Genomic DNA, 144,179 nt, shown 5'->3' on the forward strand with positions numbered 1-144,179 from the left:
TCTACTCCCAATGATTTGTTTATGAGGATGATTCTTTGATATACTTCTACTAGGAGTTGTAAACTCAACTATTTCTTCTACTTTAAGCTTAGATCTCTACTCTTCAATCTAATTCCCATTTTACAAATTATTGTTAGTCTCAATGGTAACTTCCACATTTTCATGGTTAGCCTTTGGATCAACACTAGTTACCAAAGCTATCTCTTCTACTACTTCATCTTTCTTAACCAATTCAAGATCGTCATCATAGTCATTCAAGAATCTTTCCATAATTACATGAAATTCTTCATATTCATTAGAAAGTGAACTCTTTCTAGATTTTCTTACTATCTTAGGACATCTGGATGAAAAATAACCAAACTCTTTACATGTCAAAAAAACAAAAAATTTCATACCTTCTGGCTCTATTTTCATAAGAAGATCAATACCTTCTTTGATCTTATTGTCTTCTTTGGATCTAGATCTATCTTTACTTGTGCTTCTATTCATTTTTATGCAACAAAAGGAGGCTGGATCTGGAAACTCAATGCTCAGTTCTTTACACATTTCTAATGTCTCACCAAGAAGTTCAATCTTATGGGTGCCAAAATTTCCTCCATCGGTCTTAGGACTATCCTTTTTGAAATGGCTCACCATTGATCTCCCAAATTTGTTAAGCTTTCTCTTCAAGGACCCAATTCTTTGATACCACTTGCTAGAGTGGGGCTTCATTTGCATCAAAAGACTAATCTATTAATGCTCGATACAACCACTCAACTTATAGTACACAAGAGGCTGTTATGCCCTTGTCACGAATCCCAAGAGAAGTGTTGAACAAATTTCTAAGACACTCTCTCTCCCCCTCAATAGGTTTGGTTCCATGGTATATAAACTCTGAGCTGTTGAAATACTCTTAATTTTTCTCATTTCTAACTAATGCCTCAAAGTGCTTCCAACATTAAGGACATAGGAGATATTGACCATGTTTAGAATGGTACTCTAGCAAACACAAAAAACTATACCTTCAATTTAGAAGGGATACTTGTGTTGGAAATATTCAAGACTATGTTAAGTTACTAAGAGGGGAGGGGTAAATCAATAACTTCTAAAACTTCAACAATTTTAGTTCATAATCCAACAATCCAATTAGCATTTAATTCATCATATATAATCTAATCTAATTGCATGTATAAGAAATTGAAAAAACATGAAAGCATTCATAACACTTTGACACAAAGATTCGGTGATCCAGAAACCTTCCAAATAGAAAGTAAAACTGGGCTGGGGATGATGCCCACAAAATTTAATACTGCAGAATAGAGTTAGCCTACTAAGGCTTACATTGATCACTTCTGATGATCTACCTTATTAGGAGCAATAAGGACTGCTAGGTCCACCTTGTGAAATGATTTCCAAACATACAATGAAGTATGCACTCAATAAAGAGATTTATAAAAGGCTATTAGGTCTACCTTGTTAAAGGATTTGGTCAGTCTAGCTATTAGGATGAAACAGTAGCTGATCTTTGATCTATGACTTGGTTTGTTGAATGAGATTCCTTTGTGTAGTGATAACCTTTCTGTGATAGATATGTCTTTGCTACTCCTTATACTATTATGGACTTTGTAATTCATTCTTTTCTGCTCTTCTATGATTAAATTTGATTACATTGCATGACTTACATACTTGGATATGATACAATACATTACATATATATACCAATCTAATTTACATAATTATAAAGTTGGCCACAATACAAGTTAACACAAATATTACAAAGTTGACCCACATGAAGACACTTGGGTTCTAAAGACTGACTCAGTGAGGTTCTGATACTCGACATCCACTGTCAATGCTCTACATCATGAACTTGACAAACATAGAAGCTTGGTCCATACTGATCACTTCCAAGTAGTCTTGAACTCAGTCTGCACTGGTGACTCGGTAGATACTATGAAACTCAGCATAAACTGAATCAATTGTTTACCATGGCAATACTTAGTAAACACTATCATGTTGAGTTTAGTCTAAGCTAAATCATTTGGTTAACACAGAGTGGCTAAATTAATACTAGATTCACATCACATAAACTGGGAACTCAGTGAACACTGCACATGTTGGATATAATTGTCTAATTGTGTGTTGTCTTTGATGTCACACAAATGTCATATCAGTTGCCAGGTAGTGTCTACCAAGCTTACTCGAGTATCAAAGGAAATTATGTCAGGAAGTAATGTTAACTAAGTTCCCATGGTTAAAGAAGGAAAGTTGGTCAAAGTTAGTATTAACTGAGTTAACTCAGTTACCAAAAGATTTGTGCAAGTTCACAGTGTTGATCGAGCTTCTTTTGGTTAACATAGGAAATCATTTTAGGACCAGTTTTTACCAAGCAGGGTCAACTTATGAAGAATTTTTTTATTTTGGCATATGAAGCTTAATTATTTCAAGTAATGATTCTAGCCAATTATGGTAATAATTATTGGTCATTCTAATTTGTATTGAGCTGACTTGACAATTTGGATGATATAAATATAAAGTCAAGTTGTGATTTTCAAGTATGCAAGTATATTGATTGAATTGAGAAGGAAAGTGTGTGAGTGAACTTGAAGGATAAGTAGATATCCTTGTGGAGTAGAAAAGTAATATTTGATCAGAAAGGATCAACTTATTTACTAGAACAGAGCTCAAGATTCAACAATTTAGTTGCATCTCAATCAGGCCATTTCATTGTTACTTTCTAACCATTATAGTAGTGATCTAAAATCTTTTAATAGAGTTGGCTTAACAACCAGTTGTAAATCCTCTAACAAGGTGACAGTTCCATTGAATTGTTTTAAGACCTCTCACAAGGCCATTGCTAACAGGGTGATTAAATCCTCTAACAAGGTCATAACTAACAGTGTATTTTGTAACCTTTAAATGGGTTGGCTCCTAACAGAGCTCACTTCAGAAGAGTGAAAAATAGTAACTAGTTACATTGATGGTTTTTCCCATATTGGGTTTCCACATTAAATCTAGTGTCTCTTGTCTTCATTTTCTTTCTCTCATATTTGCAAATTATTACTGTTAATGTTAGATCTACTAAAGTAAGACATACTCTGCATTTATCAAGTTATAGTATTTTTCTATACGTAACTGATTCATCTCCCACCACCCCCAGTTACTCCATCTATATTTTCAACAATTGGTATCAGAGCTTTTGGTGCTTGCAGGAAGGTTTCAAGGACCTAACCTAAAGATCGGGATGTCTTATAAGAGAGAGAGATTCCAAGGCTTAACATAGATAAATTTTTAGCATGGTAGGGACTCATGAGGCTTCATCTGGCTACCATTAGTGATTCAAAATGCAAATACCTCGATGCAGAATACAAAACTCCCACTGTTACATTATTTGTTGAAGATCTTGCTGAGAAAAAGAATCATAATATCATGATGATTGATATTGCATCTACTCTTAGCTATGAAGAATTTGATGAAGTCAAAGATTGTAAAACTACTTTTGCAATGTAAAACAAACTCAAGGACATCTATGGAGGTGATGACAATGTGAGTAGAGCCAAAGTAGAAAGTCTTAGAGGACAATTTGATCAAATGAGAATGAGAGAAGATGAAAATGTTGCCAAATATGTGAAAAGAATAAAAGACAATGCCAATGCAATTAAAGCATCTAGAGGAGAAATCAAAGAAGAAACTATTGTAAGTAAAATTCTCAGAAATTTGCTTCCCATCTATGCAATTAGAGTATGTACTATTCAAGAAGTGACATGTGATTCAAGTAACAAGATAGGTTTGGATGCACTAGTAGGAAGATTGACAGCTTTTGAGCTAGATAACTTTGACAATTATGTTCCAACTTCCAAAAAAATTGAGTTTGTTTTTTAGGCCAAACTCTCACTCAAAGAAAAAAGAAAGAAGATAAAGGAAAATCAGTCAAAAAGTGAAGAGGAAACTGAGGAAAGCTTAGATAGTGATCTTGAAGTTGTTGAAGCATTGCTTGCAAAGAAATATTCTAGAAGCAAAGGAAAATACAAAGGTAAAATTCCCTTAATCTACTTTTCATGTGGAGAAGTTGGTCATATTGTTGCCAATGCCCAAACAAAGATAGCAAGGATGAGAAGAAGAGTCACAAGTACAAAGGCAAAAAGGATTTCAAAGGTCACAAATCATACAAGGACAAACGTAAGAAAACTTTTTTTATGGCTAAGGATTCTAATAATAGTGAAGATGAAATAATATACATTGCTATGAAAGATGAATATGATGATGAAGGAGATAAGATGGCACTTATCTCTCATGTTAACAAAAATGATACATGGATCATACATAGTATATGTTCACATCATATGACTAGAGATAGAACAAAGTTTGATAATTTTGAACATTATGATGGAGGTAGTGTAAGATTTGGAAACAATGAACCTTGTTGCATCAAAGGAAAGGGTTGTATCTCATTAACCAATGAACTTGTATGTGACAACACTTATTGGGTTGAAGGACTAAACCATAATCTTCTAAGTGTGGCACAACCAATAAACATTGGATTCAAGGTAGAATTCATGCATGGCAAGGCAAGACTACTAGATGACAAAGGAAAACTAATTAGATCAGGAAAACAAACAAAAGGTAACATATTTTACCTTGATCTTGGTGATTTCTCATGCCTTATTGCTCAAGTAGAAGAAAGTTGGTTATGGTACAGAAGGTTATGTCATGTAAACTTTGATAACATGGTAAAAATAAGAAAATTCAGGAAAGTAAGAGTTATTCCTAGTTTGAAGAAACCAATTGTTGGTTTATGCAAGAACTGTAAAATTAGCAAAATGGGAAAGACTAGCTTTAAGAGAAAAAATTATCAATCTAAAGATATCTTGGAAATTGTGCATACTGATTTATGTGGACCTATTGGAGTAGAAAGCTATAGTGGAGAAAAAAAATTTATTCTTTTTTGTTGATGACTACTCTAGAATGATGATTATTATATATCTAAGAGAGAAGTCAAAAGAATTTGAAAAATTCAAATGGTATTTGGAAAGAGTAGAGAAGGAAATAGGGAAAATATTGAAATTCTTAAGATCAGACAGAGGTGGTGAGTTCATCTCTAATGAATTTAATAACTTTTGCATTGAAAGAGGAATCAAAAGACAAGTATCGGCCCTTGGTACTCTTGAGCATAATGGAATAGCTAAAAGGAGAAACATATCCATCATGGATTGTGCAAGGACTTTGATGATTGAAAAGAACATTGCTATCAAATACTGGAAGGAAGCTATTAGCACTGAATTCCATACTTTGAACCGAGTCCAGTTGAAGAAGGATTCATATAAGACTCCTTATGAACTATGGTATGGCTACAAACCCAATGTAAGTTACCTAAAAGTATTTGGAAGTAAATGTTATGTCTTGAAAGATTCTAGAAAAGGAAAGTTTGATGTGAAAGGAGATGATGGTATATTTCTAGGATACTCCTGCAAAAGAAAGGCATATAAATGTTTGAATTTTTCTACTCACAAAATCATAGAAAATGCACATGTGAGAATTGATGAGTTTGTGGAAAAGGCTAATGAAGAAAGAAAGAAAGAACTAGAAGACTATAGAAGATTTGTCTACTATGAATTTGACACTTTGCTAGGCATATTTGATGATAAGGAGACTTCATTTGCTGAGCCCAGTGCAATTACTAAGTTGTAAGTAGTTTAGACCGAGTCACAAGTAGTTCAAACTGAGTTACAATTTGAAGCTACCGAGCTAATGCCTACCAAGTCTGAAGGACCCAAGCCACAGATAGAACAACCTAAGCATCAAGTTGAAATTCAAGAGGAAGACAATGAAATTCATTCAAAAGGAATGGAACTTGTATTGGCCAAGTATGTTAGAAGGCATCATACACCTAATCAGGTAATTGGAGATAAATCAAAAGGTACTATGATAAGAAGTAAGCTAAAAGCTGCATGTTTACTTGCTGAATTTGAACCTAGAAGTGTTAAAGATGCATTAGAAAATGAAATTTGGATTGAGGCTATAAATGAAGAAATAGAACAAATAGAGAAAAACAAAACCTGGACTCTTGTACCTAGGCCCAAAGATAAAAATGTGATTGGAACAAAATGGGTATTTAAGAATAAGTTGAATGAAGATGGTAAGATATCAAGAAACAAAGCTAGATTGGTATGTAAAGGCTACTCTTAGAAGAAGTCATTGATTATGGTGAAACTTTTGCTCCTGTTGCAAGATTGGAAGGTGTTAGAACCTTACTTGCATATGCAGCACATAAAGGATTTAAATTATATTAGATGGATGTTAAATTTGCATTTCTCAATGGTATTCTTGATGAAGAAGTCTACATTAAACAACCAAAAGGTTTTGTTGATCCAGACAAAAGGGACATGGTTTGCAAATTACACAAAGCTTTGTATGGTCTAAAATAAGCTCCTAGAGCATGGTATGAAAGATTATATAACTACCTTATATAGATTGGTTTTTAGAGAACTAATGATAATAGTAGTTTGTATATCAAAGGACCAAATAAGAATATTCTATTGGAAGAGATATTTGTGGATGATACTTTATTTATAGGGAATGATGATCTATGCAAAGAATTTTTAGAGCAAATGAATAAAAAGTTTGAAATGTCTATGTTTGGTGAGATTAAATTCTTTCTTGGATTGCAGATACAACAAAGTAGGAATGGTATCTACATTACTCAATCTAAGTACATTAAGAAGATACTCAAGAAGTTTGGTATGGAAGATTCAAAACTAGTTGGAACCCCCATGTGTACTAGATTAAAGCTTACCAAAGATGATGACTCCAAAGAGGTAGATCAGACCTTGTATAGATCAATGATTGGGAAATTATAGTATGTAGTTCATACATGACCTGATATTGCTCTAGCAATTGGAATAGTGGCAAGATTCTCAGAAAAACCTAGAGAAAATTTAATGATGACAATCAAAAGAATCTTGAGATATTTAAAAGGTATAGAAGACTATGGTTTATGGTATAAACTTGGAGGAAATTTGGACCTAAAGGTGTTCACTAATGCCGATTGGGCAGGAAATATTGATGACAAAAAAAGCACAAGTGGTGGAGCATTCTTTCTTGGTAAAAGTTTGGTATCTTGGACAAGCCAGAAGCAAAACTGCACATCCCAATCCATGGTAGATGCAGAATATGTTGCAACAGTAGTGAATTGTTCTAACATTGTTTGGTTTAAACAATTGTTGGTGTAGAACCAGATTTAGTATGCAAAGAACATTAACAATACAGTAAACATTCACAAACCAAAACTAAATTCGCATATATGTTTAGACAAAGAAAAAGCAAACAAGAAGTGCAAACCTCAAAAGAGAAAACACTCCATGCTTTCTTGATTTTGTAGATGTGTCCTTTGATGTGGGTGTATGCTCAATTGCTCAAAGTTGCTTCAATGGTGGAGATAGATAATAGCAAATTGGTAGCTTTGTGAGCTCTCAATTTGGCATTATAAGGGTATGGGTATGGATTTTGGCTCTAAAAAAGGCATGATAACTTTAGCTCAAAGATTGTTGATGAATGGCTTGGGATGGGATTCAATTTATATGCTAAGGGCTTGAGGGATGGAGGGCTAAGATGCAAGGAGAGATGAAGGCTTAAGGAGGGCTAGGATGCACTCAAAAGAGAGCACATGGATTGTGCTTGTTTAGCACCAATGGGAAGGTGACACTTGTCACAAGGAGGATGAGTGTGAGAGGGTAGGGTAAAGGGTTGGTTAAAGGCATGATGAGTGGGGTTGAGTATGTAAGAGAGATGTAAGAGGAATGAGTGTGGAAGAGGGAAGAGTGTGGAAGATGGATGCAAGAGTCATGAGTGGGCTTGTAAGAGTCTTTTATGTTTTGTAAGAGCACTCATGACTTGGTGGTTGGGATTTTTGAGGGGAGACTTTGATTTGGTTTAGGAAAGTCTTAAACTTGTTTAGGGAATGTGACATCATTAAGGGGTGGATTAGGCTTGGGTTTAGGATTAGATTAGGAATGTTAGATATGTGCAAGTGGATGGCATTAATGAGGGTGGGTGAGTTAATGGCTAAGCTAGGTTAGTATGGGTGGATGGGGTGGATTAGGCTAAATGGAGGATTAGGGATAAGTTAGGGGTTTTTAGATTTGAGGATTTTATTTATCAAATAGATTTATTTAATAAATGGGGATTTTCGGAATTAGATAGAAGAATAGGATTTAATTGATAAATGATAGGTTATTTGATTTATCAATTAGGACTATAGATGATTAATTAAATTAATCAGCTAGGGATGGCAAAGGATTAATTAAATAAGAATTTAATTAATGATGCCTTTAGAGATAACTAAATAGGATTACCAAAGCGATGTAATCAAATTTAGGTGTCTACAGTTGGAAGGTATGAAGATTGAGATCAAAGAACTAGTTCTCATGTTCTGTGATAATACTAGTGCAATTAATATATCAAAGAACCCAATGATGCATTTCAAAACTAAGCACATTTCCATAAAACATCATTTTGTCAGAGAATGGTGTAGGAAAAAGAAATCAAATTGGAATATGTCCATACAAAAGAACAAATTGCATACAAATTTACCAAGCCATTAACTAAGGATGCATTCTTGTATATAAGAGATAAGTTAGGGGTCATTCCCCTATCTAAAGCTCACTAAAAGAAGTTTTAGTGATGCATCAACATGAACCTAGTTGAATATCAATCAGTTGATGTTGCATAGTCAAGAGAATATTGCATATGAATTAATACTCAAGGTACACTGATATTAATTTGGTATGTGTTGTCTTTGGCATGTGTTGTCAAAGAGGGAGAGTTTACTATCATATCTTTATGAATTTTTTTTTAGAAGGAAAAGTTTTCAAGAGGGAAAGTATATGTAATTCTTTTACAGAGGGAGATTACAATATGAAGAATAATTTTTTGTTATAAAGTCTAAGAGGGAGAAACTTTCTGTCAGAGAAAGTCTTGTTCTCAAATTCCATTGTGCTATGACATGTTTTGACATCAATGCCAAAGAGGGAGATTATTGGATACAATCATCTAATTGTGTGTTGTCTTTGATGTCACACAAATGTCATATCAATTTTCAGGTAGTGTCTACTGAGCTCACTCGGGCATTAAAGGAAATTATGGCAGGAAGTAGTGTTAACTGAGTTCCCATAGTTAAAGAAGGAAAGTTGGTTAGAGTTAGTATTAACCGAGTTAGCTCAATTACCAAAGGATTTGTGCAAGTTCGCAATGTTGATCGAGCTTCTGTTGGTTAACACAGGAAATTATTTCAGGACTAGTGTTTACTGAGCAGGGTCAGTTTATGAAGAATTTTGTTATTTTGGCATATGAAGTTTAATTATTTCAAGTAATGATTCCAGCTGACTATGGTAATAATTATTGGTCATTCTCATTTGTATTGAGCCAACTTGACAATCTAGATGGTAGAAATATAAGGTCAAGTTTTGATTTTCAAATATGTAAGTGTATTCATTGAATTGAGAAGGAAAGTGTGTGAGTGAACTTGAAGGATAAACAGATATCCTTGTGGAGCAGCAAAGTAATATTCAATCAAGAAGAATCAATTTTTTGAGCAGAATAGAGATCTGGATTCAACAATTCAGTTGCATCTCAATCAGGTCATTTCATTGTTACTTTCTAACCATTGTAGCAGTGATCTAAAATCTCTTAACAAAGTTGGGTTAACAGCCAGTTGTAAATCCTCTAATAGGGTGACAATTCCATTGAATTGTTTTAAGACCTCTCACAAGACCACTCCTAATAGGGTGATTAAATCCTCTAACAAGGTCACATCTAACAATGTGTTTTGTAACTTTTAACTGGGTTGGCTCCTAACAAGTCTCACTTTAGAAGAGTGAAAAATAGTAACTAGTTGCATTGGTGGTTTTTCCCATATTTCTTTTCCAAGTTAAATCTGGTGTCTCTTGTGTTCATTTCCTTTCTCTCATATTTGCAAGTTATTATTGTTAATGTTTGATTTGTTAAAGTAAGACATACCTTTCATTTACCGAGTTACAATATTTTTTTGTATGTTTATTGAGTGTTAGCAGTAATTAGTTTTATCAGTTTATTTTGATGACATCTAAGGGATGTATAGAATATTTTTGTGGTAACTGATTCACCCCCCACCCCTCCCTCTTAGCTACTCCATCTATATTTCCAATAGAAAAACTCATATTGCACTGGTAAACTTAGCATACACTCAAATGCTTGATTTACTCTATTGATCTTCACAATAACTGAAATTGCTCAGTAACCACTGGGAATTTTCCAAAGGACTGGATAGCAATTGCAGAACTTGGTGGTAACTGAAATTCTTGGCAAACACTGATAGTCATACAATAATCTCGGTAGCTATATACAATCTGAATAAATGTTTTGTTGGTCTCAGATTGGTTTTGACAATTGAGTGTGAACACACTTAACCAATTTCAAGTTGAAGCCAAGTACACTATACATGTTGAGCTATAGTATGTGTTGAGCCATAAATCCAATAGGTACCGAGTGAACTTCAGGTGCTAAGAAAGTATCAAGTGCCAAGTGATAAGTGATGCTAAGTCACTATAAATGTTGAGTCAGTAAAGGTACCAAGCAAAGAATAGATGTCGAGCGAGATAGAGTTACTATAGGAGCCGAGCGAGATAGAAATCCTATATGTGTCTAGCATTAGCAATTAGTAAGTGTTGAGTAACACATAATGAACATATGAGTTTGTGCCTTCACAAACTCAGATGTAAACCATTTTTGAGCCAACTTAGGATGAATCTTAAAGATAAGATCGAATCTTTTTCCTTCCCTATGTAATCAACATGCAACCAACTAAGAAAATAGAGAAACCATGCAACCAATAGGAAAAGTGTAATGATTTGAGCGGAAAAAAGAAGATCGTAGATTCATACCCTACCCAAAATCTTTGAAGCCTTTATAAGGAGGTTGATACCCCATAATTAAAAGATGATGAGAGTGAATTGCATGGAATGCATGTCAGCAAGGGTGCAAAGACTTAGAAGTTGAATAGAATTGCAGGATTCAGTTGGTTAGAATAGAGCATCAGGGATTCATACAGAGATAAGATTAGGAAGGATCATAATAGAGTGAGCAGAATAAGGATATGAAATTAGAAATTGAAGATTGTAAGTCATCAGGTCAATACATTCTAATACTCTCTAGCAATTATATTAGGAATGAAAATCCTATTTTAATATGTTTTTTTAATAGCCATGTTAGATTGGCAGAAGATGGGTTTCGGAGATCCCTAGGACTAGGATTGTAGGTCTCGAAAGATGAGGCTTGGTGGATTGATTTGATTGGTGGATCCCTAAGACTAGGATTGTGGATCCCTAAAGCTAAGCGTGAGGAGTGATTCAAAGAGATACTGATGCATAAGCTGGGATAGGTGCTGGATATGGATGGGGGATAATGGAGATGAAGGGAATCCATTGAAGCTTTTTGAGTGGGGGGATACTTCAAAGAGAAGTACCACCATGTAGTTGAGCACTAGATTTTCTATAGGACTGTTGGTTAATTGCCAAGGTTACCAAGAACATCAAAGCCTTTTCACCAACCGTCCAAAGGATTGATGAACTGACTCGAAACAAACACGCAAGGATTGCCCCAGTATCACACATGAATCCCAGAGGAAGTAGCGTGGAAACGACACTAGGTAACCCACAAGAAAAAAAAGAAAACAAGCAAAAGACCTGATCAAGACCTTACGCTCTAATTGCCCCATTCGCAGCATACCATGATATGGAAGATCATGGCAACCTTGAGGAGGGAACAAGGAGATTTCTTGGAAAAGATATTTTAAGACCCAAAATAAAAGATTCCAAATCAAAAGAAAGTGAAAATCCAAAAGAGAACCGTTTGCCAACGAGATGGGTAGGACGAGGTACTAACGGACCAAGATCAGACATGAAGAAAGCTATATCTTGCAAGGACCTATCGGAGAGCACCTAAGCTAGTGGATTTGGATGAGTGATGCGTCTGGAAAGCTGAACTAAGAAAGATAACACTTTTGTGACAAGAGATCTAGCTAAAGGATGCATTAGAATAGCTAACCAAGGTGTGCATTGTGTGCAAGATGTTGACCAAGGATGAACTGACACGAAAGCTGGATAGATACAATGGTACTAAGCTAAAGAGGATGTATAAGCTGATGGACCAAGATATGTTATAAATGTACAAGTTTGTTCATGTTTTGGTTTTGTGAGATGGAAATGTTTGTGAAGGGTGGGATATCTGTAATAGTTGATAGGTGGATAGTTAGATGGTTTGCGAAAAGCTTAAGTGAAAATAGGGTTTTTTGTGTGCATGTGATAGGATACAAGCTAGGATACAAGATTATTTACAAGCTGGAATATGGTACAAGCTTTGGACAAGATTCGAATATACAAGCTATGATACAAGGGATTTACAAGGTATAATACAAGCTTTGGTACAAGATTTTACAAGATGAGGTACAGGATTTATAAGCTGAGGTACAAGATTTACAAGTTGTATAGGAGGTATTTACAAGCTCCATCAGATTTTAGATATTTGGTTGGAACACCAAGGGAACAAGCAGGTATTTTATGGGATGGTGGGTGGATGGATGAGGGATAGGATAGTGATAGATAATGGATTAGTCTTTAGTACACAAGGCACCTGAATTACCAAGTTTTCACCAAGGTACCTATCCAAGGCGCCTGAATTGCCAAGTTTTCACCATTGGACACTTATTTCTCTTTACTATTTATTTGTATTTTTCAAAAGTTGGGTATACCAAGGATCTTCAAGCATAGAACTTCTTGAGATGAATGATGTTAGTAGGATCATTCAAGAGTTCCCCTTCTGGTGTAGATAACTAATAGGCTCTGAAGCCAAAGGATGCAGTGACAACATAGGGACCGAGCCATGTGGGTTCAAACTTGCCTTTCTTTTCTCGATCTTCTTGGACTTTCATGTTTTCTTTGAGGACCATGTCACCTAGCTGAAAGTGTCGTGGGAGCACCTTTTTGTTGAAATTTCTTTTGAGACAAGTTTGGTAGACTGTGAGATGGTCATAGGCTTGTTGTCTCTTCTCCTCTAAGAGATCTAGCTGGGTGAGCCGAGCTACTCTGTATTCTTCATCTGATATTTTCCCTTGCAAAGATATGCTTAGTGAGGTGAGTTCAACTTCTATAGGTAACACCGCTTCGGCACCATAGACTAGGGAGTATGGAGTTGTGCCTGTGGATGTACGAAAGGAAGTTTGATAGGCCCATAGGGCTGGATTTATTTGTAGGTGCCAATCACGGCCAGAATCATTGACAACTTTCTTTAGGATTTTGAGGAGGGTTTTGTTAGTTGCCTCTGCCTGGCCGTTACCTTGTGGGAAATATGGGCTAGAAAAGTGGTGATGGATGCAGAGGGAAGTGCATAATTCTTCCATGTTGAGATTTTCAAAGTTACCTCTGTGGTCCGTAAAGATGGTGGATGGGATGCGGAAGTGGCAAACAATGTGGTATAAGATGAACTTGGAGACCTGAACTCCTATAGCTAAGACTAGGGGGACTGCTTCCACCCATTTAGTGAAATAGTTTGTAGCTGTTATTATCCATTTATGTCCATCAAATGAGAGAGGTGTGATAGTTCCAACTAGATCAAGGCCCCAACAAGTGAAAGGCCAAGGTGGTGCAATAGGCTGTAGATCTTGTGCTGGAGCGTGCACAAGATTTGCGTGCTGCTGACATGGGAGACACTTTCTGACAAAGTCACAAGAGTCTTCTTCAATGGTAGGCCAATAGTAACCTACTCCAAGGATTTTTCGTGCTAGGACAATACCACTCGTGTGGGCAGCGCAAAGTCTAGAGTGTACTTCTTTTAACGCCATCGCAGCCTCATTTTTATCTAAACATCGAGAGAGAGTATCGTGATAACCCCGACGATATAGGGTATTGGCTATGATAACATAACAGGATGATTTTTGGATAAGGTTTTGGTGTTGGGTGCATGTGAGGTGAGGGGATATGATACCATCGTTAAGGTAAGCGTGAATTTCATGGTACCAAGGGGATTGGGGACCAACCAAGATACAAACACGATATGAATCCTCATTCGCATAAGCAGGTGTGAGGAGTTGCTCAAATAAAAACTCATACTGCATAGCTTCTTAGGGAATTTCCAAGAGTGAGCCGATAGTGGCCATGGCGTCTGCTACCTTATTCTGCATTCGTGGCACTTGTGTAAACTGAAGCTTTGTAAAATGTTGGGTCAGCTGATCAACTAGCTCTTTGTAGGGTAATAGCTTTTCATCTTTGGTTTGATATTCATTTAGGACTTGCTTAATGATGAGTTGAGAATCACCAAAGACTTGTAACTCAGTGATATTCCATTCTGCAGCTATCATTAATCCTGCTACAAGAGCTTCATATTCTGCTATATTGTTGGTGCTAGGGAATTGTAGCTTGAAGGCTTTTGGAATGTAATCTCCTTGAGGTGTAACCAACAATATTCCTGCCCCTGATCCATGAGATGTGTATGAGCCATCAAAATAAAGCTTCCATGGAGGTTGTTCTTCAATTAGGTAGATATGCTCATTTGGAAATTCGATGAGCAAAGGATATGCATCTACTAGAGATGCATCAGCTAGGTGATCTGTTATAGCTTGCCCTTTGATTGCCTTTCTATCCACATACTGGATGTCAAATTCGTTAAAGAGCATAACCCATTTGGCCAAACGGCCTGTAAGTGTTGTTCTAGAGAGCATATACTTGAGAGGGTCAATCTTGGAGACTAGTTGGATGGTATGACTTAGCATGTAATGGCGAAGTTTTTGAGTTGAGAAAACAACTGCCAAACAAGCTTTTTCCATAGGAGTGTAATTGAGTTCATAACCAACTAGGGTTCTACTGATGTAGTAGATGGCTCTTTCTCTGTTGTAGTCATTGAGTTGTGCTAGAAGTGCCCCTAGAGCAGTAGGTGTTGCTGATATGTACAAAATCAAGGGATGACCAAGAACTGGTGGAACCAAGATAGGGGGATTGGCTAGATACTGCTTGAGCTGATTGAAGCTGCGTTGACATAAAGGATCCCACTTGAAGTTCTCATTCTTCTTTAGCAAATGTGAAAATGGTGTACACTTATCTGCAAGCTGGGAGATGAAGCGCCGAATAGATTGAAGCTTTCCCTGAAGAGAGCGAAGCTGTCGCAGTGTCTGGGGAGGAGGCATGTCTAAGATAGCCTTGACCTTTTTGGGGTCGATCTCTATACCTCGTTTAGAAACTATGAAGCCTAGAAGCTTGCCAAATGTGACCCCAAAGACACACTTCTTGGGATTTAGCATGAGATGATATTGGGCTAACCTATCAAAGACTTTCTCCAGGTTAGCAAGATGATCCATGAAGGTGTGAGATTTGACTAGGATATCATCCACATAATCTTCCAAAATGCTATGGATAAGATCATGGAAAATGGTTTTTATAGCTCTTTGATAGGTAGCCCCAACATTCTTTAGGCCAAAAGGCATCATGGTGTAGCAAAAGGTTCCCTAGGGGGTAGTGAATGTTGTCTTATGTTGATCCTCTTCTGCAATCTTGACCTGATTATACCCATAAAATCCATCCATAAGGGACAGAATTTCATGTCTAGCTGTAAGATCTATAATCATATCTATGTTGGGCAAGGGAAAATCATCCTTTGGACAAGCTTTGTTAAGATCTCTAAAATCAGTGTAGATTTTGATGTCACCGAAAGGCTTAGTGATAGAGACCATGTTGGAGATCCACTCTGAGTAGTCGATAGGTTGGATAACCTTAGCAGCTAACATTCTTTCTAATTTAGCTTTGACCAGTAATGCCACCTTGGGGTGCATTTTTCTAAGCTTTTGTTTGACGGGCTTGATCTTTGGGTCGACTGCAAGATGGTGAACTACAAGCTTTGGATCCAATCCTGGCATGTCTTGATATGACCATGCAAATCGGCCAATATTCTCTCTTAAGACCTCAAAGAGGAGGTCGGCTTGGTCTTGTGATAGGGATGCAGCAATGTGAACAAGTCTAGGGATCTCTAAAGAACCGATGTTGACTTCTCTAGTATCCTCTATTAGAATAGATGACACCTCTGGACAATTATCTTGAGGCAATACTAAATCCTCATGTTCTACTTGTGGCTCTAGATTTTCTTGCTGAGGGGCTTTCTTCGTTGCATTAGCTAGTCCTGGTTTCACCTTAGTTCCAGTTTTGGGTGCATCGGAACTAGGTTGGGGATTTTCTCCAAAATACCCCTTGGGATCTAGCTTATAGATATAGGTAGAATCTGGCTTTGTCTGCTTGTGAGGTGTCTCAGCTCCCATGAATCTTAGAAGCGCTTCCTCTAATGCGAATTCATCAATGTGTATGATGCTTGGTTGGTCCCAATCTATGAGTTGTGGATGAGCAAGTGGTAGGTCAATGAGATGGATGGATAGTTCTCAGAGAATAGAGTCTCCTAGGAAGATTTGGTCTGGAATATCGTCGTAGGCTCTCTTTTCAACTTCCTTAGGAATGTCTTCGATTTCGACAAGGTCGCAGTGGATGTTCGAAAAAGCATGACTGTTCTTGTTGGTTCCCCCAGTTGTGGGTATGCCAAAGCCAAGACCTGACTTTGTTTCCCACTTATGTGCTTCGATGGGACATTGCATGCCCCTTTCTTCTAGTCCTAGTCCACCACCTTGATAGTTCCATTTTTTAGTGATGAGCTTATGTTCTTGGGGATACTTCTGGCTGAAGTGATCAAGGCGTGCTTGATTTCTTGGAAGTACATCCTTATGTAACCAATTGTTGATATCTGGAGTGAGCTCTTCATGAAGAGGGGTTTTTGAGGACACAAAGGTGGTTGGGCCAAACTGTTTGTATCGAGGAGGTGGAATCTCCTTAGCTTTGTGATATGTTGGTCATCCATGGGTATGTGGATCAAGTGGGATTGCTCCGACAGCAAATGCATCTAATAGACTATATTCTCCACAGCCTTTGTTGTTGATCTTTACGGTAGATAGGGTGGAGGCGAGGATGGTTTCTGCGTCATTACAAGTGTGGGATGAGCTAGCGATGGCTGTGCCAATGTCTATTCTAGGGAAATGGTTTATATATGAAGCTTCAACCGCATTGCAGTAAGAAAAGGGTTCTAGATTGGCATGGATGGTCACCTCAGTGCCCTGATGTGAAAATTTGATGCACTGATGGTAGGTGGATGGAACGGCCTTCATAGTGTGAATCCATGGGCAATCGAGGAGGATGTTAAATGGTAGGTTTAGATCAACAACATGGAAAACTGTCTCTTGGATGATCGGCCCAACCTTGATTGGTAGCAAAATAGTTCCTTCTGTGGTTCTTTCCAAGTTGTCATAAGCTTTGATGGTGATAACTTCACTGATCATATCTGCCTCAATATACCCAGCTTGTTTTATGAATTTTAGGGTGCAAATGTTCAAGGCTGATCCATTATCTATCATTACTCTTTTCACAAAAAAATTGGATACCATGATGGCTATGCGAAGTGGAAGGGTGTGATCTGGCTCGATCGCGGGTATGTCGGTGGGTTTGAATGATAGGGCACATGAGGAGGATAGGTGTCCAACAAGATTATGAAAATAAGTAGCATTGATATTAGAAGGGACATGGGATTCTATGAGAGCACTGTCAAGGATGTCTTTGTACACAGGACTAGTGTGGAGAAGGTCTAAAATGGAGATTTGGGTTGGCATGTTCCCAAGGTGTTCCAAGATATTATACCGGCTTTTTGATGGAGTTGATGGTGCTGATGAAACTGGTGGGCCTGCGATGTTAAATCACGCTCTTTGAATGGTGACTACACACTCATTGTCTAGTCCTCGAATATTGATAACATTGACAGAAGGCTCTTTCTCAGATATACAACCTATGAGGCTACCATAGTCTATATAGGATGAAGTGTGGCCATTGTTCTTCCCATGCTGTTGGTTTGGCTGGCGGTTGTTGGTGTTGTTTTGGATAGGTGCTTTTCTAGGATTTTGGTTGTTGTGTGGAGGAAAAGCATTTTGATAAATCTGTAAACCTGCATTGGGAGAGGTTTGGGCACCATATAGTGATTTCTTTTCGATCAATGAGGTCCTGCACATAATCTTTTAGTTTCATGCATTGGAGGGTGGTGTGACCGTTTACCCTATGGAACTTGCAATAGTCATTGTCCTTGTACCATGCAGCTTTGGATTGTCTTGGATCAATTTGCTGGGTAGGAGGAAATTTGATGAGGTTTTCCTTAGACAATTTCTCAAAAATGACATTCAATGGCTCACCAAGGGGCGTATAGTTTCTAGGTGCGGGTTGGAATCTGGGTTTTTGCCCTGCAGCTACATTGATGGCATTAGCTTGATTGTTAGACCCTTGAAAGTTGGGTCTTGCATTGTGGTTTTGATAGCTTTGGTTATTCCGTTGTTGGTAATTGATAGCTTGTTGGTTGTTTGTTTGATATGGTGGGTTAGACTGATTTTGGGAAGGACCAACAATATTCACATGTCTGGTGTCAGTAACCCCATCTGTTGCAACATGCTTGTTTTTGTTCCAATACCTAGACTTGTCATTGGAATGTGATTGATTTTGGTTGGCCTCTTTGTAAATCTTTACCACACCATCTTTGATGAGTCCTTGCTCAAGGATCATTCCTTTCTCTTTGATATCCTTATAGGTCTGCAAACAGTTCATGGTCATGTGGTGAGCCAAGCTGGGATGTGCGATATCAATAAACATTTTCACCACATGGCATTCTGGCAAGGTGCATGATATGCGGGTGGTAAGGGTTTGCCATCTTTGCAGGTATTTGGCAAGGCTTTCTCCACCTTTTTTCTTGGTGTGGACAAGATCAACTATTAATAGCTCTATTTCAATAAGATGGGCATATTGGGCTACAAATGCCTCAGATAATTCAGCAAAGTTTTTAATTGTGCCATAGGGGATTCTATAAAACCATTCAAAAGCTGGTCCAGCCAAGATTTTGGGAAAAAGGCACAAGAGGAACACATCATTGTATGCCACGTCCTGGCAATGCATGTCAAATTCTTTGATATGTGTGACAAGGTCTCCTTTTCCTCTGAATTTGTCAAATTTGGGTACCTCAAAGTGTTCGGAAAATGGTGTCATGGTAATGGCTCTGTCAAAAGGGTAAGGACACACATTCTCAAACTTGAATGTCTTCGGATCATTCCCTTCTTGGATGGCTTTTAGAGCTGTCTTCATTTGCTCCCATTTTGAATTGATAGGTGATGGCTGGGGTGCCCCCAATGTAGGAGTACCTTGAGGTAAGTATGCGCTAGATGGGACCACTAAATATGGATGGCTATGAGGGATTTGTTGATAGGGATTGTACATTGTTTGGGTAGCTACATGGTGGATGACGGGTTGCTGAGGGGGAGGTGGCGCATATTGCTACATGTGCTGTGAGGCTTGCTGTTGATATAGGATTTGAGGTTGGGATTGAGGAACATAAGTTGGTTGTGGGATAAATGGATTGCTTTGTGGGGTAAGGTATAAGATGGTTGTGAGGCTTGGGGAAAGGATAAAGGGGCTTGTGGGGTTTGACCAATATATGTGGGTTGTGCCCCCATTTGAGATGGTATCTGCAAATAATTGGTGGTTGGATGGGGTGGTGGATTACCTCCCAGGAGTGGCATTGAAAAGTAGTTGGTAATAGGGGGTAATGGATTAGTTGGTGGTGGAGGTGGTGGGAATTGAAAGCTTGGGAATGAAATTGATGGGGTTTGATAGCTTTGTGGCTAGATTTGGAAGCTTGGTAGAGTGGTGGCGGGAGCTGGGGTCACTTGCGAGCTTGGCAGAAAATTGGCAGTAGCTTGTGGGATTTGATAGCTTTGTAGAGTGAGGGTAGTAGCTTGTGGATTTGTGGCTGATGGTATTGAGCTCCCAAGACCTAATGGAAATGATGGGATTGTGCTTTGGGCTGTGGTGAACAAGTTGGGGGTGATGAAAGGTTGATTACTTGGCCCCATGGGCGGCATCCCTATTGTATATTACTGAGGTTGGCCAAAGATACTAGCACTGATTTGGGAGATGGGTGGATTTGGAAGGCTGGGTTGGAGAGTAGCAGCAATAGTGAAGGGGGTGAATGGCGAGGTGTTTTGGGTAAAGGGGGTTTGGAGCGGAGAGGTATGAACCAAGGATGGAGTGGTGGTGGTTGGGTTTGCTTGCAGCATGGAGATTTCAACTTGGGTGGATGATGGTATGTTTGGGTCTGTTGGATCATATGGATTGGTTGGAGGCTCTTCTTTTGGCATATATTGAGGATAATTTGGATCATAAGAGCCTATGGGTGGTGGCAGCTGCCCAAACAATGCGTGAGATGGATCTGGTAATGGAGGGGGTCTTCTAAAGTCAAAGGTTCCTACATTGTCCCTTCGAAAATTAGCCATGATTGTCTCTTTGTTCTTGTCTATAATGGTGTTTACCAATACTGCATTTTCTGGTTGGTTCATGAAAGCTTCAATGTCAGTAGGTGATGGCATAGCTTTTTCTGGGCTAAAGGATGGCTGAGTGCTCAAGGGGGGTGATGCTGTTCGGTCCAAATGATAGAGCTCCATTGTTTCTTTCTTCTTGGCTAAGTGAGTGACAGGTGGCATGAAGATGCAAAATGTTCCTAGGGATGAGATGCAACAAATGCTAGTGGATGCAAAAGGGGGGAAGGCTTTTCTATGCAAATGATTTCCTAGGTTGAGGCAAAGCTATATGAAAAAACTTAAGGAGGACTGGGTTGGGGATTCTAACTTCAAAGATATGTTTCCAAAGCACAAAAGGTCTGCTTTCCTATGTGCAAGCTTGGTGGTGATTGTGTCAACTTAAGGATAGACCAATGATCCTTTAGGAAGAACACGAGATTGACCACTTGTGGATCCCAACCTTTAGCTCAAGGTGATGAGGGATAACAAGTGACAAAGCTAGATTACCCTAGACAAAGCTCTGTCAAAGGGATAACCTTGGTGAGATTGGTGGATTTGGAAGATTTTAGGAATGGAAAACTTTTGGCAAGGTGACAACAAATTTTGAAGGCTTGGATGTGAAGATTTTGGATTGCTAGCTGGATGGTTTGATTCTAAATGAGATGGATGAGCTAATAATGCTTAAGGGGATAACCTAAGATGGCTGGCTTTTCTACAAAGATGACTCTAAAGTGAAGCTTATCCAAGAAGATGTGGAGAAACAAGGGTGTCTAATCATAGAAATCATGCCTAGTTGGTAAGGCATAAGCATGATTAACTCCTGGATGTTGGCTAAATTTGATGGTGCGCTCTAACCAGGCCTTTTGAAGTGCTTCATCGGTAGCTTTGTCCTCTGCTTTGTGGAGTTTGGCAATTCATGGGCTTGGTGTTATTTCTTTTCTCTTGGCTAAAATTTCTTGGTATGCTAGAGATGGCTTGAGTTCGACCTTGTGAAACTTTTGTTTGGGTTTGGGTTGTTTCGACATAAATTTCTGAACTTTCTTGGCTTTCAGAGATCTCAGTTGTTTTGCTTCAACTTGTTCAACTTCTAAAATAGGTAGTGACTACGCTAAGTGTGTCCTAAGCTAGGATTGACCAAGTTTGGCAAACATTCATTCAACAAGTAAAATAAAATCAAGCAATAGATAGGAACACCCAAATACAAGTTTGTAGTTCTCAGAATGTGATACTTGCACCGAGGAGTGTGTATATTCTACAAATGTTTCGATCAGTCACTTCCAACACATTAACACCCTAGATGGTTGTCTGCAAGGCTGACAGTTGATTTAGCTAGGGAGTCCTCAATATAGGCAAGGTACATGACGCCCAAATCCATAGATGAGACCAAAAAGATGTCACACAGCCAAGAGGAGCAGTAACCCACTTCTCCTCTTTCACTTCTCAAGGGTGTAAAGTTCCTTGAGGCTTAGCCCAAGTGACAAAATCTTGATCCCAAGAGAGGTGTCTTTCGACTCACCTCCCGATTCTTATACTCTGCCGGAATGCTAGAGTTGAGGTCGTCCAAGGGGTGATGAAATCCCCAAGTAGGCCTCCTAAAAAGAAACAAAGTTTTGGATCTTAATCTTATGCACCCAAGATGGCCTTGAAAGATGACAAGGGGAGAGAAGACTTGGATGACCTTGGGCTAAAAGACACGCTTGTTCTTTTACCAACTGACTCCTATGTGTGCTAATCTAGACTTTGCAAGCACTCATGTTTAAGAGACAATGTTCAATTCCAACTTGAAGCACCAACAAAAGTAAATCAATCAAAGAATGCAAACAATAAGAAGAGTTAAGGTCAACAAAAGAAAACTCACGTGCTCGGAGGCCCTCCACGTCAAGTATCGATTAATTTTCTTTAAGGCATTCAAGATTGAGTGTGAGTTTGTTTTAAGCCCAAAACAAAAGTGTGTGAGATTCGATTTCAAGCGCGCATCCGAAGGCTCTCCACATCAGTTTTTGTTCAATTTTAGTGCCCAAACTTGAAGTGTGATCGATTTAATCTAGAGTTTTGGTCATTTAAGAATTTTGATAAAGTTAAAGCAAACGTTCAAAGACCAAGTGAGTTAGTTAGATTGTGGAACATTTAACACCTTTTTCAAGTAGACCCATCCTCATAAATGGCGCTGAGATTGCAACCAATGATTGAATTGACGGGTGATTAGAAAAGAGGTGAGTCCAAGGAACTACTCAAATTGATTTTTGCAAATTTGCATTTAACTTAACAAAAAAATTTAATTGTCCAAAAATCAAACTTTGCCCAAATTGTATGCAAAAGAGAGATTTGTTTGTTCTTTTCAATGCACCAAATGAAGTGTTTGATATTGCAATGGTTAATTGATCCTTGGCATTCAAGATTGGATTTGTTGTTTTAAGCATGCATTCCAAGGAAAATTGATTTTAATCCATGGCATTCAAGAGTGTGTTTTGAGCAACATTCATTCAATGGAAAATGTGTTTAACCATTCAAGTTCATTTTACCAACATGCATTCAAAGACAAATGGTTAAACATTCAAGTTCATTTTTTAGCAATATGAGAACCTGCAAGAAACATGGTTAGTGGTTCCATATGTGCTCCAACCTGTAATGAGACAAAAAAAAAAAACAATTTAGTTAGTTACCCAAAATCTACAAAAATGAGAGCTTAACTATGGGAAAAAGATTTTTAACTTTTTTTACTATTTTTCCTACGCGTAAAAATGCTTAAAATGGTCTAAATCCTACGGAACCACTAAAAGTCAAATTTTGATTTATACTTTTTTTTTAAAAAAATCCTACAAAGTGCATAAATAAAGATTTTTAAATAGAAGTGCAATAGAGACAGGCGAAGATGACAGTTCATCAGGCGCAGACGCCAAACTGCAGAGACGCTGATCTGCGGAGACGCTAATCTACGGAGACGATGGCGGCAACGAAGATGACAGTTCAGGTTGCGGAGACGACAGAGTAGCTGACGAAGGTGTTGATCTACGGAGACAACAGTCCAGGACGCGTAGATGACAGTCGGAGATGCCAAACTGCGTAGACAACAATTTGGTTGCGGAGACGCCAAACTACAGAGACGACACTGTGCGAAAAAAAAGGTAAAAAATGCAAATTTTTTTCAAAAAAAAAATTTTTAATTTTTTGTTATTTTCGAATTTTTTGAGGGTATGTCTTCTTCCTAAGTGCGTTCTTTAACCTGCAAAAATAAGAAAAACACCCTACAACTCACTCAAACAACAAGAAATATTAGATTGTTAGAAAAACAACATATAGATAGAAATTGATGATTAAATGACCCATAGTGGGGTCCCACCGGGTGTGCCAAAATGTACAATCAGATTTAGTATGCAAAGAACATTAACAATACAGTAAACATTCACAAACCAAAACTAAATTCGCATATATGTTTAGACAAAGCAAAAAGCAAACAAGAAGTGCAAACCTCAAAAGAGAAAACACTCCATGCTTTCTTGATTTTGTAGATGTGTCCTTTGATGTGGATGTATGCTCAATTTCTCAAAGTTGCTTCAATGGTGGAGATAGATAATAGCAAATTGGTAGCTTTGTGAGCTCTCAATTTGGCATTATAAGGGTATGGGTATGGATTTTGGCTCTCAAAAAGGCATGATAACTTTAGCTCAAAGATTGTTGATGAATGGCTTGGAATGGGATTCAATTTATACGCTAAGGGCTTAAGGGATGGAGGGCTAAGATGCAAGGAGAGATGAAGGCTTAAGGAGGGCTAGGATGCACTCAAAAGAGAGCACATGGATTGTGCTTGTTTAGCACCAATAGAAAGGTGACACTTTTCACAAGGAGGATGAGTGTGAGAGGGTAGCATAAAGGGTTGGTTAAAGGCATGATGAGTGGGGTTGAGTATGTAAGAGAGATGTAAGAGGAATGAGTGTGGAAAAGGGAAGAGTGTGGAAGATGGATGTAAGAGTCATGAGTGGGCTTGTAAGAGTCTTTTATGTTTTGTAAGAGCACTCATGACTTGGTGGTTGGGATTTTTGAGGGGAGACTTTGATTTGGTTTAGGAAAGTCTTAAACTTGTTTAGGGAATGTGACATCATTAAGGGGTGGATTAGGCTTGGGTTTAGGATTAGATTAGGAATGTTAGAGATGTGCAAGTGGATGGTATTAATGAGGGTGGGTGAGTTAGTGGCTAAGCTAGGTTAGTATGGGTGGATGGGGTGGATTAGGCTAAATGGAGGATTAGGGATAAGTTAGGGGTTTTTAGATTTGAGGATTTTATTTATCAAATAGATTTATTTAATAAATGGGGATTTTCAGAATTAGATAGAAGAATAGGATTTAATTGATAAATGATAGGTTATTTGATTTATCAATTAGGACTATAGATGATTAATTAAATTAATCAGCTAGGGATGGCAAAGGATTAATTAAATAAGAATTTAATTAATGATGCCTTTAGAGATAACTAAATAGGATTACCAAAGCGGTGTAATCAAATTTAGGTGTCTACAGTTGGAAGGTATGAAGATTGAGATCAAAGAACTAGTTCTCATGTTCTGTGATAATACTAGTGCAATTAATATATCAAAGAACCCAATGATGCATTTCAAAACTAAGCACATTGCCATAAAACATCATTTTGTCAGAGAATGGTGTAGGAAAAAGAAATCAAATTGGAATATGTCCATACAAAAGAACAAATTGCATACAAATTTACCAAGCCATTAACTAAGGATGCATTCTTGTATATAAGAGATAAGTTAGGGGTCATTCCCCTATCTAAAGCTCACTAAAAGAAGTTTTAGTGATGCATCAACATGAACCTAGTTGAATATCAATCAGTTGATGTTGCATAGTCAAGAGAATATTGCATATGAATTAATACTCAAGGTACACTGATATTAATTTGGTATGTGTTGTCTTTGGCATGTGTTGTCAAAGAGGGAGAGTTTACTATCATATCTTTATGAATTTTTTTTTAGAAGGAGAAGTTTTCAAGAGGGAAAGTATATGTAATTCTTTTACAGAGGGAGATTACAATATGAAGAATAATTTTTTGTTATAAAGTCTAAGAGGGAGAAACTTTCTGTCAGAGAAAGTCTTGTTCTCAAATTCCATTGTCCTATGACATGTTTTGACATCAATGCCAAAGAGGGAGATTATTGGATACAATTGTCTAATTGTGTGTTGTCTTTGATGTCACACAAATGTCATATCAATTTTCAGGCAGTGTCTATTGAGCTCACTCGGGCATTAAAGGAAATTATGGCAGGAAGTAGTGTTAACTGAGTTCCCATAGTTAAAGAAGGAAAGTTGGTTAGAGTTAGTATTAACCGAGTTAACTCAGTTACCAAAGGATTTGTGCAAGTTCGCAATGTTGATCAAGCTTCTGTTGGTTAACATAGGAAATTATTTCAGGACTAGTGTTTACTGAGTAGGGTCAGCTTATGAAGAATTTTGTTATTTTGGCATATGAAGTTTAATTATTTCAAGTAATGATTCCAACTAACTATGGTAATAGTTATTGGTCATTCTAATTTTTATTGAGCCAACTTGACAATCTAGATGGTAGAAATATAAGGTCAAGTTGTGATTTTCAAATATGTAAGTGTATTCATTGAATTGAGAAGGAAAGTGTGTGAGTGAACTTGAAGGATAAACAGATATCCTTGTGGAGCAGCAAAGTAATATTCAATTAGTAAGAATCAATTTTTTGAGTAGAACAGAGATCTGGATTCAAAAATTCAGTTGCATCTCAATCAGGTCATTTCATTGTTACTTTCTAACCATTGTAGCAGTGATCTAAAATCTCTTAACAAAGTTGGGTTAACAGCCAGTTGTAAATCCTCTAATAGGGTGACAATTCCATTGAATTGTTTTAAGACCTCTCACAAGACCACTCCTAATAGGGTGATTAAATCCTCTAACAAGGTCACATCTAACAATGTGTTTTGTAACTTTTAACTGGGTTGGCTCCTAACAAGTCTCACTTTAGAAGAGTGAAAAATAGTAACTAGTTGCATTGGTGGTTTTTCCCATATTGGTTTTCCAAGTTAAATCTGGTGTCTCTTGTGCTCATTTCCTTTCTCTCATATTTGAAAGTTATTACTATTAATGTTTGATTTTTTAAATTAAGACATACCTTTCATTTACCGAGTTACAATATTTTTTTGTATGTTTATTGAGTGTCAGCAATAATTAGTTTTATCAATTTATTTTGATGACATCTAAGGGATGTGTAGAATATTTTGTGTTAACTGATTCACCCCCAACCCCTCCCTCTTAGCTACTCCATCTATATTTCCAATAGAAAAACTCATCTTGCACTGGTAAACTTAGCATACACTCAAATGCTTGATTTACTCTATTGATCTTCACAATAACTAAAATTGCTTAGTAACCACTGGGATTTTTCCAAAGGACTGGATAGAAATTGCAGAACTTGGTGGTAACTGAAATGCTTGGCAAACACTGATAGTCATACAATAATCTCGGTAGCTATATACAATCTGAATAAATATTTTGTTGGTCTCAGATTGGTTTTGACAATTGAGTGTAAACACACTTAACCAATTTCAAGTTGAAGCCAAGTACACTATACATGTTGAGCTATAGTACGTGTTGAGCCATAAATCCAATAGGTACCGAGTGAACTTCAGGTGTTGAGAAAGTATCAAGTGCCAAGTGATAATTGATGCTAAGTCACTATAAATGTTGAGTCAGTAAAGGTACCGAGCAAAGAATAGATGTCGAGCAAAATAGAGTTACTATAGGAGCCAAGCGAGATAGAAATCCTATATGTGTTGAGCATTAGCAATTAGTAAGTGTTGAGTAACATAGAATGAACATATGAGTTTGTGCTTTCACAAAATCAGATGTAAACCATTTTTGAGCCAACTCAGGATGAATGTTAAAGATAAGATCGAATCTTTTCCCTTCCCTATGTAATCAGCATGCAACCAACCAAGAAAATAGAGAAACCATGCAACCAATAGGAAAAGTGTAAATATTTGAGCAAGAAAAAGAAGATCGTAGATTCATACCCTACCCTAAATCTTTGAAGCCTTTAGAAGGAGGTTGATACCCCATAATTAAAAGATGATGAGAGTGAACTGCATGGAATGCATGTTAGCAAGGGTGTAAAGACTTAGAAGTTGAATAGAATTGCAGGATTCAGTTGGTTAGAATAGAGCATCAGGGTTTCACACAAAGATCAGATTAGGAAGGATCATAATAGAGTGAGCAGAATAATTATATGAAATTAGAAATTGAAGATTGTAAGTCATCAGGTCAATACATTCTAATACTCTCTAGCAATTATATTAGGAATGAAAATCCTATGTTAATAGGTTTTTTTAATAGCCATGTTGTAAGCCTTTAACAAGGTAATAAATCCTTTAATAGGGTAACATTCTAAGTGAGTGTTTGTAAATCCTTTAGACAGGTCACTTTTAACAGAGTGTAAAGCCTTTAACAAGGTAGGCCTTTTATAGGGCAGACCATTGGAAGTGGTCAAACTTATATTGCTACAATGATAATTTGTTGGTGTCATCCCCACCCCAGTTTTACCTTCTCATTCTGGAGGGTTTTTGGGTGACCAAAATCTAATGTTATGTGTTTTCATTCATGTCTTTACTTTATGTTTATTTGATATGTTTATATGCATGCAATTAATTCCAGCTAAAAAAATTTTTGGTTAAAGTGTGTTACTTCTGATTCACGCCCCCCCCCCCCCCCTCCCCCACACCCCCTCCCCACCCCCCACCCCCTCTCAGAAGTAATCTTCCTAATTTTATATTCCAACAATTGGTATCAGAGCCCAGTTCTCACAAGGAGAAGTCTTACAGCTTGGACAAAAGATCTAAAGATGGAAGTCTACAAACTTGGGAAGATCATATAGAACCAAGAGATTGAGATACATCTCATTCTGCACTCTCTTGAAGAAGCCAAGGAGGAATTGAGGAAATCCCTAAAAAGAAGAATAGAGATTGTCATAGCTAAAAATGACACACAATACAAGGAGATTGACACCACAAAAGTGTTTGCCACTGGAGATACCAAAGAGTTTGATGTAGTAATAGTAGATTTGATTGAGAAGAATAGAACTCAAGCAGAAGAGATCAGAACTCTCAAAATTGAGCAAGAATCACAAGCCATTTTGCTTTGTGAGATAATTGAACAGAAGAAAAGAGCCATTGAAGATAAGGCTATGATTGAAGATGACAAGAGAAATCTTGTCAATAGATTGGAAGAGAAGTCAATAAAGCTTACAAGAGTTTCCAACATGCAACTAGACACCCTAAGCCAAATGATGAATGCAAATCATGAGCTAAATGTGAAGGACATTGAGATCTCCACATTGAAAATGCAAAATGAACAACTACAGAATGACTTGAGAATAGAGAAGGAGATTGCAGAGAGCTTCAAAAAATCTAGTGAAGCTATCAAACATTTTGAACAGCTATTGAAATCACCAAGATCCAACAATGAAACTTCAGGACTAGGTTACACTAGCACTAAAGAAGGAGAGTCATCAAAGACTATAGAAGAAAGAAGTGAAAAAGGTAAGAACACTAAACCCACTTGTCATTTCTATGGTAAAAAGGGACATACCTCTAATGTATGCAGGAGTAAGAAGGCCAATTAGTAGGACAAACCCAAAAACAAGGGTCACTGTCACAAATGCAATAAGCAAGGACACCAGGCACAAGATTGCATGACCAAAACTATAAGGACATCAAAATTTGAAGGTCACTGCTACAATTGCAAGAAGTATGGTCATAGAGCTTTTGAATTTAGATCAAAGCCTATGTGGACACCAAACCAACCAGCAAAGACCAAAATCCATGGGCATCAGTACAATTGGGACTACAATACTAGGTCGAGTTGTCACTACTATCAGGAGTATGGACACATTCCTAAGAATCACATTAGAACACATTTCAGCAGAAAGTACAATAGGTGGTTGAGTCAAACCACATGCTTCAGTTGTCTAAAGATAGGACACATTAGCAAGTTTTGTCCAACCAAGTCCAAGGCACCCAACTCTGAGTTCAACAAAGGAAAAGAAAAATTTGATGTTGAACACATTAGAGGAGAGATGAATAGGACATGGAAAAGAAGAGATGGAGGCAGCACATCCAAGGGAGGGATCACTTCGCCTAAAAGGTCAAGTGGTCACACTTCATCCAACTAAGAAAAAGAAGGTATGTGGGACTAATATAAAAAGCTTTATCATACATCAGTTCCAAGATAAGCAAGTGTTGAAAAGGAGAGATCAACATGAATAGAGATGCAAAGCTAAAACTTCAAGTTTTCACAAGTGTTGCCGAGTTTCCTTCAAATGCCGAGTTGTTTGCTAAAGTTAGTTGTAGCCGAGTTGGTAGTATAAGTTGAGTGAAAAGGAAATTCTAGTTGAAGCTAAGAGAGGGAAATTTTAATGGATGTCAAGTGGTTGAAAGACAATGGAAGCCGAGTAATGCATAAATTCTTAAGAAGCTGAGTGGATAGTTGTAATTGCACTAAGCATTAAATGTTGGAAAATAAGGGTATATGATCTCTTTTTGAACCATTTTTCTTCATTGAGATCAAAGAACAAAGACGTAGAAGAGAGAAAAGTGAATTTGAAGTAGAGAATCCAGCATTTGAGCCAATTTCAATAGTGATTCAACACAGTTTCATCTATTTCAAGGTATTTATACTAGTGTCGAGTTACACAATTTCAAGTTTTCTTCGTATTCAAACCCTAGACAAAAGAAATGGCCTTTAGTTCTAGGAAACCTGGGGAGAAAGAGCCATTTTAGATCCAACTAGTGTCAAACCAAGTTAAGCAACCAAATTTTTGGCCTATCCCTAAAGTTGCTTATAAAAACGACCTAGCTGATGCCCTATCTGTCATTCCTCCTAAGGTTGTTATGGTCCAAGATGTTATAACTGTAAGATAGGTACTATTGGAGACATGGAGATAAGGGAAGCTTATGATAGGTTGTGTAAAAATAGAATTTTGAAGGATGAGTATAAAATTGTTGAAACGAATGGTTTGAGTCGTGCTCTTGAATTCCCTACTATCTTCAAAACTAAATGGATCAGAATAGTGTTGAGTAGGATTCATGATGGAATTTTATGGTTGGAAGATGGCCCAGTTAAATTATCAAAGAGGATTTTTCATAGAGTAACAGGGTACCCAACCCTAGATTGACCTAAGACCCTCAGGAGTGACTTTAAGGAAGTCATTGAAAAAAATAGAGGAGCCAAATGGAACAAGAGAGGCATGAACATTGATACCATTAAGGATCCTCTTGTTGACTTTGTTGTGAGAGTCATTTCTCATAAATTTTACCAATCAAGCAAACTAAATAGCATACCATGCATAGTAGTAGATGTTGGCTACAAATTAGTCAAGAAGGATCATACTTATGATGTTGCAGAATTGCAACTGCAACAAATCAATGAAAACCTAGGAGCCATAAGGAGAAGTAAGGGAGCACAATGCAAATTTGGATGTGAAAAATGAAGTTCCATCCTTTGGAAAAGTTAGTTGGAAGACTAATAGGTCAGTGGTTGCCCAATTAAATGAATATATTGAACAAATGGGAGCCAATTTGAGGCACTTATGACCAATTATTTTGAAGACTTCAAGGAAATCATGAAGCAGAGAGTGAGAATACCTATTTCAATAGTTGAGAAGCATGTAAATGATGTTTTTTTTCTTGTTGATATAGATTACACTTACATTCAGGCCACCATACCAAGGGTTAGATGGCTAAGATCTCTTGGTTATGAAATAAACATTGATGAGGCATCTGCAACAATTACAACATTGCTTGTAGAAGATATTGACAAGAGTGCCCCACATTTTGGCACATATGATATAGTAAGATCAAAGGTAGATATGGAGTTGAAGACTGCTTCCACCATTAAGAAAAAGGATAGATTGGTGAAGAAGCTTAAAGCTAGATTTGGAGAAGGGGTAGTTGAGGCTGAGGAAGAAGAAGATGAAGAGGCAGAAGATGATGAAGATGAGCAAGGGCAAGGACCATTAGCATTGACTCAAGGAATGGGTTAGGATGTTGAAGAAGAAGAATGTGCCAAGTAGGAAGAACCTAAGGTAGCACCCAAGAAGAGGAAAGCAAAGAAATAGCCTGCTACACAACCAAAAGCCAAGAAGAAGGCAGCCAAGCCAAGCCCAACAAAACCTACCACCAGATTAGATACAAGGGAAAATAAAAAGGTGGTAAAGGAAAAAGAGAAGAAGAAAGCGACATAGCAAGGAGGGCCAATAGAGAAGAAGAGAATAAAATGTGTGGCACCCCTAGAGGCAGATGAAGAGAGAACAAAATCTGACAATGAATAATTCAGAGTGGTAAGTCACACCACCAAATATGATCTTAAAAATGTGTGTGATAATATTAGAGATAATTCAGATTTGAGTGGATTGAAAACAATTGATTTTAATAAGCTAACTAGAGAAGAACAGAACATAGTGGAAGAATCAATCTACACTATGATGGCCAAGTTCAAGACCACTCCACTCGAACTTGATAATTCTATGCCTAAGGAGCTAAGCTCAATTGTTGAAAATAAATGGCATTACTACCTAAACGTGGCAAAGGAAATAAGGGAATCAACATTGGCTCATGTAATGCCTGAGTTGACAAAAGAAAAAATCACAAAGGATACCAAAAAGTATGGGAATAGATTTTCTCCCAAATACAAAGCCTTTAGTATTTTGCAAAATCAGATTAAGGATGTTGTAAAGAAGTCCACACTTATGTGGAAAGTCATCTATGGGATGTAAACAATAAAAGAAGGGTAGGAAGACCCCTTTGAAGGGAAGAATGATGACAATGAAGAAGAAGAGGAAAATGAAAAGGAAGAAGAGGGAGAGAAAGAAAAAGAAGAGGGAATAGTGGAGAAGAAAACACAAAAGGGTGATGAGGCAATAACTAAGGAGCAGTAATAGGAACAGAGTGTCCAAGACACACAAATGCCACCACCTAGTCCTCCACATGCAACACCTACACCTGTAGAGTTTGTAACTATAAAAGATGTTCTTGATACTTTAAGTCAGAACACTAATCCATTGACTATAAAGGATCTCAAAAAGATCCTTCACCAAACAACTATGCAATCACAGCTATGTATAAACCTTGTTTTGGTGAGTGTAGATGAACTACAAAAGGAAGTAGCTGAGATTACTAAGGAGAAGGTGAATACACAAGAACCACCTTCACAAACTCTTATAGCTACAAGTGGAAAATCACAAGAGCAACAAGCACAAGATGCAACTGCTAAGGTTGACTCCACAGTGATAGTCACTACAACTACTAAGGAGCAAGATAAGGAGAAAACAAGACAGAAAGATACCTCTGCTCCTATAGCACAAATTCAAGGTGCACCTCCTCTGATCACCATTATTGATCAAGGTAGAAGTGAAGAAGACAAGGAAGAGGAGAAAATCCCTAAGGAGAAACAACAAGAGGCAATACAAACTATGGTTAACTTGCCTACTATAGGGAGTCCTACCAAGTAGTTTAGCACTGATGTAGTACCATTGAAAATTTCAGCACTAGGCTCAAGCTTGACTAAGGTAGCAAGGGTACTTCATTATGGAGAGCCTACAATTGATGAGGATATAGTCATACCTAGTTATGAATCCAAGATAATGAACCTAGCATAGATAAATGAAGTGTAAGAGGCACTAGAGAAGAGGGAGAAGCAAGAAATACTCAAGAATGAGTATAGGCAGAGTCAAGCATTAATAGAAATCAAAGACATCTTTCTTGATGCTTTTAGCCTACCAGTACCTAATGAAACAAAGCCCATTATGGAGTAGATATCCATCATAGTGGACTAGGTAAAATCTGAAGACCTTGATACAAATGTCAAATTACTAGAATGGTCTGAGAAGAAGTTCCAAATGAAGGTGAATGAGAAAATATCTAGTGAGATAGCACTAACTCAAGTTGATCTAGCTAAGAAGGTTGAGAAGGTTGAAATAGTACATGAGAACATATTCTCATTATACTCCAAACTGTGTGGTTTCTCATATTTCACACAAGAGTCTAGCCAGAGGATATTGAGCTTGGAGAGGAACCTCAAGGTATCAAGCACACAGCTACCAAAGGATCCAACTCAAAGTAAGAAGCATTTTGCCACAACGCTTCACACTCAAAAGGAGTTAGTTGTATTAACAACAGACGAGGCTAATATTAAGGCCAAATTGATACAGATCCACTTTGCAATAACCCCACACATGGAAGTATTACATAAAGAGATGGCCTATGAAAAAAATGTTTTGAAGAAAGATCCAAATATTTCTACCTTAGAAGGCCTAGTACACCTTGCAACAAAGACAACCATCCAGCTCAAAGCACTGGAAATTACATTGGACAATTGGGATGTTGCTCTGAAAATAATACTGGAGGTAAATAAAACATTTTTGGCTAAATATTCCATTCATTGTTAGGACCCTTTAACATAAGTGTCAAAAAGGGGGAGATAATATTCTATGTAGATAGAGGGGGAGTAATAAAGAATGGGGGAGATAATATAATTTTGAGTATTGAATGCCAAAAGGATACAAAAATTGCAAGGAAGATGTGTGAAAGGGGGAGTACAAGCAGAAACAGAGAAGAGAAGGCACAAATAAAAGAGTATTAGAAACATCAGCATGAGACAAATCTAGCTTAAGGAATTTTGGATAAAGAAATGGCACATCAGCTCAAGGGGAGTTACAAGTTTTTGAGGTATATAGTCTTATACAAAATTTGGAACAAGTTTTTGAAGTTTTGTACATATGTCGAACAAGATGTATACTATACTCATAAAGATCATATTCATAATGCTTAGTTAAGTGTTTTTGACACTCATGTCAAAGGGGGAGATTGTTGGTCTCAAATTGGTTTTGACAATTGAGTGTCACCACACTTAACCAATTTCAAATTGAAGCCTAGTACACTATACATGTCGAGCTACAATATGTACTGAGCTAGAAATCCAATAGGTGCCGAGTGAACTTCAGGTGTGAGAAAGTATCAAGTGCTTCAAAATAATAATCCCTAATATCAGAAGTAATCTTCCTATTTGTATATTCCAACATTTGTGTCACTAATAAAAAACTTGACTGATATGTCAACAATCTACCCCTTTGGCATTAGTGACAAAAACACTTATCAGCCAAAATTGAATTTAAAAGGTTTCATGAATACCTTTAATCCATCATCTTGTGATACTGGCTCGATAGAGTATATTGTTTTTGAGATTTTTCAAATTTGATTTTGTAAGGTATATATCTATACATGGTAAGATTCTTTCATGCAGTATACTATACATATTCTTGCTATATACAACATATCTTACTATACATTTCTTATTACCTTTTTGCATATTCTCCCCCATACCATATGTCTTTCTCCCCCTTTTTGATAGTAATGCCAAAGATTTAATTTATTTATTTACATAGTAACACCAAAATGAGATAAGAATTTTGAATGTACCTTGAGAATGATTGCCAAGGTTTTATCCCAATTGTCTTGCAAGACCTTACATGTGTGAAGTGCAATTTGGACTTTTGCTGACAATTGTATCATATGGTCCACAATGGAGAAGTTATTGTCATGGATGAGAGTTTTCCAATGTGTAATATGTTTCTACAGTATATCCATGTTGGGAAAAATCATATTTTGTATATCTATCAATGTGGATCTAATCCTTGCTTCTTCTCTAAACAATTAGGCTTGCATATCTGAGAAAAATCTTATTTTCTTGAAATGTGCAAAGCTTGAACTAGGGTCAAGTTGCAGCTATTCAGCACTAGCCTTTAGATCTTCATCTATTTTGGACAATTTGTCCTTTATTTCCTTAGTAAACTCAAAAACATCACATAAATTTCCAAAAAGTGATGACACATTTGAACAAGATGCTTCTAATTACCCAAAATTGTAGAAAGTTCTACTTGATGAATAACTATCTGCTAATCAATGTGCTCCAACACTTTATTATCAAACTTCTTTTTAGCCTTTTGCACTAGCTTATCTTTTCCATCCGTATTTTCATTAAATTTTTGGACTATCTCTGGTAGCTAATACAAAATTGGTTGAGAAGAATCAACCTCAATACCTATGGCCTCTGTCAAAATGTTCTTTGCATCTTCAATTATCTTGAATTCCTTATCTCTCCCCTCTCTTAGTCTTTTCTATTTAGCCTTCTTCTAGAGGAGTTCGCCAAATGTTTGCATTTGGTCTGGAGTGAGCTTGTAAATATCCCAATTAGGGATTATTATTTCCTCATCTAAGTCTATGTCTTCCTCTATCTCCTTTCCTTTTCCCAAAAAAATTGAGCTTGGCTAAGGCTTGGTCTCAACTGTCATTGTATTTATTGCCTTTGTGTCCAGAATAGAAATAATAGTAGATATACTAGGGCTAGCAGTAAAAACTAATATTGTACTAACTAAAGGAATAATTTCAAAAATACCTGAAGAATTCAAAATAAATGTGCTCAAAATTGTAGTGCTCAAAACTGATGTATCCACAATTGATGATGCCAACTCAATAGAAGAGGGAGGAGTCTATAGCTTGGTAGATGAAGTGGAGGTCACTTCAATCAATGATGTGTTGATCTGAATAGAACAAAGAGTGATTGGACATTTGAGTTGTCACTAGTAGTCACAATCAAACTTGTTGAGGCTGCCTCCATGCCTGATGTAGTCACTAGTTTGCTTGAAGAGTGAGGAAGTGAGGCAATGACTGCATCAACTATCTTGATTAGGTCAGTCTCCTCATCATCTTGATTTTCTTCCTCTGTAGCCTCTTGCTCCTTGTACTCTTCATAATCAACTATAAAAAAATGTGTTGATCCTTCATCATCCTCTTCATCCTCATCTTTATCATCATGATCATCTCTTACATCTATGGGAAAATCACTTGGTTTGTGAAGATGATAAACATTCTTCCAAGTGTTTATTTCATTGTTCACAACATGTTCAATATCCTTCATCAAAATCAGAAAAGCATTGAACTTAAGAGCCATATTATCTTCATTCTTCTTCAGTGATTCTTTTACCTTTGCATATGATTTTCTCCTGGTAATAGTTGCCTCAAGGTTTGCCCATATATATCTTTGACAATTTGTATGGAAAACTCCCATCTTGGTTTTATTTTCTCCATTAAGGCATTAGGAATCTGAGATATAAGTAGGTCAAGTGAGTACTTCCACTTATCCATTTTATCCATGACCAAATCTTCTATTTGCTTCTGCTCAGCCTCACTCCTAGTTTCATACTTTAATGAGTTTGTAATGTCTGCTCCAGCTTCCAGTTCCTTTAATTTGTCTTGGAAGGTGGGTGGAGGTTTGCTAAATATTATGTCTCCACCTTTCTTATCAACTTTCTTTCTCAACCTCCTGGTGATTATTGCAGTGGGTGGCTTTGTTGGCTTGGTAATGATTACCTTGCCCTTTTTCTTCAATGGTTCTTCTTTTTCTGACTCTTCCTCATCCTTTGCTTCCTCACCTTGCTCATCCTCATCTTTTCCTTGGTCAACAATAGGGTTGAACTTGATTTCAGTTTAGCAATTATTTTCTTCCCTTTGTTGACCACCTGAGGGAGCTTTATTTCAAGTTCAATCTTGGCCTTTGCTTCATCATATGTCCCAAAATATGCAGCCTTAGAATCAATCAATTCATTGACAAGAGCTTCAATGATATCCTTTGTTTCATCAATATTAACCTCATAACCAAGAGGTTTTACCCATGTTATTTTAGGCCTAACTACCTAAATGTACACCTTGTCACTATCCACCATGAAGCATACATCATCTTTATAATCTTAAACTAACTTCTTGGGAATCCTGAACCTATTGTTCATTTTCTCCTTAAATACATTGAAGTAGTCGTCCATAATATTGTTATAGTTCTCACCCATCTCGACAATATACTCATTGATTTGATAAAGCGTAGGCACATCTTTTCTCCAAACTATAGTGCATTTAAAAGGGAAGAATTTCTAAACATAAAAGAATAGACAAGTTAACAAAGAACCAAACTTACACAGATTGTTCTCTGATGTCTTAATGCTTTCCATATTCTTGTTGAACTGCTTCAATAATAACTTAGCAAGGTTGAATGATAAATTTTTCTTTACCACCTTGTATGCCAAGTCCACAGCTTCACATGACACACTATTCAACCTGCTAGAGTTATATATCTTGTGCACAATGATGTGAATACCAAACTTCAATTCTACATCAAAGACACTACTGATTTTCATTCCTCTATCATCCCATTCTGCTAGGGTTTTCTTTTCCAGTTTTGCCCGACCTAGGGTTTTTGTCACTTTTGCTTTGGATAGCATTGGGAGACTAGTAATGCGATGAATCATCTTCTTATTTATCAAAACTAGTTGCTCAAGCCACAACTGCCCATTATGCACTTGATTGAGGATAAACCTAATCCATTTGATTTGAAATTCACAGAGCATGTGAGGGATGTGTGTCAACCCTTTGGTTTCCAAATGTTGGTGCTCAGGTTTCAAAACTCTATTAACACACAACTTATCTAGGGAATTTTCCATTTCCAATGTACCAATCTCTTGAATAAAACATTTGAAATGAGTGCGAATATCATTGATTAGAAGTACCTTTGGAGGGATTTGAGATTGTGCTCCACTACGATCTAGGGTTTCAACTATCACAAGAGTGAGCTTGAAATCTGGTGCCTTCCATTCCACTCCACGAACCAACATGTTAGATCATCACTTAGCTTTGCTGCTACTGGATCTCATCTTCACTTGGTAGGTTGAGAGAAATTGAAAAATTTTGCTATAAATTTGCTCAAATCACTTTGGTCGCACTTTGTAATAGCACTCAAAATTTCATGGTAAGAAATGACTTTGATTCCATGGCTTTTGTCAAAATTTTGCAATAAATTCTTAGTACAAAGGCAGATCGATTGACATCATGTTGACAGATTGTCATCCACTACTTTGCATTGATCACTTAGCGAAGTCTTCACGGCCTGATAACCATATGTGTCTTCATTACTCCTCACTCGACAGAGTCTATAACCTGACCTCACTTGGTAAGAAAAGTAACTTGATAATAATTGATGCCATTCTTACTCAGTGATCCCTTTGTATCTTGATTACGAATGTGGATCTTTGTGACCTTTTAACTGGAACTAATTTGGATGTCTTCTTTGATAGCCTAGTTATAGTTCTCCCTTGAAAACTTAATTAGAAATGGTAGTCACTCAATTATTGAGTGACTTGTCCATCATTATTTGAACTGGTATCCTTGGTAGACTTAGGAACCCATTGATGTCTCATTTTCTTTTGGATGTTATTAGCCTTTGCCTTCTTTTCATTTTCAATTCTACCAGTATTCATACAGTTCTTGGCAAGATGACCAAGTTTAGTACAAGTAAAACGTCTTTGGTAGTATCTCTTTTCCTCATATGATGTTTGACACAATTCATACCAATGTGTCCAAATTCTCCACAGTAATAACATCTACACCAGGTGTCGTAGTCCCAACCAAATATAGCTTTCACAATTTGTTATGTAGGATTCAATGTCTTGGTTTTGCATTCTGATGACTTGTGTCCATATTTCTTACATTTGTGACATTTTCCTTCAAATCTTGGTTTTTCTTTGCATTTATTAGCCCTATGACCATGCTAATTGCAATTGTAGCATTTTCCATTTAATTTTTCTTTCCCATTGCTCCAACATTTGTTTGAAGTATGATCTATCTTACCACAATGATTGCAAGTAGGTCTTTGATTCTTTTGAGCACCTTGCTTGGAAGATTCATCTTCTTCTTTGTATCTAATTCCTACTTTTCCCTTTTGTCTATAGAGATTATGCTCATTCAACTGATTCATGTGAGCTTGGGATTTCATCATTCTTTCATTGATTTTCCTTTTAGATTTCAAATCATTTTGCAATCTTTCATTCTTAGATCTTACGTTCATGATTTCTTCATTTGCATTGGTGAGTTGATTGATGAAGTCGGTCTACTAAAGGGATAGATGTTGAATCTCATTATCTTTTCCTTCCATTTTTTCTTTAGTTTTATTTTTCTCTTCCATGATTTCACATAGCCTTACTAACTATATTTCTTGCTCTCTTCTTAGTTTTCTTACTTCTTCTTGCAGTGAACCATTCTTTCCCAAGAGTTCCTTGATTGCATCATTTACTTCATCTGAGCTACTTGAGGGATGAAAATCTTCAATTCTTTCTTCAATGTAGAGATGATCATTCATTTGAATTGCAAGTTCCTTTCTTATTTTCAAGGATTTGGAGAGTTGCTCCTTTTCTTTCTTGAGTTGGGAAATGACCATTTCCAAATCCAATTTTTCATTGTCAATAGCTTTGCCAAGTTTGAATATCTCAATGTCTTTGATCTTTGCTCAAGTTGTTAAACTTTCTCCTGAGAACCACAATACTCTAATACCAATTGTTGGAAATATTCAAGACTGTGCTAAGTTACTGAGAGGGGAGGGGTGAATTAATAACTTCTAAAACTTCAACAATTTCAGTTCATAATCCAACAATCCAATTAGCATTTAATTCATGATATATAATCTAATCTAATTACATGCATAAGAAACTAAAAAACATGAAAGCATTCATAACACTTTGACACAAAGATTTGGTGACACAGAAACCTTCCAAATAAAAAGTAAAACTGGGGTGGGGATGATACCCACAAACTTCAATATTGCAGCATAAAGTTAGCCTACTAAGGCTTACATTGATCACTTCAAATGATCTGCCTTGTTAGGAGCAATAAGGACTGCTAGGTCCACCTTGTGAAAGGATTTCCAAACATACAATGAAGTATGCACTTGATAAAGAGATTTATAAAAGACGGTTAGGTCTACTTTGTTAAAGGATTTGACTAATCCACCTGTTAGGATGAGATAGTAGCTAATCTCTAATCTGCAACTTGGTTTGTTGAATGAGATTCCTTTGTGTACTGATCACCTTTCTATGATAGATATGTCTCTACTGCGCCTTATATTGTTATGGCCTTTGTAACTTGCTCTTTTCTGCTCTTTTATGATTGCATTTGATTACATAGCATGACTTACATACTTGGATATGATATAATATATTACATATATATACCAATCCAATTTACATAATTAAAAAGCTAGCCACAATATAAGTTAGCACAAATATTAAAAAGTCGGCCCACATGAAGACACTCAGGTTCTGAAGACTAACTTTGTGAAGTTCTGATACTCAGAGTCCACTGCCAATGCTCGACATAGTATGCACTCAATAGATGTAGAGTCTTGGTCCATACTAATCACTTCCAAGTAGTATTGAACTTAGTCTGCACTGGTGACTTGGTAGATATTGTGAAACTTGACATAAACTGAATCACTTGTTTACCATGGCAATACTTGGTAAACACTATCACCTTGAGCTCAATATAAACTAAATCATTTGGTTAACATAGAGTAGCTCAGTTAACACTGGATTTGTATCACATGAACTGTGAACTTAGTGAGCATTGCATAGCTTGGCTTGTAATGGTAAACTCGACATACACTGAAATGCTTGATTTACTTTGTTGATCTTCACACTAACTGAAACCGCTTGGTAATCATTGGGATTTATCCAAAGGACTTGGTAGTAACTGTAGAACTCAATGGTAATTGAAATTCTTGGCAAAAACTGATAGCTGTACAATAAGCTCAGTAGCTATATACAATTTGAATAACTATGTGTCACTAATAACAAACTTGATTGATATGTCAACAACTTGTTGGCCATTTTTGCCCCCCATTCAACCCATTACTGATAACTGATCTAAGAGATATTCAATGGGCTTCTTTGATGTGGATTAACACACTTTTTGGTTGTGTTAACTTCTCATGTTGACTCGATCTCTTCATGAGCTAATTTGGCTCGATTCCTTCATTGGTCGAGCTAGTTCAGTTTTTTCTTTGATCGAGTTGGTTCATTTTCCTATTAACACACATTTTATGCTGGGGTTAACATTTTGCATTAACCATTTTTTCTATTTCAGGGAGTGAATTTTCTTGCTTCCATGAAATTACAAAATTGTTGTTGTCTCTTCAACCAAACATTTTAGAAATGTGTTGGCCAATAGTTTCATGCCACGTGGAAGATCCTTCTTGTGTTGGGATGTTCTAATTGGATGGTGGTCATATTTTTGCATCATTTCTTGGGCCTCTTGCAAAGATATGATGATTGTTAGATTTTGGAGCATATTTGGATATTTATGAGTGCATCGCAGCCATCCATTGGAGAATGAAGAAGATATGCATCTATGTTTGGGTTTTATTCATCTGTTGAGGATATTTTTGCAGCATTTGGGCCGTCTATTTCAAAATGAAGATCTACATCGACGACTCATCTTATTGGGGGCAAATTAGATTTATTCCATGTGGGTCAACTCTATATTTTTTGTGGTGGGTTAGCATTGCATGTTATCCCATCCCACATTTTTTGATAGTGGCATGAATTTATTTGTTGCGACCATGACACATGACAAGGATTGTTTCTTTAATGTTGAATGACATTATTGGGGCTTGTTTGCACGACACCTTTACATCTCCATGTCTCATTAATGATTGTAATGATCAAATCTCATGGCTTTGATTTCTTACAACTACGTGCATTTGTTTTGCCCTTCCTGTCACTTCATTACAATAGATTGATTCCAAGATTGGATTTATTTTTGATATTCATTTATTGTTGCTCTGTGCAACTCAACTCCTCTTGGGTTGGGGTTTGAACTTCATGGTTAAATCAGAGTTATACCTAAACTCTGTAAAAGGTAGCTGTAAATACTTTTTCGGGGTTCTTCTCCATTTGTGTTTTGCAGTAGCATTATGCTTTGCAATTTTTGCCTTTCATGAATATAAAACTTAGTTTCTAACTCATTTTGCTAGTTTAATATATTGTGCATTTTATGCCTTGTATGGATTATTTCTTGTTTATTTTTTCATGTTTGCATATCATGTGTAGCCTACTGCTAAATTATGTCATGTGAATTTGTTTCCTTGTAGCATTTCATTAGTCTCACCTTCATGTGGATTCTGAAAGAGTAGATTTGGGTCAAGATTTGTGTATTTAGGTGATTTATTCATGTTTTGTGCAATTATAGATAGAGTTGTAACCATTATTTCTATCTGGTGCATCAACCCCTTCCCCTTTTTGAATTTTAATTTTAGTATCACTCTCCCTTTTCCTCTCAAGTGGTAGTGTAGGTGCATCCTGATAGTAAGGAAGCTGACCTTCTCCATAGATTCGACCTCATAGTGCAAGTCCCACACTTGGAGGTCGTTACCATGTTACACAAGGTCGCTTGAGGGTCATGCCTTAAGAAAGGGTGTAGAATTTTGTGTCAACAATACTAATGGAAAATTATTTTGTATCTTTGATGCAAAACAAACACTCAATTTTTCCATGCTAAATATTTACATTGTCTAACAAAAGAGATGGGGTTACAAGTCACATAGACCATTGTAAAATTCTTTTGCATCACAATCCTAGGGTTTTACTATGTGCTATAACAAATCATAATATTTTCTCACTTGAGTTTCCCTTAAGCCAAGTTTCAAATCCCTTGCACTCCCATTACTTTTATCTTGAGTTGGAGTAAATTTGGTTGAAGAAGTGTTCTTGTTCTTAGTAGAAGACATGTTTGCAAGCATATAAAATAGGGAAACAAATGTATATAATTGCAAAGATGGAAAAATTAGCAAAGCGCATGGTAATAGAAAGAGCTATACCAATTCGTGTTTGATGACAGTGTGAAAAGGGAAACAATTTTTTTTAGTAAAAGAATGATTTACAATAAAATTTTTATCAACCACTAGCTGTGAGTGGAGGTGCACAATTAAGGAGGTTGAAATAAATGGTTCTTTATCCTTCTTCCCCCTTGAAGCACCATTTGAGATAATCTTTAAAATTTCTTCAAGAAATAAGGATTTTTAAGTTTAATATTACTCTCAACATTTTTCTTTGGTTTTTCCTATACCCAACATCAATTTCCTCAAAACCATAGAACCTCTTACGACAAGGATCTGTTCTCTAGTAACTACACTTCTGACACTTTCTTCTCGTATGACTTTGAATCTACAACTCCTTGTCGAGCTTGCTTCTAAACCCATGAAATAATTAGTTCATGGTTTGTATTTAATTTCCAAGAGTAGTTCATATTATTGTAACATAACTTCATCTCTAGATTTTCTACTCCACATTATTTTACTAGTGGTTCAATTATGTGTCGTAGTGTTTCTATAAGTTTTAGTTTGCAATGGATATATAAATGTGGGAGAATAGGGGTGGGCTCCTCTTTTAGGAGAAGGTAGAATATATATTTTATTATTGATAATTTTCTTGTATGTATAAGCTCAGTGGTTTACTTCTTTAACTCATCAACTTGTGTCCTTCATATGTGCATATCTATTCTAGAAATATATTATGCTCATTGTGAGAATTGTTGGTTGTGAAAATGTGTAGGCAACTATGAATGTGCATTTCAACTACTCAACACAAAATATTAATACAATAGGACAATTAGGCAAAGGATTGAGTCATTTTCTATTAACTATTTAAAATAGTAATTAATAATTTAAAAAATAATAAATGGAGAGAGATTAGAAAAGTGGGTTGGTTTAAGCTTTGTATGGATTAATTTAAAAAATAAATAAATTTGGATTGATTTTAGTCATATATATTAGATTGAATTATACTTGTACTTATTAATTCATCATAAAAAAGGAGAAAGATTAGAAATTTAAATTAATTCCAAATTTATATAGTGATATTTTATAGTTTATAGTTTTGAGAGTTACTTTCAATTATGACAAATTTTTGTGCTATTATATTCATATATCTAAGAATATTATTTGTTCAATTGCTTTTAATTTTTTACTATGAACAACTACATAACTTTGTATTCATATACAAAGTGTAGTTTGTTCTATGATTTGTTAAACAATACTAATAATTATAGAACCTTAAGACAACTCTACCACCTATGGTAAAATGCATCATCTATGTAAAATTTTACCACCTACGCTACCACACCCTCCAAAATTTTAGCCCTTTGCAATAACATTGTTGTCTCATTAAGATTCCTTGAGATTGTGGGAGAACATTGCAATGAAGGAGAGGTTTAAGCAGGCAACTGCCAAAGGTTACAACTCAAGAATAACAACCCAAACTTGTCCCAATTGATGTTGAAATAAAAACTCTCTAAAATTTATACAAGTTGTAAGAAAATGTAAATTAACTTAGTGATCAAACAAAATTATGAGAAAATCCACACCCAAAATAATTTTAAACAAAATTTGAAAGAAAAGAAGAAACCCTTATATAAGAATGAAAACAAATTCAGAATCCCTCATCACTATTTTAATTTTGAGAAACACTAATCTTTACAATGTTGCGTGGTTTTCTCAAATTCTTGAAGTAGAGCTCTCTCAAGCCATATATTGGCCTCATCCATAAAAGACATGCTCAATCTAATCATAAACCTTTGGTTTGATGACAATAATTTTTCTATTGAGTGCTTAGAGTTGTATTATTACCTTCTACGCTTTTTCCTATTAAGGTTTAACTATTGATCAAATCTAACTATTATTTTTGACAAAAGGCATGGACTCAAGCTCCATGAGAGCTCTTGTTCTTAATTAAGGGCCAACTTAAATTCTTCTCTATATTCCTTTCCAAATATTGGTCTCTCCACTTCCTAAACTAGCCATTCTAAAAGATTTTCCAATCAAACAATTCTCTCCTAATGTCCCTCAAATCTTCTACCAATTTCTTATTTTCTAACTCTAATTGCTTAACTCCCAATTTGGATAGCGCACCATCTTCTCCATTTCCTTCCCTCCTTGCACACATAACTCTTGAATCCTCAAATAGCTCTAAATTTGATCAAAATTAACTTCACATAGTTAAATTCTAAGCATTGACCTCTCCATTCATGACCACTTCTACAATTAATGATGAATCTCCTTTCAAGTGAATCTTCATAATTCCATCCTTTAGTGCCTGCTAAATTGCCCAATGAGTCACTTGAAGTTCAATCTCATCATTAGTTCTAACCTTCAAACCTTTTGTTTCAAATAATAATGTGTTTCCCATCGAATCTCTAATAATGAAATCATCTCCACCGACTCTCAGGATGCCTTTAAAAACCCCATCAGAATTTACTTTGTGCCATCTACTCTTTAGCACTTCCCAAAAAAATTTCCCCTTATACGAGAAGAAGGATCAACTCCTCAAAGCCTGTTAATGAGCCTATACTTCAATTAAGGCCAACTAATCTACAATGAACTATCAATGAGGGAAAAATAGACATTGTCTAATCCAACATTTGATGCAACATTGCTTGCTACTTCTAAAATAACTCTCTCTAATTTGGATAAGAAAACTTGAAAATATTCAAATTTTTCCTAAAAGATCCTTCTATTTCGCTGCTTCCACACTTCCCTCAACACCATGGAAGGGCAAATTGACCATACTCCTTAGAAGACTGATTTTCTAGTAGGAATTGAAAACTTCAATGTCCACATTCTCTTCAAGTTCTAGGAAACGAACTCTGGAGGTTTAGTTTAGCCATAACAAACTGACAACACTCTTGTGTTGAAGAAATATATGATCCAACATGTTGCATATAATCACTAGTTAATATTTTCCCTTTTAGTGCTAACCATGTAAAAGCCGCAACCTTAGGAAGAGTAAGGTTGTTCCAACACAATTTTGCTAGCCATTCCTCATGTAACTCTGCTCTTTCTATTATACGATACCCAATTTTAATCAAGTACTCTCCATTCTTTACAAGACACCATATCACCTCATCCTCTTCTCCAGTCATGGTCATAACCCTTGATGTTAGCATATCTTTCAGCTATTGTTTATGAACATCCTTCACCTGGAACATATCTAACATCCTTCCATCTCCACTCTATCCCTAGAGTCGTCCTCACTTCCTCTACAAAATCCTTAACTTTGGGACCCCACTTTTACATGATCACATCCTATATCACTTCCAAGTTTGCCTATCCATTAGTATTTTTAAATAGTAAACGATAAATAATCAAGAGATCTAGTTACCCAAATTTCAATAGATTAAAAAAGGACAAAAGATGTAATTATCCAAATATATATTTTTGAAAATAAAAAAAGAAGATATAAGTACTTAAATTCATTCAAGGATAAATGACATATTTTCAACATCTCTTGATCATTATCACTTTATAAAATTTATAATTGAAATTGAACAATAATAATTTTACTTCTTTAAATACTTAATTCATAAGACTTATGTCCTACATCCCAACTTTGCATCTCTCAAATATATAATATTTTTGAATAAATCAAGACACAATATACTATTCAATACAACATCACATGATTTTATTATAATAAATATGAGTTATTATAATGATAAATTATAATAATCATCATAATAAACTTTAAAATCACAACTAATATTTAGATCCAAAAACATATTAGAATGGACATATTTATTGAAGCTTCCTACATAAAGTCTACTTTTTTGTCTTTCAAGCACGAGAACAATTTTTTAAATAAAAATACATCTAATAAGTTTTATAGAACTAGAGGCGGTTTAAACTTTTATAAAGATTTTAATAGATATAGCAACATGGAAGATATATTTAAATTTGCTATTATTATTATTATTATATAATCATTTCATAATATATTTATATACTAGCATAATAATGATGTAGTATTCAAGGTGAGTCATACATAACAATGGTTGAAAGGTTTTGCTGATGAGACAATCATCAAGTTTAAATAATATTATAATAAAATAATTTTCTAACTGAAATAATGAAACAAATAAATTTTCAAAGTATAGATATTATAATAATCAGATAGATAATCTTTTAATAATATCTGTACTGTTTTGTTATATACACTTTAAAATATTAAAAAATCAATGGGCATTTTGACCTTTAAATATTAAAAAAAAAAAATCAAAGGGCATTAAGGCCTTAAAATGGTTGAAAATGTGACGATCTTATCTACCTACCTTAGTTTGCCATGCTCTTGGCGTTTGTGCTATATTGAATACACGTGTCCAAGTTATCATTACTGACATGCCAGCTCAGCCATAGTTCAAGTCACGCCACTGAAAACAGCTCAGCAAGCTGCACAGTTTGGTGTGGCCGATTACTTCCACGTGTCCTGGAATCATTGGGTCCGCTGATTGGAAGGGAATGAGCATGCAAATTATAATTACTAGTACTAGGGAATGAATGAATGAATGGTTCTCTGACTGACCGTGGCCAGTAGATCCCACGAAAGTCCCATCGGTGTACAAACAACAAATTTCGTGAATTCGTTACCTCGATTACGGAGCGTAAATTGGTAATTAATAATGGCGTATTGTGATTCATGTTCCTATACTCTGCCCCTCTTTTGGTATGAACTTGCAGCCGGGACTCAAAAGTCAATACGTATCACCTTTTTTGGGCTTTTCGGACAGGAGGGAGTTTCATTCTCTTTTCTGAATTGTGTTACCGGAAGATGAAACACTGAGAACATTAGCAAGGACTGGTCAGGAATGGTGGCCATGAGGAGGTCTCGTCTTCTTCGAAATCAGTTGTTCACAAGAATATCAGTTGTTTGGTTTCTGTGTGTACTCTTCATTCTCCTGGCATTCAGTACAACATGTCTTCTGGTTGTAGATAAGGTTAGTCTTAGCGTTTTTCAAGTTTCCCGTTCGATTCATCTTGGGATTGACGAGTTTTGTGAAATTGCGATTTCTGGAAGGCATATTTGGGGGGCTCAGATGCTTTTTCTTCCTAATGTTCTGCGGTTGCTGTGATTTCTGTATGTTTTAAATTCTGAAAATTTTACTTATTGTGTGATTGAGAGCCTCTTTGTGATTTTTGAGCATTTATTATAGCTGCGTGCGGTGGAGATCTCTTGTGGGTACTGCTAATATATATATCCGTTTCAAATTCTTGAATATATTCTGCGCGGGTAGGTATTGTGATATATGTCTGTTTCGAATTTCAAAATACATTTTTTTAATTCTAAAGTATATTTGTTCAGGGGTGGGGATGCTGGTGGGTATTGTATGTTTCAAATCTTAAATTTTGTTGGGGTGAAATTGGAGTTTCCTATGCTTTTTTGAGGAGATGCTCTGGTTGAATTTTCATGGAGATCTGCCATGTGTGTTGTGATATCTGTTATGTTTCGACTTAGAAATGCATTTTGTTGGGGTGATTTTGGAGTTGCCTCTCCTTCTTAAGGTTATAGTGTTGTTATCTTTTTCTCCGACGATCTGCTGTGGGTAATGTGATTATTTATGCTTCAAATTCAAAATGCATTATTTTTCGGAAGATTCCGATTTATTCAACTCACTTTTTAATGGGCATTGCTAGCTCTCTCTCAATGTGCATCAAATGTTAAATGCAATTTATTTTGCATATGTGGAGTTTCTTATCCTGTTCTTATTACTGATTCTAGCCGTCTTTGGGGGTGATCTGTTGTGTGCCTTCTAATTTCTCTAATGTTTAGTTTGAAAGTGAGATTTTTGGGTCAATTCGGAGTTTCTTATCCTCTTTTGAAGGGTTTTATAGCTTTCTTCCGATTGAGATCTTTTATAGGTATTTGATTTCTGTATGTTTTTGAGTTATTGATGCAGTTCAGAGTTATATCCAAAACGAAGACAATAGTCGGAGACAATCTAGAGCCCACTCCATGGCACCCATTCCCAGCAAAGATATTTCCATCAGATGGCGAGTATACGCGAGCTTCGCAGATTTTTCAGTGCTCCTACCTGACCTGTGCTTCCCCCTTGAGGTTGATCCGCTCGTACATGAATAAGAATGAGCTGCTTCCCAATGCAACTCATTCCTGTCCTGCGTTTTACCAGTGGATTCATGAAGATCTTGCGCAGTGGCGAGTATCTGGAATCACAGAAAAGAACATTAAGGCTGCCAAGGAATTCGCTGCATTTCGAGTGGTCATTGTGGGTGGTCGATTGTATGTTGACCCGTATTACGCCTGTGTGCAGAGCAGAATGATGTTTACAATTTGGGGATTCTTGCAGCTTTTGGAAAGGTATCCTGAAATGGTTCCTGATGTTGATATCATGTTTGATTGCATGGATAGGCCAAAGATCGAGAGGGAAAAGTATACACAATCCAATTTTTCTCCACCTCCTTTGTTTCGATACTGCAGTAATAGAGATCATCTTGACATTCCTTTTCCAGATTGGTCCTTCTGGGGATGGTAAGCAACCCTATCAAATGCTATCCTTCTTTTTCTTTATAGTTTTAATGCAAAAATATGATTGGAAGGCTATTGGGCCCAGAGTAGCATAACGACCATCAAGCAGCACCAAGTTATATGAAATATCACCATCTGAGAAAATTCATTCCAGTAAATATGCTGCAAGAACCATACGCCATGTCAACCATGTAAATTAATTCCAAAAACAATGAGCAAAGCTGGACTTCGGGTACTGTGGAGTTGAAGTACAGCTATCTTATCCCTGATTTTTCTCTATCTTGACTGTATATATGGACTGAAAAAATTGATGCTTCTGTGCTTTTAGGAAACCATAGTAATAAATTCTAAATTCTAAATTCAAGCTTGTGTCAGAGGACAAAGTTGCAAATGGGAAGAGCACGTGCCCCAGAGTAGGATAACTGGCCATCAAATTGCCTTCCTCAACCTACATCTAAACATACATCTAAACCACAACATTCTTGCACATTCATTCTTATATGTATGGAAAAAACATCGTATGGCATATCAACACTGCAAATACAATTCTACATGTATGGGGTAGCCTGCACTCTGGATGCTGTGGAATTAAGAGTTTCAGGTATCTCGTTCCTATTTGTTCCTCATCTCTATTTTATGGATAAGCAAAGGACAGACAAACCAAGTCATGTTTGAGTGTCATATTTCTTAGTTACACCTATGTTGATCGGTGTGAATAGCCCATCATATAAGATACTGCCAACCAGAAACAGAGCTCAGTTTAATTTGTTCTTAGGATTGTTGATGGTGCAAGTCTGGTATTAAACATAAATTATTGAACGGCAGTATTTTCTTTTACAGAGCTAGTTACTTTAAAATTTTATTTCCTTATTTCCTGACCTAACTTCTAGAAGACAGGTAGGGAACCCTAGGATGCAGACACTTGTTGCAGAATTTTGCGCTATTTACTAAGTACTCATCTTGAAGATTGCAAAATATAATTGGCTGTTGAGAGTTAGTAAACTAAATTAAAAGGTTGTTGGAATAGAAAACATAGATCAAAAACTGCATGATTGGAACCGGTCTTAAAACAGTTCAAGGGTCGCAACACCAAAGTGGAAGTGGTGGAAATTTTTTACAAGTTTAAATCAGACATGGAAATTCTCTGCATTTGAAGGAGGTAACATTTGTCATACATTTCTTTAGCTGGCAGACTTGTCCCCTAATTCCTCCTTAGTGACTGTGCTTTATTTTTCACGATGTTAGAGCATGGCTTCTTACATATCCTGAGAATCTCTCTACTTTCCTAATTCTCCTTCACTTCATTGAAGTCCAGATAAAGAGTTCAGTATTTTCATTGATGTTGTTGATGTCAACAAATACCTCTTTGCTCTATTTAGAATGAGGCCGAGAGTAACTGTGTAGGAATAGGAATAGAGAGGGAGACCGAAGATGAGCTTCAACAAACTATTCAGAGTGAGATTGGGGTAAACAAATAAAATATTGATTTGAAAAATAAACGACTAATAGTTGTTGCATTCCTATGCTGCAAATCAAAATCTCTAACACAGTTACCAGGTTTGAAAAATTAAATTTGTTTTGGAGTTCAAACAATTTCAGGAAGTAAATTCTTTTTAGGAATCGAAAATTCTGGACCAAGTCAGATAAATCTCTCTGTTCCAAAAATATTGATCACTTCAGATTTTGCTCAAAAAGTCCAACTTTGGAAACAGAGACCTCTATAGTGGTCCTTAGGAATATTGCTTTCTGCTCTCAAGTTAGAAACACTTTGGTAGGATTGATAGTGCTTAAAGTCTTGCCAAAGGTGAAGTCTTTCAATAGTTACTCGAGTCAATAAATATTAATTTTTTAAAAAGTAAAATATTCTTTTATTTTGTGCTAAAATGTCATGGGACTTTAAACACTTCAGCATGGTAATACATCCGTAAGCTTATATATCAGATCACACTTTCCCAAGAAAATATATATACCAATTAAGAAATAGCAATGATTTTTAGACCAAAGGAGCAATTAACTGATAGAAATGTTATGCCGCTCTTGGTGTAAATAAATGTTATTTGTCATGATTATTTTTGCTTTATCTCAAGTCCATCCACAAATGAGCAAAATCTCTAGTTGGCTGTCAATTAGAGCATGGTAAGGAGAGAGGAGACACTAGAGTGAGGTGACAATACAAATTTATCTCAGACATCATTAAATGAAGACGAAACTGTGCATATTGCTTTGCCAGCTACCATATGTGATAACAAAACCTTCCGATACTACAATGTAATTTATTGATCCTGTGATCTTTAAGGATTCAAGGATCACAGTCCCTAGGAGATAGTATTTAGTTGTCTTTATTTTCTGTTATGTTTTACAGTAATAAGACTGCAACACATATGTGTTAATACCTTCTTTGAGATCATGAGCTGTTAGACAACCCATTTTGAACCTGGAAAGTACAGCATACTTATCTCAAAATACAGTGCCAGTCAATCTTAGGGTGTATAACCCTTTAAAACCATACCAATAGAGAAAGGATTATGACCATACCAAAATTTGATTGATAGCTCCACTCCTATGATCAAGGCTACGCCTGCTCCTTGTCATTTCATGTCCAGCAATGGATCACTCATGACTCGTTTGTAATGTTCCTGAATAGAAATAAATGTATTTAATTATTTTTGTGTAATGGGCCGATTGTTTAATTTAACTCGGACCAAAATATAATTTTTGTCATAGTAGAGTGTGTCGCCATCGTCTAATTTTGTACACCCTCGGAAAGTTTTTTCCGATGGGTATTTAAGCACGGCTCGTAGTAGTTGATAGGTATGCTTTTGGTTTTTATCTCTCTGTATTGCGGATTCCTATTGGAGTTCGGCATTGTTTGCCATTTCGGAAGTGAAAGACCTTCCCTATTTGGCTTGCACGGTTTCGGTGGGTTTCATCCCTCACCCTATTCCGTTGGTGTTTGTTTCAATCTGTATCTGGCAATTTGAAGACTTATCTATATCGGGGTTCTTGTTGGTGAATTTCTTAGTCTCTGCGTATGCAAATTGTGCAAGTAATTCCTACAACTCTAAGTGTCATCATTTGGTTTGCATTGATAATTCATCCTCCGAAACATCATTGTACGACAACCATCCTTCACACTCCCCTACACTTCACCGTACGGTCAATTGCACCTTCTGTGTGTCACCGTATGACAACCTTGGGCCATCGTACGACCACCCCTATTGCCCACAAACCCCAAACGGGCTCTTCCTGCTACACACACTGTACGTACGGCTTATAAATCTTGTTATCTAAGCTTGTGTTGCACCATACGGTACCTAAGACCACCATACGGCATCCTAAACACCTCCGTACAGCCATCATAGCCCACCGTACTGCCAATAAAACCCACCGTACGACTATTGTATCCTGCGTACAACAACTTGGAGCTCATCTTCCGTACGGACTTCCTCAGTCCCGTACCACAATCTTGGATCACTGTACGGTCATTCCATTTCCCAGGCAACCTACGGACTTAGTGGCTTCCCCCCAGATCCATCGTATGAACATATTGTTTCCAGATCGAATGCCCTCCATACTTCTAGTTTGATCGCCATCCTTGCACCTCTGCCAAAATCGATTGTGGAATTAGAGTTGATAGTTCCCAGCCTGCATTCTATAGACTGTACGGCCTTAATTTTGGAGTTGTCGCACTGATAAAAAGGGGTTCTCAGTGGGTGCGGATCATTTCAGTGGTATCAGAGCAATCGATCTTGCTAGCCTGTGATCGGTGAATGCGAGTTTATAGCCGGAAGAGAAGGACACATTCTTTTGATCGAATGGCTGAAGAACAAGAACGGGAATGGGAACCGATAGGTGTCGAACTCATTGCACTTCTGAGGGATCTTGCACGGAACCAGGCACAAATCATTGATACTCAGCGGCTTATGGAAGAAACTCTCAAAAAGTTGGCGGAAAACAAAATTTCTGGAGAACCGAATGGACATAGCGCAAATTCTGTGGCAGGCAGATCACACCCTCACACTGCACACTCTCGACCATCCATGTCGACTTTCCCACCACGGACTGAGACACATCACAGAGAGAGACTTCCAACCTTCGAGGAAATACGGGAGGATTGGCAGAATGCAAATCTTGAAGAAGACATCTACAAGGATTATGCAGATCTAAGAATGAGATACGCAGGAGGTGGAAACAGAGGAGGATATTTTAACGATGACCTAAGGAGAAAATTGAGTAAGGTGAACTTGTCTCCATTTGACGGTTCAGGCTCCTTTTCAGCACAGGCATGGGTAATGAAAGCCGACACCTACTTCCAGCTAAATCCTATGCTCGAAGAAGAAGCGATTAAATTTGCCGCATTACACTTGGAGGGTGTTGTGCATGAATGGTGGCACCACGACACTATCACTCTTGGGCATGATCAAATAAAGACTTAAGCTGAGTTCACAGAGAGACTATTCGATGGAAAAGACCCCGAGCTCAATTTCAAAGCTCTGGCACAGCTGAGGCAAACGGGATCAGTAGATTAGTTCATCGCAGATTTTCAGAGACTTTCTGTGTTGGTGACAGACATTTCTGAACGAAGGCGGGTCGTTCTCTTTATGGATGGACTGGTAAAACCACTGAAAGGTTGGGTAAAAGGATTCAACCTGTCAACCTTGACGGAAGCAATCAGTAAGGCATAAAGCATGGCGTCGTCATCAGCATCATCCTCATCCTCTCGGATTCATTCACATTTGAAACCGCCGACATTCCCGAGGGACAAACCTCCGCCCAAGAAGCCATCACTGGATGAAACATCCCGACAAGAACTCCAAAGAAATAAGTTATGTTTTAATTGCAAGGGGCCTTGGGAACCTGGCCACCGATGTCTCGGGAAAGGGAAAATTCATTACATCGAAGTGATGTCCGATGAAGAAGATAAGCAGGATCGAGAGGAAATGCCAGTGGAAGACATCCAACCTAGCGGTGACATTGACATGACCAACTTCAACCATACGGAGAGGATTGCCGCTTTAATAAAACGTGGAGGATCCATTGCCTTGGCTGGCAGTCCGAGGTGCACAGTTTTCCGTCTGCGAGGTACCCTTCAGGGACAAAGGATCACAGTGATGCTGGATAGTGGAGCTACATTGAATTTCATAAATTCATCTTTAGTACAGTGAAAAAATCTTCCAATGGAAGCACACGTGGGCTTTCAGGTCAGTTGCTAGAGGGACTTTCCTGCCCTGCACGCACCTAGTTCCTCAGCTGAGTATCACGATGGCAAATCACACAGTGACAGAGGACTTTTTTATAGTGGATCTGGTCGACATGGAGGTCATCCTCAACATACAGTGGATGGAGACGCTTGATGAATACACTCAGAGTTTCAAGAGAATGGACTTCACTTTCGTGGCTGATGGGAAGAAGGTGGTCCTCCGAGGGATGGCAAATGAAGGACCAAAGGAAGTGTCTGCTCATCCGATAGAGGCAATCCTATGGCATGATGATGTTGCGTGGGTTGCACAATGTTTCATCTCGATGGAACCTATTAAGGGGCACCAAACACCTCCACAGGATAAAGAGCTTCAGGATGTTTTAAGTAAGCATGAAAGGGTTTTCATAGATATTCCTCTTGGCATACCGCCGCATCGAGGATTTGAACATACAATAGAGTTGGAACCAGGAGCGAAACCTGTTATAACCACACCGTACCGCCACCCGAAGAAGTTCAAAGATGAAATCGAACGAACGATCCAGGAGTTACTTGATAAGGGATGGATCCGTCCTAGTTCTAGCCTGTTCGCATCATCAGTAGTGTTGGTCAAGAAGAAGGACGAAACATTGCGTATGTGTGTGGACTATCGCGCACTGAACAAGAGGACAATAAAGAACAGGTACCCCATTCCGAGGATAGATGAGCTGCTGGATGAACTATATGGTGCGGTCTATTTCTCAAAAATAGATCTTCGTTCTGGATACCATTAGATCCGAATGAGGGAAGAGGATGTGGAGAAAACGGCCTTCCGTTGCCATTACGGACACTATGAGTTCCTGGTCATGCTGTTCAGGCTGACCAATGCACCTGCTACATTCCAGTCATGCATGAACCGCATCTTTAACAAGCAGTTGTGTAAGTATTTGTTGGTGTTCTTTGATGATCTTCTCATTTATAGCAGGACGTGGGAGGAGCACTTGAAACATTTGAATGAGGTTCTAAGTATCATGGAAGAACAATCCTTATTCGCCTAACAATCCAAATGTGAGTTCGGAATGACGGAGATATTGTACTTGGGGCATGTTGTCAGTCAATATGGGGTTCAAGTGCATCAGGAGAAGATCCAGGCCATCCTCGATTGGCCTCCCCCGAAATCACTCACGGATCTGTGAGGGTTCTTCGGATTGTGCAGCTACTACAGGAGATTTATCAAGGGGTTTTCTCAGCTCAACGCACCTTTAACAGATTTGACGAAGAAAGGGGCTTTCCAATGGAATGAAGAAGCGCAACTCACATTTGATAGATTAAAAGAGGCCATGAGCACTTGTCCGGTGTTGGCATTGCCCGACTTCACCCAACCATTCATTTTGGAATGCGACATGTCAGGGGAAGGCATTGGAGCAGTTTTGATGCAGGACAGACACCCCATCGCCTATGAGAGCAGGAAGCTTACACTAGCTGAGTGCCTGTATTCCATCTATGATAAGGAAATGTTGGCCATTGTTCACGCACTGACCAAGTTTTGGCAGTACTTGGTTGGTGCCAAGTTTGTTGTCCGTACGGATCACAACAGTCTGAAATATTTCCTGGAGTAGCGGGATCTGAACGAACGACAACAAAAATGGGTAAGCAAGGTTCAATCTTTTGATTTTGATATTGAATATGTAAAGGGGAAAAACAATGTTGTTGCAGATGCCTTGTCCCGAAGACCCACCATCTGCTCACTAGAGCAGATCTCAGCCGACTGGAAGGCACAATTGCTGGTGGAATATTCCAAGAATACTTTTGCTTGTGAGATAATGGATGGTCACATCCACAATGATCGTTATAAGGTGGTGAATGATATCATTTATTATAAGGATCAGATCTACCTAGTGCCTGAATCAAAGTTGAAGAAAAAGATCCTGAAGCACGTGCACGACTCCCCTCTGGCTGGTCATCTTGACTTCCTAAAAACTTACAGAAGTATGAGGGAGAGGTTCTCATGGAAGGGATTGAAGGGGGATGTATTGCAACATGTTAGAGCATGTATTGTTTGCCAACAGAACAAATCCGAACACACTCTTCCTGCTGGACTGCTACAGCCTCTGCCAATCCCCGAACATAAGTGGGAAAGTATATCCATGGATTTCATAACAGGTCTTCCCAAGGTGAACGGAAGGGATTGCATCTTCATGGTAGTTGACCGATTGACAAAGTACGCCCACTTCTTCGCCATCCCTTCGGACCTTCAAGCTACACAGCTCGCCGATCTGTTTTTCAGAGAAGTCTTCCACCTACACGGGTTACCTCAAAACATCGTCAGCGACTGGGATAGACGCTTCATCAGTATCTTCTGGACAGAGCTGTTTCGGATGGCAGGCACTGAACTATCACCGAGCACAAGTTACCACCCACAAACAGATGGCCAAACTGAAATTGTGAACAAATGGCTCGAAGGTTATCTACGAAACTACGTCTCGGCACAACAACGCGCGTGGGTGAAATGGATCCACCTCAGAGAATACTGCTACAATACCACTTATCACATGTCGATCGGAATGACGCCGTTCAAGGCTCTATACGGGCACAGACCACTCTCCTTCCTTGATACAGTTTTGAGCGACAGTCGCGCTCCAAAGGCGAAGGATTGGCTTCAGGAAGGACAGGACATTTTGAAGAGTTTGAAAGAAAACCTGCAGTAGGCACAAAATCGACAAAAGGTATATGCCGATAGACATCGATTAGAGAGGAGTTTTGAGGTGGGGGATTTGGTCTATCTCCGACTATAGCCTTAGTGACAGTCCTTACTGAAGGGAATAGGGAAGGAGAAACTAAAGCCTCGGTTTTATGGTCCCTACTGCGTGATCCGTCGCATTGGTGAGGTAGCGTACGAACTGGAGCTTCCCGAAGGTAGTCGCATTTATAATGTCTTCCACGTTTCTTGTCTGAAGAAGGCTATCGAGCAAAACATCTCCGTCAATACAGATCTTCCACCACTCAATGAGGAGGGGAAACTCATCTTGGAACCTTCTGAGATTCTCGAAGTACGCAAAAAAGTCTTGCATAACCGAACAGTGAGAGAATACCTGGTACGTTGGCGACATCTATCGCTGGACGATGCAATGTGGGAAGGCGAACACATCCTTTAGCATCCGACACTGCATTTGCTTGAGGACAAGCAAATTTCAAGACGGGAGGACTGTAATGTTCCTGAATAGAAATAAATGTATTTAATTATTTTTGTGTAATGGGCCGATTGTTTAATTTAACTCGGACCCAAATTTAATTTTTGTCATAATAGAGTGTGTCGCCGTCGGCTAATTTTGTACACCCTCGGAAAGTTTTTTCCGATGGGTATTTAAGCACGGCTCGTAGTAGTTGATAGGTATGCTTTTGGATTTTATCTCTCTGTACTGCGGATTCTTGTTGGAGTTCGGCATTGTTCGCCATTTTGGAAGTGAAAGACCTTCCCTATTTGGCTTGCACGGTTTCGGTGGGTTTCATCCCTCACCCTATTTCGTTGGTGTTTGTTTCAGTCTGTATCTGGCAATTTGAAGACTTATCTATATCAGGGTTCTTGTTGGTGAATTTCTTAGTCTCTGCGTATGCAAATTGTGCAAGTAATTCCTACAACTCTAAGTGTCATCATTTGGTTTGCATTGATAATTCATCCTCCGGAACATCACTATACGACAACCATCCTTCACACTCCCCTATACTTCACCGTACGGTCAATTGCCCCTTCTGTGTTTCACCGTACAGCAACCTTGGGCCACCGTACGACCACCCCTATTGCCCACAAACCCCAAACGGGTTCTTCCTGCTACACACACTGTACGTACGACTTATAAATCTTGTTATCTAAGCTTGTGTTGCACCATACGATACCTAAGACAACCGTACGGCATCCTAAACACCTCCGTACGGCCATCATACCCCACCGTACGGCTATTGTATCCTGCGTACGACAACTTGGAGCTCATCTTCTGTACGGACTTCCTCAGTCCCATACAACAATCTTGGATCACTTTACGGCCATTCCATTTCCCAGGCAGCCTACGGACTCAATGGATTCCCCCCAGATCCACTGTACGGACATATTGTTTCTAGATCGAATGCCTTCCATACTTCCAGTTTGATCGCCCTCCCTACACCTCTGCCAAAATCGATTGTGGAATTACAGTTGATAGTTCCCAACCTGCATTCTATAGACCGTACGGCCTTAATTTTGGAGTCGTTGCACTGATAAAAGGGGTTCTCAATGGGTGCCGAACATTTCATTGTCATACTTTCACAAGAATGTGATATTGTCCTTAGTGCCTTTGATTGACCTTATCACGCCAAGCGTAAACAAATACCTAATCAAGGGCCATCATACCAATTTGGGGAAGTGACTAGTCTCCATAATACATTTAAACACCCTTGCTAAATGAAAGAATATATAATTGCTGAAATAGGCACTGAAATGTCCAGTGCAGCATGACAAGTACCAACCTAGGCATGACTATCCATGAACTCTAGCAAGATTTGGCACCTACCTATTCAACCCTCACGTTCCTCCCATAAATGGATTGTTTTTCTTGCTTTTCCCTATCATATTGCTATTTAATCTTCCATTCCTCTTATAAAAAATATGATAAAACTAATTTTTCATTGTTTTTTCTGAAGATCATCTAATTGGGACCTTATTTAAAACTAAATGATGTCAGTAAATTTACTTCTCAGTGAATTTTTGACAAGAAAATTATGATGCACAAAAAGATATTAATTGCTCGGCAAATTGAGCTTTTCCACATCCATTTCTCCTTCATATGGTTGAATCACCAATTGTCACGTGCTTTGGAGGGTGGTCATTTAAAGATATAATTTTGGATGCTAAGAGCTATGTGGATGGTTCTCCTCTTTGCCTTTGAATGGCTCTTCTCTTACCTCAGGTATCTCAAATGGAAACCTGAACTTTTCAATTTGTGCTTCCTTCCACTTTGTCTTGTCAAATTTACCCATGTATTGGGTTACAGTTTCAATCTCCAACTTCATGAACCTCTCTTCGCGAGAGTTTTCCACTCTTGATACCTGCTGTCTTCATCATTTTGAGCTATGCTCAATCTCACCTGTTGATTCCACCTCCTTGTGTACATATCTTGTTGCTAGCAGATGGATTTACCTTTGCCTCTTGCTCTTGCTTATCTTTTGAAGGGCATAATCTGTAAAACTGATCATAATGCAATTTTCCTGGAAACAAAGGTCACATTAGAAAGCTCTATTATAAATCTGATCTTGATTAGGAAGGTTTTATTATACCATTCCTTAATTCACGAGTACATATTCTAGCTTAAATAATCCAGAATTTATATATGCTTGCTTCTGTAAATCAAGGTCTATACCTAAGAATAACGTCATAATAGAATTGGATAACTTGCTTAAGTGCTAGAAATGAAGATGATGGCCTTAGGAAAACTTCGAAATTAAATGACACAAAATCCAACAGCAAGGTTGACACAAGTTATAGTCTGGAGAAATCCTTTGGGTGTTAATACTCCACATGTCAACTGAAATCAACAAGATCACAAACCAATTCTCAGTTGCAACCCACCATAAACATTGCTAGGCTATTTTAGCAACTCTATAATACATCTTGTTTTCTTTCCTCTGCAACTTACCCAAACCGTAGAAGTATATATATTTATAAGACTGCATGATATCGTGATATATATTTTCTTTGCAAGTTGTCTGAAAAATTCTTGAAAATATCATGAGTTTTTTAAAATATCGGTGACCTCAACTTTGACCAAAATTTGCATAGGTGAATTGTAATGTTGCTGGCAATATCATGATAGATTCTCATTTTTCAATATAAGCCACGAATCTGCAATTTTTATCACTTTTCATTGACACTTGTATAAACATTTTATACACCTTGAACATTGTAAGTAGCTATCAAGATTCCCATCTGCCATTATTGAGTAGCTGTTAGGCCTGTCACCAGGGGACAATGACAATTAGTTGTTATTTCAACTCCAAATGTAGTTATCTACACTCGTGAAGACACTTTGTATAACTGAGTTCAATGACCTTGTGAATATGGAACATGACTGTTTTTATTATGATTAGTGATCATGACTGTTGCCTGATAACAGCGGACTCTCCTGTCATTACTTATGATTCATGAGCATAATCATGGTTAGAAAAAACTGTCAAATGATTACGCTATCGCTTGACTTTAAACTATTACTTCACAACAGATATTAGTGCTGTTGTTGACTTGCTGTCAGTTCTGCCTATCAATGGATATTGTTGTCAGTACGTTTTATTGCTAACATAGCTGTATTATTGAGGCCATTGTTTGGGAATATTAATTGTCACATGCCATTGATAGTGTTGTATCAACTATGATTGCTGTCATAATTATTGTCTTCTGACAAAATTATCCTTCTACGATTACTAATCTTCTAACACTGATCGATAGCGTTCTGTCATTATTGTGATCTGTATCATTCTTGATCAGTATGTTGTTCAGTGGCATTGTTGTTAGTACTGTGATCAGTTAATATGGGCATCATTGATCTGTCATACAATTATAGGAAATATTGCTGATCATAATGTTCAATACAAAATAGTGTTGATCCAGCCACAACTGTTGTCACTGCTGTGAACTGAAGAGATTTTTGAAGAGGTTAGGGAGACTATTGATGTCAATTTTAACACTATAGTTACTGTTCTATATACAGATTAGTCTGTTGGACTTGATAGTAAGGAGAATGGTAGAGTTATACATCTTATTTACACTTAGTTGCCGATTCGTGACACGAATCCGATTCGGGCACGTGAATCAGATCCGTGGATTCGGGATTTTTTTTTTTTTCCCAATTATGATTCGTGGAGGATTCGTGCATATATATATATATATATATGCATTATATATACTAAAAAATAAGACAAATATACATAATTCTAAAACTAAATCATTTCATAGTATGAATCTAGTATACTTGATCAATGACATTGATAATTAATCTATTTTCACAATTATAAAGAAAATCAACACATTCACATTGAATTACTGAAAGTGAAAGCTTGTAACATTCAAAATATAGATCATTAAACTTAAAGTTTATAACATGATTTACTCATAAAAGAGTCAAGAGTCAACACTAAAGTTTTTTATTTAATCATCAAATGGATTTTCAAGAAAATCCGCATCAGAGGGGTACTGGTGAGCTGCAAGTGCTGCATCTGTATTAGTAGAGGAACCCAAACCACTAGTAGTAGAGGGGATTGTTAACTCATAATCCTCCTCCTCATCATCCACATCAATCAAAGTGGATCTAGCAAGATCTCGGATGGTCATATCTAAATCAGGAGTCTTGGGTGCTACATCCCAAAGCTTTTCGGGCCCCTTCTTGTACTTAGGATCCTTCCGTGACAACAAGCGCAAATTGTTGTGAATGAACACAAGGTCTTCTGATTTTTTTGGAGCCAACCGGTTGCGTTTGATTGAGTGGATAAAGGAGTAAGTACTCCAATTCCGCTCAGCGGCAGAAGAGCTGGCAACCTAAAGAGAAATTAAAAATTATCAATACAACAATCAAGATAAATAAATTAAATAATAAATTCAAGGAATTGAGAATGTTAACCATAAGCTTAATTTTACAAACTTACTTGGGATAGGACCTTTATGGCAAGAGATTGGAGGTACGTGAAGGCTTGCCCATGAAGGTACCACCATTTGATGGCACCCATCCTGCTTTGGTCTGCTATGGCAATAGGGTCGAAATCCTCACCTGAGTTGAAAGCAGCAAATTCACTCCTCACAATTGCCCCAATCTCTGGATCTTGGAATATCTTAGCTAGTGCCCTCTTATACCCATCTACAACCTTTGCATCTCTAAATGATGGCACTCTACCTGGAAGGCGAAGTACATCTGCACTATAGTACCTGGGGATAACAAAAGACAATTGAACACTATCAAATATCAATAGCACAAACATTGGATAAAATAAGCACAAACATTTGATAAGAACTACAGTACCTCGGGGATAGAGCATATGCAAGGAGGTGCAAAGGTGTGGTCATCTTGTTCCATCGATGATGAACAATTTTTTCCACCTTCTTGTAAAGGGTGTCCTCAGGATCATTCTCCCTCCTCTGTATGACCTAAGATATGAAATATGAATAATAATTATAATTAGTGAATATGTCAATTTAAACTTTAGAATCTAGATATCTCTCAAATAAAAAATTGTTGTAAAAGAGCGTAAAACTTACCATTTTAATTTTTTCCAGCATACTATCCATGGAATCATAAATATCCCCAAGGCATGGCTCATCACTATCTGCGAAGTGAAGCATTGCCATTATTGGATTGGTGATTTCCAACACATAACTCACAAGACCCCACCAATCCTCAGCTAGTATCATTCTTCTCACATTTAAAGCCCTTGCTGTATTGGAATTCTTCCAAATGCCCCATTGGGGGCTAATGACCATATGCTTCAATGCTTCTTTTACCTTCACAAGTCGTCTCAAGACGATTGTGTGAGAGGCAAAGCGGGTTTCAGCAACCTAAGAACATGTTAAACTCAAGTTAGTAAAACATTTAAAAATTAAAACATGTTAATGTAAACAACAACAAAAATTAATAATTGTGGAATCCAATAATATTCAATTATATATTAAATATAAAAATTTACCTTCAATAACTCCAAGTCCGAGAAACTTCTAAAAATTGCTTGTGACATGTGGTGATTTGTCACAAACATTTGAATCTCTTCAGCTTCCTCATATATCCTTTTCACCCAATCTATTTCGGTGCCAATTGCTTTCATCACTAAATTGAGAGAGTGGACGGTGCATGGTGTCCAAAAGATATGATCATATCTAGACTCTACAATTATCCCTGCAGCCCTGCAAACTTTTGCATTGTCCGTGACCACTTGAACAACATTATCAGGACCCACTGACTCTATGGCATCAATGAGAATGGGTGAAATAAATTCTGCATCTTTCACTTGCCCTTCACAATCAACTGCCTTCAAGAACATTGCCCCCTTAGGGCATACAGCAATAACATTGATCAATGGACGGTTTCTACAATCTTTCCAACCATCCGAAATAATAGACACACCCGATTGAACCTAAAAATCTCTTATTGGTTGAAGTTGAGCCTCTACATTTTTCCTCTCATCATGTAATATGGTAGTGAGCAACTTCTCATAACCAGGCGGTTTGTAACCATGGGGTGCATCATTTATTGCTTCCACCATCTCCCTAAAATAAGGTGATCTAGCAAAATTAAATGAAACACCATTTGCAATTAAACAACGTCCAATTTTGTGATCAGCAATGTCTCTCTTTTCAATTTGGAATGCCCTATCTAGTGGGCCTCTCTTGCGGGTGAGTGGAGATGGGTCTTCATCTTCATCATTTGTAGTTGGCATAGGCAAAAAAGGACGTGTTCTTGTGTTTGTTTGATCAAATGATGGTGTTGGTATATTTGTTTTTTGGGAAGCACCACGTTTTGCTTTTGCAACTGCTCTATTAGCATCATCTTGCTCTTTTGCTAATGCTGCTATTTGTGCAGCTGGTAATCCCTTCTTATCACTACCTTGACACATGTGAATTCCTTCACCCGCAGGGCTCAAAAAATGTAGTTTCACTCGGGAATAGGAGCTTCTATGTTGTATGTTGCAAAAATTACATTTCCATATGTATGCCCCACCCCCAGGACATTGTGCAACTCTTGTTGTGTGTCTCCATAAAGGAGACCCCTTATCAATTTTGAAGCTTGGTGATGCAGCCCCACCCCCACTCACTGAGCCTTGACTACTCATTGTTCTATTCTTGCAATCTAGAAAAAGTGAAAGAAAACCATGCTTCACACTTGCACAAAAACTTGAAAATTTGGAAAACTAAAAATAAATCAATAATCTATGAAAGAATTCAAAAATATGGTTGAAATGCATACCTTAAACACTTCTTGCAAGGTATTTGAAGCTCCACAACCGATCTCCTTCGAATCCAAGCACTTCACTTCAAATTAGCAAGTATGAGAGAGCAAAATGAGAGAGCAAAATAGAGAGCAAAATAGAGAGCAAATGAACTTGCATTGTGATTTAGAGGGTCGTTTTTAGGGTTTAGGACCTTTAGGGCAAAAAAAAAATATTAAAAAATGATAATGGGCCCACGTTTTTGCATACTCCTCCTGTCATTGCCGCGGATTCACGCGGATCCGCGCGTGGATCCTCGAGGATCCGGGCAGGATTCGTAATCCTGCCTGTGGATCCGTAAGGATCCGCGGCCTGCGGATCCTTACGGATCCACAGGCAGGATTACGAATCCTACCCGGATCCTCACGGATCCATACGTGGATCCGGATCCGAATCGGACCCGAGCCCGGATCCGGCCTTTTCCAGGCGAATCCGGTAACTAAGTATTTACATTGTGTTTTATTGCATGAAGGGTTCATTGAATTTGATAGAGTTATTTCTAACGTTGTTAAAGAGATTTATATTACAATTACCCACAATTAGCTATTATGATAATTACGATAATAGATTGTTTCTATTATCTCTATTTAGTATCTAATGGTTATCTATTGTAAATATCTAGGTAGCTCTAGTTAGCTTTCGCTTTTTTAGCTTTCTCTATTAGAATAGAATGTTTCTAGTCTTTACGATCGTTTCCTAAGGAAACATCGATTTATTCTTTTGTATAAAATGACCTTTCGGTCTTTGTTAATAACAAGAAAATATTTTTCTAGTTACTTCGTAATATGGTATCAGAGCCAATACTCTAAATTTTTTTAAAAATATTTATAATTTTTTGGTTGAAATTATCTGCTTTTTATTTTTGAAACTATTTACATGCATATTTGCTTCCAACTCTCTATAATCCAACTAGGGTTTCCGTTTTGAGAGATCTGAATTTGCCGACATCTAGTTCAATTCAGTAACCCATTTCTGTCCAGATCCATCTATTTTTTCAGCACAGTTCTGCCATTTTTGTGGTATTTTTGCAGCAGGGCAGTTTTTGTTCAAAACCCTAATTTTCGGGTTCAGACAATTTTTTCAAGTGAAGATTCTTGGTGAGTTTTTCAAGAACTTGATTGGGTTGTCATTAGATTTTTCTAGGTGCTTCAATTTTCGTGGCTTGTTTTTTTGAACTAGCCAATCCAAAAACCAACAACATATACTTTCTAGGTTTTTTGAGCTCTCTTGTGGGTCACCCTTCAAATTTTCTGGGTCTCTATTAGGGTTGCATGTACTTGTATGTTGGTTGCATGTGTTGTTTTACCATGCAAAGTCTCGTGTTTTGCCTCCTTTGAAAATTTTGGTGGGTTTTCATAAACTTTTTTATACAAAAAATAAATTCTGATGGGCTTTCATATTCTTTTTTCCCTCAAAAAAAAAATTTTTGATGGGTTTCTATAAATTTTCTCTTATATTTTTTTGATTCTATAATTGACAAAGTCGTGTGGGATTCCTTTGTGGGTTTGTAATTTTTTCCTCAAAAATTATCTTTTGGGCTTTACTGTTTTTCCTTAAAAACAAAGCTTTGTATTGTCAAGTTTTAATTGATTTTTCACCTCAAAAATCATGTTGGGTTTTGATTAATTTTTCACCACAAAATCATGTTGGGTTTTGATTGATTCTTCACCTCAAAAATCATGATGGGTTTTGATTGGTTTTTTACACAAAAATCATGTTGGGTTTTGATTGATTTTTCACCTCTAAAATCATGGCTTTTTGCAGTTTGTTTTCGAGCATTATGCTCATCAACAAAGTTTTGGAGCATTATTAAAAGTATCATCAACAATATTTTCAGCAGACATCCTCTGCTCTAGATTCAGAAGGCATCTGGAAGAAGAACATTCAATGCAACTATTGCCACAAGTTTGCTCACATGAAGGTTGACCGTCAAAAGTGCTTAGCTGCCCTATCTAAGTGAAATCTGGTTAGCAGCCCATAGCAAACAGTGTGGAGCACCTTGAGCAGACAAAATCTTTCTTTATGGCTTTTGACAGCTTCGTGCTCTAGTTATATTAACCATTAAGGGAGGGTATTACGATAATAGATAGTTTCTATTATCTTTATTTAGTATCTAATGGTTATCTATTGTAAATATCTAGTTAGATTTCGCTTTTTTAGCTTTCTGTGTTAGAATAGAATGTTTCTATTCTTTACGATTGTTTCCTAAGAAAACATTGTTTTATTCTTTTGTATATAATGACCTTTAGGTCTTTGTTAATAACAAGCAAATATTTTTCCAATTACTTCGTAATATTAGCAACATCAAGATTAATGAGAAAAATCCAGATTTCAAAGTTCATTGTCTACACTCTTATTTGCATTCACTTTACTCTCTATGGTGTCAAGGCGGTTGTAAAAATTATCAGTTATTTCTGTGTCTTATTTAAATATTCTGCATTTTAGAGTTCATGTTTTCCTGGGTTTTTCTTGATAATACCTTGAGAAATTGAAAATGTCTTTATCTTTTGACATTCCGAGAAATTCCCGAAAATGATATTTTCTTTTATTGTCCAAACAACTGAAATACAATTCCTACATTCAGCTTGATTTTATAAAACTCCAGGTGACATGCATACATATTCTGACCAAATGATGCAGAAGACCAAAATTATTATCAAGGTGGAAAGGCTAGATCTTAATGTTATATTTTGTGTACATTGGACGATCAAATGATGTTGAAGACCAAAAGCATTATTCCATATCAACTACTGGGATGTGGAAGAATTCCATTCTAGGAGGTAGCTCTTCTCTTCTATTGAATTTGGATGAATTTGGTAGTGGCCAAATATGATATTAAATCCAGCAATGAAATATTTTGGTGACCAATTTGCTTCATTTTTGCCGATTTTTTGATTAGATATTCGAAGGAAGTCTTTTGAGGGTCTGGATCACCCCTTATGCCTTGGAAAACTTGATATTTTATCAATGCCACTGCTTTAAAATTATCCTCATTTAGCCTTGTTTCTCATAGTTTTTGTCTTTTATGTGTGAAAAGGAATATTTTGAAATGAAATAAAACTGAATTGAATGTTATTACTGATCCATTTTGGATCAAAAAATGACTGAAAGAAATCCATGAGATTGGCACACTACATGCATGTAAAGTACCAATGGGAATGCGCATGGTATTTCTAGATGATCTAGAGAGTAAAACAAGTGGAAGTTGAGCGGTCAAGAATACAATGCCAAATGCAAGATTCTTGTGGGAAGATATGAGTTGACCTTATACATGTAGTTGTAGTTGAAGAAAACAGCTTTTGTAACATTCAGGTTTGGACCTCAACTCATGGTAGTAGGTAGTACAACGTAGTGGGGGCAGCAGAGTGTAAAAATGTTGGCTTGCCAAGATAGTTGCCCACACCTATGTGTGATGGTCAAGGTAATGAAGTAAAACTTTGTCTTGTTTGATGTATAAGTTGGAGAGATAAATTTGTATTTTGTGTTATGGACTAGATGAATTCTAGTACCTTGTGATTCTAGTATCATGTATGACATCAAAAAATGCTTATGGCCAGCAAGCTTGTTGATGTGTTGAGAAGATAAATTGACAAGTTGGATATCTAGGGTGATATTTATTTTCCTTTTTAAAGATGTCTCATATCATAAACTATTTCCTTGATAGAAAAGGTGAACATTGATTTTCATTTGCCTTAGAAAAAAAGCTGTGTCCCATGCAAAACTCTTTAATTGATGAAAAAATGTAAAGTTAGGTGAATGTCACATTGAAAGAAATTGGAGGATATGCTGAGTAAGCCTCAAAGCAAGCACTAATAATAGCATCTGATTTCATAGTGAATAGGGTAGTTGAAAATAAAGTGTTCCTTACTCTCAACCTCAAGTGATCGTGGTTTGCAATTACATTTTTTAATAGGATGTGGTTCTTTGCTTCAAACTTTAGTTGATAGGATCCAACAACACCAATTTAAATTTTTGCATCAAGGGAGCCACATTCCATGTAAGCAACATGAATGAAGTTATCCTAGGGTGACATCAATGCAATTGTCAACTTGAGGATATTTCGTGCTACATAGTTTGCTTTTGTTTACTTAGTGTGACTTTGATTATACTCCTATCAATCTCCTCTGATGGCTTCCTCTTTGCATGAGAAAAAAGACTCAATGGATCATGGGAGGAAGCTTTTCAAAACACAATTAATAGGTTGAAGAAGTATGTTCACAACATTGATAAGCATGATTTTGAAGACTTGGATATGCCACATTTGTTGAAGAACAAAAGTGACATCTGAAGATACTAGGTGTCCAAGCACTATATCTGTCACATATTAGAGTGTAGTAGTTTCGTTTGTAAAAAAACCCAAAACCCAAAAATATGAGAGATTCAAAATAATGCAAAATATTAAAAAAAAAAAAATTAGTGAAAACATGATAAAGAAGGCACAATTCTCTCCAAGAAAATATCACAAAGTACATAGCATTATGGTAAAATAATGAACATGGTATTAAACATAGATCATAAATGATCTATCTTTACAAGTATAGCAAGAATGTTTCTATAATGAAAAAAGAGAGAGAAATAGAAACATCCTGAAGAGAGAAATAGAAAGTTTACATAGTGAGAGAGAATATGGAAACATAGAAGAAGAGTGACTGTTCGAAATAGAAGTAAACCTACAAAAGAGAGAGAAATAGAAATAGAGAGATTTAACTCTAATACCCTCATTTAATGGTCAATCTAACTTCAAAACAAAAAAAATTGTAGGGGAATTCGCTCTATATGTTTTGCAATCCTCAAGGCGATGATACTCGAAGATCGTCATCATTCTCTACTTCTAGGTGTGTTGTGGTTCTTTCTATTGAATCACTAATCGCCTTCCAAGAAAAGGTTGTTGAGATGCTATGACACATTTTTTGATACAAAAGATGTGAATATTTAAAAAGGCACAAACTTCAAGGCAGATCGACGGAAGACCTAGAATTAATGAAATGAATTCAGAAGAGAGCTCAAAAAATCCAGAAAGAATCTGAAATTAGATTATGAATCTGCTGACTCAAGAATCAAGGCATGGAAAACAATGCACCAAAAAAAAATGGAGACCAATCCAAATGAGATCTGCAAAAATTGGACAAGAATCTGCAGTTGTTATTAGAAAACGACAAATAAACTGAGAGTTTCACAAAAAATCCTAGTTGTTTTTGAAAAACCCAAAGAAATGGCCGATTTGACTGGAAAAAAAAGTGGTGGAAAATGAAATTGCTAGATTAAAATCAGAGATAGAGGGTTTAAAACACCCTAGATGCCACCCTTTGCAAAAGATGTGTGGAAAAAAAATGTCAAAAATGCCCAAAAAAGGGCCATGAATTTGCAGAAAAAGTAGCTCACAAAAAACATCAAAAGCAAGCCCAAAAAATGCCAAAAAGCTAGTCGTTTTTCAAAGAAAGGTGGTCGCACGGATAGGGGAAAGGCAGATGACACACTAGTTGCATGAGAAAAGCCAGCTAGAGAAAACAAATATATACAAAAACCCTAGACGGATATTAGAAAACATCCTAACAAACAAATTTTTGAACACACTTAGGCAAAGGATGTTGAAAATCTTGAGTCTAAAATTTCATGAAGAAATTAAAGACTTTCAAAAACTATTTCAAAAATTAATTCAGAAAATTTCAATGATGAAATTATTATTTTTTGAAAAAAATAGCTTCGACACCATAATATGGTAAAATAATGAATGCGTTATTAAACAAAGATCATAAATGATCTATATATACAAGTATACACAAGAATGTTTCTATAACGAACAAAGAGACAGATAGAAACACTATGAAGAGAGAAAGAGAAAGCTTCCATATTGAATAGAGAGAGAATATGGAAACATAGAAGAAGAGTGACCATTAGAAATAGAAGTAAATATATGGAAGAGAGAGAAACCAAAATAGAGAGAATTAATTATAATAGATAGAATTGCTTTTCTTAGAGAATGAGGTCCTTACACTAGCAATCTAAAAGAGAATGAGAATATACCCTACTCCTTTTTGGTTTGAAGGTTTTTCTGTGATGTCCCCTTCCTAAGCTGATAACAATATGGTGACCGTTAGCGTATTCCTTGAGGCTTGTGGTACTAGTAGACTAATGAGGTGGGATTTGTAATGTCTTCATTTTCATGAGCATTAGAGTTTGAGGGATTAGCCTATTTCTTGACCCTCGTAGGGTAATCAGTTGGATGGAGGGGGCTTGGTTGGTCGAGCTAGAGGGTGTTTTTCCACTATTGTGGTCCCAATTGTTTAGGCTTGCTCTTCCTTCAAGTCAGATGGGTATACTTACTATTTATAGTAAGTTACTATCTTATGTAAGTCAAGATTATTATTATGAGCATGTCGCTTGAATCGCTTGGTAGAAAAATGGAGTAAGTGGCATCAACAGATTTTATTTTTGGAGACTTACTATTTATAGTAGGTTAATCCTTGGTCAGCTACTAGTTGTGGTAGGACGATCTGATGTGGGGTCTTTTGGAGAATTATGGAATTGTCTCAGTTAGTGGGTGCTATGAAATTATTAATGATAAGGTAATTATTAACTAAATATAACTTAAAACTATATTATATGATTGAGCCGTTTCATGCAATGATTTATTAATATCTTGACACCAATGTAGAGTGGAAGTATTTTTTATATATTAAAGGGGATAAACTATTTTTTTTCTTTTTTTCCAAATATTTGAAACATGGTAAGTATGTAATGCCAAAGTACAATTAAGTTATGAGAAGACAACTTGAAGAAGCCTCAGGCATGATGGGGAAATATTATTTTGCAGCTGAAGATGGTTATGTGCTTGAATGCCATTTATTATGTGAGGTGTGAAGAAGAAGCTCCAGGGGCGGTTTGTTGTGAGGAAGTGTAAATGCCTTCTAATTAAAAAATTGAACCATTCTATTGTTGATTCTTCGCATTGTTATTTGTTGAGGAACTTGGAGAAGGGTTTAGAATTCTAATGCTTATAGAATTGTAAATTCTACATTGCTGATGCACTTTGAATCTGTGAAATATCAGGTGAATTGTGCCTTGAGGTGTCTCATTACAGATCCATCACTGTGCTTGAACTAAGATCAAATTTGGTTTGGGAATCAGCATCCCATTTCAGTTTATTGCTTCAAAGTCAGGGGTCAACATTACCTGCAGATCGCAGCCTTTACATGGGTCTGCGTTTGGAATAAAAGTAGCTGCTACCCATCTACTGTCAGCAGCCATTGACTTTCTGAAGCTGCCTTAGAATATCTGGGCAGCGGCTGACACATAATAGATATGTTATGGATGAAGATGCCTTGAATTATATTTTTCTAGCCCCGGAGACGGTTATCATATTCAGAAGGCAGCAGCATAACCCAGGTGCCATTTGATGCTTGCCATCAGCGCGCAGGTTTCTTTCAATAAATTCAAATCAATTTCCTTGAATGATATTTTTTGTTAGGGATAGTTTCATTTGATGTAATCAGCTGTTGGAGATTTGTTGCATTGTCATTTTTTAAATTTCAAAGCATTGTAATTTGAATTCCACATTTGGTCAAAAATCAAAGCATATCTATTTGAAAAAAATGCAAAGTGTTTAAACATTGCAAAAACCCAACAAGAACGAAAGTTTGCATGCAAAGTGTTTGACAAAATGTCAAACATCCGGAACTGAAAGAAATCGAGTATTTGTCAAAATGTGACCCAGCAGGGGTTCTTATAGGATTAGGGAACTCCTTGGATCTTGGAGGTATGCAGCTCAGACTCTATGGGTTTTCCAAAGGATTTGCTTTGAGCTTAGTTTCTTAGAAGATTAACAAGGAAACTTCTTGGAGCATTTTTGGACACTTAGTCCATTATGCCCATTTTAGGTAAGTCTCATATTTTGCACTGACTTGGTCTCTTGGTAGTGGTTACATCCTGATATTGGTGGATTAATTGAAATAAAATATGTTTTAATAGATGATAGTGATATAAAATTAAATTTTTAACTTAGCATCTATTTAAATTTTAAAAGGGGACATTATAAAGTGGTACCAAAAGACATAAAATTTTCCCTGATAGCAATATCACAAATTGACTTGCTGTGGAAATTATCTCCTACTTATCAATTGATGAGCTCAAGGGGCTTTCTAATGAATAATTCATAATGATAAGGCACAACACTTGGTGAAGGTTTTGCAAATGGGGTTGCAAGCTTTTGGTTTAACCACGGAGGAAACTCCATAGTTAAGCACGCTCACGCTGGAGTAGTACTGGGACGGGTGACATCCTAGGAAGTCCCGATGCTTCACCCCTGTGAGCATCACCTAGATCCGATGAGTGCTAAGTGTTCCATTTATTCTCATGAGAGATGGATTCATGTTGAATCACTACTCATGAAACATGGTTCAATGAGTTTGACTCAAAATCACACAGTTAAATCCTGATAGCAATATCACAAATTGACTTGCTGTGGAAATTATCTCCTACTTATCAATTGATGAGCTTAAGGGGCTTTCTAATGAATGGTTCATAAGGCACAACACTTGGTGAAGGTTTTGCAAATGGGGTTGCAAGCTTTGGGTTTAACCACGGAGGAAACTTTGTAGTTAAGCGCGCTCAGGCTAGAGTAGTACTGGGATGGGTGACCTCTCAGGAAGTCCCGTGCTTCACCCCTGTGAGCATCACCTAGATCCAATGAGTGCTAAGTGTTCCATTTATTCTCATGAGAGATGGATTCATGTTGAATCACTACTCATGAAACATGGGGCAATGTGTTTGACTCAAAATCACACAGTTAAATCCTAATAGCAATATCACACATTAGAAATGAAGTTAATGTCTTTTTAAAAGGGGGTTGGACATTCAAATGGGAGATACAAGGGAATTACTAAAAAAAAATGAAGTTCACTTTTCCAAGGCAGGCATGGGGTTCCGGCCAAGGTATAAAAAGTGTTATGAACTCTTTTTGCAAATCAAGGCTTAAGAATTGATAACAAATTATTGCTGGTTGAACTGCATATATCCAAGGGCTTTGTGAGGACAAAAATTCTCATAGAATGCAAACTGTGGTGATGAAAGATCCTCAGTTGATTTGCAGGTTGTTTTATTCAGGATTTATGTTGGAGTGTAATTGACAGGGATTTTCAGTTTGTATGTCGAGCTTTGTATTAATCGCATCAAAAAGTTACATTTTGGTGGGGACTTAAAAATGGAACTCAAACACTTTCTATGACAGTCAGACATAACTTTAGAGGACTTGAGTTGTGTTGTTAGATCCATGTCAAAGGAAAATCACTTGAATATATTAAATTTCTTTACTTCTACAAGTATTTGGTAGTTACAATGATAAATATATATATATGCAGCAGCAAATAAGTTATACACCACTATGCTAATATTAAAGAAACACAGCAAAATATACCACCATATTAATGTTTCAGTTCAAATACAATAATGTCAACATTAATAATCAGCCATCACAATCAAGTATCACAAAAAACAATCAAGCGAATAATCATCATTCTGCTGTTGCAAACTAGAAGAACAAAAAGTAATGCTATAGGCCCGTTTAAGGTCAAGATTGTGACTATTGCCATATTGTAAGCTTCACACATTATTTATCATACTGGATAATCAACAAAAACAAACTTTGGATCAGATTGGATGAAGCCAAAAAAGCATGCATTAGATCCTGATTAACCACAGTAAAGATCTCTTTTGATTTTGTTCACTCCATAGTTTTCTATACATGTTAGCCTTTATGCATGAATTATGGTGTACTACATACATTCCATAATAGATGTGCAATACTTTTTACACCCTAATTCTTCTCAAGTAGTATTTAATTCAAATTAACTATGATTAATAATTTGAGTCTAATCATGTGTTTGCGTCTAATTTGGCATTAAAAACTTTTTGAATAAGTAAAGAAAAGGGTGTTTTTCAATGTTACTCCATAATTGGGGTACGTCAGGATGGCGGGACGTTGGGACAAGTTTTCGGGAGGGGGGGAAAATGAATCTCATTTTTGGGATGATGGTGGGACGGCCAAGGGACGGCAACAAGGGATGGGGTAGGGAGGGGTGTTGTATAGTATTCATAGAGAACTTGAAATGCTTGTTATGAAATGAAGTTTTAGTAGAAAATAACAAATTAAAATACTTGAACAGAGCAAAATTGCAAAATGAAATAAAACCATTGACTATTCAACATAGTGACATTTTACATACCCAATAATAAAAATAAAAAATCAAAATTCAAATAGAAATCCAAGTACCCATTCCAGCGGCAGCATGGTTGCGAAATGACGGAGGTGGGGGTACTTGGGTATGCAATTACCTAGTGCGAGGACATCTCGAGGATAGGTACTTCGAGGTTTGGGAGGGGGTGTATGTTACACTGGCGTTTTTCGACCAAATTCTCCAAAATTTTGTCTAAGTTCTTATGTTGGAAACTAAAGTCACCCAAAAGTCATTCGAATTCTGCCAGGGTTCCTTTGAGAGAATTCACAACAAAATTCAGTCTCTGTGGCAAGCTTTTGAGAGAACTTAACCATGAATTGCTAGGTCCAGGAAAGAATCTGGTAACTTAGATGATTAACTATGATTTTACTAAAGACCATTAACTTAGTTTCAGTAAGGTTAACCTCAAACTTTTATTATCACAAAGGCAAACCAATAAATACAATTACCATCTGAATCTTTCGCGGGTGGACCATGGAAGACAATAAAACAAATTCAACCATTAAAAATAAAATCAAGACTCCATAGAGATGAAAATCATTCCAGTTCCATAGTATTCGTAAAATACTGGGTCAAGATCACTAACGTAAATTCCAAGATTGTGATTATCTTCACATAACCTACCAGGGATGTTATAGTCAAGGTTGAACAAACAAAACCTGAATTTGAAGAGTTGAATATAAAAGTGAATATGATATAGTAATACAATTGAGTAAAGTACTCATGACCCTTGGAGAATTTCAAAAGTTCAAGAAGGGAAGTGAAAGAATGAAAATGAAGCAAAAATATTGCAGTTACACTCACACCTATCACATATGTTTACGAAGTTCCTCATATGGTGGTACAGTTTCTAGATGTACTACTTCTTAGAAGCTTACCCTATATATTTGTAGTTTCGACGCACAATTTGTGACTGATTGGTAATTTTTAATGGAACCAACATATGATGACAAATAGTTATCATTCGATAATCATGGGATTTAAGCTATACTTAATGAGTAGTCATGGTTTAAAGATAGATTAGGGATCTCATATAAGAGGAGACAATCAACTCGCTCGAACATTTGCATTAAAACTACAAAGCTGCTAATTCCCCAAAGGGGATATGTAGGCAAGGTCATCATGAACAAACATTCAAGGTTTAGGTTCAGTTCTAGGGATTACCCTAATTGTGGGAGCATAACACTTCCAAGTGCAAGCATATACATGGTGACATTGAGTTGTCATCACCAAGGTGAATGAAGAAGTAATACAATTAGCACTTGTAATTAGATGGAAGATGCTTTGTTGGTTTGGTAGTTTTTGTGAATTGAATTTAAAAACAATTGTAATGGTCAAGGGGTGAACTACTTAATTTTGCATGTAAGGTCAGAAATTACTCAAGGAATAAAGAAAGTAAAAAAGTAGAGGTAAAGATGCAATTTGCATGGAAAATACAAACTAAGAAACCTCCCTCACTTCCTCTCAAAAAAAAAACTTGGAATAATTTTTCAATAGATGAGCACATCGCAGATTTAGATTGGCATAAAGCACAACATTGAACTGGACTTGATGAAGGTGACCCATTTATGAGTTCTCATATTGATAATCTATGATGAATCAAAAACATGGGCCTAGGGCAACACTGCAAGAATGAAATGCAAGGTTTGGATAGGGTGCTTATATGTCACAAAGGGAATCAATGCGCTTGTCCATATCAATAAAGAAATTAGTCAACCCCTTGATTTGATCATTATTGCCATACCATACAGTCTTTCACCAATAAAAGTTTGTTTTAGGAACAATTCCATATATATGGGGCATGAGATGAGATTGCTTGTAATGCCTTGGTTCCCTTGATTTAGCTTGATGATGGAAAGATGAATTTGAAAAATGTCTATGATTGTCTCCTAAATGGAGATCATTTCAACAAGGGAAAATGACACCAGAAGATCACACCTCCAAAATCATTCAACCAAGAGAGACTCCCTAAATGTTATGATGATGACTAAATTTTATACTCGGTGAGATTACAGTTGTTGCTTTCCAAATAAATGAAGTGGTATTGATCTTATTGCATTGTAGAAGCTCATTTAGGCCGCAATGATGAAAGTTCAATTTTGTAATAGAATGGGATAAATTAGACTACACCAATGGGTACGAGCTCAAAGGAAGAAAGTTTCCAAAACAAGAACTCAACATCATGTGTGAAAAGATTGCAAATTTTCAAAACTCCAAACACCAAAATCATTAACTTTCTACACTATCACAAATCTCATGAATATTAGCTTAGATAAAAGAAATCTTCAAAAAAAGTAGCAACCTTGGCAAAGAATGAATACTGTGAGGTTTGGGCACTGTATTTAAAACTACAATGGAGTGATGGTAGGTTGGGGTAAAGAGATGCCAATGTCAACATATTGTCATATGACATCACTTGATGGATTGGTTTCTTGGTATCCTATCGATGAAATATGCCCTTCATGAACCAAAACCACTATTGATCTTTTGAAGAACCACTTAGAGAAAATTAAATCCACTTTGAATTGTGTGAAAATAGTAAGGCTATGAAAGGACAATTTACTATTGGAGGGGCTAGGTGGAGGGGGGCATTGCCAACTATCACCACTTCGGTGGTAATAGAGCTGCTAGTGGTGTTGGAGAACATGGATATCACCTGGTACAGTTTACAATTCAAGTGGTGATGGCTATAGTTTACAACATATCACAGGCAACAGTTTATTCTCTTCCAAGAACTTGGCAGTTACTTTTAGTCAACATCAAAATACTGATTGATTTGTATCATTTAAAAAAATTAAGTGTAGTAGGTTCTCATGTATTCTGGAGAAGTTATTCCACCATTTTAATAGCTTGGTCAAATTTGAAATGATGCTTTCCTCCAGTAAAACATCTCTTGTAACCAAGTTGATGTGGCTATATATGGTTGATGATGGAATTTCTGTTCAAACTTCTTCAGCAATTCAAATTGTACTGAATTTCTTTCTTCAGATTTTACCTGAAGGCACCTTGGAAACCAACTATCACTATGTTATTGGATATGCCCAATCAGCATAACTCAACTCAGATATGTATTCAGACCTCAATATGATTAGAAACAATAAGGATCCATAGTAAATACAGACAGGATATGCTCAGTTGCAGTACACAGTCAAACTGTGTCCAGTTATCTTAAGAAGTGAAAAATACATGCCTGCCAGACATGAAGAAATCTATTTCAAAAGTATTAGCGAGCTTTCACATTCATAATATACCTTCACAGTCTAATATATCTTAATGCCATCAGCAGGCAAGCATATAGTGAATCTTGATGCCATAATGAATAGATGGATGAGAAGCATCTATTTTGAAGATGATATTTTCATATGCCATAGCCTAGAGACATTATAATGCCAAAAAATAACAAAATACATTTTAACTTTTAGTTTTTTTTTTCCATCCATAACCCTAAAATCCCTGTAAAAGCATCTTTTTGTTTGATACAAAGATCATTTTACTCTCTTTTCTCATTTTTTGGCATTTTGAGGGGCAGTTGATATATGTTATATGACATATGATGTAATATTGAAATTCTGAACTATAAATTGGCATATAATATTGATCTTTATCACTTCTATTTTGGCATTTGGCGTCCATCAACACACACACACACACACACACACACAGAGTACCCAAACATACTACACCCAATGAAAAACAATTGCTGTAAGCATACACATACTGGCAACTTAGATTATAACATCCATATAGCGTTTTTTGAGAGATGTTCTTACATTGATTAAATAATCCTTACTGTAATGACTTCCCAAAATAGCATGCTAAAATTAGGGATTTTCTTTTTTCAAATTTGTGTCATTGAGCATTTGCATGTGGATGCTCTCTCAGGTCTGAAACTAATTTGGCACCCTGGGAAGAAGAATTCAACACAATTAAAGTAGGCTCCAAAGCTGTGAAGTGGATAGATAGGAAACGAACAGCATACTGGAAGGGAAATCCTGATGTGAGTTCTCCCATACGGACCAAATTGCTGGAATGCAATAGTTCCAGCAAGTGGGGTGCTGAGATTTTGCGGCAAGTAAGTTTTCAACCAGAACGCCTTTCTCAATGAACATGCACACAGTCAAGCAGCAAAATAGTTTGACTTATTTGTAAGCCTATAGATATTCTCAAATGCAAAGTTATAACAAATGTATCTGTCTTGCAGAATTGGTTTGAAGAAGCAAATGCAGGTTATGAGCAGTCTAAACTTGCAAACCAATGCAGGAATAGGTAAGAATCTAAATTTTGTGGCAATGAATGGCTATGCTTGGTTTCTAGAGCCACTTTTCCTTTAGTCCTTTGCTATTGTACCTGGGACCTGCTGTATGGTTCAGTCCATTTAATCTACTTCAGTTATTAATTGTCTCTACAGTATTTCTTTCATTATCTTTTTTATCTGTATTTTTTTTGCCTGTTCTTAATGACTGAATGTATGCTGGTTTGCTGAAGAATCTTTGCTTTGTTCTGTTTTGTTGTACTCAGATATAAAATTTATACAGAAGGCTTTGCATGGTCTGTAAGTTTCAAGTATATATTGTCTTGTGACTCGCCTGTTCTTGTTGCAACACCCGAGTATTATGATTTCTTTACTCGTGGACTCATGCCAGGAGAAAACTATTGGCCATTGAGAAGTTCGAAACTTTGCTCATCCATTAAGTTTGCAGTTGACTGGGGCAACAGTCATCCAGCAGAGGTACTAATTGGTCCTCCCTACTTTAATATTTACAAATATCTCCATGTGCACATGCCCTTTTGATATTACAAATGGAACATACTCTTGTTTGTGCATAGCATTGTTTTGGCAAACCTAGTTTTCTTTATTCAATCAATTGTAGTGTGTGCATACATACAGTATGCTCCATGGGGATGTGCCCCCTGTCCTTTTACCCTCGTTTTGGTTCAGGGGATGGTATAGGAATGACATTGTGAAGTACCTTCCTCCTTCTAAATTTGGGCAAAATCCCAGAAACGTTTCAGGGATGACTTTTAGAGTGGTCAGGAATGTAGGGGATGACCAAAAGTCCCGGGGATGTCTATAGGACTCCTAGGCGTCCCCTAGCCATCATGGGGACTTCTGCCGTCCCCTATGGCCTCAGCCACTTTTGGTAGGCAAGTTTTAAAAGAAACACATTTTTTATTTGAAAAAAAGTCTGGTCATGCCCACAAGGGCAAAGCCTAACCTAAGCTTAGATTAACCAAAAAGAAGAAAAAACAATGTTCATTTTCATATTGCAAAGGAGAAGTGTAGCAAGAGAGAGAAGCAGCTGGTCAAGAAGTGAACAGCAGTTGAAAGAGGAGGTTAGGGCATCGAACCTACTTGATTTAGACTCCTAGACCTACTGATTATGGACAGTGATATATTATTATGTTTTTTTAGTTCTATGTTTATTGCAAAGGAGAAGTGTAGCAAGAGAGAAAGAAGCAGCTGGTCAAGAAGTGAACAGCTGTTGAAAGAGGAGGTTAGGGCATCAAATCTACTTGATTTAGACTCCTAGACCTACTGATTATGGACAGTGATATATTATTATATTTTTGTACTTCTATGCTTATTGTTTACAATTTATGTCATTTCATGATTGAAACTTGGAGCTTTTGGGCTTTTTCTGTTATAATCTGAATATAATATGTATGCACATTGACAATGAAAGTTTCTACAACGATGAATCAATTTTTCAAATCCTTCTACATGTAGTAAGCATCTACAATATCCTGGATGAATGCTTTAATGTTATGATATAAATATTTGAAATTTCTGTATATTTTCAAAAATCTCTATTTGTCAACAGCCAGCCCCTTCTGTCCCCTAAAAAATGGCCCAAAAGTATCCCTGTACTAGAAACACGTCCTGCCATCCCCTGCTGTCCCCATTGCAGAAATATGGTGGAACATAGCTAGAAAACATGTATAGTGATATTTCCCAATTTAGCCAAGGAACATTATCATTTGATAGAAATGCATGCTTGCTCAGGAATTCTTGCTCAAGAATTCCAATCATATGAATTACAGGGCATAAATGCATACTGAACAATGCTTATATTCCGACCATTGATAAATAGTGATATATATTCTCTGGCATGCCTTTGGTAAATTGTTACAAAAACTGAATCCTTTTCATGTCTACAAACTGTCTACATTAATAAACCTGTCTAAGTTTTTCTTTTTCTTTAGTGACTTTCACCTATAAGAGAACTACAGAAAATATTTATAACTTCTACAATTTAGATGCCTTTATAAATTATAATCCTTTTATGCCGGTGCAATATTTCTTTTATGGTCAACTTTAACCCCTTGCATTTTCCTTATGTTTTTGAGTATCTCTTCCTATGGAAAAACTCTGTCCGGTGCTTTGTCAAGCTGATTTGAGATGTGTGTGCACATTAAGATAATAATTTTTTAAGTCCCTTGTTTTAAAAGGAAAGGCATAAAAACTATGCATTCAAATCGTTTGAAAATTAGAGTAAATAATAATATGCAAATATTGTCTTTGGATCTGAAGATTTTCAAACATAGCAGTCAAACTTTATAACCATATACATCCCTAGGGTCTGTACAATCTCCAAATTTTCAGAAATGGAAAGCAGGAAAATTTAATATGTACATTCATAAGGTGGGTCTGTACAATCTCCAAATTTTCAGAAACGGAAAGCAGGCAAAATTAATATATACATCCATATGGTCTGTACAATCTCCGATCCAGGCTGCATTACTGAATATAATAAAGGCTTTGCCTTCTTCTGACAGGATAACGTTAGAACTCATCCTATCAGTAAATTTAATTCTATAATGCATAATGAAAAGATAAAATGCCTGACTGCTGAATATGGTCGGATTACTGATATGAATACAAGCGCAAACATGAAAACACACAAATGAATTAGTCCTGACTTTACATGTGTTGTGCATTTTATTTTATGAGGTATTAATGGAGTACAATGATATACAAGGAGACTTCTAGACAAAAGGAAGCTTGAAGAGGAAAGATGCATGAAAAAGAATAAAATTTTAAATATGTGCATAAAGACATGTACAACAATTAGTAATATACAATGAGCCAATTCAACCATGTAAAACAATTGATGAAAAACACTAGCCTGTGGCTATTTTTTCTGATTTCCTCACTCCTTAGGCAAAATTGTCCCCTTTCAGCAGGGTACAAAAACCACTTAATACAAAAGCAAACCTTAAAAAGATCAAATATGGGTGGACATCGAAATCTCCAACTAGATAGAATTCAAATGTTAAATGAGAGGAGATGAAACAAGTAGCAATGAAGCATCTTGGAGGATGAAATGTTTTTTTGGTTTTTGATGACAAAATGATCCAGATATTTAGACTTGACTTTCAATAATCTAACTTGCCAGTTTGGGTTTGGCAGTTTGCTGAACATTTCCCCAGGTTCAGCATGGCTGGGTTCATTGTTTACAGCCCACGGGACACATTGCCTGCGGGACACCCTATTCGTGGGACAATTGTCTGTGGAGTTGTCTATGGGACAGGCATCCGCGGCATGCCTCACTTCTCTCTTTTTTTTTTTTTGAACATATACATCTAATTCTCCCTCCGGTATTGCTTGTCCGTCTAATGTCCACAACTTTATTGCTCCGTTGTTGCCTACTTCCTGTATTTGGTATGGTCCCACCCATCCGACCTTAAACTTTCCTAGCTTGATTTCGTTTCGTCTGCTATACTTCAACTTCTCCCGCCATCTCTTCCGCCTATTTTGTGTAACTTCCGTGGCCCATTGTGCCTATAGTCGTCGCTCATCTAGTTTATTTCCTTGCTATCGGAAACCTTTTACTAATTTCATAGTGCGGTGTAACCTTTTCTTTTCGCTCAGTCTGTTCACCGTGTACCGGACGGTGGAATTTTTCCTTTTTCTAGGTTCATACTGTATGTCCTTCCCTTCAACTTCAGCCGTAACCTCCTTTCCTTCTTCCGCTTCTCTGTATTCCTTCGGACATTCATTTCCCTCTTCTTTCTCACCTTTGTCGACCCTTAACATATTGTAGCTCAAAAAGAGCTCGTAATCCTCCATCTGCCAGTGGAAAAAGCCGTTCACCGAATCCAAATCATCATCCGTTGATCCACCTTCCAACCGTAGGACTCCTTTCTTATTTGGTTCCATCCGCTGCTTCCCTTCATCCTCTTCCTTAGAATCTGATGACAAAGCTTCTTTGCCCACCATCTGTGTGTGTAAATCAATGATGAATTTTCGTCCTTTACTTTCTAGTGATAGTGGATTCTTCTTCCAATCATGTTTAACATTTGCTTGCATGAGCCATCCTTGACCCAAAATGGCGTCATATCCTTTCCTCTTTAGCAGGATGACGACGAAATCAAGTAGGAATAATTGTGTGCTAATTGTCATTGGTTGTGCCATTAGGACACTGAGAGGTTTAATGCCATGTTGGTCCGCTGTTAGCAACTGGAATGTAGGTGGCCACAACGTTGGTTGTCCCAACCTCTTCCAGGTATCCTCTGGTAACACATTCACGCCGGGCCCTTTGTCTACAATTGTATCTGTTCGAACCATTTCCAGAATTCCTATCTCGACGACCATCAGATGCCGTCCCGATGTAAGGGCTAGCAGCATTGGGTCCTTTGTACTTGCTCTACTTTCTTTCTCCTTTCCTTGTTCTCCTGATAATTTAGCAGTTGGAGCGATGTTTGTGAGTGTCGATCGGAGCTGAGGCATTGTGAGCAATAGATCGCTTATTTTGATGGGTACCTCAGTTTGCAGTATCTTTCGTACGATGTTCTGTTCCGCACTGTTCCTGGTCGAGGTACCCATGGTGTCCCTCAAATGTGCTTTCTTTGCCTATGTCGCTTTCTCAATCTCTGTTTGCGCTTCCTCCAGTCTCTTCTTTTCTTTCATCGGGTCAGTGTATAGTTTTGCTTGCTTTTGTGTGATTGCCAGGACCTCCTCTTCTTCCATCCCGATGGTGACCAAATTCACTCCCGACTTTGGGCACTTGGCATCCTCATGATCTCCAGGACCGCACCATTTGCATAACAACTTTGGTGCGGTTTCCGTTGTACAGTCTCAGGCAAAGTGGCCCCACAAATTGCATGCACGACATTGTACCATCGGGTGGCCATTCGCATCGTACTGGCTTTTGCTGCGGCCCCCCATTATTGGTGTTGGTGTTGCTGCTGGTATTGTTGTTTTGTTCTCTTCTATTATTTCTTTACCCTCCGGACGTGTCACCCTTGTTGCTGGTGTTTTGGCTACCTCCCACTGCGGAAGCCTCCTGTGGGAGAAGTACTTGTTGAGGTCCTCTTGCTTTCATGTTGAAGGGGCATTCCTTTAAGGAATGTCCCATAATTTGGCAGATCTCACAGAACTGGGTCTTCGAACAGGATCCTTTCGTGTGTCCTTCCGTCTTACATTCTGTGCACCACAGCTCGCTCTCTGTTGTCTCTTTCTGTATGTTCTTAAATTCTTTCATCATTTGGATCATATCTTTCTGGAGAGCTTAGACCTTCTTGCTGCCCTTTTTGTCATTGTTGCTCTCTTCTTCCGAAGACGCATCGTCGTCTGACTCGGATGAGCTACTCTTCTTCTTCTTCTTTGTTTTCTACTCACTTTCCAAGTTCATTGCCGGATTGTATGCTTTAGTGTATGATGATGGCGGTATGATCCTCATTTTCTTCTGTAACTTTGGCCGTAGTCCTTCAATGAACCATCCCTTTTGCAACCCATCTGTCGGCTTATTTTCCATTTTATTTATTAAGTCTTTTAATTTTTTGGCATATACTTGAACTGTTTCGTTTTTCCCTTGCTTCGTGTTATATATCTCTACTACGATCTCATTGTCCTCTCGCAACAATTGAAATTCGGTGGTAAATTCTTTTTTAACATTGTCCCAATTGGTTAATTTTTGGGGATTTGCATCGGCAAACCAATCAATTGCTACACCCCTTAGGGTTGCTGAAAATTGTTGGACCCATTCATTTGTATCTGTTATGCCATTCGCCCTTCAAATTGTTTCACATGTTTTATAGTGTCGGATTGGATTGGTCGTTCCATCACCATCAAACTTTGGCAACTTTTCTTTTGGTCCAGCGATTAGTACTTGGTTGTGTGTACAGGTGTTGTTCAGCACTTCCACACCGGCGGTCTGCACTCCCACACCGGTGCTCTGCACTCCCACATTGGCGCTCTACACTCCCACACCGAGGCTCTCTTCGACAGTTGTCTTATTTTCAATAGCTGTGTTCTTTGGTGAAGAAGGGTCTTCCCGTTCCGAAAGTGTATTGCAGACGAAGAGTTCACTCCATGCTCGTGGTCCCTCGGCACTCCAAGCCATGCGAGTTAATTCCCTTCCATCTAGATTCTCTTCCCTCGGCGAATACAGGTTCAAAAATTTCTCCCTTGCTTCTTCCACCAATTCCACCTGCTATCGAGTCTCCTCCAACAATTTCTCAATGCTGTCGTTAATTTTCTGAAACCTCCGTCTGCATTCGACCTCCTGTGCCAAAATTAAATTTTCTTGTGTGGTGTGTATTCCATCTTTTTCCTTTAGCTTATTTCTATCCTTGTTAAGCTGATTTGGCATTAGTTTGCATTCCTCTACCTTTGTTCCAGGTCCATCAGGCAATGGCGCCAAATTTTTACCGCATGGGGTAAATAGATTAACACATACAAACAATGAATAAGAACAACAATACTCATTTTTATTATTCACATATGCCAAGAGGTTACATAATGCTTATGATGATAATTTACAATGATTTCCCATGGTGTACATATACTGTTCTGAAGAACCTTCTCGAAGGGGTCTGTCGGCTACATAATAAATAATTACCATCTAATGCTAATCTACCTGTTGGCTACACAATATCTACCGATGACATCAACCTGTCAGCTACACAATATTTACCGACGACATCAACCCGTCGGCTACACAATATTTATCGACGACATTCATGTGTACAATTTACATCTGTCTATTTATGTATTCAAATATATAAAAGTAATAATAATTTGAACAACATGCATAATTGAATACAGAATACAGTTGGCAACTTAATCATTAATAACTCTACAACCCATAAGAATGCTATGCTGTTTTCTGGGTTCAATTGTGTAAATTTTGTGTGACATCAATGTTTCGGAACACATTCCTTGATCCATTATCAGGATGTAAGAGAACATAATGAGAAAAAAAGATCACATGTTATCCATCTTGTCTTCTACTTGTGTTCCTCTTACATCCTGATAATGTGATCATAGAGTGTGATGTAAAACATTGATGTAATTTCTTTTATACAATCGAACCCAGAATAAAACATAGAACTCACGATTAACCATGAAATGTTAAAAATGGATAAAAATGGCTAGTTATTTAGAAGTCGATATTTTAAAATTGATTTGTTTTTACCTCCTTTCATTGTAAAAAGTGACATTTTAATCTTTGGAGGGTAGATTCTACTTGGGTTCATTGAGGATTCAGCCCATGCCCATGACATCAATTTGACTATGATGCTATGTTTTTCTCAAAACCCAGCCCATGCTCTCACCTTCTGCAACTAGTATAGATCCCATTCTTAGAATGAGTTTGGTTTGCCATAGGTTCTTTTGAGCATGTGCCTTCCAACAGTTACATCTAAGGCATACTTGGAGGTAGGAGGGATCCATAGGCAAGGAATAACCTTGGGAAAATCTACCCCATATTTAGACTGAGATCCTTATCCAATTTGAACTGATTAAACACTAAGTTGGGCATTGAAGTAATGGTCTATTAAATAAAAAGATTGATAATCTATTTCGAAAAAGATTTTAATATTGGAAAAATTGTGTGGATGTCCCTTCAAAAATGACACTGTTTGCCCTACAAGCAATTATGAATGTTTAAAAAGAGACAATTGTAGAATGATCTTTCTCTGCATTTGAGAAGGGAAACTCCCATGTATGATAAATGTATGTCCACTCTTTGTGGTATTTAACTCAAAGAAAGTAGAAATGATAAATAGAGAAAATATGTATTTTTGCTCTTTGAGGTATTTAACTCAAAGAAAGTAGAAACTCAGATATATGAACTAACTTCTGAACTTCAACAAATTCAAGTCAAGATATCAAGAACACGATATGTTCACCAATCTCATTCACATATGACATTTAGGAAAACAAAGGTAATTATTAATGGGACACAACACATCATCAATAGCACATAGGAAACAAATTGAATGCACATCCTAAACTTTGTTATCTATTACTTTGCTTGAACAATATTATTCAGGATCCTATGTACCATAGTAATGAAAATCGCCATGAAATCACCTGAATCACCAGTTTGGCAATTCAATTCATGGTTCTTGAGTTTTTGTGAACTAGTGAATCAAATCAGCAATCATTTGCATGAATCACATGATGAATGCAAATAATCACCTAAATCACCTTGACGAATCGCGAAAAATCGACCAAGTTCTTGGAGGCAGTCTTGCTTGAGGATGATGATGAGGCTTGAGCTAGAGCCTTTTTTTTTCATTTTGTTAACAAATATATATATATATATATAGATGTTTCATGGATCTTCATCTTACATACATTCTATGACTTGATGTCTTATGGATCTTCATCTTACATACATTCTATGATTTGACTCATTATGATCCTATGATTTCTCTTTACTTCAGCTATAATTTACATTTTACGTGTAACGTAGTTACATATGTGATGGATTTATCATTTATGTTCCATGTTTATGTATGTTAGCTTCTATTTGATGATATTATAGTGTGTTTAAGTTGTATTCAATAAAGGGTGCATGAAATAAGTTTTAACTTGTTAAAATTTCTGAATTTCAGGAGTTTTTCAAATTTGCCTTTTCAAATTTGCCGATTCGTGGCCCCAATTTGATTCCGATTCATGGTTGATTCACAATTCGATTTGGCCTTGTCGATTTCGATCCGATTATGATTCTTATTACTTTGTTGTGTACGATATCTCATATCGAGTGTTGGAACCCTTTTACAACATTTTAAAGCATATATAGGTTTAAGTGAGATAACCACTTAGGTTAACACCTAACCACTCTTTCTAACCACTTAGCATAACCACCTAAGTGATCACTTCTAGTAACTACCTTTTTGAAAGAGGTTAGGATTTACCTAACTTCAACCAAGATATAGCCAAAAATTTCCTTTTATTTAAGAAAGCATGCAAACAGCCAAAATCATCACATGGAATGATTAATTCAACCCAAAATGTCATGTCCCCCATTGAAAACCCTGAAGATAATTATCTCCATTGAGAATAGTATTTAATAATGAATAATAATGAAGTTAGATAAATAACATTTAATATCTAAATTCCAATATTAGAATGATCAATGACATTAAATTTTAATATTACATCCTTTGTTTATGTAAAATCAATTCTTAATCATATGCTAATGTAGCAATGAAGGATATCAAAGATTACTTTAGAAGCATGGGATTAATACAACCAGATGATATGTAGTCATGAACCAGTCCAAGGAAGACAATTTCATGGATATGACGATCAAAGGATAACAAGAGGCATCCCATACCTCTAAAGGATACGGTGATCTAGACCAAGACCATATAAAAGTTTAATAACCATTTTATCATTATGGAAGATGCCACAAACAACCACTTACCATTCATGGGTATCATTGAGAATTACTGAACCTTGCTGTTATTTGTATCCAGAATCAAGAGTATCATGAATAAAGCACCACCTCCATAGAGTCCTCAATCAGTAATGAGCATGATATATATTATCATTGTATCAATAAGGAACTGTTACATACATTCAGTGATGATTTGTGGCCATTGAATTATTCAGGGTGGCGACTATATCTCCCTATCCTAAGAAGTTTGTTTGGAAGTAATATGGGCCACCGGTATTGTAGTAACAAATAAACAATCAATAAATTAAGGCATTGCCATTATACCATGCTCATTCATTGTGACATGGTAACAAGAGGTTGCCATTTAATATCTATGCAGTAGAGGCTTTCAATGCATGTAGATGGCATCTGCTTACTGCTGCTGAGCGTCAGGAGCGGTCAACTATATTGGTTGGTAAGAGTTCAAAGATGACATCAGTTAGAGGGAACCTCTCTATTTACTAAAATGTATTGCTAATTAAGTAATGAGCATCTCAGTACTATGCATAATCGAACCCAATGATCGAAGGCTATTATCATTTGTATCGCACTAACGATTTACATAGATAGTTAGGAATGTTAGTCAATCTTTTAATCATCATGGAAGGGTGCCTTTAATAATATGCAATGATTATTAAGGGATAAAAGAAACAACCCAAACAATGACACTCTTCATTCAAGAGTAAGATATAAGAAAACAAACATCAGCATGGAAGAAAGGGGGATATGAGATTATAATTAAACACTTAATAGGGGAACTGTAGGTACAGTCAGTAAACAATACCATCTTATACCAAATGATATATCCGATTGCTATTAAGGATAAGCAAATCTATTAGGGTCCAATATATAGTACGTATCTGTTAATAATAATAATATCAGAATTATATATATACAGTCTATATATATATATATATATATATGTTCTAAGGTATATATCTAAATATTCTACAATGTATTTTTATATGAATAATCTAACATTTTGATATATTTTATATATCTAGTAGTAATAATAAAATGAGAGATTATATATTAGTTATGCTATATATACTTATTTATACCTTCATATCATAAATTATTAACTTCGTGTACTTACCAATTCCTTAATAACACATTAATTACAATTAAGGGGATAGGGAGTGTGTGTAAGAAGAGGTTGAGAAAATTTGGTCGCATGGCGGGAAGGTCCTTAGATAGGTAGAACCTTGAGGGAGCCCATTTGCAAATCTACCATCTTTTTTGAGGTTAGTAATTAGGAGTGATTTAAGGATTATGGACTTAAGTGTGTACTATGAATTTGTGATTGTTCTTAACATAATTTTATTTAAGTGCTTGATGTGGTGTATTAGTCGTTGGGAATGGACATTCTCCTAGAAGTGAACATTACGAGTTATCATTCCCAAGTGCAATTCAAACCCTGATCGAAATCATACACAAAAACTATACAATTATTACACTCATTCATTGTCATTCTACAATTCATTGCAGTGTCTCTGATGAAGTAACTTGAGCCAAAGTCTGATTCTGATGGAGAGGAGACTTTTCCTTGAGAAAAGTTTGACGACAAGAGTGACTAACTCTTAGGGATCACAATGGTGGTTGTTCTCAACTTCTAGATGCTTCGACTCTTGTGAATATCATTTAATTCAAATTGTATATCAAGAAAATGAGCACTAGAAGACGCCAAAGCCATGGAGATGTCACTTAACCTTTCTATTCTGTCTTCACTGAAAACTTATCTGCTAATTAACTCCTCAACAATAGCCTAGAAGTTCTACTGGCACTTGGATTTCATCTATTAATGATATATTAGAACAATTTGAGAGGAACTCATACCGTCACCTATATGTGATCAACGTTTGTCACAAGCTTCTCTTGATCCACTAAAACTTGATTTATGACTATCAACTTTCATTCAAGACCAAGATTCCATCTAGTTTTCTCCCACATTTGGGAAAATATTCATATCTACAAGGACATTGGCATCCATTAATGTTTTTGATTAAGTAAAACAAGTTTTGAAAGAGCCCTAAAAACTTGTACATATAAGCTAAAGATTTACCATTGAGCCCACGAGACAAAACATAACTGGCCAACACGGCACCAAAAAGCCAACCAACAAAATATAGCACCAAACAGAAAACAGGAAAGACAAAGGCCAGACCACAACACAACACAACAAAAGGTCAATCAAGCCATGTTCTTAAGAAGCTCTACCGCCTGCAACTCGAGCTGATCCATCTTTTTAGCAGCCATTTTAATTTGCTTATTCTCTGTGGTGGCTGTAGAAGCCAACTTCCTAGTGCTGGACCCAATTCTTTTACTCAGACCCTTGTTGTTCTTGCCACTGTCTAACTCCTTAGTGTCTGTCTCCATATCATCATACTCTTCATTATACTCGTCATTTGAGGAGATGACCGCTCTCTTCATTTTCTTTTTAGACGTAGAGCTCTTAAACTCTTTCCTCACCTTCTTCATGGGACTGTTGGAGTCTTTACCTTTCATTTTATGGGTGGAAACATCCATTTCCTCAAAATGCGTATCTTCACTATCCTCAGTTTGGTCAATCATGTTGAGAATCAAAATCATTTGACTTTGTCTCTAGTTCCCCTTTATTATCAATGGATTAACCCACAAAGTGAATCATGATATGTTCATAAATCAAGAGTATTACGCCATTATGCAGGGGAGGATTAGTCACAATTCTTCCCTAAGTCCACGAATAGTGGGATTCATGAAACTATAGAGATAGAAAAGAATCAAAATCTTGATGGCATGCCTAAAATGGTTCAAAATCACAAAGTGGTAGGTGCATACACAGGAGAATCGTCCATCAAGATTAATGTAATATTCAATAGCCCGCAACACAAATCTCTAGAGCTTTTTTATGCAATTGGGTTATAAATAGGTTTTACCTTCCTTGATTAGGGCATCATGATCCTCCTTCAAGAAATCCTCCACAATTGCATTCGAGATTTTCTTGTCTTGATGCAGGAGCATCTTGGGTTGTCTTGCTATCCTGCTCATTTTTTGTCATTCTACTTGTTGAAGCCAAGTGTGAGTGGTTTCCATGTTGTTGTCGTTGGGTCGTTCAGTGATGGCCGAGTTACTGTAGCTTTCAAGCAATTGGCTGAGCTATCTAGTATTGGCCAAGCTATCCAATGTTGGCTGAATGTTCCTTCAAGTACCGACTGAGCTTGATATTTGATGATGATCGGTTCCTTCTTTGACCGAGTTTGTCTATGATTGGTTCTTAGTTTGAAATGACTTATGTAATTAATTGGGATCGTGGATGTGTGCAAACCATTTTAAGGTTGGCCTTTGTATATGTAATGATCTAGAATCTTTTGTAAGCCTTTTTGGCAAGTATATATAAGGGTGTTTAGGTTTAGACTAGGCATACTTGGAGAGTTTAGAGCAGATGTTTCTGGGAAAGAAAATTTAAAGCTAGATCATGGATCTTGGAGTTGTATTTTGTATTTGGCCGTAACCTAGAAGGCCTTACAGTTGGGCATGTATGTTGATAACTTGATAAATCAATAAAGTGTTGTTGTTTGTTCTATCCTTGGTGTTTTTCTCTGTATTGTTTTCTTCCATTGTGTTTACTCAACAAGGTGTTTGGATAGCTAGGTGAGCCTTTGGCCCTAGCTATTTAGATCCCTCCTTGTGTTAGGTGGTATCAAAGCTCGAGGTTCATCCTTGTGGAGATTGGATCAATGTAGAACCCTAAGTTGGATTTGGTTGTAGGGTGGCAAATTTCTGGGTTTGACTTACAACTTGTAGAGGGCTATGATCTTGCAAGAATCTATTTGTAAAGATGGTTCGCGGCTAAGCAAACGCTGACACTGCTATTGATGGACATGTTGAGACAAATTGCAACCAAATTAGATGTTGTGGAGACAATCCAGAGGAGAGGAGCGCATCTTGATGATGTGAGTGATGATGAAGCAATGGTACCAAACCCTAATCTAGAACCCAAGGAAAGATATTTGAGAGTATTCTCTAGGGCACATTCAAAGCCTATTGTAGAAGTTGTTCCTTATGATGGAAAATTGGACACCAATGCTCTATTGGATTGGATCTCTCATATGGAGAAGTTATTTGAGTTTGAAGGCACTCTTGATACTAGGAAGGTGAAGATTGTAGTCACTAGGTTGAGAGGTCATGCCTCACTATGATGTGAGCATTTGTAAACTGATAAACAAAGGAGAGGAAAAGAGAAGATCATGACCTGGCCGAAAATGGTGAACAAAGTGAAGAAGAGTTCTTTCCTGCTGATTACCTAGTTAGCTTGTTGAGGAAAATGCAAAATCTGAGACAAAAGGACATGACCGTGAAAGAGTATACTGAGGAATTCTATAGATTGGACATTAGATCTGGACATGTAGATGATGAGTTTGAGAAAGTTGTAAGGTATCTAAATGGATTGAGATTTGGAATTCAAGATGAGATAAGTTTTGTGAGATTGGAAAGTGTTGAAGAAACATATCAATATGCCTTGAAAGTTGCGAAGATCTTGACAAAGAAGCATGAACAAAGACAAAGAGGTAGAGTTGGTAGATTCTAGAGAGGCAGAGGTAGATCTTATGGAGAAGGTGGCAGATTTGATACTTCTATGCACGATAAGGGAAAATTTGAGTGGAAAAATGATGACAAAGGCAAGACCAAATGGAAAGGTGGTAATTCTTATCGAGGAGGTACTAGTTCTTATCGAAGAAGAAGTAATTCTTATTCTAGAGGTGATTTTCGTGGTAATTGTTTCAAATGTGGCAAAGAAGGGCATAAATCCTTTGAGTGTAGATACTTTGGTGAGAATGAACAAGGTAATAGAAATGTTGGGATTCAAGGAGACCTTGAGGGTTAACTAAGTGGAAATGAGGTTGGAGAAAATATGATGGTGAGAAGAACTTTGTGTAATAAGGGAATTGACGAGGAACCTATCCTGAGGAGAAGTCCTGTCAAGACCAGATGTAAGATAGTTGGAAAATTTTGCAAAGTAATAATTGACAGTGGAAGTTCAACAAATTTGGCATCAGAGGAGCTGGTTACAAAGTTGTAGTTGCAAAGGATGAAACATCCTAAACCCTATCATGTTTCATGGATTAGGGATGAGCATAAGATATTGGTAAGTGAAAAATGTGTTGTGAAGTTCAAGATTGGAAATTATAGTTATGCCCATGGATTGTTGTCATATTCTGTTGGGTAGATCTTGGCAATATGATAAATATGCTATGCATGATGGAAGATTGAACCGATATACTCTTTGGGTGAATGGAAGAAAGCAAGTATTATTGCCTTTGATTGAAAGTCTAGATGAGGTTAATTGCACTATTGTTTGAGTTTGTGTGGTCAATGGAAAACAATTTGAAAGAGGACTGTGTTTTGTTGTAATGCCTAAGGGACCGAGTTGTGGTAGTAGCGACTAGGTGATGACAAACAATGATGGAGGCCGAGTTACATCAGAAATTGAAAGGTTGCTGAATGAGTACAAGGAGATTGTTGCTGAAGTTATACCTGATGGTTTACCGCTAGTAAGAAGTATAAGTCATTGTATGGACTTGATTCCTGGAGCTAGATTACCGAACAAAACACCATATAAATTGACACCTACAAAGAATGAAGAAATAACAGACAAGTGCATGAGTTGTTGAGAAAGGTTTGATCAAAGAAAGTTTGAGTCCGTGTGTTCTACCTATTGTATTAGCACCTAAGAAGAGTGAAGAATGGAGTATGTGTATTGATTCTAGAGCTATTAACAAGATCATAGTGAAATATAGTTTACCTATGTTGAGGATGGATGATATAATGGATTGTTTGAGTGGAACAAATTATTTACCAAGATTTATTTCAAGAGTGGTTATCATCAGATTAGAATTAGAGAAGGTGATGAATGGAAGGTTACTTTTAAGACAAAAGATGGTTTGTATGAATGGTTTTATGCCTTTTGGTTTGAGTAATGCACCTAGTACTTTTATAAGGTTGATGAAAATCCTCAAGAGATTTTTGGGTAAGTTTGTGATTGTTTATTTGGATGATATTTTGATATTTAGTAAGATTAAGGAAGAACATCTTGAGCATGTTAGACAAGTATTGTAGTGATTGAAAGAGGAGAAGTTGTTGATTAATTTGAAAAAGTGTTCCTTTATGCAAGAGGAAATTTTTATTTGGGATTTGTGATTTCAGTTGATGGTTTGAGAATGGATCCTGAGAAAGTTAAAACAATTTTGGAATGGCCTACACCTGAGAATGTGGGTGAGGTAAGATCATTTCATGGTTTCGCTAGTTTCTACAGAAAATTTATAAAGAATTTTAGTTCTGTTTGTAATGCTATGACTAAGACAATGAGAGGGGATAAAAAGGATTTTAAGTGGACACATGGGGCTGATAAGAGTTTTGAGACTTTGAAACAAAAGGTTGTTGAGTTACCTGTATTCGCTTTATGTAAAAACCCTTAGCTGGTTAATCACTTAAACAATACCAAATCTCTTCACTATTCAATTATTTGACATTTTGTCAAACACTTGGCCGAAAAACTCTGCTATCACTGTGGTAAGTCTAATATAGCTCTCTCTAATCGATGGTAGTAATGCAGATTTTTGTTTAGGATTTTTAATTGCTTCTTCTAGTTTAGTTTTTCTGAATATGTAGAGTGCAGCAAGCGATAGTGCTGAAAATTCAACTAATTACTACCAGACCAATTCAGAGATGAAATTATATTGCAAATTTTATTATTAATCCAAGTCTTCTACACAAGAAATAATAGAATCATGGAATCTGATTTGAAGCACATAGATGAACTGAGGAAAAGATAATTCCTTATCCAGATCACAGCCTCCAGATTGAATAGTCCAATTCATCACATGTCCACGTGGCTTCCGAAAATCACAATGTAGTCGTGAAAGAATAAAATTGCAAGCTTCTTCTTGTAGACGCAAGCTAGTATAGGCAATCTCAAACCAAAACAATGAAAACGTAGGCCCAAGAATTAAATTGCAGACCTTCCCATTGATGTCGTAGGTCTGTAAAACTCAAATGTAGGCCTTCAAGGATAGAATTCAGACCTCCTAATATTAAAAATGCAGCCCCAAACATTTAATTTTCAAAACATTGACTAGTAGAATAAGGCACCCAAGTTTGTAGGGTATCCAGGTGTTTGATGTAGCAATTCTCAAAGCTGAAACTAATGAATCTAGATGTCCAGTTCGTAGATACCTCCAATGTGCTCTTTCCACAATCTCAGATGTCAAATGCTGCTAATGAATGGGCCTAGGTTTGGCGTCTATAAACCAGCAGACATTCGCATGGGATAGGAACAATGAATTCCAATGTATTGAACTGGTCTATTGCAACTGAAATATAAATGATACTCTAACAAATTACTATCTTCTAAGCCATAGTAAACACAGAAATGGAAGACACTCCAAAAATGCTCAAAGATGCAGATTTTAAATTCTTCAACAAAGTAATATTCCTTAGTAACAATGATATCTCCCAGCCATAGGCAAATATAGTAAAGGAGATTCAAACAATAACCAAAATATAATGAAATCACTATACCTCAGCAGTGATTCAGTACACCTCTCAGCTCAAACCTTTATACTTTAGCAAGGGCTCATAATTCAAAACTTAGGAAAAAGCCACAAAGGTGACAAAAGAAAATATATCTTCAAGCGCGCTTTTCCCCATGAAATGAGCTCTCATTTATAATCTTTTGTTGGCCCAAAGTTTTCTAAAAAACTCCACTTCAGAAATTGTGGAAGTTTTCTAAAAGAACTCAACACTAGAAACTTTCAAACACACTTTTTAGAAATATCACTTAATGTCATTATTATAATAATATAAACATTATTGTAATAATACAACTTAATAATAAATAAGAGCTTATGCAATTATTAACTTAATTTACTGCAGGTGATGACCAACTGATGAAGCCACCCACTGCACTGCCAAAATTAGCAACTGCCAAAAATAGACCTACTAAAAATAGTAAGTCTACAGCTGGGACCCCCAAAACACTCTGTTAGCTCACGAGGGTCGCTATGATAAGCTAACTCCATCAACTATGTAGGCCTGCCAAAAACGGGGACATTACACTTTACTTGATTTCAATAAGGCATTCCAAGTGGAATGTGATGCAAGTGGCAATGCAATAGGAGCTTTGTTGAGTCAAGAAGGTAAACTTGTTGCTTTCTTTAGTGAGAAGTTGAATGATGTTAAAAGGAAGTATTCTATGTATGATCAAGAGTTTTATGCTATTGTTCAAGCCTTGAAGAAGTGTAGACATTATCTGATTCCTAGAGAATTTGTGTTGTGTACTGATCATAAAGCTTTACAGTATTCTTGCAGTCAACATAAGTTGAATCAGAGACATATGAAGTGGGTTGAGTATTTGCAGAGATTCACATTTGTGATCAAGCCTAAAAGTGGAGTTACTAACCGAGTTGCTGATGAATTGAGCAGATAATGTTCTTTGTTGACTAAGATGAAGATTGAAATTCTTGATTTAGATGAAATGAAGGAATTGTATGATACTGACCTTGATTTTGCTGAGGCGTAGAGAGAGTGTAGAGCACCAAATCTATCAAATCAAATGAGTAAGTTTGATGAGTATTTTATTCAAGAAGGTTATGTTGTTCAAAGGAATTCAATTGTGTATACCAAGAAGTTCAATGTGAGTTGATTTGATTAAGGAAAAGCATTGTGGTGGTCTAGCTAGACATTTTGGAATTAATAAGACATTGAGATTTCTCAAGGATAAGTATTATTGGACAAATGTATAAGGATGTTCAGAAGTTTGTAAGGAGTTGTGGAAGTTGCTAAGTTGCAAAAGGAGTAAGTCAGAATACTGGATTGTATACACCTATTTCTGTTCCCAAGAAACCTTGGAGTGACATCAGTATAGATTTTGTTCTTGGATTGCTTAGACAACAAGAGGGTATGATTCCATATTTGTTGTTGTGGATAGATTTTCTAAGATGACACTTTTCATACCATGTAAGAAGACACTAGATGCTATGCATGTTGTTGAGATTTTCTTCAAAGAAATTGTTAGATTGCATGGATTACCAAAAAGTATTATTTTTAATAGAGATAGTAAGTTTGTTGGTTACTTTTGGAGGATTTTGTGAAAGAAGATGGATACTGAGTTGAAGTTTAGTTCTACATTCCATCCACAAACAGATGGACAGATAGAGGTTGTGAAGAAGCTTGGCTAATTTGTTGAGATGTTTAGTTGGAGATAAGCCGAGTAATTGGGATATGATATTGGCACAAGTTGAGTTTGCATATAATAATTCTGTGAATAGCAGTACCAAAAAAAAACACCTTTTGAGATTGTTACTAGAATGCAACCTAGAGGAGTATCAGATTTGAGGGATGTTGCTGGTGAAGAGAAAAGTACTGAAGGGGAAGAATTCACTAGTTTTATGAAGTCTTTGTATGAGGTAGTGAAATTGAAGTTGGAACAAAGTAATCAAAAGTATAAGGAGAATGCTGATAAGTCTAGGAGACATCATGTTTTTGACGTTGATGATGAGGTGATGGTTCATTTGAAGAGAGGTAGATTTCCTGTTCGAACACATAATAAGCTGAAAATGAAGAAGTTTGGACCTTGTAAGTTCTTGAGGAAGTTTGACAGTGGTAATGCTTATGAAGTTGAGTTACCTTCTGACATGGATATATCTCCTATATTCAATGTTGCTGATTTACATAAGTATCATGGGTCAAGTGATGAAGTTGTACTTGATGATTATCCTAAGAAACAGATTGAACAAATTGAACAGATATTGCATCAGAGAGTTGGTAAAGGCACAAGAGGAAAAGATGACTATGAATATTTGGTGAAGTGGAAGAACAAACCAGTTGAAGATGCCTCATGAATTTCTTAATTTGAGTTGGATTCAACTCAGGTTGTAATATCTCAATGATTCAGGAGAATCGTTTCTTTCATTTCTTGTTGTTTGATTTAAGAACACCCTGGGTTGTCTTGTTATCTTACTCATTTTTTGTCATTCTACCAGTTGAAGCCGAGTGCCAGTGGTTTCCATGTTATTGCTGCCGAGCTATTCAATGATGGTTGTAGTTAGTGATGGCCGAGTTACTGTAGCTAGTGTTGGTGGAGTTACTGTAGCTAGTGATGGATGAGTTACTGTAGATTTCGAGCATTGGCCGAGCTATCCAATGTTGGCCGAGTGTTCCTTAATGTGCCAAGTGAGCCTGATATTTGTTGATGCTTGGTTCCTGCTTTGACCAAGTTTGTTTGAGATTAGTTCTTAGTTTGAGTCGACTTATGTAATTGGATCGTGAATTTAATGTTTGAATCTTGTCTTGGGATGTGTGCAAACCATTTTAAGGTCGACCTTTCTATTATGTAATGATCTAGAATCTTTTGTAAGTCGTTTTGACAAGTATAAATAAGGGTGTTTAGGTTTAGGTTAGGCATAGTTTATGGGAAAGCAAATTTAAAGCTAGATTGTGGATCTTGGAGTTGTATTTTGTATTTGGCCATAACTCATAAGGCCTTACAATTGGGCATGTATGCTGATAAAAATCAATAAAGTGTTGTTGTTTCTTCTCTCCTTGGTGTTTTTCTTTGTATTGTTTTCTTTTGTTGTGTTTACTCAACAAGGTGTTTGGATAGTTAGGCGAGCCTTTGGCCCTAGCTATTTAGATCCCTGCTTGTGTCATGTCTCTATAAAACTTCTTCCCAACAATTGGGATGCTAGTAACCTAGGAAATAAGGTCTTCAGTGATAGTGATAGTGCACCCCAAAACATCCAAGATCCCTTCATTCCAACCCTTAAGAAACAATTTGGTGACCTCGAGTTTTCCTCCATGTAGTCTCTTCATAAAATGAGCAAGAGCTTCATTCCCCAGGATTTTCCACACCTTGGTCCTCCTCCATTTATCATAGTTAGATGACTCTCTTCTCCTTCGCTGGCCACCCATATCGCTATCACGTCGAGCACATAGCAAAACTTTCAACAAAAAAAAAAGGTTTTTTTTGCAGAAGGAAAACTAGGCATGAAAAGAAATGAAAACCAAGGATTCCAAAAATACCCACAAAACGTGCAAGAAAAAAAGAGGAATAATTGCCAAATCCATCTTTGGAATCCTCCAGACTCCTCGTAATCATAAAATCATCACACCAAAGTACCATCTTCATCAATTGGAATAACTCTTTCCTTTCCATGTATCAAGTCATAACTAATACATGACACAACCTCCGTAGGGAGTGCCATGTCCCCTTGCCACTTCATCCCTTGGTTGAGTCTCATAGCCACATTGGCGATAAGAGTCAACAATTACATTTGACTCCTGGTAGATATGAGATATGAAGTAGCTATCTAAAGTTCTTAAGATGTCCATAGTCTCTTGAATTATATTATCAATGGTCCATGAAGATTTAGACTTCCCTTTTAAACAATTGATTATATTCTTTGAGTCACTCAACAACTGAAGTTTAGAAACTCCCATATCCTTAGCCAATTTAGTAGCTTGGATGACTGCCATCGCCTCTGCATAGGGGTTAGTTTGTTTTCCCAAGGGAAGTACCACAACAGTAAGACAATGGCCAAATTGTTTTCTAATCACTCCCCTGCACCTTGCCATCCCAAGATTATTCTTGGCTGCCCCATGAAATTTAGCTTTACACCAATTAGTAGGAGGAAAAAGCCATCTATTGTCTTTTCTCCTGCAATCCACAAGGTTGGAAATGGATATAGAATCATCTATCTTTCTTAGGTCAGGGATTCCTCCCCAAAGCAATTGCAGTTCTCCATAATAACATGTTCAATTTTGGAGAAAACCACCCAAGGAGAGGAAGGTTTATCTCTGAAAATTTTGTTATTGCGTCATTTCCAAATGCCCCTAAACATATGAGGAAGAGGTAGGGCCCATAATCGTTTGAATTCTTTGGAATGAGACTTGGCATCCATTAATGTTATCTCCATAGTGACATGGGGATGCGCCCCCTCCTTTTTGTTTGATGTCCTAGAGACAGGGATGCACTGGGGACTTGGGGACTCCGTTCCGCTGTCCCTAGTAGAACCACCCGATTCCGCCACCTCCTCCAAGGATGGGGGGATCTCCTGGTGTTGACTACTATTTTCTGATTCAACTTTTTATGTTCAATGTTTAATGTTCCTATTCAATGCAATCTTTAAGTATTTACTCTTTTGCATCTTTATATCTTATATTGCAATACATCTTTTCATAACTAGTATTTTAAGTACCATATGTATAGTATGTACAACCCTTTCTGTCCCCCACCATCGTTCCCCTGCTATCTTCCCACTGTTCCCAAATGAAGGCACCTCTGTCCCCCTGTTCCGTCATCCCCTTGTTTCCTAGGTTGGTGTAACTATGGTTATCTCTTTGAGATCGTTAATGATTTCCTTGCAAACTGCTTTCTCCTTTCTGACAAATTTCAGCTCTTTCTCAACTTCTTTCTTGATTCCACCTCACTGTATATTGCTTTGGCTTTTCTAAGAAAGTTAGATGCATTTGTTTTAACTCTTTCCATTTAATTCTCAGCCACCTTTCCATATGATTGATAGTTATGGATATTTTCTATGACTCATCTTTCATTCTCCCCCTCAGGGTCTATGATTGTAGAGAATGATCTACATCTAATGGCAGGGTGGTTGTATCCACAATGGACTTAAGAATCTGCACTTATTGCTTCAATTGATCTTTTATGTGTTTCTCCTTCACAATTGTTTGTACCAACTTTTTGGCAGTCACCTGAAATTTAATTATATCACCATCATGAGTGGAAAGACCAAGTTCAACCCTAGTTACATCAAAATCTAGTATTACCCGGAGACGCACCCTCAGTATATTTTCTGCCATCCCTATTCCAGAAACATCTCAGAGACTTGGGGACACCTAGGGGACTTTGACTTTGACTTCTAGAACAAATTAGATTTTGACTTACAAAGTAACACAAATTTGGCATATGAATTCTGCTGATTCTTATATTTTAAGGTTCTATTATGTATAAGTATGCTTTATCTATTGTTGATGTCAGTTTTGTACCACTACATAACATATAGCCATTGAATACTTGACATGGAATATCAAACACTCAATCCCTCTCTTGAAAAGTAAATACTCATGAAGACATGAGATAAACTCCAATATTCTTTACACCTGTGGATAGTAACTTAGTTATCGATGTGATTTGCTGGTAATCACGTAGGTGGCCTTGCGTTGTTCATTCAAGGATAACTTGGACTTCTGATATGATAGTGATGATATTGTATGAGTGCCAGATGATGTTGATGGTGGTGACGATGGGGGCAATAATGCTCTAATGATTTTTACCTTCCTAACTTTGTTAGAATGAAATCCAACTACTCAACTACATGCTATTCTACTCCTACTCCTATGAATGGAAAGATTAGCAAATGAACGGGGATCGAATCTGATGAAAGCTAACCAACTACTCTACCTCCATAGATGCAATGATTCAAGGAAAATGACTAGGTTACCATCCAAGGCTCCCTGACTAGCCACTAGGATGCTAGTGGCCTAGTTTATAGATCCCTATCAAATATCCACTAATATGACCATGCAATTATCCATCTACTCTTACTCTTACTTAGCACCTTTCTCAAAATAAAATCTACTTCAACAATTTCAATGAAATCTAACTTAAACTATTTGGAAGTAGAAACCATGCAATAACATCAAATGTTCTTAATCACCATGCAAGTCACAACAATGATAAAGAGAGGCAATCTTGGTATTATCTTAACAATTTTCTTCAACCCTTTACAAATGAGAGCAAATGGCCTTATATAGAGGTCAAAATTACAACCAATGGTAGAGATTAAGAGGCAAAATCAACGATCCAGATTGGATCCTAGAAACCCTAATTAGGGTTGCCACCCCATCAATGAATAAGAAAGTGCTACCTCATCAATCGACCAATGCAAAAAAAAGAAAAGTGACAACCAATGAGAAGGCACCAAAATGGTAGCCAATTAGAATTAGAGACCTACCTTACCCAAAAGAAAGGAGAAATTGCCACTTGGGCTTATATCAAATGATCTTCTAATATAGTTATGTCCTTTTCTTTCATCTTTTTAGCCAAAGTGATGAACTTGGCTAACATGTTGCTGACTTCCTTCATGCGAGGGCAAAGTGTATGCTTCATCTTGAGCTCAACTGAATTCATCATGTTTCTTGCTATTTGCAGTGTTTTCTTATGATCCTTCTCATATTCTTTCACATATTTGATAAAGGCATTGAAGGAGGCAAGGGTGCCCAAATGTTTCTTCTTGATGGCAACCTTCCCCAACTCGTCCAATCTCGATTCAAACTCTATCTCATTGATGCTCTCCTCTTGTCCACTTGAATTATCCTTTTGGTCCCTAGCCTCAATTATGCTCTCCCTTGACTTTGCTGCATTTAATTTCTTTGTTGGAGGTTCTTAATGTTCTTTACTTTTCTTAGCCTCCAAACTTCTCTTCTTGCTCTTAACTATTCTTTGCTGCTAGCTACTGCCTTCACCTTTCTGTCCAACTGACTCTGCTAGACTTTCCTTCGGTTTTCATCTTCCCATAAGTAAGGTGTACCCTCTGACTTTGTAATTTCCTTAACTTCCCATTGTACCACAACTCGGTGTGCAGATCAACTATCCTTGTAACTGCCTCCAAGGAAGGATCCTGATGATCATCCCAATCCACTGGATTCAACTCCGTTCCATCCACTGTATCATAATTTCCTCTTAGCATATTTTCATCATCTTCCAATTGATCAGGAATATCAAGGCCTCTCCATATGATTGCCCTCATCATGCTCAGTGACAATCTTGAGAAAGCTAGCTTCCTCACATGAAAGTCATCCTATGCATTGACCCAAAAATCTTCTATAGTAGGAACATGTTTGAATGTATTTCCGTGAGATGCCTTGATAAGACCATTAGGATCGAATTTTTGTCTTGCTCTATACCATCCTAGATGATACCATTCTAACTCTTTCTTCACAGCTGCAAAGGCGATAGGATTGGGGCAAGCATCATTGCCTATTCCAAATGAGAAGGTAACCCTTGTCTCACCTTCAAGTTTCATCATCTTGTCATAATGCTCAAGTTGCCTAACCAACTCCATCAAAACTACTTTGTTGGGTGGGTACCTTGGAAGTCTCTTGGGACAAACTGTACTTCCTTCTATTCTAATGTATGTGAATTGCAGAAATTGGATGAACCAACTCCCATACTTCTTAACTTTTACCTCCGCTTCCATTGAGAGCCTCTTAGCAGGTGTCCCTTGCAATATCCTTACCGTCTTCATGGCAAAGGCGTCATAAAACATCTTATAATCTTTGGTGTTGTGCAAATGAAGTTGTGGGTAGCACTCATGCACCAGACATTGCCTTGGCCCATTGCCAATCACTCCTAAGGCCTTAAGTCCAGGATTTTCATATAGTTTCACAATCAGATAGAAAAGATAGGACCCTATATAGAATTGCTTTTGATTGTGTACTGTCTTAAGTTGCAACTCTAAATTCTCGCTTATAATCCTATCCCAATCAAACCTTATCTTTTCATTTTCAATTTCATCAATAAAGAAGTACATCCAGTTCTCAAATTGCATACCTTGAGCTAGGCCTATGATTCGGTTGAGAAACACAATGAGATCACCGTACTCTGATTTGAAATCTAACCTAGTGAGCTTTGACGACTTGGTAACTCCTTTCTTGCCTTTGTGCAACCAATTTTGCTTTAGATGAATGAGGTAAGCCTCTTGATTATCCTGAAATAACTTAGATGCCTGATCCATCATTACCACTGTCATGTTTTTATACTGGGGAATATTAAATGCTTCTTCGACTACTTGTCTGCCCATGTTGGCTAACACTCTTTTCCCTTCATAAAAAGTGGACTTGGTAACAATATCAAACTGGGATGCACACTCCATTACCAACTCTGGACAAGGCAAGGTAGGAGGGAAAGCCGCCGCATACACAATTCCACTTTTGTAGATCTTCTTTGCCATAGGGGATTGTCATTCCTTCAATCTGTCCTTTAATTGTATCATGTTTACTGTACCGATATTGGTATCACTTATTCGCCTCACTTTCAAGAAAAAGGTGGTCTTAGGCATCATGTCTTCCTTGTCCTTTTTGGTATTTGTTTCCTTTGGGTTCTTGCTTGTACTAACATCTACCATCCTAAACACTTATTTTTGCCCCTTCATTTTAAATGATATGGACTACACTTATCAATCTCCAATCTTCTTTCTATCAATGGAATCTAACTTATTTCTACCTTGCCAAGTCTTATCTCTACACTTATCAATCTCCAACCTTCAACCTAGGGGTGGGACTACCACTTATTTTTGCCTCTTCATTACCTTAGGATGGATTACACTTATATCTCCCAACTTCAACCTAGGGTGGTCTAGCTTATTTTTGTCTCTCTAAGTGTCCTATCATGAAATCTACATTTATCTCTCCAAACTTACAACCTATCAATGGAATGATGAAGTGGTGGATGATGAATGCAAGAAGAATATAAGGGAAACAAACTAAGCAAGAACAAGGAATAGAATCCGCCTTTAAACCAATCTTCACTTCTAAAAATGAATAGAATTTTATCTTACACCCAGCTAATAGAATATTTTCTGAAACCCAGCTAAACTGGCAAATTTTTATAGTTTTACTAAAGAATTACATGCACTATCAATTTCATTAATGTGTATATAATAAAACATATTTGACCATAAAAAAGGTTGGTTTCAGAAACATATTGAGGATGTTTTTTATTGTTCCCTAATAAATGTTTTTGAGAAAGGTAACTGATGCTTTTGTGTATATGCTGTATTTGTACAGGCAGAGGCGATTGGGAAAGGAGGCCAAAAATTCATGGAGGAGTTGAACATGGACAATGTCTATGACTACATGTTTCATCTTATTTCAGAGTATTCAAAGCTGCAAAAGTTCAGGCCACAGGTTCCAGGTACTGCACAAGAAGTATGCAAGGAATCTGTGCTTTGCCTTGCAGAGCCCAAAGAAAGGTTCATTCTAGAAAGTTCTATACCAAAGACGATACCATATCCTCAGCCTTGTTCTCTGGATCCTCCTAACCGTAAGTTGTTTAAGAAGTGGACAGACAAGAAAACCAAAGCCATCAATGATATTGAGAAGATGGAAGACATTTCTCAGATAAAAAAGAAGGAAGATACACCCCGGTTTAAGGTGTTAGACAAGATCCAGATTACACAGAATAAGAAGAGTAATGATGTTGAGAAGATGGAAGATATTTCTCAGACAAATAAGAAGGAAGCAGGTGCTAGTAAGGTATCAGATGGAAACCAAAGGACCCAGAATAAGAATAGTGAAGAAAAGAAGAAAGATGTGTCCCAGACTAAGAAGTTGGAAGATCAACTCCATGGTAAGAATCTCGAGGGTGAAGATATGCCTCGAGGAAAGAAAAAGAAAGGTAGATCCCGGACCAAGAAAACAAAAGACATATTCTCTGATAAGAAGTTGGAAGAAAAGTCCCGGGATAGAATGGCAGGGAATAAGAAGGATAAGAACCAGTAGGAAATTTATTTATAATTATTTCAGTCTAGTTATGCTGCACATCTAATACAGATTCACCCTTGTGAGAGGATTGTTTCCTGAAAGTCCTTTCTTGTTGCCAAGGTAGCATTAATTTGGGAATTGGTGAGAAATTATTAAGAATTATGAAGGAAAGCCATTTATTTTGTCATTCCAAACACTCTTAATACCAGATCAACATGCAAGTCATCCCAGTTTATCGAGGTTGTTATCATGTATTTTATTGTGCTGAGAATCCGAGATTACTGATTGTTAAGCAGAAAAGATTTTGGCTAAATATGAACTCATTTTCTGCTATAATTTTTTTATGTTACAGTAATCACTGCATCAGATTTATCTCTTTCATTGCTGACATCAAACGTTCTTGTCCAAGCAGAATATTATTCTGCATCTTATTTTAATTAGTAGTTTCAGTATGATAAATAAAGTTTACTGATTATAAGAAAAGAACACGGTACACAGGATTCAAAGCCATGTTGAGAATGTGTAAAAATGAAAAATATAAAGAACAATTGTTCTATATGACTTTTGAGTGGATTGATTCCATGTAATTCCAGGTAATGAATGGACAGGAAAATTTCCGATCACCATCATAGGGGTAGATGGTTAAAGCAGATTCTAATAATTGTTGAAGGCCAAAGAGCAACACGTCAATTATAATAACCCCTAAAGAGATTCTCTGTAAACAAGCATTCTCAAGTTTCAATCTGCACTCTACAAAGTCTCACTAAATATTCAAATCAGTACCTACATAAAGGAACATGTCCATCAAAGCACTCGTCTCCTAAAAATTCGTCGTCAATCAATGCAAAATGGCAAAAACATAACTATCACTGAGACTCAATGGGTAAGGATCGAAATAAATGTCATTTTTTGTCTTTGTAAAGAGAGATTGCAATAGTTAGGTCGTATTATGAACAGCCTCTAATCTTGATTTCAATATGATCTCTTTTTGGTTCAATTCGTGCAATATGTGCAGCAACAATATTGAACTTCATTTTGGGAGAGTATACAATATATCGTAGAAAAGGCAAAGGTATAAGGTTTTTAGGACCTCACCATGCCAAACTTCTTTGTGGGTACTTGAGACTAATTTGTTGGAAAGGTGGCTTTTCGCCGTGGCAACTATATTTTAAGGGAGAGGGGTAGGGATTCTATATTAGCATAGAATTTTGATTAAGTGGGAACTACGTCATTAAACACTTCTCAAAACAATTTCTTAAAAAGTCTATTCGATTTTCATTTCAAAAAATTGTGTACAGATCATATTTTGTGGCTAATGGATGTAATCAAAATTAAGATTTTAAATATTTATTTTTATAAGATATGTGGTCGTAATTTGTTGGTAAATAATTTGTTATTGCAAATGAAACTTTCAGGGCCTGTTTGGTTGCTGGCACAGGAATTAAAAAGTAGAATAGAAAATGGGAATGGAAAATGACAATTCCAGTTTTGTTTGGTTCACCTTAAATTTGATTGAGAATATGTAGTTCACATATTTCAGAAAATTCAAGAAATCCAAACCTACTATTAGAAATCAACCCCTTTTATCTGGTTGAAGGTAAATCTTGTTTGTTTACAAATCAAATTCACAAATATCGATTCAATTTATTTGTTTCCATATCATCTGACTGTGTATAAATAGATACCAGTAGAAACACAAACATTCTTCTGCAATTGATCAATGAAGAAGATGGCAAAGACAAAGGAGTAATGGCTCTCACTCTCTGCCTCACTGCAATGTTGCTGGTTAATATGGTGAGCAGTGGGGGAGTACTGGCTGCTGATTCTGCTCCATCTGATGATGACGAGCAGCACCACGAGCCATCACCGTTTAATTCTGGTGCTAGCGAGGTGCCTGCCCAAAATTGATAATGATCCGAGCTATAAAAAGATGAGGTTAGAAATTCATCCCATTTAAATAGATAACAATCACTTATGAAAGTAGATATATATGTGCCCCCTATTTTCAATTTCCCGAGTGATTGCTGCTGATAGAACTGCGGGCAGTAACACATTGTTGTGAGAAAAACCACTTCCACAAGGATTACAATCCATCTACGGACACCTAGCAAAGAGATTGCTGAAGTGACACTCGCCATCGTGAGATTGCTGAAGTGAATCTCGCAAGGACATTGATTTTTCTAGAGACAGGGTAATACAAAATGAGGTACCTAACAGACACCGTAACACACAGAACCATACTGATCGGTAAAATAAATATGGAAAAATCAACTATCTGAAAGACACAAAATTTCCCCCAAAATCAAATAACAATGGCAAGCCAAACAACAATTAATACAATCTACATCTCCGTCAAATCTGCAATAACTACAGAAAAACTACATACCCCATAGCTATGGACCCAAAAAATTATATAGTTTGGAAAAATCAGATTGAGAATAGGAATAGCCTATTTCAATAACAGGTATTTTTTGGCATGGACATATGCTCATTTTTTAAGGGCAAAATAGGAATATGTCTTCTCATTCTCAATTCTGATGTGACTTACCAAATGGAGAATACAAAACATATGCTAATCTGCAACCAAATAGGCCCTCAATGTGTAGTGACAAAAATTTCAAGAGATTTTTTGGTAAAAGGTTGTGAATGAGGATTATAAACGATGTGGAGAAAATTTAGAAGCTTTGGTCAAATAAGTGTTCATTTGCTACAAAGTTAAAGGAAAACAAAAATGACACACAAGGAAAGGAGAAATAGATACGAGCAAAATGGAAATACAACACAAGATCAACTCACATGTAAAAAGGCTCCTATTTATGTGCATGGTATATACTCTTACTTTAAATTACAAAAGATGATAATGTGAATCCATTTACATAATAAGAAAAATATGCATTTTTGAGGAACAATGGCTGGCAATTGAGGAGAACTTGTAAACAAAAGCATATGCATCTTTGGGAAACAATGGCTGGCAATTGAGGAGCACTTGTAAGCAAAAGCACCAACTTGCAAATAGTGTGAAGAGATCTATGAATAATAGCCTTTAAAAACTCTTTGAATAATGTATTACACTTGAACAATTATTGACCTTTAGACCTTTAAAACTTGTTGGATAATATCATTATGTGTGTCATCAATTATGCTTAAATGAAATACATCAAATTCATTGAGATCTCATTCTTGAATATACTTATCATCATTTGAAGTAAAGGGCCAATTTTGGGTTGCTAGATATGAATCAACTTTATTTGAAATAAATGAACATAAAATCATTATCATATACAACAAAATTCACCTTCTTTTCCACTGACTAGCTCTAGAATGCCACAATCTATTGATAACTCATTGTCAATGAGAGCATCCACTTCTAAAAATTGTTAAGCACAACTCTACAAAGAAATCAATTATTTTCAGGTAAAAATATTATGCACCAAGTATAGTCATTAATTTGATCAATTCTATTTTCTTTTAGACTACCCATATCACCTTCTCTAATGTTTTCACAATTCCAAAAATCCTTTGTTTTAAACTTTTTCTGTCAACATAATTATCAGATATATGTATATATTCTTCAACATTATTACAAAAAAGAATAGAAAATGAATTTTAAGTATCTGATACAAAGACATCCTAAAGACTTGAAGATTACAAAATATGACTATTCCAAATTGTGAATGCTCCAAAAAAACTCAAATTGCACATACATTGGAATTAGAATGCTTGTCAATTTTTCTTCATGCCTTTTTAAAATCTTTAAGCTATTCTTTAATTTTTATATCTATTCCAGTGTGTTTTTTTGTGGTTCTTCTCTATTGCACTCTTCAAGAAGTACAAAAAGCTTCATACTCATTTGTATATAAGTCTGAAAAAGTATTGTGTGGTGGTATATTTTTGTGTTCTTTTCTTTCAAGTTGACATCTAATATTTGTCTCCACCAAACAATTCATTTAATCTTTCTCAATGCTTTTCAACAAAAATATGTATTTTATTTCAAAAGAAGACATTAATGAGTGACGGTTCTCCCTTACCTCTGTGTTTGTTGTTTTGGAATAAATTGCCCAATAGTGGTTTTCACAGGAATAGAATCAATTTGTACACCGTCTAATTGAATGCAATGATTACCAACACTTTGTTCTTTTCTTTCAAGTTGACCTCTATTATTCGTCTCCACTAAACAATTCATTTAATCTTTCTCAATGCTTTTCAACATAAATATGTATTTTATTTCAAAAGAAGACATTAATGAGTTATGATTCTTCCTTACCTTTGTCTTTGTTGCTTTGGAATAAATTGCCCAATAGTGGTTGTCACATGAGTAGAATCGATTTGTACACCGTCTAATTGAATGCAATGATCACCAACATTTCCTCCAATGATGAGATAAGCATTTCATCTTTATTCTTTGAGAGTAATTTTTAATCATCGTCATTATCGTGAACATATAGATGGTAGAATTAATATCTTGTTAGGCATAAAACTTGATTGTTGAAGTATTATGAAACTTAAAGAATCTTTTGAAGGCGACATTAGCTTTTCTCCTTTTTATTGAGATTAAGTTGTATATAATCACATTCTTCAATTTTAGGTGGAGAAGTGCTGGCTATCGGCTGGGCTAGGGTTTTTCCCCTAGCCTGTTCTTGGTGTTTGATCTTTACTATTTTTCTATTCTGTTTGGATTGCTAGCTACTGGACATAATTTGCGTCAGTGTTTTTGGAAATCTTCTACAGTCAATTTTGGATTGGGGTTTTATTGTTTGCATGGCAGGGCCTGGAATTTCTTCTTCGTTGGTGAGAACAGATGGTTCTTTTCCAACTATGCATGCAATGCGATCTGAATCGTTTTATTCAAGGGAGAGCTCCAAGTTGAAAAAATTTAATGGTTGTTTTTCGCGTAGCCATGATCGCCCTGTTCTGGTTATTCCTCCAACGACTGTAATGGAGGACATTGATTATTGGACCAAGCATGCTTTGATATGCAAATTTCTTGGAATCTGGATTTCCCTATCCGCTCTTGAGGCATGGATCCGTCGCTCATGGCAGGTGGAAGGTGATATGGAGATTATGTTGGCGGGGAATAGTTATTTTTTTGTTGTATTCTCTTGCATGTCTGATCAGGATCGTATTTTTGAAGGAGGCCCTTATTTCTACAACCATGTGGGGTTATTTGTCAAACCTTGGCATTCAGGTTTTAATTCTGCTGAGGATCTCCCTTCAACAGTGCCAGTTTGGGTTCGCTTGCCTCGTCTTCCCTTGGAATTTTGGCATGAAGACATCCTTCGACAAATTGCTACTTTGTTGGGGAAGCCGGCTGCAATCGCACATCAATCCCTCGATAAAAAGGTTATTTCTTATGCTAGAATTTGTGTTGAAATTAATTTGAATAACCCATTACCAAATTCTTTGGAAATTTGTATGGGGGATTTTTCTTGGGTGCAGTAGTTAGATTATGAATCTCTCCCTTTCCGTTGCTGGATCTGTCATGAGTATGGTCATTTACTGCGTCAGTGCCCCTGCAACTCAAGTTTCAAAGGAGTGGATGGTTCTGCAGCTGGCAATACTGGTGGTTTGGCAGATACTACAGGGAAAGGAAAATCTCAAATGGCTAATACTACCAAGGCGATGAATTCGCAAGATGCTACAGGTAAGGGTAAGGCTCAAATGCAGGATAAGGATGGATTTACCCCTGTTCGCCCTCATGCTAAGGGCCGTGGTCAAAAGAGGCCTTTGACAGAAAGATTATCTGATTTAGGTTTTAACCACTTTGAGGTGCTGGATAGTATGGTTCTAGAGGAGGTTATTCCTCCTCCTATCTCTTCTGATCTAGTTTGCCCAGATGAGAGATCTGTTCCTAGTGATGCTTGTGGGGCATCCCAAGTTGTAGTATATCAGAACTGTGAGGGCCCTGTAGCTCCTGTGACAAAGGCTCTGGTGACTCCTGCAGTGTTGGAGGATAATGATGTTGTTTTAGCTGACTTGGTTAAGGATGTGCTACCATTAGGTAAGGGCAAGGGTTCTCCTCTCCCCTTGGGGTTGATGTCTCGACCCTTTAAGCGGGCTTCTTCTACTCCTCTAAGGAGTGGGCGCAAAACAGACCAAGAGAAGATTAAACTCACAGGCGATATATTGATTGAGTCTGGTTCAGTGAAACCTTTGGATTCTCATTTTCCCAATTCTAGCCAATGATGATTATTCTCTCATGGAATGTAAGGGGGTTGAATAGCATCCCTAGACAAAAGGCTATTCATAACTTGGTGGTTGATCATAGCCCTGATGTTTTTTGTATCCAAGAGACTAAGCTCTCTATGGAGTCTATGGTCCAACATGCCTCTAGTATTTGGTCTCGTGGCCAATGCCAGTGTGTTGGGGCAATAGGCAGTGCGGGTGGTTTAGCTATATTTTGGGATCCTCAAAAAATTTCTCCTCTTGGCTGGATGTCTTCTCGCTCAGCTCTGTCCATGGTAGCTTCTGCTCTAGACTCAAGAGAGGTAATCATGGTTACTAATGTGTATGCACCTGTTGATCTTGTGGGAAAGGAGGAACTTTGGGAACATATTCAATATGTTAGAAATTGTCATCCTTATCATCCTTGGGTGTTAGCAGGGGACTTCAATTCAGTTTTAAGTCTGGAGGAGAAGCATGGTGATTTGGCTAGATTGGGGCCTTCTTCTGCTCTTCTTCAGCAACATATATCTCTTTTGCATCTCTCTGATGTTAAGCCTTCTAATGGTCTCTATACCTGGAATAATCGCAGGACCGATGTTGCTGCTATCTCAGAACGTCTGGATAGATTTCTTGTTTCTTGCTTCTGGGTTAGTGGCACCCTTACTATCTCTTTAGAAATCCTTGATTGGAGGGGTTCAGATCATTGGCCAATCAAATTTTCCACTATAGGGGCTTATGTTCCGAAGCATCCTCCTTTTAAGTTCCAATTGATGTGGCTTCAGGACTCCTCTCTTCATGATTGTGTTTTCTGTTGGTGGAAAGATGGTGCTCCTGCATATGGTACTGCAATGTTCTCATTTTCTAAAAGGCTTCAATATGTTAAAGGGCAGCTCAAGATATGGAATAGGGAATGCTTTGGGAACCTTCACTTTATGAAAAGGCTTGCTCAAGAAGATCTTGATGTCATCACAAGGGAGATTAGAGATCGAGGTTTCTCAGAGGCTCTTGGCAAGGATGAATCCCTTGCTTCTAGAGCTCTAGAAGAATGGGAACTTCGAGAGGAAATTTTTTGGAAGCAAAAGGCTAGAGTTGATTGGCTCCAGGAAGGTGATCGTAACGCTACCTTTTTCCATAAAACAGTGCAATCTCGCCGAAATCAGAGCACTATCTCTTCTTTGGTTAATTCTCAAGGTATCCAACTGAATTCTTTGCCAGCTTTGTTCCAGGAGGCTATTTGGTACTTCTCTACCCTCTTCTCTGAGGACTCTCCTCTTGCTGATAATGAAGAAAATCTTATTTTGTCCTGTATTCCTTCCCTTATCACTCAAGAAATGAATGATTATCTCATGCATCCTATTTCTTTGGAAGAGCTGGAGGAGGTGGTCTTTGGCATGCCTAAGGGGAAGGCTCCTGGTCCTGATGGCTTTCCAGTTGAATTCTTTCAGGAATTTTGGGACATCATTAATCATGATTTGTTGGAGGTGGTTAAAGAATCCTATGCTAGCAAGCAGATGCTTCGAGCTTTGAACTCGACATTCTTGACTCTTATTCCTAAGAGAGAGGGTGCTAATCAATTGGACTGTTTTAGACCAATTGCCTTATGTAATGTGGTTTACAAAGTTATTACTAAGTTGATTGTTGAGAGATTGAAAAGGTGGCTTCCCATTATTATCTCAGAAGAACAAGGTGGTTTTGTTGCTGGCAGACAAATTTTGGATGGGGTGGTTATTGCTACTGAGGCTATTCACTATATGGCTACTTCCAGGGAGAGAGCCATGTTTGTTAAGCTAGATATGGCTAAGGCCTATGATAGAGTTAAATGGAGCTTCCTAAGGAGTATTCTTCTTTCTTTTGGATTTAGCTCTGACTGGGTGAGTTGGATTATGAGTTGTGTTACTTCTGCCTCTTTTTCAGTTCTTATTAATGGTCAACCTTCTCAACTATTTGGTGCTTCTAGAGGCCTCCGCCAGGTTGACCCTCTCTCCCCATATCTATTCATCATCATGGCTAAAGGCTTGGGCAGATTCATTAAGCATCAGGTGTCCCAGAATTCTATTCAAGGCTGGCGGTGGGGTAATGGCTTACCTTCTCTTTCCCATCTTCAATTTGTTGATGATTCTGCTCTTGTTGGTCTTGCTAGGATCAAGGAAGCTAAAGCCTTTCGACATGCTTTGGAAGTTTATTTGGCAGCTTCAAGCCAGAAAGTTAATGAGCACAAATCTTCCATTTACTTTTTTAACACTCCTGATTCTATTCAGCACAGGATTGTTGGTATCCTACGGTTTCAGATAGGATCACTTCCTTTGACTTATCTTGGCATCCCTATTACTGTTTCCAAGAAGCCACGTCTCTTCTGGCAAAATTTGATTACTAAGCTCCAGGATAAGGTAAATCATTGGACTCATAGATGGCTTTCTACTGCTACCCGGGTTACTCTTCTTCGAGCTGTTATCCAAGCTCTTCCTACTTATCGAAGCATGGGTCATGCTGCACCTATTTACTTTCTCAAGGAGTTTGATGCTCTTTCTCGACAATTCCTTTGGAGTGGTAATTTGCATAGTACTAAATGGAGCTTGGTTAATTGGGCAACTGTTTGTAGGCCTCAAAAGGAGGTGGTCTTGGTCTTCGATCTGCTCTATTGAGTAGTCAAGCTTTGGCTGCTAAACTTTATTGGCGATGGTGCTCTGAACAACACCAACTTTGGGCTCATATTATCACTCATAAATATTTTCATGGTGCTGATCCTTGCTCTGTTTCTGCACTTCCTCTTGAAGGTCGTGGCTCAATGGTTTGGCATACTTTGAAGACAGGTGCGATGTTGGTAAAGAGGGGTCTGTTTTGGATATGTAAAGGAGGTTCTCAAGCTTTGTTTTGGTCTAATGCTTGGGATGGTTTCCCTTCCATTTTATCCATATACCCTCATCTTCAGCCTCTTTGTGACTCTTTTCTTGCCGCTGGATGGGATAAAGTGGCTCATTACAAGACTCCTTATCAATTGGGACCTGTTGTTGGTTACAGATGGAAGCATTCTTCTGATTGGCCTCCTGGAGGTATAGACATGGATCGTCAAGAGCTTTCTCAAATTCTGGCCTCTAGAGAGTGTTCTTCTTTGCTTGGTCCAGATGTTTTGGCTTGGGGCGGTACCTTGTCTGGTAAATATCATGTCTCTGCTGGGTATCAGGAGATAACTAGACAATTATTTGGGGATGCTAAGGTCCCTTGGTGGAAGCAAGTTTGGAATAAAGTTTCTTGGTCCAAGTGCAATTTTTTCATGTGGCTAGTGGCTCACAACCGTTGTCTTACCTGGGATAATCTTTGTAAACATGGATTTCAGGGCCCCTCTTATTGTGTTTTGTGTGGTAATGGAGAGGAGTCTGTCTCCCATCTGTTCTTCCATTGCTCCTATTCTACTCAGATATGGCACCTTTGGTGGAGCGCTTGGGGTTGCTCTTGTCGGCATGCTTCCTCTTTGCCTGAGTTTTGGGCCCGCTTGGGTACTGCTCCCTCCAAGTCTTCTTTTCTCCATACTGCTTGGATTGCTGGCCCATCTTTCATGCTTTGGCATATCTGGTTGGAGAGGAATCATCACATATTCCAAGATGTTCGGCTTGGTGTTTTGCATCTTTGGTGGAAAATATCACATTCTCTTCAGGAAACTATTCTTGTGAAGTGTTAGCTTGATGGGGGTATGGATCCGATTGATCTTGCTATCTATAATCGCCTCAATTTTCATCTGCAGGATGGGGCTGCAGTTCATAGGTTTCCTTCTATGTCTAGGCAGCTTCACCATCAGAGGAAGGGTTGGGTTAACCGGGATGAGCACTGGACTCCTCCTCCCTGTGGAGTTCTGAAAATTAACACTGATGGTTCTTCTCGTGGGAATCCTGGTCCGGTTGGTATTGGCGGAGTGGCTCGTTGTAGTTCTAGGGATGTTAAAATTTTCTTTTCAATTCATAAGGGTGATTATACTAACAATCTCATGGAAGCTCAGGCTATTTTATATGCTGTGGAATAGTGTTGCTTGTGGGAATGGAGTAAGATTATTTGTGAGTCTGATTCCCAGGTGGTGGTGAACATGCTTTCTTCGCAAGAGCTTGAGGATGTTAGTTGGCAGCTGGCCACTGTTGTTAAGCAGATTCTTTTCTTCTCTTCCTCTTTTTAGTTCACTAGGTTCACGCATATTCCTCGTGAATGGAATAGAACTGCTAATTGTTTAGCCAAATCAGCATCTAGTCATGATCCGGGTTGGAATATTAGGGATAGGAGGCAACTGTCCTTTGAGATGGTGCAAGAATTTGATGATCTTGTTGCTCAAGATTGAGCTCCTTGTTGAGCTCTCTCCTTGTTGTATTTCTTTTTGTCTTAATAAATATTTACCCCTCTTTTTGCACATTCTTCAATTTTATTATCTTGATTCCCTATGGAAGATGTCTTTGTTGATTGATTTCATGGAATCTCTAACATACATCTCTTAGTATCTTTTTTCTTTCTGTAACCTAGATAAGATCATCTTTGACCTCAACAGCCCATTTTGCCTTAATCCAATTCATGAACTTCATTCCACTTGAAAAAAATCTAGGTGCAATATAGTAATGAAGGCACATTGATCATTGTCACAAGGTCAACCTTTTGTGGACTTTGGTTCGAAGATTTATTGAATCACTCTAATCCCTTATCTAATAATATAATGTTATGTTATCTATAATATAATATTATCTACAAAATCCTTATATGTTCATCTTCTTTCTAGTAGATATGAAAAATTTGAGATAATAATTCTTATATATAAATTAAAGTTTAAATCTTGTAAGAACTTTGCCTTCAAGTTATTGTAACTTGTAATACATCCATCATCTAGCTTTTTAAACCATTCTATAGTGGGTCCATGAGGTTTGGACAAATAATCAAATGAACACATTTTAATGGCTCCCAAATTCCACAAACCATTATAACTAGTAAAAATGTGATTATCAAGATTCTAGGATTTCTTTCCTCTGGACTTTGGAAAGTATTTTCATGATCATGTAGGTAAGGTTGTATCAAGCATACTGGGCCAAAGTGAGATGGGTTGTGTGCCATTGTGCAAGTTTGAAAATAATAGCTTTATTTCACTTCCATGGATGCATCATTCTCCATTCTAGGTAAGACATATTTATATTTTTTAGGAACAAAATCTATCAACACTTCCTTTCCCCATAAGAATCACCATAAATATATTGGAATGTCTAACTCACCCTTTGAAGAAGGCCATGTTATGTGAAACTATATGTTTTGGGTTTTCTTTAAATTTCATTATAGTCCTTATCTTGAATTAGATAAAGTTTCTAGCCCTATTTAGATACCACAAATTTAAAATTTGTCACAAAATGACAAGTGTTGTCATGCATCATAGTTTTGAGTTATTTCTTGTAGTAAAATTTTAGTGTCACATGTTTTCAGGGTCTCAATATATCCATCCATTCAAGTGCAACAAATAATTAGATTACTGCGGAAAGGTTTTCCAATTTGAGGATGCTAAAATTTCTTCATGTTTGGGATATCTTGATTTTACAAATTTGTGTCAACTAGTTTGCTAAAATAATTAAATTTAAAGCTTTAGAAGTTAGATAAAAATGAATTGACAAGGAATTATATGACATTATTAACGATGTTCAATTTTTCAAGAGATTCTTTTACTTAGTAAATATTAGTTGTAGGGGACTGCATCCATCATATTAAACAAGAAGAAAAATGCATACTATTTTTCCTAGAGCCATTAATACTTTCTAGGGATTTTCATCTCGAAAACTGGCAATACTATCATATATTATATATTATTTATTTATATATACTAGTGTCAACAATATAAAAAAAGCAACAAATAAAAAACCTAGCACCAAACATTTTTTGATAGGCTATATAGGACCTACTGCCTCCAAAACTTGGCTATAGTCAACTTAGTCAAAGTGCTCCTCTTGATGTAGACTTGCAACCATTCAAGTTCCTTTATGAAAATGAATCCAAGGCTTTATTTTTCCATTGAGACAAGGATATGCCTCTATGGTATTTCATCACAATCTCCCTTTTCGCTCAAACTCTCTCCTGCCATTTGTCACAAGGCTATGAGTTTGAGAAATCATGATTCATGTGCTTCCCCTCAAAAGCATGCTAGCCCTTTCTGATCTCTCAATTCTGACAATCCATTTAGCCCTCTTCTTTCCCATGAATTAGATACTCAATCTTTCACAAATCACCCACTTTTCATACAACATTGTAATGCCCATTTGAGTCCCAAAATCATGGCAACATAAATGCCATTTTTTTTTACACCTTTAAAGCTTGAGAAACACATTTGAGCACACATAAAATCTTTTGGATGAATCTAATCAACAAGGAAGCTTTCGAATGGATAGAAAGACTTACATTTATTTGTATGGCTTTGGTTCTCTTTCATTGTCTTATCATATATGTTGTAATAGGTTAGATATGTCAAATGTTTGATTTACTTGAGTATTCTCTTTACATAAACTTATTTAGAGAATTTTCTTTACATAGTAGGGCTTGTGTACTGCTTCTATGAAAAGTGATTGTGAATCTATTCATAGGATATTTGTGTATTGATGATCATGTGTATGGATGCAACTGATAGTAGATTGATACATTGTTTCTGTATTACATAGTTTTTGTGATCTCAGTGGTAGATTCAATCTCTTTTCATGTTTAATAGGAGTGAGCCTATTTTTATTGTAAGTGAACCTACTTATATCAGAAGATATCCATTTTCATATCTAAGGGTTGTTATTCCAACAATCATTGAGTTGATCGGTAGTGAGATAACCTACAATGAGAAAACTTGACAGTGAACCTTTGTAAACATTATCTTAATGAGTCTCAACCTAATAGATGTCCATTTCATGAGAATTATCTTCTTTGTGGTTTTTATCAAATTGGGTTTCTATGAAAATCTTGGAGTTCATTGTCAATATTTTTTCAATTTCATCTTTATATTTATTGCGAATATTTAATGTGGTCAACCAATACATCAAAAGTTGTTATTGTTGTTAAGTATGTGTTTACCAATAGAGAAAATGTGTTATAAAGTGTGTGAGAATAATTGATTCAGCCACCCTCTTCCAGTTAATCGGCTTGCTTAATGTTTGATATCAAAGTTGGGGCCCTTGTAGATAGAGATTATCCACTTAAGAGAGATCTTTGAACAAATAGGAGGATAGTATAGTGAGGACTATTGGTAGGTCATGATGATTGATACTGAAGGTACTAAATAAAAAATGGAGGAGATTAAAGAGAACCCAAAGGAATATTTATGGGGTACTCCACAAAGTCCAAAGAACACTAGAGTTACAAAAAGTATTGAATAGTATTGTGGAGAATATGAATGTGAAGGTGAAGGTTGATGATGACTTTCACAAGAATTATGAGAGACATATTGAAAATTAATATGATGTAGAAGACATAAGAAAAGAGGACAAGAAATAATACGAAGAAGAGGAATAAGGAACTCAATCAACATTTATATCTACAATTAAGAAACCAAGGTACGTATAGAAGAATCATTCTCAAGATCACATCATTGGTCATAAGAATGGAGTGATTACTAGAAGTAGAGAAATACAAGATCATGCTTTTTTGTGTCTAATTTTAGAGGTTGAACCTAGATTTGTAGATGAAACATGTAGTGATCATAATTGGGTTAGGACAATGAAGGAAGAACTTGATCAAATTATCAAGAAGCAAACTCAGGAAATTGTGTTGAGACCAACAAATAAGAATGTTATTGGTAAATAGTCGGTGTTAAAAGATGAGTTGGATGAGAATGAAAAAGGTAATAGGTAACAAGTAAAGGTTGGTATATAATGGTTGAATTGAAGGGGTCAAATTTGAGGAGAATTATTCTCTTGTTTCTTCGATGGGGACAACTGGAATATTTATATCTTGTACAACCTATAAGGATTTTAGGTGGATCTAATGTTCACATTTTCAAATGGAGAGTTGAAAGAAGAACTTTATATTTAACAATGGAAAGGTTTTACATCATAAGAACCAAAAGTAGTATACAAAGTGAAAAAGACATTGTATGGATTGAAATAGACACCAATAGCCTAGTATGGCTACTAGATAGATATTTGATTGGATAGAGGTTTTAGAAAGGATCAATAGACAACAACCTATACTTAAAGATTTATTCATATTATATCATGATTATTATTGTGTATATTGATGATATTATCTTTGAAGGTAAGGATGATCTTGTTAAGATATTTGCAAACTAGATGCATGAATAACTTGAGATGACTATTACTAGTGACTATATTTATTTTCCAGATTGCAAGTAAGTAGAGTAGCAAAGACATCTACATTTCTCAATCCAAGTATGTCAAGGAATTATTGAAGTTTGGATAAGATAATTCGAAACTGGTATATAATACTATTGTTATTTGTTATAATTTGATTAAAGAGGATGATTCACAAAAAGTAGATACAAGAAAGTAAAGACCAATGATTAAGAATTATTGTACTTGAATACTACTAAAGCATATATTTGTTGGGATTTTATTGGGAAAATGAGATACTAAGAGGAGGGGGGGGGAGTGAATTAGGATCTATAAAAAATTTATCCTTCAAAATAATTTGACTTTATTCACGATATTAACTATCTCATATCTAGTTTATGTATAATATAGCTTGAACTATCAAATGCTGAAATGAATCTAACTATGAATTCGATCCATGAAATGTAAACACTTAACAAAAAATATTTTGGTAAAGCCAAAACCTTTTAAGGTGAAGGTAAAATTGGGGTGGGGATGATACCCACACATCTTCACTACTGTAGTAACTATAAGAATTTTTCTTGGGAAAAAATGACACCAAGATCAAGAAGCTCAAGAACTTAGCACAATATGGACCAACAATGTATGATCATAATAACAATATGAGAATGAATAATTGATTAATACACGCTAGAAGTTCTTCTATATAAAGGCCTCTAAAATGACTAGGAGTTAGCAAAATGATAAGCCTCACAACTAAGCACATGTCCACCAAGAGTGGATTATCCTCCATTGAGCATAGGAGTTTGTGTGATGATGAGAGGATAAACTTACATAGGTGTATCTCATAAAAAGATTTTGTAGAAACCATGTGCTCAATTAGAGTGCGCACAACTGTGTTGTCTACATGACAACTCAGATCAATATGCAAACTCCTCTGTTCTCAACAAGATAACTCATATGACTATGCATACTCCTAGGTGTCTACATGACAACTAATATAATAATGCATTAACCTAAGTAAACTTAAGTAAAAGTGTAAATAGTAATTAATTATTTACACCAACACCCCCCCTTCAGTGCAACTTAGGGGAATGCACTTAAGCTCACAAAAGCTATGATGAAAATGCATGATGGGTCCTTGCTACTAGGCCATGTTAGGTACCCATGTACAAATACAATGCTATGCAATGAAATCTCTCCGAAAATGGAGAAAGAGGGAAAAACTCATGGGAAAAACCCTCCCCCAAAAAAAGAGATATGTACAATAAAGAAGAGAAGAGTCATGTGACCTCCCTGGTGAAAAATATTGTACCCCCAAGAGATCTTGCAAATGAAGATACTTGACCTCAGTGAAGGGATTGGTGAAGATGTTGGCAATTTTCTACTCTATAGGACAATACTGAAAAGCAATGACCCACTCACGAATCAGCTCTCTGATGTAGTGTATATGAACCTCAATGTGTTTTGTGTGTTGATGTTGCACTGGATGTTTTGAGATTTCAATGGCACTCTAATTATCACAATGTATGACTATGTTAAAATTGCTTTAGAATGACTAAGAAGGGGGGGCAGGGGTGAATCAGTTATTCAAGGTCTAGATGTCCTATTCAAACTTTTCTCTCAATAGAGTGAACTAATCCAAGCATCCACTCTTCAAAACTTAATCATGTCAAATTAGCAAGTTACTGTAAATTAACATGCAAGTACGACACACAAGAAATCAACACATAACATAGTGATTTACGTGGAAACCCAATTTGGGAAAAACCACCAGTAACATGCTAATTCTCACCCTTTTGAAGTGATGCCCTATGAAAGGTCTACCTTGTTAAAGGCTTACAACACACACTATTAAATGTGACTTCGTTAGAGGATTTAACCACCCTGTTAGAAGTGGACCTGGTAAAAGGACTTTAAAACATTCACTTGGAATGCCACCCTGTTAAGGGATTTACAAATGGTTGTTAGGTCAACCTAAGTCCATAGGATTTTTTTAGATCTAATACAATTGCTAGAGAGTATTAGAAAATCTTGACCTGACTTGAACATACAACTTATCTTGCAGATTTTAGATCACTTCTTAGCTCATATCCTTGCCTGGCCTTCTATTTCTGCAACTCTTAACTGCTTGCCTTTTCTTTCAAGCTTTGTCTTTTTGAGTCTCCATACTCAATGTACCAGTGCAATCATCTCTTCATGACTACTCTTATAAGTAGAGCCTCTGTGCTCTTCCTTCTCCTAGATGTCTCCTTCTTGACACCCTTTCAATCACTTCGTAAATTTTTGGCACTTCTGTAGCAACAAGATCAACAACTCTCTACTTTTTAGTCTATGAATTCTTAAATAGAAGTCTTGGAGTTCCTTTTTCGGCTCGATTCTTTCATTTTTCAATTTTAGTTCACATGGATTAGGTAAGATACATTGTATCTATTCCATATTCTGTTTCCTCTAGAAACTTCTTGAATAATTCATTAGAAATGGTTCACATAAGATTTTGTGCCAACAACTCATCATCCTTATCTTCCAACTTGTTCACAAAATTCAATGCAACCACTATGTCGGCTCATATTTGGAAAATCTTCATCATTTGAAATAATGCAACAGCTCAACACTATTGAAATACTGGTGCTCAACACATATCATGTTACTCGACATTAACTTTGTTTTTCTTGATGCTCAACACTTGAAGATTACTCGGCACATACTAAATTTTTTTTGATGCTCGGGACCTGATCTTTACTCGGCACTTGAAGATCACTCAGAATCAACTAAGAATTTTGTTACTCAGCTTCAACTAACTTGCTCAGCACATACTAATGATCAAAGTTAAAGCTTTGTAGTCAACCTTGTTACAACTTCTTCCTCCAATTTATCTAAGTGTGACCAACCTCTATATCTTTGAGTTTGTCATCAATACATTACTTGACCATTGTCTTAATTGATTCTTGCACTTAATTACAATATCAACCTTTCTCTTAGGTGCTCTTTTTACATCTTGTTGATCAAATCCTCTTCATCAATCAACTAAGTGATAGTGCATGATCTTGTAAGTGAATATCATCCCTACATATAGTAGGTTTGACATCAATGGAAAAACAATGATTGAAAACAATCTTGTACAACAATCTCCCTCTTTGATCTTAAAAAAAAATGAGCTTTTCAATTGGATTTCCAACAATCTCCCTCTTTGGCATTGATGGAAAACCAAACTGATAAGCCATCAGACTAAACTATTCCACCAAAAATATTACTAGGTTAGAATAGCAAATCAAATGCCAAAAAGTAAGTTGAAACATCACAAATCAAATGCCAAAAAGTAAGTTGTAACATCACAACTTTATTTCACTTCTCCCTCTTTGTTGCTGCATATGTATTATTCCTCTTTTTCTATTCTGATCAACCTCTGAAATCTCCCTCTACTTCTTTGATCCTTTTTCTTTAATAATCTTATTGATCAGTTGTTCACTTCTCCCTCTTTGACAATAATGCCAAAGATATATTAGCATCTTTAATATGCAGATGTAGCTCTTTGCAGATATAGTCAGTCTCTCCCTCTATTACTTCTATTACTTTAGGCATGAATCCCAAAGTAAACATCATCTGCATCAATGTGTAAAATCTTCATCATTCTGCTTATTTGATGCAGGGCATACTTGCTTTTTGGTTCAAGTAGCTTTAGCTAGGGGTATCACCCCTAACTTACCTCTAAGATACTCAAAATCATCTTTAGGTAGTGCTTTTATAAATATATCATCTATCTGTTCCTTTGAGCTCACATATTCCATTTTCACTTGTTTGTCTTCCACCAGTTCTCTTACATAATGATACTTGATTGCAATGTGTTTAGGTTTAGCATGCATAACTAGGTTCTTTGATATATTGATAACACTTGTATTATCATAATAAAGTGTCACTAGTTCAATTACCTCTTCCTTCATACCTTGCAGTAAGTGTTTAATCCACACAATATTAGTGCAATTTATAGCAGCTGCCACATATTCATCTTCAGCAGTAGATTGTGAGGTGCAACTTTTCTTTTTGCTTGTCCATGTGATCAACCTCTTTCCTAAGAAAAGTGCTCCTCCACTGGTGCTTTTTCTATCATCAATGTTACCTCCCCAATCTGCATTAGTGTAAGATTTTAGCTCAAACTTCTCATTCCTCTTGTAGTATAAGCCAAAATCATCAGTTCCTTTCAGGTATCTTAGTATTTTATTAACTGCCATTAAATGATTTTCTCTTGGATTGGCAGAAAATATTGCTACTATTCCAACAACTAATGCAATATCTGGTCTACTATGTACAACATATTACAATTTTCCAATCATTGACCTATACAATGTCTAATTTACTTTAGTAGATTCATGATTCTTTGATAGTTTATGACCTGTTGCCATTGGTGTATTGACTGGTTTTGAGTCTTCTAGTCCAAATGTTTTGAGTACTTCCTTGATGTATTTAGATTGGGTCACAAATATTCCATGCTTCAACTGATGTACTTGTAATCCAACAAAGAATTTGATTTCTCCAAACATTGACATCTCAAATTCATGCTTCATTTGGTCATCAAGATCTTTGCATAAAACATCTTTTCCTCCAAATATTATGTCATCAACAAAGATTTTTGAAATCAAAATGTTTTTACCCTCCTCAAGTTTGATGTACAAGTTTCTTTTTTCATATGTTATTTCAAATCCTATCTTCACAAGATATTTGTGTAGCCTTTCATACCATGCTCTTGGTGCTTGCTTCAGTCCATAGAGTGCTTTGTGTAGTTTGTAGACCATGTTCTTGTTCTTCTCATAAAAAAATCCCTATGGTTTTTCTATTTAGACTTCCTCCTCTAGTATACCATTCAGAAAAGCCGACTTCACGTCCATCTGGTAGACTTTGAAACCTTTATATGTAGCATATGCAAGTAATGTTCTTACTCCTTCCATTTTGCAACAGGGGAAAATGTCTCTCCATAATCCAATCTTTCTTCTTGTGCATAGCCTTTGCAAACTAATCTGGCTTTATTTCTTGTTATTTCACCATTCTCATCAAGTTTGTTTCTAAACACCCATTTGGTACCAATTACATTCTTATCAGCTGGTCTGCGAACTAGAGACCAAGTTTTCTTCTTCTCAATCTAATCTATCTCTTCTTTCATGGCCTTATACCAGTCATCATCTTGTAGTGCATCTTTGACTGTTCTAGGTTCAACCTTGCTTAGTAGACATGATTCATTCCTGCTCCTATTCCTAGTCATTGGTCCAACATCCTTATCACCAATGATTTGATCTACATGGTGGTGTCTTCTTACATACTTAGCTAATCTGGGTTCAGTTCTTCTTTCTACATTTGATCCTTTAGCTTCAGAGTCATTTCATTCTTCTTCATCAGGTAATTCATTATTCCTTTCATGTATACTATTTTCAGAATCAAAGTGTGCATGTTCCATATTCTATAGCTCAGCTTCTGAATGCAACTCGACATTCACTAGTTGAGACTCAGTAGATACTAAAGTTTGTTGTTGATTCCCAACTTGACTTGTAGCATTGTCTTCAGTTGTCAAGTATACACAAGATCTATAGTCCTCTATTTGATTTGACTCACCATCCTGAACTTCTGCATGCTCATCAAAATTTACATTTGCACTCTCCAAAAATTTGTTTGTGTTAATATTCAAACACTTATATGCTTTAGTTCTAGTGGAGTATCCAAGAAATATACCTTCATTACTTTTTGCATCAAACTTTCCATTTCTAGTGTCTTTTAGAATATATGATTTACAACCAAACACTTTGAAATGTTTAACATTAGGTGAATGACCATACCATAATTCAAAGTGATGGACACACAACCCAAGCACAAAATGGACACAATAGGAAATGAAAATTTTATTAACTTTGTAAATAAGGTAATACATTCAGTACAGAGAAAATAGACTTCAAAACATGCCCTATGGGCTTACAATAGTATAAATCTGGAGATAATTTCTCCTTTTAGTACCTCCTCTCAAACTCCAATCCGAACTGCCTTTTACAATGCCAGAAATGTCCTTAAATAGACCCCAGAGGGTCAAGGATTAGGAATACATTCTAGAAAGTGCTAGTAGGCATCCACCGACCAAATAAAAGGCTCTAGAAGTCACATTAGAAGTCGGCACAAAATTAGAAGAATTCAGAAACGGTAATCAAACTTTCGGGAGGCATAACTTTTGAACCGTAGCTCCGATTGACAAACCGTTTACATTTCTGAAAAGCTCTTGAAGTGCTCTATAGCCTTATGGAAAAGATTAGCTTGTCCCCCATTTTCAGCCCTATTCAAGATCATTTAATGCCCCTATCCTGACTTTGAAGCATTCTTAAGAAGTCTCAAAAAATTGAAAAACTGCGATAACTTTCAACTGTGGGGCCCTTTGACCTAATTCTTTTTCTGAAATGCTCTAAATTACAATTACATTCATCCGACCAATTTACACCTTCTAGTTCACCAAAATGATGGCTCAATTACATACTCCTATTTTTTTGGCATTTACACATATCCCAAGGTGATTAAACACTCTAACCTAGAACACTAATAGTGGAACTATGAGAGTTGGAACCTTTATTTGACCCAAATGGGTATCCAGAAATGCAAACACATGAAATAGAAACTAAGTCTAAGTACATTTTTTTGGTTGACATAGGATTGCCCTTACACCTCTAGATGCTCCTGCATCAGACACCCACGGTAGATTGAAAAGTGACACTGTCACTTTATGAATGGTAGAGGAAATCCCACATGGGAAACTTTAGCTATTGAAATCCAAGTTGAGTCCTCTATCGACCGTCTTTTCCACTTGACCAAATACTCTTCATATTGCCTATGTCTCGTACTCCTACCCACACAATGATCCAAAATGTCTTCTATCTCTTCCCTCTTAGAAGCAGGAATTGGACATGGCTCTAACATCAGCTCCTCATCTGTACCATCATCATGATACTCTGTTAAGTCTGCAATGTTGAAAATAGGAGAAATGTGAATACCATCTAGCAACTTCACCTCATATGCATTTCTTGAGTCATGTTTCTTCAAAATTTTGTAGGGGCCAAATTTTTTCATTTTCATCTTGTTGTAAGTATCGGTTGGAAATCTTTCTTTTCGTAAGTGTAGCATGACTAGATCCCCTACTTGGAATTCCTTATGTCTTCTCCTTTGATCAGCCCTAGCTTTATACTCTTGATTCATCTTGATAAAGTGTACCTGAACCTCCTCATGTAGACGCTTGATATGTTTAGCAAATTCTTCAGCTTCAACACTTGTCCTCTCCCCGTGCTCTATCTTCCTACATTCTGGTGCAGTCCTTGGGCTACTTCCATATACAATTTGGAATGGTGATCTACCAGTACTCCTATTTATAGAGTTATTGTAAGCAAAGTCTACCTGTGGTAGAATCAAATCCCACCCCTTGGGCTTATCCCCAACTAAACATCTCAGCGAATTGCCCAGACTTCTGTTTACCACTTTTGTTTGGCCGTCAGTTTGTGAGTGATGTGTGAAACTAAATTTCAAGTCTGTTCTCAACTTCTTCCACAATGTCCTCCAAAAATACCTCACAAATTTAGTATCTCTATCAGAAACTATACTCCTTGGAAGACCATGTAGTCTTACCACCTCTCTGAAAAAAAAGTCTACAATATGGACAACATCATGAGTTTTGTGGCATGGAATGAAATGTGCCATTTTGGAGAACCTATCAACCACCACAAATACTAATTCATTACCCCTTTGTGTCCTTGGCAATCCAAGAACAAAATCCATACTTATTTCCTCCCATAGCTTTGATGGAACAAGAAATAGCTGATATAGTCCAGTATTGTGACTAAATCCCTTGGCAACTTGACAAATCTGACAAATCTGTACAAACTTCCTCACATCTTGTGAAATATGAGGCCAAAAATAATGTTCTCTAAGAATGGCAATGGTCTTATCTCGACCAAAATGTCCTGCCATCCCTCCACTGTGTTTCTCCTTAATCAGATTTTCCCTCATGGAACTTCTTGGAATGCATAATTGACTGCCCTTGAACAACATACCATCTTGAATCAAATAGTCTAGCCACTTGGTTATGTCTATAGCAACAGGCTCTTTACAAGCTTTCCACACATTAGAAAAATTAGGATCCTTAGGGTATAGATTCTTGAGTTCATCAAACCCAACTACTTCAACCTACATTACTATAAGCAACAACTGTCTCCTGCTTAGTGCATTTGCAACCCTATTAGATTTTCCACTTCTATGCTTCAACACAAATGTATAGCTCTGCAAGAACTCTACCCACTTCATATGCCTCTGATTCAATTTACCTTGGCTATTGAGGTACTATAATGTCTGATGATTAGTATACAAAACAAATTCCTTCAGCAATAAATAATGCCTCTATTTCTTTAAGGCCTGAACAATTGCATAGAACTCTTGATCATAAACAAAATACTTCTTTTTCGCATCATGCAATTTTTTACTAAAATATCCAATAGGCTTACCTTCTTGGCTCAATACAGCTCCAATAGCACTACCCCTAGCATCACAATCCACCTGGAACACCTTTCTAAACTCTAGAAGTACCAACTTAGGTTGTTTTGTCACCTTCTTCTTCAGCAATTCAAAACTTCTCACAGCTGCCACAATCCATTTGAACTTTTTTCTATCCCCTCTTATTGTGTCAGTTAGGGGTGCACATATGCCACTGAAATTCTTAATGAACTTTCTGTAAAAACTAAGAAGACCATGAAATGATCTTACCTCAGTAGTAGACCTTGGAGTAGGCCATTCCAAGATGGCTTTTACCTTCTCTAGATCCATTTTGAGACCTTCAGGTGATATAACAAACCCCAAGTAGACTAACTCCCTTTTTGCAAAGATACACTTCTTCAGATTAATTAACAGTTTTTCTTCCCTTAATCTTTCAAGGACACTACGAATGTGCAATAAATGTTCTTCCAAAGTCTTGCTAAAAATTAAAATATCATCCATATAGATAATAACAAATTTTCCCAAGAACTTCTTAAGTACCTCATTCATAAGCCACATGAAGGTGCTTGGGGCGTTCATCAATCCAAAGGGCATGACTAACCACTCATAAAGACCCTCCTTGGTCTTGAAGGCTGTTTTCCACTCATCTCCTTCTCATATCTGTATTTGATGATAGCCACTTTTGAGATCTATCTTTGTGAAGTACTGAGCTCCACTCAAGCAGTCCATAAGATCATCCATTCTTAGCAAAGGAAACTGATACTTGATGGTTATCCTATTTATAGCTTGAGAGTCTGTACACATCCTCCACTCTCCATCCTTCTTTGGTGCCAGTACTGTAGGTACTGCACATAGACTCAGGCTCTCCTAAATCAAGACCTTCCTCAATAGCTCCTGAACCTGTCTATTTAGCTCCTCAGTTTCAGTAGGAGTGATCCTGTGAGCAGCCTTGTTAGGAAAACTAGCTCCTGGGATCAAATCTATCTGATGATTGATTTGCCTTATCGATGGAAATCCTTTTGGAACATTATCAGAGATGATATCTCCAAACTCACCATGTAAATTTGAAACTTCAAGTGGTATTTCACTACTACTTTCTTTATCTTTCCTAGGACTCAAAGCATAGCACATACGCTGATGTTTCATGCAATCTAAAAACTTCCTTCCATCAACAAGACAAATCTTAGCATTGCTACATACCTTTTCACCTTCCTTTTTCATGGGCTTCAGTTTGTGGCGAACTCCATCCTTTTTTAGAGAGTATGTGTTTGCATGACCATCATGTACTGCATGCCTATCAAACTGCCATGGTCTACCCAACAATAGATGGTCAACATCCATTGGAATAACATCACAGAGAACTTCATCATGGTAACTCCCAATTTTGAACTTCACTAAACATTGTTCACTTACCAGGACCTTATGATCATCTTTCACCCAAGCAATCTGATAGGGCTGGGAGTGTTTCTCCCTCTTAAGCTTCAGCTTAGAGATCATCTCCTCTGATACCAAGTTATCAGTGCTACCACCATCAATGATCACATCACAACATTTATCCTCACATTTTCACCTGGTACGAAATAAACTCCTTTTTTTTTCTAGTTCAATCTCACCACTTAGTAGGACCCTTTCATTTACTAAAATCTCTCCTCTTTCTGTGTCCCCTGAATGTGATGATTGTGCATCCTCATCCACATGAGCAACCCTAGCTTGACTCTCAGCTCTCCTATCTGTCCTTCCTTGTCATTGAGGGCATTCAAAGGCACGATGACCTTCTTCATTGCAATGGAAATAGGTACCACAAAAGCCTCCTCTTCCTTGTCCACATACTCTACCTCTTCCTCTTTGATTTCCAAACTCTTGATCACGGGAGCAGTTGAAACCCTCGTTCTCTGGTTCCTGCTAGTACCCACATCTTCATTTTTCTTTTGGGTTTCATTTCAACCTCGAGATGACCTACCACTACCCTTTCCTCCTTGACCACACCCTCTTTGTCTCCCTTCAAACCTCTTATTTAGCTTCTCTTCAACTTGTAGGGCAAACTGGTATGCCTCTTCAATGCTGGTCATTCTTACCAAACTTAATTCCTCCTAGATGCTAGCTCGCAACCCACTAATATAACGAACAACCTTCTCCTTATTTTCTTTTGCATGCCTTGCTCTAATCAGAAGTTGGTAAAACTCCTCTATATATTCTTGGACTGATTTTCCTACTTGCTTTAACCCATGCATCTTCTTAAACAAATCAAGCTCATATTCAATAGGAATGAACTGCTTTTTTAGTTTGTCCACCATGCGATCCCACCTTGTGATCTTCTCCTTTCCTCTTCTATTTCTTTCCAATTGAACCTCTTGCTACTAGATTTTGGCATGGCCTTTCAGTTTGACCTTTGCAAACTTAACCCTATCTGGGTCCCTGATATCCTCATACTCAAAGTATTCTTCCAGTTCATTGATCCAATCGATTAACTCATCTAGTTTCAGATTTCCTAAAAATACACCCACATCAATTGTAGGTCTTTTCCCAAACTTAGTAATGGCCCAAAAAAGCCTTTCCTCTGCCTGATTCATAACTTCCTTGTCAAATTCCCCTTTTGGTCCAATTTCTTCTTCTTCATTGTCATCCTCACTTTCGTCACTTACAGCAACATTTGTTCCCCTATGGAGCTCCTCTTGCAATGCTTAGACCTGCATTTGGAGGGCTCTAACCTCCTTAGGATTAATAGCTTTGGCCCTTCCCCCACACTCTCTTCATGGAGGAATATTCTTAACTCGAACCCACAACTACATAGTCCTAGTGCAAACTACCTCACAGTCAGCACTTTGTCTACACACTCAGGAAAACTAGCTCTAATACCACTTGATGGGGACACAACCCAAGCATAGAATGGACAGAACATGAAAGAAAATTTTTATTAACATTGTAAATATGCTAATACATTTAGTATAGGGAAAATAGACTTCAAAATATGCCCTATGGGCTTACAATAGTATAAATCTAGAGATAATTTCTCCTTTCAGTACCTCCTCTCAAACTCCACTTCGAACTGCCTTTTATAATGCTAGAAATATCCTTAAATAGACCCCAGAGGGTTAAATATTAGGAATACATTCTAGAAAGTGCTATTAGGCATCCACTGACCAAATAGAAGGCTCTAGAAGTCGCATTAGAAGTCAGCACAAAATTAGAAGAATTCAGAAATGGTAACCGAACTTTCGAGAGGCATAACTTTTGAACCGTAGCTCCTATTGACAAACTGTTTACATTTTTGAAAAGCTCTTGAAGCACTCTATAGCCTTATGAACAAGATCAGCTTGTCCCCCATTTTCTAGCCCTATTTGAGGTCATTTAATGCCCCTAACCTGACTTTGAAGCATTCTTAGGAGGTCTCCACAAATTGAAAAATTGCGATAACTTTCAACCGTGCGGCCTTTTGACCTGACTCTTTTTCTGCAATGCTCTAAATTATAATTACATTCATCCGACCAATTTACACCTTCTAGTTCACCAAAATGATGGCTCAATTGCATACTCCTTTTTTTTGGCATTTACACGTATCCCAAGGTGATTAAAAACTCTAACCCAGAACACTGATAGTGGAACTATGAGAGTTGGAACCTTTATTTGACCCAAATGGGTATCTAGAAATGAAAACACATGAAATAGAAACTAAGTCTAAGTACATTTTTTTGGTTGACACAGGATTGCCCTTACACCTCTAGATGCTCCTGCATCAGACATCTAGGGTAGATTGAAAAGTGACCCTGTCACTTTATGAATGGTAGAGGAAATTCCAAATGGGAAACCTCAGCTGTTGAAATCCAAGTTGAGTCCTCTATTGGCCATCCTTTCCACTTGACCAGATACTCTTCATACTGCCTATGTCTGGTACTCCTACCCACACGATGATCCAAAATATCTTCTATCTCCTCCCTCTTAGAAGCAATAATTGGACATGGCTCTAACATTAGCTCCTCATCTGCACCATCATCATGATACTATGTTAAGTCTGCAATGTTGAAAATAGAAGAAATGTGAATACCATCTGGCAACTCCACCTCATATGCATTTCTTGAGTCATGTTTGTTTAGAATTTTGCAGGGTCCAAATTTTTTCATTTTCAGCTTGTTGTAAGTACTGGCTAGAAATCTTTCTTTTCGTAAGTGTAGCATGACTAGATCCCCTACTTGGAATTCTTTATGTCTTCTCCTTTGATCATCCCTAGCTTTATAATCTTGATTCATCTTGGTAATGTGTGCCTGAACCTCCTCATGTAGACGCTTGATATGTTTAGCAAATTCTTTAGCTTCAACACTTGTCCTCTGCCCTTGCTCTATCTTCCTCAATTCTAGTACAATCCTTGGGCTACTTCCATATACAATTTGGAATGGTGATCTACCAATACTCCTATTTATAGAGTTATTGTAAGAAAACTCTACCTATGGTAGAATCAAATCCCACCCCTTGGGCTTATCCCCAACTAAACATCTCAGCAAATTGCCCGGACTTTTGTTTACCACTTCACTTGGCCGTCAGTTTGCGGGTGATGTGTGGAACTGAATTTCAAGTCTGTTCTCAACTTCTTCCACAATGTCCTCCAGAGAGACCCCAAAAATTTAGTATCTCTATTAGAAACTATACTCCTTGGGAGACCATGTAGTCTCACCACCTTTATTAAAAACAAGTCTTCAATATGGACAACATCATGAGTTTTGTGGCATGGAATGAAATGTGCCATTTTGGAGAACCTATCAACCAAAAAAAATACTTAATCATTACCCCTTTGTGTCCTCGGGAATCCAAGAACAAAATCCATACTTATGTCCTCCCATGGCTTTGATGGAACAGGCAATGGCTGATATAGTCCAGTATTGTGACTAAATCCCTTGGCAACTTGACAAATCTGACAACTCTGTACAAACTTCTTCACATCCTATGAAATCTAAGGCCAAAAATAATGTTATCTAAGAATGAAAATGGTCTTATCTTGACCAAAATGTCCTGCCATCCCTCCACTGTGTTTCTCCTTAATCAAATTTTCTCTCATGGAACTTCTTGGAATGCATAATTGATTGCCCTTGAACAACATACCATCTTGAATCAAATAGTCTAGCCACTTGGTTCTGTCTATAGCAACATGCTCTTTACAAGATTTCCACACTTCAGCAAAATCAGGATCCTTAGGGTACAGATTCTTGAGTTCATCAAACCCAACTACTTCAACTTGCATTATTGTAAGCAACAACTATCTCCTGCTTAGTGCATCTGCAACCCTGTTAGATTTTCCACTTCTATGCTTCAGCACAAATGTATAGCTCTGCAAGAACTCTACCCACTTCATATGCCTCTAATTCAATTTACCTTGGCTATTTAGGTACTGCAATGCCTGATGATCAGTATACAAAACAAATTCCTTTGGCAATAAATAATGCCTCCATTTCTTTAAGGCTTGAGCTATTGCATAGAACTCTTGATCATAAATGAAATACTTCTTCGCATCATTCAATTTTTCACTAAAATATGCAATAGGCTTACCTTCTTGGCTCAATACAGCTCCAATAGCACTGCCACTAGTATCACAATCCACCTGGAACACCTTTCTAAAATCTGGAAGTACCAACACAGGTTGTTCTATCACCTTCTTCTTCAGCAATTCAAAACTTCTCACAATTGCCGCAGTCCGTTTGAACTTTTTTCTATCCCCTCTTATTGTGTCAGTCAGGGGTGCACATATGCCACTGAAATTCTTAATGAACTTTGTGTAAAAACTAACCAGACCATGAAATGTCTTACCTTAGTAGCAGACCTTGGAGTAAGCCATTCCAAGATGGCTTTTACCTTCTCTAGATCTATTTTGAGACCTTCAGGTGATATAACAAACCTCAAGTAGACTAACTCCCTTTTTGCAAAGATACACTTCTTTAGATTAATTAACAGTTTCTCTTCCCTTAATCTTTCAAGGAAACTATGAATATGCAATAAATGTTCTTCCAAAGTCTTGCTAAAAATTAAAATATCATCCAAATAGACAATAACAAATTTTTCCAAGAACTTCTTAAGTGCCTCATTCATAAGCCACATGAAGGTGCTTGGGGTGTTCGTCAATCCAAAGGGCATGACTAACCACTCATAAAGACCCTCCTTGGTCTTGAAGGCTATTTTCCACTCATCTCCTTCTCGTATCTATATTTGATGATAGCCACTTTTGAGATCTATCTTTGTGAAGTACTGAGCTCCACTCAAGCAGTCCATAAGATCATCCATTCTTGGCAAAGGAAATGAATACTTGATGGTTATCCTATTTACAGCTCAAGAGTTTGTACACATCCTCCACTCTCCATCCTTCTTTGGTGCCAGTACTGTAGGTACTGCACATAGACTCAGGCTCTCCCGAATCAAGCCCTTCCTCAATAGCTCCTGAACCTGTCTATTTAGCTCCTTAGTTTCAGTAGGAGTCATCCTATGAGTAGCCTTGTTAGGAAAACTAGCTCCTGGGATTAAATCTATCTGATGACTGATTTGCCTTACCAGTGGTAATCCTTCTGGAACATTATTAGAGATGATATCTCCAAAATCACCTAGTAAATCTGAAACTTCAAGTGGTATTTCACTACTACCTTCTTTATCTTTCCTAGGAATCAAAACATAGTACATATGCTGATGTTTTATGCCATCTAAAAATTTCCTTCAATCAAAAAGACAAATCCTAGCATTGCTACATACCTTTTCGACTTCCTTTTTTATGGGCTTTAGTTTGTGGTGAACTCCATACTTTGTTAGAGAGTATGTGTTTGCATGACCATCATGTACTGCATGCCTATCAAACTGCCATGGTCTACCCAACAATAGATGGGAAACATCCATTGGAATAACATCATAGAGAACTTCATCATGGTAACTCCCAATTTTGAACTTCACTAAACATTGTTCACTTACCAGGACCTTATGATCATCTTTCACCCAAGCAATCTGATAGGGTTGGGGGTGTTTCTCCCTCTTGAGCTTCAGCTTAGAAACCATCTCCTTTGATACCAAGTTATCAGTGCTACCACCATCAATGATCACATCACAACATTTATCCTCACATTTGCACCTGGTACGGAATAAACTTCTCCTTTGTCCTAGTTCAATCTCACCACTTAGTAGGACCCTTTCATTTACTAAAGTCTCTCCTCTTTCTGCATCCTCTGAATGTGATGATTGTGCATCCTCATCCACATGAGCAACTCTAGCTTGACCCTCAACTCTCCTATCTATCCTTCCTTGTCGTTGAGGGCATTCAAAGACACGATGACCTTCTTCATTGCAATGGAAACAAGTACCATGAAAGCCTTCTCTTCCTTGTCCACGTCGTCTACCTCTTCCTCTCTGATTTCTAAACTCTTGATCATGGGAGTAGTTGAAACCCTCGTTCCTCTGGTTCCTGCTAGTACCCATATCTTCATTTTTCTTTTGGGTTTCATTTTTGCCTCCAGATGACCTACCACTACCCTTTCCTTCTTGACCACGCCCTCTTTGTCTCCCTTCAAACCTCTTATTTAGCTTCTCTTCAACTTGTAGGGTAAACTGGTATGCCTCTTCAACGCTGGTCATTCTTACCGAACTTAATTCCTCCTAGATGCTAGCTCACAACTCACTAATATAATGAGCAACCTTCTCCTTATTTGCTTCTGCATGCCTTGCACTAATCAAAAGTTGGTAAAACTCCTCTATATATTCTTGGACTGATTTTCCTACTTGCTTTGACACATGCATCTTTTTAAACAAATCAAGCTCATAGTCAACATGAATGAACTGGTTCTTTAGTTTATCCACCATGCGATCCCACCTTGTGATCTTCTCGTTTCCTCTTCTGTTTCTTTCCAATTGAACCTCTTGCAACTAGATTTTGGCATAGCCTTTCAGTTTGGCCTTTGCAAACTTAACCCTATCTGGGTCCCTGATATCCTCATACTCAAAGTATTCTTCCAGTTCATTGATCTAATCGATCAACTCATCTAGTTTCAGATTTCCTGAAAATACACCCACCTCAATTGTAGGTCTTTTCTCAAATTTAGTAATGGCCCTAAAAAGCCTTTCCTCTGCCTGATTCATAACTTCCCCGTCAAATTCCCCTTCTTATCCAATTTTTTCTTCTTGGACCTACCTTTGGAGGGCTCTAACCTCTTAAGGATTAATAGCTCTGGCCCTTCTACCACGCTCTCTTCATGGAGGCATCTTCTTAACTCAAACCCACAACCACACAGTCCTAGTGCAAACCGCTTCACAGTCAGCGCTCTGTCTACACACTTAGGAAAACCAGCTCTGATACCACTTGATGGGGACACAACCCAAGCACAGAATGGACACAACAGGAAATAAATTTTTATTAACTTTTTAAATATGATAATACATTCAGTACAGGGAAAATAGACTTCAAAACATGCCCTATGGGCTTACAATAGTATATATCTGGAGATAATTTCTCCTTTCAGTACCTCCTCTTAAACTCCACTACGAACTGCCTTTTACAATGCTAGAAATGTCCTTAAATAGACCCTGAAGGGTTAAGGATTAGGAATACATTCTAGAAAGTGCTAGTATGCATCCACCAACCAAATAGAAGGCTCTATAAGTTGCATTAGAAGTCAACACAAAATTAGAAGAATCCAGAAATGGTAACCGAACTTCTGGGAGGCATAACTTTTGAACTGTAGCTCCGATTGACAAACCGTTTACATTTTTGGAAAGAACTTGAAGTGATCTATAGCCTTATGGACAAGATTTTCTCATCCCCCTTTTTCAGCCCTATTCAAGGTCATTTAATTCCCCTAACCTGGCTTTGAAGCATTCTTACGAGGTCTCCAAAAATTGAAAAACTGCGATAACTTTCAACCGTGGGGCCTTTTGACTTGATTCTTTTTCTGGAATGCTCTAAATTAAAATTACATTCATCTGACCAATTTACACCTTCTAGTTCACCAAAATGATGGCTCAATTATATGCTCCTATTTTTCTTGCATTTACACGTATCCCAAGGTGATTAAAAACTCTAACACAGAACACTGATAGTGGAATTGTGAGAGTTGGAACCTTTATTTGACCCAAATGGGTATCCAAAAATGAAAACACATGAAACAAAAACTAAGTCTAAGTACATTTTTTTGGTTGACATAGGATTGCCCTTACACCTCTAGATGCTCCTGCATCACAAAGGGTGTTACATTTGTACGTTTCTTGACTTGAACTCTATTTAGTGTGTAGATTGTAGTGCTTACAACTTCCCTCTAGTACTTAAGTGCAATAGTTTTCTCCATCATCAAGGTTCTGGCATAGTCAATCACTGACCTATTTCTCCTTTCAACAATACCATTTTGTTGTGGAGTTCTTGGTGTTGACATTTTTCTTTTGATACCTTTGTCATTGCAAAATACTTCAAATTCTCTTGATGTGAATTCACCTCCTCTATTTGACCTTAGACATTTTAGGTTCTTTCCTATTTCTTTCTCAACTCTAGCCAAATACCACTTGAACATTTAAAATGCATCAGATTTTTGTTTTAAGAACATAACAATCATCATTCTGGAATAATCATCTACAAATGACATTATGTATCTATCTCCTAGATAGCTTTGTACTTCTATTGGACCACATAAATCTGTATGAACTAACTCTAGAACTTCATTGGAAGTGTATGCTTTGCTTTTGAAACTAGATTTAGTCATATTCCCTAGTTGACATTGTTTACACACTATTTTTTTAGGTTTCTTTAACTTTGGCAATCCTTTGACTTTGTTCTTTTTTCTAATGCTGATCAAATTATCAAAATTAACATGACACAACCTTTTATTCCACAACCTCACATCATTAAGTCTAACAATAAGACATGTTGCTTCTTCCATGTCTAGGTAAAACAAATTACTCCTAGTTTGTTTGCCTTTTCCTATTAGATTTCCATTAATATCATAGATCTTGGCTATTTTGTTTCCAAATTCCACTTTGCAACCTACATTGCCTAACTGAGATACACTCAACAAGTTGTAGTTCAATCCTTCAACATAGTATGCATTGTCACATGAAATTTTTTCTTTAAGTTTGATAGAGCCTTTTGCTTTGATTTGACATGGGGCATCATTATTGAATCTAACACTATTTCCATCATATTGAGTAAAGGTAATGAACTTACTTTTTTCTCTTGTCATGTGATGTGAGCACCCACTGTCTATGATCCACTTGTCATTCTTGTTTACATAGGTAACCAATGTTGTTGCTTCATCTTCATCTTTTTCTGATTCATCTTTCATGGCTACATAGACTACTTCATCATCATTTTCATCAGAATCTTCTTCAACAATGTAGCATCTCTTGCCTTTCTCCTTATAATCTTTGCTATCATCTCCTCTCTTTTTCTTGAACTTGCTTCTTTCTTTAAAAATTTTCTTCTGTGGGCATCTTGCAGCTATATGACCTACTCCATTGCAATTGAGACATATGATAGGAAGTTTACCTTTGAATTTACTTTTACCTCTATGAAATCTCTTGGCCAGTAGTTCTTCTAACTGTTCCACATCTTCCTCATCTGTGCTGCTATCACTAGATGCATGTTTTCCTTTTCTGCTTCTTTTTCTTGATGTATCCTCCTCAGTATTTTTTATTGTCATTCTAGCCTTGAAAGAAGATTCAAGGTTCTTAGGTCTATAGTTGTCAAAATTGGATAGCTCAAATGCATTCAGTCTTCGAACTATTCCTTCAAAAGTTAGTGTGTTTCCTTGTACACACCTCAGCTCTTGAATGGCTAAAAATCATATAACATAGATAGGAAGTAGAGTTCTCAAGTATTTTTTGATGGATGTTTCTTCTTCTAGTTGACCATCTAGACTCCTTATTGCACTTACCACTTCTTTCATTCTTGCAACATACTGAGTAGCATTCTCACCTTCGTCCATCTTCGTCTCATCAAACTTTCCTCTTAGACTTTCTCTTTTTGTCTTTGGATAGTCTGATCTCCTCCATAGATTTATGATAGAGTTTTCCACATCTTGAATGTAGTTTCACAATCTTTGACATCATCATATTCAACATAGCTAAGTGCAGAGGCAATCTCCAACATTGCTTGATTATGTTCCTTCTTTTTGTTTAAGTCATCTGTAGTAAGGGGTCTTGCTAGAATTACATGCTCTGTTCCAATGGAAGTTTGTGCATAGTCACCTATTGATCCAAGGTGCAATTTCATCAAACTCTTCCATGCAACAAAGTTGTCTTTGTTAAGTTTGGGAACTTCTCTCTTAGGCATCTTGATCTTCCTGCTTCTAGTACCTTGAAACTAAATCATCAGACTACTCTGATACCAATTGTTAGAATTGTTTTAGAATAACTGAGAGGGGGGGGAGGAGAGCGAGGGGGTGAATTAGTTATTCAAGGTCTAGATGTCCTATTCAAACTTTTCTCTTAATAGAGTGAACTAATCCAAGAATCCACTCTTCAAAACTTAATCATGTCAAATTAGCAAGTTATTATAAATTAACATGCAAGTACGACACACAAGAAATCAACACATAACACAGTGATTTATGTGGAAACCCAATTTGGGAAAAACCACTAGTAACATGCTACTCAATTCTCACCCTTCTGAAGTGATGCCCTATGAAAGGCCTACCCTATTAAAGGCTTAAAACACACACTGTTAAATGTGACCTCATTAGAGGATTTAACCACCCTGTTAGAAGTGGGCCTGGTAAAAGGACTTTAAAACATTCACTTGGAATGCCACCCTATTAAAGGATTTACAAATGGTTGTTAGGCCAACCTAAGTCCATAGGATTTTTTTAGATCTAATACAATTGCTAGAGAGTATTAGAAAATATTGACCTGACTTGAACATACAACTTATCTTGTAGATTTTAGATAACTTCTTAGCTCATATCCTTGCTTGGCCTTCTATTTTTGCAACTCTTAATTGCTTTCCTTTTCTTTCAAGCTTTGTGTTTTTAAGTCTCCATACTCAATGTACCAGTGCAATCATCTCTTCATGACTACTCTTATAAGTACAGCCTCTATGCTCTTCCTTCTCCTAGATGTCTCCTTCTTGACACCCTTTCAATCACTTTGCAAATTTTGGGCACTTCTGTAGCAATAGGATCAGTAGCTCTTTGCTTCTTAGTCTATGATTTCTTAAATAGAAGTCTTGGAGTTCTTTTTCCTGCTCAATTCTTCCATTTTTCAATTTTAGTTTGCATGGATTAGGTAGGATACATTGTATCTATTCCATATTCTATTTCCTCTAGAAACTTCTTGAATAATTCATTAGAAACGGTTCACATAAGATTCTGTGCTAACAACTCATCATCCTTATCTACCAACTTGTTCACAAAATTTAATGCAACCACTATGTCGGCTCAGATTTGGAAAATCTTCATCATTTGAAATAATGCAGCAGCTCGACACTATTGAAATATTGGTGCTCAACACATATTGTGTTACTCCGCATTAACTATGTTTTTCCTAATGCTTGGCACTTGAAGATTACTTGACACATACTAAAAATTTTCTGATGCTCGGCACCTAATCTTTACTCGGCACTTGAAGATCACTCGGCATCAAATAAGAATTTTGTTACTTGGCTTCAACTGACTTTCTCAACACATACTAATGATCAAAGTTAAAGCTTTGTAGTCAACCTTGTTACAACTTTTTCCTCCAATTTATATAAGTGTGACCAACCTCTATATCTTTGAGTTTGTCATCAATACATTACTTGACCATTGTCTTAACTGATTCTTGCACTTCATTACAATATCATAACTCAACCTTTCCCTTAGGTGCTCTTGTTACATCTTGTTGATCAAATCCTCTTCATCAATCAACTAAGTGATAGTGCATGAATCTTGTAAGCAAATATCATCCCTACATATAGCAGGTTTGACATCAATGGAAAAACAACGATTGAAAACAATATTTTACAATAATCTCCCTCTTTGATCTTCAACAACAATGAGCTTTTCAATCAAATTTCTAATAGACTGTGGGTCGAGGTATGTCAAACCAAACTCCTTCAGAATCTACTATAACCAAATAGCTTATGTAGGCACATTGACAGCTTCTCGATACTCAACATCAGTCGATGAGAGAGAAATAGTGTTCTTCTTTTTACTTTACCAAAAAATGGTTCTAGAACCAAGATAAAACATGTATCTTGAATTACTTTTGTGAGAATCAAGATCCCCTACATAGTTTGATTCTGTATAACCCATTAATTGTAGTCTAGTACCAACTACGTGCATATCCCATATGTATATGTACCTTGGATATAGTGTAGGATGTGTTTGGCTGCCTTCTAGTGAAGTTCATGTGGCTCTTGCATGAAGCAAGAAACCATGCCAACTATAAAAAATATGTTAGGGTGTGTATGTGTCAAGTAGATGAGACTTCCAACCAGTTGTCTATACAAAGTAGCATCAACAAGTGGAGTGGAACAATTTGCTTCTAACTTAACACCTAAAAGAAATGAAGTAGATGCAGCCTTGTAGTCACTCATGTGAAATCGAGCAAGTAGATCAAGAGCATACTTGGGTTGTGATAATGTGATCCTTGGTGAAGACTGATGCATCTTGATACCAAGGAAATGATGAAGTACACCCAAGTCTATCATCGAAAATCTGTCCTGCAAAGTAGCCTTGACACTATCAATGATGGATGTTGTACTCCCTGTAATGATCAAGTCATCAACATAAATCACAAGTAGCAAGTGAGAATCATCCATCTAAAGAATGTAGACATTCATATCAAAATGACATATGGTGAACCCTGCTTAGAGAAGGAAATAATCTATTTTGGCATACCAAGCTCTGGGAGCTTGTTTTAGTCTCTAGACAAACTTTTTCAACTTGTAAACAAAGGTAGAATCCTAAATGAACCCCTGTGGATGCTCCATATAAATCTCCTCATAAAGATCACCATTTAGGAATGTGCTTCTCACATCCATCTGATGAACAACCCATATCTTAGCTATTGCTATAGCTAGTGTCAAATGAATGAAGTTTATTTTTGCAACTAGTGCAAAGGTCTCAGTGTAGTCAATTCTAGGTACCTGAGAGAAACCTTTTGCAACAAGTCTAGCCTTATGCTTATCAAAACTTCCATCTATTGCAAACTTAGTCCGACAGATCGACTTACATTGAACCAATTTTATTCCCTTAGGAATAGAGACTAAGTCTATATTCTTCCTCCATTGATTCATCCCATTTTGGAAGTCCTAAATCTTCTTTGAATGATTGAGGATCAAAAGGAATTGCAATATAAGCATGAGGGAGTGAGTTGTGTTGTGATCTTGTCTTCCTAGTATTTGAAGGATTCCTTGCCAATGGTCTTGTCGCATCTAATATGAGTTGAGCCCATTTAGGTCTAGTGGAAGAAGATGTAGAATGGATATCCTCAACCTCATCTGGCTGACGCCTCTATTTGGGTCATGGAAAAACATCTTCCAAGTCACTATCATCACTATCACTCTCTTCAATGAAGGAAGAAGAAGGAGGAGTTGATGAAGTAAAACTGGGACAACTTTCTTCAAAGTGTACACTCCTCTCATAGAAAATGTCACGTGTCTCTAGATCCATCAACTCATAGGCTTTATGAGAGTCTGCATATCCAAAAAAGATGCAAGGTTTGCTTTGAGGTTCCAATGCCTTGCATTATTTGTGCCCATGCTAGACAACCATAGACTCTAAAGTGCTTTACAAAAGGTTTCCTTCTAGTCCAAGCTTCAAAAGGAGTTACACCATCCAAGGCTTTATGAGGACTCCTATTTTGGATGTAGATAGCAGAATTCATTGCTTCATCCAAAAAGACTAAATCAAGAGACTTATGTAGTAGCATGCAAGTGGTCATCTCCTTGAGGGTTTTGTTCTTCCTTTCGGCAACACCATTTTGCTATGGCATGTATGGTATTGAGTGCTAAACATCAATTCCCTCTTGAGTAC

The 144,179-nt window shown here is 37.0% G+C and overlaps 2 protein-coding genes across 2 annotated transcripts; one reads left to right on the forward strand and one right to left on the reverse strand.

The window, feature by feature from the left end:
- Positions 1-47,705: 47,705 nt before the first annotated feature.
- On the forward strand, positions 47,706-106,627 carry LOC149564346 (O-glucosyltransferase rumi-like protein (DUF821)). The gene is made up of 6 exons (XM_089827405.1): positions 47,706-48,135; positions 49,096-49,685; positions 78,966-79,155; positions 79,285-79,349; positions 79,602-79,812; positions 105,596-106,627. Exons 1-6 carry the CDS (start codon positions 48,007-48,009, stop codon positions 106,307-106,309), a joined length of 1,899 nt encoding a protein of 632 aa, XP_089683531.1. The 5' UTR covers positions 47,706-48,006; the 3' UTR covers positions 106,310-106,627.
- On the reverse strand, positions 61,939-64,015 carry LOC149564347 (uncharacterized). The gene is made up of 3 exons (XM_089827404.1): positions 63,131-64,015; positions 62,524-63,019; positions 61,939-62,416 (listed from the first exon to the last, which is right to left on the reverse strand). The coding sequence occupies exons 2-3, from the start codon at positions 62,908-62,910 to the stop codon at positions 62,030-62,032; spliced, it is 774 nt and encodes a 257-aa protein (XP_089683530.1). The 5' UTR covers positions 62,911-63,019; positions 63,131-64,015; the 3' UTR covers positions 61,939-62,029.
- Positions 106,628-144,179: the final 37,552 nt, after the last annotated feature.

Source organism: Cupressus sempervirens, chromosome 4 (assembly GCF_028749045.1).
Source record: "Cupressus sempervirens isolate cs-2001-9-10 chromosome 4, ASM2874904v1, whole genome shotgun sequence".
Taxonomy (NCBI): Eukaryota; Viridiplantae; Streptophyta; class Pinopsida; order Cupressales; family Cupressaceae; genus Cupressus; species Cupressus sempervirens.

Bases quoted from the DNA above. Each gene is read 5' to 3' on its own strand.
- LOC149564346 (XM_089827405.1), top strand. From the start codon at position 48,007: ATGGTGGCCATGAGGAGGTCTCGTCTTCTTCGAAATCAGTTGTTCACA. The intron at 48,136-49,095 runs GTTAGTCTTAGC...TTATTGATGCAG, and splicing joins GTCTTCTGGTTGTAGATAAG to TTCAGAGTTATATCCAAAAC. The intron at 49,686-78,965 runs GTAAGCAACCCT...ATGCTCTCTCAG, and splicing joins GATTGGTCCTTCTGGGGATG to GTCTGAAACTAATTTGGCAC.
- LOC149564347 (XM_089827404.1), bottom strand. From the start codon at position 62,910: ATGCTCTATCCCCGAGGTACTGTAGTTCTTATCAAATGTTTGTGCTTA. The intron at 62,417-62,523 runs GTAAGTTTGTAA...ATTTCTCTTTAG, and splicing joins CCATAAAGGTCCTATCCCAA to GTTGCCAGCTCTTCTGCCGC.